General features: G+C 38.7%; 3 protein-coding genes across 3 annotated transcripts; all 3 read left to right on the forward strand.

Annotated features, from left to right (window-relative positions):
* The first annotated feature begins 10,456 nt into the window (after positions 1–10,456).
* RSPO1 (R-spondin 1) lies at positions 10,457–66,063 on the forward strand. The gene is made up of 6 exons (XM_053454525.1): positions 10,457–10,926; positions 45,072–45,437; positions 57,249–57,440; positions 58,709–58,855; positions 59,357–59,545; positions 65,318–66,063. The coding sequence occupies exons 2-6, from the start codon at positions 45,347–45,349 to the stop codon at positions 65,473–65,475; spliced, it is 777 nt and encodes a 258-aa protein (XP_053310500.1). The 5' UTR covers positions 10,457–10,926; positions 45,072–45,346; the 3' UTR covers positions 65,476–66,063.
* A 15,168-nt stretch (positions 66,064–81,231) lies between these two features.
* On the forward strand, positions 81,232–99,215 carry GNL2 (G protein nucleolar 2). The gene is made up of 16 exons (XM_053454540.1): positions 81,232–81,393; positions 82,610–82,694; positions 82,979–83,073; positions 83,329–83,468; positions 87,499–87,683; positions 88,058–88,124; positions 89,790–89,948; positions 91,586–91,699; positions 92,234–92,362; positions 92,690–92,794; positions 93,236–93,394; positions 93,568–93,675; positions 94,095–94,549; positions 95,984–96,051; positions 96,217–96,311; positions 99,046–99,215. Exons 1-16 carry the CDS (start codon positions 81,330–81,332, stop codon positions 99,193–99,195), a joined length of 2,178 nt encoding a protein of 725 aa, XP_053310515.1. The 5' UTR covers positions 81,232–81,329; the 3' UTR covers positions 99,196–99,215.
* Positions 99,216–120,078: 20,863 nt separating this feature from the next.
* CDCA8 (cell division cycle associated 8) lies at positions 120,079–136,323 on the forward strand. The gene is made up of 11 exons (XM_053454541.1): positions 120,079–120,172; positions 120,886–121,003; positions 125,392–125,520; positions 125,628–125,668; positions 126,448–126,514; positions 128,226–128,305; positions 128,547–128,626; positions 132,613–132,711; positions 132,877–133,003; positions 133,505–133,591; positions 136,086–136,323. The coding sequence occupies exons 2-11, from the start codon at positions 120,907–120,909 to the stop codon at positions 136,119–136,121; spliced, it is 843 nt and encodes a 280-aa protein (XP_053310516.1). The 5' UTR covers positions 120,079–120,172; positions 120,886–120,906; the 3' UTR covers positions 136,122–136,323.
* Positions 136,324–144,179: the final 7,856 nt, after the last annotated feature.

Consider the following 144,179-nt stretch of genomic DNA (forward strand, 5'->3'; position numbering starts at 1 on the left):
GTTTAGATCTATGAAAGGTTACTGCAGCAGTAACAAAGCCAGTACTTGTTTTTGGGCAAACGATGCCTTCCACATACCTTTATTGCCCCTGGTAAAGCAGATCCTGTTTTTTAGAGTGAGGCTGCAGGATGCATACATACAGTTGCATGCTCCAAAGAGCGTAGTGTGTAGCCACATGTATCCAGCAGGCAGCCACATGCACATCATTTACCGTCTGCTGGCCAGAGCTGAGTTTAATCCCCAATCTGTTGATGTGTGGCCCTTGGCATAAGCATACCTGGGAACTTTTGGCCTTCGGCTACCCGGAGCCTTCCCTTGTGTGGCGCGGCCAGGACTGCCTATTGACATCAGCGTGCGGTCCCGCTGACATCAGGGGGAGGTCCCGCTGACGTCAGGGTGATCTCGCTGACGTATGGTGGAAACACCCCTATTTCAAGGGAAAATGGGCGGGTAGCGGGGCGTGTCAAGACCCCGCTCTTGCAACCCGGAGGATTCGGGTCTTGACCCAGAGAGGCGGTGCTTCATCCATGGTGAATTTGACATGGAGTCGAAGAATTAACACATTAGTGCTTTCATTTTGGAGAAATTATTTTAGTTTTCTATGGTGGATTTGCTGTTGTTATTAAAAAAAAAATCAAACAAAGGGTGCTTCTTATTTTCAACAAGATTTCTTATTTCTTCACTCTTTTCTATTGACCCTGACAAGGCAGATGTTTTCATTTGAAATCAATGGGAGTCAATAATTCTCCTGCTGGCTGAGAAAAAGAAAAATGCTAGGTTTGTGTTGGCAGCATTTCCCAAAAACGAAGCTTGGACAGAGCTCGTTTTCACCTTATCTCCTCATAAATTAAGAAATAAAATACCTTGAGGATCTTCAGGAATTTTAGATTGATAGAAGGGTTGTTGATTATGGTTGTGTATATACAAATTGTTTACTATCATGTTAGTTCTTTTGACTTTTAAATCAATTACTTTCATTATCTTACGTATATGTTTTATTGTTAATCTTTTTAGAAAGCAGAACAATTGCATATTGTTCAATGTGCATGTTATTTGGTATAACCCACTTTTAACAGTTACCGTTGCCTTGTATTTTGTTCACTTTCCTACTGCTTCACTCCCAATCTACCCTTTATATGGTAATATCTACTTGTATTTCAATACATTCCTCTTATTTCCATTCCTACCATTATAGTGGCTACTCAGTAGCCTATTTCCCACCTTAAATGTGAATCCTAGAGTTACTATTTTATGTTTCAGATGCAGAGTAAGTAAAAAAATACAAAGAAACACTGGATAAGTGATGTCAATATGAAATAGGTTAAACACATCAACAACCAAGAAGACATTTGCATGTCTTAACAAGAAGCAAATTAAATATTTAGAACAGTTGGGTCAGATAGCAGGTTATCTTAGCTATAAAAAGACACCACAGATTGGTCTGAAGTTTGGAAATGTCAAACTTGGTAGGCCTTAAGATTTGTATCTGCTGTGAAATATATTTTATAAAATGAAAAAACAAAGATAACTTATCAATGTGAAATGCTAGTGGCAAATTTTCTTAAAGTGCCATATATAGAGGGGGATTTGTAGATGTTTCATAAACTCTTAGTTACATGTACACCCCATAAACACACCTGAGAACTATCTGGATTAGATCTGGAGTCTCCATGTGAAACGCTGTTTCTCCAGGTCTCTGAGTTACTCATCTTTATCTCCAGTTCCCTTCCCAAAAAAAAGTTAGTGCTAATTGGGGCTAACCCCGTACCTCCAACATTTAGTAATAAAGAAACATGGATAGATATTGTCACGAAAGCCTCCGAGCAATGGGCTCCTGGAGGGGCTTGAGTGTCAGCCTCCTTCCTACAAACTTTGAGCCCTGGTACGGAGTGCCACATTTTCCAAAGTACAAGAGATTCTAAAGACTGTGGAGCTCGGAAACAGATTTGGTGCGCCTGCATTTTGGGAGGGGTTTTATGTGTGGTTTTACTCTCCATCAGGTCAGGACTTATAGGACAGAGACCTCCATGGCTAGTATTTGTACCTGAATCTGATATCCAGCTAGTTTCAGCTTGAAGTCAGGGAAACGCCGGTATTTACCATCCTCTCCACAGACTACAATAGCGACCCCCTACTGGGCTGAGTGCAAATACTGAGCCGTGTGCAAAGGAGGACCTGATGGGGAACTGTGTGTGGTTTGCTATGTCTATTGTAAATACCCCCTTGTACTGTTTAAATACTGGTGTGTTTCCAAATAAACTGAGCCGTGTTTTCACCTCAACATGAATGCTGTCTGATGCTTGGGGTGGGCTGCTATGATACTTTATTGTCCTTTTCAGGGCAATAGCCATACTGTGTAGCTATGCTTCGGGTAGTCACAGTGCCAGCGCAGCTCCGGTGCAGCGGCGTCCCCCCTTCTCTATACAACACTGTTTCTGTCTGGCTCTGAAGGGGTTAGTTGCTGGTGTTCCAGCAGGAAGAAGCAACATTTGGCGGGACTACACAGTCAAGGTACCGGGCGTCCCACCACAGATATTCAATTACTGTTGTTATCTACACTGTGTCCATGGCTAGCCCATACGTGACTAGCCATGCCCCTTGTGAGGCTAGCCTCAGACTCATATGTGGCTTCCCAAAGCAACTACATTCCCAAAGCTGCTCCCTCAGAAGAGGAGGTTTCCCAGGTATGCCTGAAAAGCCAACACTGAGTTAAAAAGAAACATGGATAGATATCTGATTACTGTTGTTATCTGCACTGTGTACAATAAAGTTGTAGTGTGATGCTGAAAAGTTAGGGGGAAGGACACACAATTATGCTTTTTATTTCTTAAATACTGTAAAACCATGAGCATAGACAAAAACATAGCAGCTCTCTATGGTTTTAAAAATAACATTCTTATGCATATATCACCCCATTAGTGCTTTAGCTATAAGAGTTGCTCTTTTACTGTTCGTACACACCATGTGAGCTTTTTATTATCAGTTGGGGAGCAGTAGCAGTTCGCACTACAATATATTTATGGCTATGGCTTCCTCTGTGCATACCTTTAACTACAGTGCAGTAAAAGTATTTCCGACATAAGTGTACAATCACTTTACACAGTGCCAGTGTGAGAACATTTGTGGTTTTGTTTGGGGCGTGAATTCAGTGCCAAGATTTTGCAAGCAGATTTCTTTCTTAATATTGATGCTAAAATGATAGTAAAACATGGTCTAAAAGAGTACCTTGTGAAATGTGAATAGGTTCAGTTTTACCCAGATGGAGGTTTACAGTTTGTGGATAAATCTAATCCCCAGATGCAGTTGCACAAGTAACATAAGTCACTCCAGTATTGTTACGTGTAGCTTCTTTAAAGTTTAAAGGAATCATTGTTGCATATGTCTTATTTAAACATTTCTCACCTTAGTAGATCTGTGCCTCAGGCTTTTATGAGATCGGAACAATAAACTCATATAACTTAAAATTTGAACAAAAACACTGCAGAAACTCTGAAGTGTCGGGTGGGAGTGATGAATTTATTATTCACGGAACAATTCCCTTTTTTAATAAGATGCTGCAAGTTACAGTAAGTCCAATTTCTGGCGTATCATTTCTGGAGCAAAGACTAGCAGTAGTTTTAAATTGAATTTCAGCACCAAAAAACTGGCCTTTTAAACCCAAACAATAATTCTATGTGATATTCATAGGCCTATTTGGTCTTTTGTGAATATACTTCATAAACCATAGTCATTGCCTTGTCTATAGAGTTGCCACATTTCTTTCCAGGACACATATGCAATTCACATATTGTTGACCAACACATATAAAGTATAATTTATTAACGTGTGTATATGCTCACAGAAGGGAACCACTTAAGAAAGCAACTCATTCCCTTCTTAGCTTGTGGATCCCACATTAACGAAGATAACAATAAACACATGTCAGTCAACAGCTTGTGAAAATTTTATGTATCCTGGAAAAGAAATGGCTGATATGGCAGGCTTAATAATATATGTCTTCTGGTTGGGTTGTACAATCTGAGCCAAAATTATGTTTGTTACACAATTTGGAACAAAAAGTTTAGAGCTATGCAGCTTATTGAAATCTCTGTTGACAGATGCGAGGTGTTACAGACTATTCGGGCAGTGAAGTGGTAATGTAAATCAAAAATGATTGCTGGATAGGCTTCTGCTTGTTCTGGCTGGAACGCGTAATCCTATTTACAAAACTGTGCAGGACATGGTTGCTAGAAATATCTGGAAGCCATTTTACTCTATCTCTGCAGAAAATGTGTAATTAGCTCAGTCGTGCCAATATTTGGTTAACATCTTTCGCAGGAAAAACTCTTGCAAAGAAGTCCTTTGAAAAGAAGTGCTGATTGTTTGAACATCTGTACGTGTTAACAACATTTAAATTCATTTAATCCTTTTAAATTGGGGAGCATTGAAGTTTTTAACTCACATAGTTGATTCGCCAAATAGTGTTTACCGCAAGCAACATTTTGAAATACGTTTAGTCAACCACGAGAGAGCAGAAGGTTAAAAACAGACCTTTTTTTGCAACTGTATCTGTGCAAAATGTGTTTGCTTATATACACAGCCATGTGGTATTTCTAACACTGCATATTTCTAATGGCAGGTGTGGATTTCACTAACATATGTCTGATGTCCCATTGTAGAGAACGGTAAAGATATGCCTATATGCCTATAGCTGCATGGAAGGTCGGTGGACCCATATCTTAAAAAACAAACATGGATACTAAATGCATTTCTGTCCTATACTATTATGTACTGCTACTATAATGACACCAATGTGAAATAGAAAAATGCATTGTTTCACTGTAAACCAATTACCAATTTGGGGTTATTTTCTCTCGCTACAGCTTTTTCATATAATTACTTGTTAAAAAAATAAAGGATTTTTTTTTAAAGTTATGGACTAGGCAAAACAGTATTAATATTTATACTGTATATATATATATGCACTGTAAATAACAAATCTTACCATTTTGTTAAAATGACTCACATTGGCCAGTGATGTATGAATGTTGCTGACTGTCTAACTCAATCTCACAAAATCCAGTTTACACTGTAATGATATAAAATAACAATGCAGTTAAGGATCATGTAAGATGATTACTCGAACACTATGGCAATGATCACATGCCATCATGAAGCAGTTCTTTAATTTAAATAAAATACTTAGAAATCAAGCTGCTGCATTTAATAAGTACAAACTGTTTTATCTCAGGGTTGTCATGTTTAATTTGAGATAATTTGCCACAGAATAGTAAAGAGGTTGTTCATTGTTAATCACATCCACAATTCAGAGTAATTTTGTTGTAGAGTTTCAATTTCTATAAAAAAAACAGTATGTCTTTGTTCTGTCTACCTGTCAGTTTTTGTTCTGTCTACCTGCAATTTAAATCCCAGGTTCCTTTTTTAGAAATGAACATTAACTACAATGACAGATCACTGTTAATGTTCAACATGTGCCAAAAAATAAATCTAAATAGTGTATGTACATTAAAGGTAAAACCATTATTTTATGTTATATACTGATCCATCCAACCCCAAGAACATACAACCCCAATCCATACGCAGCTGTGTGTGTGCATGTACAATAGACCAGTTGGCCCTACCTGCCATAAGACGCCTTTATGCTTTTTTTCATATTACTAATGTTCACACACTTAGCCTACATTATATGACCAAATGTTCGTGGACACACATCCTAATTTTTAGTTTAAAGGTGTTTCAGCCACACCCATTGCTAAATCAAGCCTATATGCATGCTATCACCATAGACAAACATTGGCAGTAGAATGGTTCCTACTAAAGAGGTCAGTGACTTTAATCTTTAAACATAAGATGCTACCTTTTGCCACAAGTCAGTTTGTGAAATTCGTGCCATGCTAGATCTGCCCTGGTCCACTGTAGTGCTATTACTGTGAAGTGTAAGTGTTTAAGAGTAATAACAGCTCAACCACAAAGCGGTAGACCACTCACAGGGCGGGCTGTGATGAACCATGTAGAGCATAAAAATCTGTCTGCGTCACTTATTACAGAGTTCCAAATGGCCTCAGGAAACAATAATAGCACAAGCACTATGTGCCAAGTGTAGATAACAGTGGTGTAAAGCACACTGCCACTGGACACTGGAGCAGTGGAAACGTACTCTGTACTGATGAATCAAGCTTCACTTTCTGGAGGTCTGATGGACAAATCGAGGTTTGGTGGATGCCACTAGAATGCTACCTAACCAGAATGTATAGTGCCTCCTGTAAAGTTTGGTAGAGGAGGGATAATGGTCTGGTACCAGTGAAGGTTAATGTTAATGCTACAGCATACAAAGACATTTTAGAAAACTGTATACGTACAACTTAGTGGCACCAGTTTGGGAAAGGCCCTTTCCTGTTCTAGCATGACCGTCCCCGTGTGCACAAAGGAAGGTCCATAAAGACATAGATTAATGAGTTTGGTGTGGAGAAACTCAAGAGCGCTGGCCTTAACTTCACTAAACACCTTTGGGATGAATTGCGAGCCAGGTCTTCTCTTCCAACATCATTGCCTGATCTAACAAATGCTCTTTAGGCTGATTGGGCTCAAATTCCCACAGACACACGTATATAGGTGTAATGGACAAGTGTCCATATATTTTTAGTCATATAGTATACTGTAGGTTCATTAATATCCAAAATTCTAGAAGGCACTGATTATTAAAACATAATCATTTGACTATTTAATTACATATATAAATTCAATTGAAATATAGCTAAGCTTTGTATCTCTGTAATTAATGATACCTTTTGGCTGATGGAGAACTGTTCTCCATCTTAGAGCAACACAGATTGTTGAGGATTAGAAAGAACATTGCACACAGCTGCAGGTTGCTCACTGATTTTGAAATAAGATGTTTAGTTTCATCTTACACAGCCATATTAAACTAACTGCACCCACCCCATAGTGGAAAAAGTGTAGTCACACATACATCATATTCTCAGAATATACATCCTCTCAAAAGTCCAGGGGCTTTTGTAAATCATTCTGCATATTTATAGTACGGCAATATATGGGAGCAATGGATGTTAAGAGGAACAAGCAAGTATATTCTCAGTTTCCTCTTTAGGAATATTCAGCGATGCCCAAATCTGTAGGATATGACTAGACAGCCATAGAATTTGAGAATATATTTTATATATATATATATATATATATATATATATATAACTATTACTATCTAGATTTTCTCCTGAAAATGAAGATTGCACTCTACAATCATAGACACAAGTAAACTATTCAACAGGCCACATATCCAAAAAGTGACCATGCTTTGCCGGTGCCATTTCCACATCCTAACTCCCATGTATCTAGTAAGTTCTAATAAGTGTTGGTGCAACAGCAGAAGCTAATTGCAGGTAATGTGGCTTGTTTACTCCTATCTTAAATGCATTTGTTTTTGCAGTTAATAATACTTATATATATATATATATATATATATATATATATATATATATATATATATATATATATATATATATATATATATACTAATATATTTAGTTATATGGAGAAAATAACAATTACATGTATGTATTTGACATCTGAATTCATACTTTTGAGGAATGTGTGCTAGGGCATATGTTCTTTTTTAGTCATAAATATTTACATGCTTTTACATTATGTGGCCCTTCATTTTCTACTTGATGATTAGTGCTCTGTGGAATGTAGCTCTGAAGATTACCTAATTTGATTTGAGTACTAAGAACTTACATTTTATTACATGTTATTACGTATGTGAGTACTTTATTAACGAATATTCACTATTGGTGGCATTATTGCAAATTATGCTATTGTTTGTTATAATTTTTTCCACTTTTTTGGATAAAGAGCCATCCCTATAGAAATGAATATGGTATGATATCACCTGATAATGGTGGTATATCATTTCACATAGTGGTAGCATTGTGGCTTTTTTTTAATGCTAAGGTCCTTGTTTTCACAAGGACATGGTTCAGTTGCCAATTGTATACTGTCAATTGTCTTGTGGACTTATAAAATGTATCTAATTACGGTAAGTTACTCTAATACTCTTCAGTTGAAGTTTTCTATAGATTTCAATGTAGTTTTAAAAAAAATGTAAAACATTTTGTCACTTAAATTGCAAACTGTCCAACAACTATCAAGTCAAGCTCTACATGTGTCCTTCAATTTGAATTTTGTCACTACAAATTTTCCAATTTATGCAACTTCTTAAACCAAAAAGATAAAAAAAACTGTAGAACAAATGCCGATCTGAAAAAGGATAGAGCTCACAACATTTTTTTAAAAAAAAATGTTCATTTTTGTATAGGCCATTCTTTTTCTCCATCAACTGAAAGAAAATTACTTTCACCGGGTAAACTTTAGTTGAATATTGTGTTGTGTGTGTGTATATATATATATATATATATATATATATATATATATATATATATATATTACCTCTCACCGATTTATTTTAATGAATGGGATGTTAAATTAAATATTATAATACTTAAACTAAACTCTTTGATTTGCATGAAATATTTGAAATAAAAGAGTTAAATGTTAAAATTCAGCTTTTAATTTTTAACATAGCTCTTGTTAAGAACTAAGATAAGTGGTCTTAGATGCGCCCTCACTAGGAGCACCAGATGTCCCTAGTGTGAATTTAAATATCCGTACCACAGCTGGGAATAATGCCATAGGAAGGATGAGGTGAAGTGGAAAGCAGTTCTCCTTTTATATTTCTCGCACATATTTAGACACATCTGTGGGATCTGATCTCTCAGCAATCTGCTTTGGTGTTATGTCTCTATGGCCTGGAGGCGTAACATTAAAGTGTTAATGACGGTGGGTTCAGAAGTTGTTAATTCTCATTATCATGTGTTTATTGGAAGGGGCAAAAAAAAGAGAGTGAAAGCAAAGTGCTTTTTTATGGCAGATCATTTCTGCTATGTAGCTACCCTGCTGAAATTCTAGTGAGCTGCAGAGGAAATTATCAGTCTTGGTGTAAAGAAAACCCCTTTAAAATGAGTGAATTGAAGAAGAAAGGGGCTAAAAAAGTGTCGCGGTAGTAATTAGCACTGTGAGTCTGGACTGATATTCTCTGTTGCTGCAGGTGCTATAGTATAGGAAGCTAAAGAGAAGCACAATAGGAAGTTTGAGATCAAAGATTATTTTTCACTATGTGTGCATAATTCCCAGCAAGTAGCCCAGCTGATCCAAACTCAGAAAAGGCTGAATACATCTACAGAAGGGTACACATATGCATACATAAAGACAGAACTATGAAACTAATTTAAAGGTGGCTCAAATATCTCAACTTTCAGTCTACTCTCCTTCATTTAAAAGCACGAGACTTGGGCGATGCAGGTTAGGAGAATAAGGCCCATACGTGATTCAATTAACTTAGATTTTTTGTTTCTCTACTGAAAGCAGGAATAGTTACTTAGACACAATGTAGAAAGGTTAATATACCGTATATGTCATAGAAAACCAGTGATAATCTGCTGTGATTGATCTAGTTCAAAATACGATTTTTTAGTTTTTTTCCCAGTAACTAGTTTAGACCTCTGTCTGAAATCGAGGGCAGCATTCAGTTTGTTGACTGTATGTATAAACTGAAACGTTTTAATGTCGTTTTAACGTCTTTAATATGTAGCCATCGTATTCATAAATATCTAGATGTATCTAGGTCTTTTTGGACCAAATACTCTCATGTCAATATAAGGGAGAAGAGAAGCTCATTGATTTCCTAGGATTTAGGATAAGCCAGTAAGCAGGTAGCGCTTGTCTAAGCCATTATGTCCATTCTCCAATTGCTTTTGCTTCGAGTCTTTGTATCCCCCTTGTACATATTTTATTATTACTATTCAAAATAGTACATTGTTTGCTTTATGTATTTTGAACACTGCAAATGATCAAATGCCTTCCAGATCTACTGGGAACAATAGATATCTTCACGAGACAATGTATACCTTACAGTATATATGGGAGACCTGCTTGATTTTATTTGCTTGTTTTACTGCCTCCATAATAATCCTAACCATAGCCTCTTACCTCCGAGACTATCCACGTCATATAAAATATTTTTTATAACTGTCTTACCTATTGATAAATTACTGTGGCATTAAAACAGTACTTTGCCAGGACAACAGCTAAACTGAATTTGACACAGACCGATACAGTACGTCGGGATGTCTTTCTTTGAAAGCTTACATATCTAATTTATTGTAGGCTCTAGAAGGAAAATGCCAAATTGACACTCACCAGTGAACCAGCCCCCATACTGAAATGTTCAGATGTGATGCAGCAGCCTTATGCTAACGCATGCTGTGCTTTTAACCATTACCTTTCCAAAGGGGACCGTGCTGGTCAGTAAATAGGTAGAAAATGAGTGGCATCTTAATTCAGGAGGAGGTGGCACTTGTAACAGAGATCTCCCTATACCACAGAAATCTGGATGCTTTGACTATTAAAAAGAGAGAGGGGAGAGAGGGAAACTCTGTCTCCAATGTGGTTGGAGCCAGAGTAGCTAACAACAGTTTTTTTTTTTTACTGTTCAATTTGCTCAGAACTGAACACTTGGTTTTGCTGATGGACTACAATGCAGACACAGCCAGACCTCTCTCTGAAAACAAGTTGGGATTATTACTAGCAATACTTGGGAGACCTGAACTTTTTTAAACAGATTTGGGTTTTTTTGTTTTGTCTATCCTAGTCATCATATTTACAAGCGTAAATAAGAAGTAAATGTGATTTTCTGGAAGACGTTTATTTTGTTTTCTTTCTACTTTTTCCTCTCTTTCTTTTGGTAGATTTTAAACATTTTTGAACTCTGGAAACAAGGATTGCTCAAAGAAAAAAAGCTTAATTACAATAATACAAAAAAGCTAGAACAACCTCAATAAACAGACCTTTAAGGTAAGACTTGGAAATTAAAATTGTATTTTATTTGTATACTGTTACTGCATATTATTGACACAAGACTTCTTGGTTGCTTCCACGATCTGTTTGTAACGTTAATAAGGTTTGTATACAAATATATATAAAGAGAAATAGGCTTAATTCCTTATCACGGAACAGTTAAAGCAAACCCCTATATTAATTGCCTCTTATACATGTATATATATGTGTATATTTTTATTCATTTCCTAGCAACGTCTATGCACGATAGGTTATTTCCTGGTATCGAAAAGAAGGCAGTTTAGATGTGCTTGATGCACAGAAATCTTTCAGCTACAGAAGATATTAAGTAACCATGTCGACTTAAAGCCATCTGCATTGTGTATAAATACGTATAAGTACTCCGCTTTGCAATGCTAGAATGGAGAGTAATGGTAATTGGGTTTAAATTGAAGAGTTGTGCAAACTTTCCACCCCCTTTTGCAAAATGTTTTTCTTTTTAAAGTTGTTATTCCTTAAGACGTATTTTGTGCCAGGAAGATCCAACAGTTATCAGATTTGGAAACCAAACTTTGTGGGCGTGATTGGAAGAAAAATATGTTTTTTGTATGATTTGGATCACCAAATTGAGACAAAACCATGAGGTCTGCACCGTACAAAATGCATATGTTTAGTAAAAGTAGCTTCTACGAGATTGAATTTACAATTCCTTTTTAATTTAAAACAGACAAAACTAGTCTTAGTTTCGAAACGATGAAGAGAGGGGGAGAACCCTATAACATTTCACATTGGTCAGAGAAAACACACTGCACAGATTTTGACAGCTTAAGCATCTCATGCGACTTTTAAAAGGGGCTTAGGGAACTTTGGAGCTGAGAGAATGTTTTGACAAATTGCTTCATCGTTGACTACACATTTGTACCAAATCAAGGAAAAGATTTCTTACACTCGGTACAGATTACAAAATTCCTGAATCAAAAAAAAAGGAGCTAGAAATGTGATTACTTCACAATATGTTGGGTTGTTTTTAAACACTTTCTAAGGTTCATTCTATTAGTCTCAATATGATGTGGTTAAATACTGTTTAATTACTATATACTAAATTATAAAGCACGTAGTCCATAACTGAAGCAAGTAAATCAATGTAAAGATGTTGAAATAATCTATTGAAAAAAACGTTTATTTTTAATCCAGTTGCGTATCGTCCAACAGAATAAGTGTTGAAAACCTAATTGTACAAATGAAAAATGTCACTTATACTTGTCAGGTTCATCAAGTGGTTGCTCTGGCTGCTAAATGAAATATATATCAATGGTCATCCCATCATAACATTTACCAAGTTGATGATACCTATATCAAAATATCTTTACACATGAATACGATTAGTGGGGGGGGGTGCAAAAGAAGCAAAATATTTAGTAATTGTATAGTTCAAAACAGCACTCTATAAGGAACCGTAAGCTCTTTCAGTCTGTAGTAAACAATTTATATGCAAAGTACCACATTTACAACTTTTGATACATAACTGTATAATGATTTGAAGGCTGCGTCCTTAAAACTGTATTGCCAAACCGCTTACGAGACTTGTTTGGCCAACAAACCTGATGTGAAAATAAAAAAATATATATATGCATACAAAAACGTTAATTTTGACCTATTTTTCAGGCATGTTGGCTCGTGCACATAGACATACATTCTGTAGGTGATACCAACAATCTTAATAAACGTGTCTGATGGATTATATGATTATATATATATATATACACACACGATTTATAAGCCTCCTTGTGCTTCTTTTCTAGATTTAATGATTAGATATTTTTTTCAACAAAAAACAACTCATTGGCAAGTCTATCTTTTAAAATACACATACATGCATGTATGTAAATGTAATAACTGCTTAGTCTGCCTATGTATGTTACCATCTTCTTCCTCCAATTACCTCATTGTCCATTTTTCCAGGGTACATATAATTTCCACAAGCTACTGCCTGGCATTTATAAAGTGCGACTCTGCAGTATGTTTTTATGTGTGGAAGGAACTGATTCAGTTTTGTAAGCAAATACATTCCACAATGCAGGGCATTGGTTAGTAATGTGTGGAATGCATGTGTCCTGGAAAAATAGTCATTGCTTACAGCTAGAGTATATATGGGTCAATTGGGTACTACCATTGACAGACTCACACACACACACACATATATATATATATATATATATATATATATATAATGACTATGCATTCTAAAGGGAGATCACTTTCTGTACAAATGTCAGTAATTAGTAAGGTAAAGTTGAAGTCACTTTCAAGAAGCCTCCACTTCAAAGGACACTCCAGTGTTCCATGCAGCCTCACCAATTATGGAGGCAAGTACACGTACTTTCATATGCATTCTACAACTTCTTAAAAAAAAGTAAAGGGAACTTAACAAAGCCCCTCCTGTGGTCTCATTTTTGCTTGTCACTGGTGCTCACAACAAGAAATGTGTTCCAATGAACACTGTAAGCCTAGAAGATGGTAAGCGGTAAAGAGGCAAATGCATATGGGGGGATACTGAAGAATCCCTCTGAGCATTTGCAAGGCAGACCACACAAAAGGGGACCACTCAGCTATCATATGCAATTAGGAGGATATGATAGCTGGAGTGTCCTTTTAACTATGAGTAATGCGGAGCCATCTCAGCCCTTCTAACACATGAAACTAATTGGCTCTTTATAATGCACAGTGAAATCATGTAATTGAAGTTGAGTCTTTGACGAATGGCATCAGTGCGATATCTCTAACATTTCAATGTTACATGTTCAACTAATCCCATTTGAACCCATTCCGGGAGATAAAAGACAGAACCTGCATTCTCTCTGGCAAAGAGACCTACAGAAAAATGTGTGTTTTTGTGGATACCATAGTGTCTTACAGTGAAAAGCTACAAATGTTTTAAATTCAAGTGGGGATACAAAGGAAACAGTACACTTAGCTTGGATAACTAAACGGTTGTAGAAGAGTCATGTGAACTAAAAAAAAAAAAGCCATACCCTCTCTTTGCCCAATTTATACCCTAAGAAAAATGATGATACAGTTGACGCTTAAAATTAACATTCTTCAAGGTTTATACTTGAAGTGAGGTTTGGAAGGTTTTTAATGTAGGTCTGATAAAACAATAGAGGCTGTATTTTTAACTACTATTATTTAAGCTGCATGAACAGAGGACATTCATGTACCTTAAAATGTGTGGTATATGTTTCCTTTGATAGTTGTTAATAATAGTAGCTATTGAATTTTAGGTAGATTATGCTTTATATATTATATATGGGAATAAATAGTTAACATTTGTGAAATTATGCAGCAAAAAAGTCCCAGAGGTCCCTCTTCACACCCTTTCTGTAGCAAATAACAAAGAGGCATTCATACTGTATAATTATTATAAGCCACAGAAAGGAGTACACCTCAGTGCCCTAACACAAAATGTTTCACAGTTCACAGCGCACATGTGTATGTAAAATGGAAATCTCGGTGAATGTTTCAATACATAGATATATATATATATGTATATATATATATGTATATATATATATATATACACACAACAGAGGCAGCCCCTTGGCCTTTTTAACTCTCTTGGGGTCCAAATACATAGCTATGCCCACTTTAACACAAACATACATCCTTCTTGCCTGCTATCAAGAGCTAGAGAGGGTGATCTCATTATATAAAGCATTACCCTATTTTAAATGTACTGAATAAAAAAGAAATATAACCTTAAAATGCTGACAAACTGTGCATCAGTTTTAAAAAATCAATACTGATTTAATTAATGAGGGGAGCCCCTTTCCCCAGCTTCCTCCAATAGTGTTGCCCAACCAGTCATCATAAAAAAAAAGTGGTGGTAGTTGGTACTTTATGGATTCAGCACTCTTCTGCAAGTATCATTACACCAGCGAAATTATTTTTATGCAATTTTGTATTTAAGAACATGAGTTATGTATTAGTGATTTTGTTTAATATATGAATTGCTGTTTGGACCATTGGTCACTACTGTGATAATAACCTTGCAGTAGAATCACTGTTTTATATAAATTACTGGATTTACTATGTTGGGAGAACGTCAATAAAAATGTGTGAATTCGTAATTATAATTATTATTATTCAGTGCTGCATTTAATATATATATTGCTTTACTGTATTGTGTGTTATTACTACAATTAACTATCTGAATCAAATGTAACAAGAAAGCAGTGGCGTAACACAAAATCCCAAGCCCCGGCTGTATTTCCACTTGAAACTTGAATATTACAACCCAATATGTATTAAGATTAGTTCCATGAGGCTAGGTTTCTACTTTTTTTTTTTTTTTTTTGCAAAAACACCCATAATAACGCCAATTCAGCCACACAGCGTTTCATTAGTGAAAAAACGCTGCGGCCAGATGTTAGCTGTTCTTCAATAGGAAATCGCACAATGCCATATCCACTTGGCGATTTTCTGCTTGGCGTTTTTCCAGTCCTCTTTGGCGTTTCATGGGCTCTGTGGCAGTTTTTCAAAATCGCAGAATGTTGACACTCTAGTCTATGGGAGAGAAAAACACCATGAAAACGCCATGTGGGTTTTGCCTTGGCGTTTTGTATGGCATTTTTTTCCCCACAGTTACAAAAAAGGGGCAGGACCCAGGAAGAGGAAGAGCTGCCATTTTCCCAGTACTGTGGTAAAACTTTTATCTGCTTGTACACTGTGTGCTGTTTCTGTGTAACTTATTAGCAGCATGGCACCCAGAATTGTCTTCGATGTGTCCAAGCTTATTCAACTAGTGAGTATCCCTTGCAATTTGCACCATCATTTGGGGCCAATCTTCCTAGAGGAGCAGACATTCGGAATAAAGCATGCCTTACAAACCACAGAAAAGAGAAAAAAGGGTCCGCCGGGGCCTGTTTAAGTAGAAGTCTACCAAGGAAATGACATCAGGAGGGGGCAGATACTTGCCATTTATCCTAATCCCTTTTAGCTGGGTGAAAATTCTAACCTGTAAAGGCTGGAAAAACTGCCTAAGGTCAAAAAAGCAATTTCCACAGAAAGGCTAAAACGCCAGAAAAAACACCAAAACGCAGGAAAATGCAAGAAAATAACGCAGGAAAAAAACCCAAGTGGAAACCTAGCCTTAATAAAGCATAGGTGTAGCCTGTTCACTGGGCTGTTGTTCCCCACGGCTGGTATGAAAAGTTCACAAATCCAAGTTTCTTTAACAATGTTCACATTGGAGAAAATGAGACTAAAGTGACGTGAAAGAGTGGAGAAATATGGGAGATGCAGGTTCCCATCCCTTTTCTCTGGTTACTTTATTTGTGACATCACAACCACAAATGTTATTATAATAACATTCTGATATTGCTACAACTGAGTTGGTAATCCTGAAATATTATACAATAGAGGGCTTTTTTTTTTTTTACTACATCTTGTCATTGCGTTATTATTTCCTGTTTCTTTCCAAGCGGGTGGAGTAACTCTTAATAATCTGCAACAGATGCACCTGGGTACATTAGAACCAGCTGCGGACATAATAGGGTAGTACATGCCTGCTATACATAAAGCACATTTATATATGTTGAAACAAACAAAATCATCGGAACAAACATTCGGGGGGGGGGGAAATCCATGCTAAAAGTTTTTGTTATTGATATTTAAAGAGACAGTACTTCTCAAAATATTTAAATCTGTAAATAACAAGAATCTCCTTATCGCCAGTTTTATCTTTAATCGCCTCAATGGATTACACCAATAATGTCTTTGAGGGCATTCTGATTCCTTGTAAAGACTTACATATTCGTAAGAAAAATTACTCTATGAACAATTGATTATCTGCTAAACTAAATACAGATAACGTCACTGTATTACTCTAGTAAAATTGCTTATTCTGCAATTCACTTGAAGTCTAGTCCAAAATTAAAATTTGTCTGCCACAGTGAGATCATTTTATGATCTGATTAGATTACTTCATAGAATACTGTAAATTATGATACTGGTGCATTTGCTATATGGGGATATCACCATTACGACTGTATGAACTGTATGAAAGTAGCACATATAACATCAAACAAGCAAAATGTACTTAATTGTAATACATATTTGCTTGTCTCTTCTTATTACAAGCTCTGTCCAACCTTGACAGAGGTCAAGTGCTGTTGTGACATGGTCACAACCTAATTAGATATTTCCACAATTTTCCCCTTCATTACTAGGACTGAAATAGGAAATACAAACAAAAGAGGGTTGTGTATAAAAAGTGATTTTTATACAAAAACTCAAACGTGGTCTTATCACCATAGCAACCACTGAAATGGCCCAAATTTCTATACTGACGAAAAAAAAAACACTTTTCAAACCTCAACCCAATTCAGCACCCATTGTTTGTGAAGAGGCTTGCTTCCATGACAATTAGAAAAGTTAGTGTATTATGTAGTAATTTCCAAAGCAAAGCAAGATGAGCATGGAAAATGGTGGCAGTGCAGGTTTATGTAATCAAAATACGTGGGAACTTCTGAGCTCTGGCTACCCTGAGCCTTCCCTTGCGGGACGCAGGTGGGCAGTCCCGATGGCGCCAGTAGACATTCTTGATGACGCGGGCGTTGCCGCTGATGTCAATGAGTGTTCCCACTGACTCCCCCATTTCCCCAAGGGAAAGGGAGCGGGGGGTGAGCGGGGTGTGTCAAGATCCTGCTCCCGCGACTTGGAGGATTCGGGTGCTGCCCATGTTCAACCCCAAAGGTTTTGGACACAGAAAAAAAAAACTTTTTATTATGCGCTGTTCAACATGCCCTCTAACATGTGCACACCTATATAATAATTGGTCCTTTTGGCTGTACTGGCTTGAAAATTAGAAATTAAAGACTAAGTACAGCAGGCATTTGCTCCACGCATAAAGTGAATATAGAGGCAGAAGGTGATCATTGTAAACCATGTTTTCACATGCCTTCCCAGTAGCCGTAGTGGCAGCACTACAAGATTTCTGAGAGAAAAACAGTCTCCTGGCTTGTTTGGTCCATGTAGACTAGTGTTGAATAATTTCGCTGTTACCCCCTTATTTTTAAGCAGAGGGGTTTTCCATCACTTTTACCCCGCCATAACTTTTGTTGAAGCAAATTCACACACAGCCTAATCAGATCTCAGTCATTCTTAACCTTTCGTTTCTCCTGAGCCTCCTGTTTCTGAAATGTAATTCCCCTGTATACTTTACTGGTCTCTGGTGCTCTGTAAATTTTACTAAGCTAAGAGGTAATGTTCAATGAAATTTACAGCAACGGTGGTAACAGGCCATTTGCTGTCCATTCAGCATGTCTGGCTTATTTATTTAACCAGTAGAAGTACATTCTGTCTGTTTTGTAGCTGTGTAGTCGAAGGGGAAGAACAGTTATTCATTGTATGCAAGGAATTAGCTTTTTGAAACTGTGAACAGATAATGGATATAATATAATATAATGGATATAATATCTAGGACAGCTAGAAATCCCAAAAGATTAATATGGATCTTGTAATTTCAGTCATTCACCCATCAAGGTGGGTCATTTTAATTTGAGTTATTGAGAATTTGGTCAGCAGGGCTTGATCATGCTACTTTCTAACACTACATCTCCAATTGCTATACATATAACCACAGATCATACAAAGGTCATACAAAGTCGATATGCTTCACCGATCCCTAAAACAAAATATACAAGGGAAATATGCATGCCTCTGTACTGTTACTCTGAGCCGAACAATAAAGTTTTGTCCGTACATATGAATTCCAATTTCTTGTCTCAAATGTTGGTTCTTTTCCCTTTACCTTTTTTGGACTTTTATGTTATCTCTTGGGAAGTGTTTTTTCCCTGATATATGTACATTTCATATATTCTGAACATTCCAGCCATCATATGAAATGTAAAGTATGTGTAGTTGAGAGGCTCCTTTATATTTACATGGTAAATTTCACCTGCAGAATCATCCTATATGCATTTGCCCCTTTCCCTACCAGCCCACCAGTTATATAATGTGTTCGTCCAAACATTTCCTGACACGTAATATGCTCTTATCCAGTCAACTCCAGCGCTGGCTCAGCGAACCACACAGGGGTTGTAATGTAATGTATATAAATTGCTGGTTCCCACTTGACTGCAGTTAATTCTGTAACAAAACATTATTAACCCCTAAGGACAATAGGCGGTCCCTAAACCCATAGAAAACAATGCATTTTGTCATTAAGGGGTTAAAAGAAGGAATGGACCTCTACAAATAAAATGTAATGAAATGACACGTTCAACTTAATAAAAAAAATCTTACCTGACTAAGTACGTTTGCTTTATAATTGGTTCTTTAAAGGGACACTCCAGATTTTATACACACTTTAATACATGATAACTGAGAAGTCCTTATAAAATACTCTTGCCGATGCATTTGTCCCTTTCCCCAGATCACGGCTCTTTGCCGTGCAGGCAGGGCTGGTGCAAGGATTTTTGCCACCCTAGGCAAAACATAATTTTGCCGCCTTCTGGCTCCACCCCCACAAGCCCATCCCCTTTTACCACACCCACTTATAGCGGCTGACTCGCTCCCACTCCTCCCCATAGTGACCGCAAGCCGCGTTTACTGAATGACCGGCCTCCTACTTCTTCTATAGGTGGCGCCGGCCCTGCGTGCAGGTGTGTCTGGCTGAACACAGCTGCCGTGTGGTATACTTGCCTCCCGTCAGCTCCAGTGCAGGCTCGACCAATGTCATGGGTGGGTTTATGGGTGCATGCACACATTTTAGCGCCCATTAATTTTAAGCTGTCAGTTAGTATCGCCCTAAGGTAAATTTACCTTTACCTTATTTGGATACATCTAATGAGTTCATCTTTATGAGACAATAGCAGGTATTAATAGTAGGTGTTAAGGTACTTTAATATACATTCTTTTCTGGGACATTATGCTACCCTTTTTGTCTTTTTTATGTAAAAATAATAATGTGTACATAGAATACTAACACAATAATGTTTTCAGATTTTACATACAAACTAAAAGGAGAAGTAAATTAAGGTATCTATATATATATATGTCTGGAATCATTGGATTTCGGTATAATTAATCTGTCCGCTATATGTGGCAATTCATTTAAATGAAAAAATGAAAATATTGTACTTACGGTATTTTAAGAATTTAAAAATATTTATAGAAGGAAGATCTTGACTCTTAATCGTGAGATTCAGACCAAATACTTAAAATTTATAACATGCTGGGTGGATCCCTTCATTGGTTTTCAATTCCTCCTTATTTTTTGTGTCAGCTGATCACACCAGACTCAGAGTGAGGTCTCCAAGCTAGTCTGGGTTGAACATTTTTGGAAATTTTTATATTTGGTTACCATAGCCTTTTGTAAAAAAAAAAAAGCCCCTTTAAGATTTTCTACTGTTTGAATACTTGTTGTATTTGTTCCCAGAAATATAAGCGACCAAGAATTCCCAAGATATAACAATGAAGTGACTCATGTATGCTTCATATGGACTTCACACAACAAGCTATGAGGGTGATAAGATACTTTATTACTTCAGTGTGCCTTTTTAAAAACATATCTTATTACATATTATTAAGATAGTATCTTATCTTATTATTTTCTTGCATATATAATTATATTATTATCCACATAACGATATTTTTTTCTTTGATTTTAATGATATTAACACATGATTAGGTATTAACAGTTAAATGTATAAATGTAAAATAAAAATATATTATGTACCATGTGTGCACATGGTGTATAAGAAGGTCAAAAGAAGATATCAGCCACTATTTATAGGCTGGGCTAAAACTGCAAATGTAGCATGATTGTCTCTTAGACATTTTTATTCTTTTTTTTTTTTTGTGTTTTACTTGCAATACCTCATATAACCACAAGAGTATATAGAACAACAGGAGCTTTGTGCAACATCTACTCTAAGACTGGATTAAAGGAACAAGACTAGAAAGCAGACATATGCATTATACCGACTTTGGCTGTGTTTTGCCAAAGTAGTCAGTCATCGCTTCCTGCTGTTACCTGCAGAGATCTATATTGGTTGGGCGAGGCCCTAGGTCTGACCAATGACATCTCTAATGATGTCATATCCTGGCTATCCATCTCAATGTAAGTTATGGAGCCAGTACCAGTAGGTTAACATCTAAGCCATTTTCATACAGACTGCCAAGGAGATGAAGAAATTTGTTATCCCAGGACTCTAAAGCCAATACATCAGTGTTTTCAATTGGTTTTATTGGTTAGAAAGAACAAAAGGTCCCTGTTTCTGGCTAATTCCAAGCTTCATTGCCACTGTTTTTAGATAGATTTTACTCAGTTCATCTTCGGGAAATCATTGTACACCAGCCATGAACCCTGTCATGTAGCAGTCTTAATTATAGTAGTCCATTTAGTCATATAAGACATTTAGGTCACGGAAATTTTACACACTGTAGCTTTCCAGCTGGCCAGACAAACAGACATGGATTTATAATACATTCCTGCCACGCCACTGAGAAATTCAGCAATCTGGCCGTCATACAGCTACACTGTGTTCAATCATAAAACTTTTTCTGCTGGTATGTGACTTAACCCACTTCTGGCCATTGAATGACTTATAATCAATAAAACTCTTTCTTGTGGTTTACCATTAGCCAAAGGTCCAAAGTACAATTAACGAAAGACTGGAAAGGGTATATTCAGCTGAGGAGCTATTAAGCTGTACAAGCTGTAATCACAAGCTGGGTAAACATGGAACCTAGGAAAAGCAAAAACCTTAGTAAACTGAAAGCGGTGGGTCTCTGTTGTAAGGCCCAGCAAATAATATTTAGGAGCCCTTGCGGTAGTAGACAGGAGGCAATAAGGGTAAAATATATCAGCATACCTGGGAACTTCCTAGGGTTGTTTCCTACAGGAGGTAGAAAAAAGTTGTATCTGACATAACAGTAATGGTGTGGGTCTAGGTTACATGAGGTGGAGCTAGGCCCAAATAGATTTGAAAGGTTTGGACAGGGGGACAGGGGCTAAATATGTTTAGTGCTTCTGGAAGAAGCTACTTGACACAACCTATGGAGAGTGCCAACACAAATCTTTTATGCAATCATTCTAATTTAGGACAACTAACAATAGATAGTAGATACTGTACATGTAATAAGCTTCCTGTGAATGTAATACGGGCAAATACAGTTAAATAACTCAAGAATTTATTATTAAAAAAGTGATTCAAAAGGACAAACTAATAATAATACAAACTGTGTGCACAAAGTATTCCATAACCCTATACCTCTACACAAACAGAAGCTTTCTTATGAACGCAATTCTATAGAGAAGTCATTCGTTCAAAACTATGAGCATTCTGGTTCTTTAGGTTCCTTTCTCCCATAGAGGCATCTCTTTTGTGGTTTTCTTACACAGTAGCCACACTGCCAGTAATCTGCAGTGTATAGTGGTATAAATATTATTATTATAATTATTATTTATATTAACTACAATCAGTTATCTCACATCCTGATAAGCCTCATGTCTGAAATACTGCTGTACTTAAAACTAAGCCAACTAAGGACATATAAACAATAAAAAAAGTGAATCTGAACAAATGTAACTGGGAACAATGGGTTTTAGCAGATGTAAACTAAGGCGGTTTACATTTATAGACCCAGGTATAGTGAGGAGACCACCATGTTTTGCAGCTTTTCTTCTACTGCTTTGATTTAGGGCAGTCAATATGTTTTACTGATTTTTCTTCTCGTGCTTTTGTTTGGTGCAACCCTAAACTCAAGGCCAGATTAAAGAGCTTTGGGCCCTGGAGCAATTATACTGTACTGGATTTCCTTTATTTGCACATCACTTGCTGGCAATTTTTTCTTCACTTTTTTCTTCTTTTCCTTTTTATACACAGTACTTACCGTATCCTCAACTTCCCTCCTGTACTTTGCTTATGGCCTGTAGCTCCCTCATTGTGCTGCACACCCGAAAATGACATCGCTTTGGGGCGGACAGAGTCAATGAGGGAGGGTGATTGCTGCATGTCATGGGACCCGATCGGATAACTGATTCGTGGGACTGACCCATCAGACTGCCAGACGTCACAAGAGTCATTATTTAATTTACATTGCCAAATGATTTTTCATGCCGAGCATGAATGTCACAAGTTGATTTTTTTATTTCACAATCCTAAGTGTTCAAAAAAAACATGTCATTTTTGGAAGCCAGCATTGGTTTTGAAAAACTATTTTGTCCCATATTAAAATAGGACCCTTTTGAAAATATTGCCTCAAAATAACAAAGTACAATTAATTAATAGAAGTTGGTAGAATGGCGTTTTCAATTCAGCCATTACTAAATGCAACCAATATGGACTGTTACCTCTACATCCAAGAAGGGCATTGTTGTTCAAAGGGCTACCAAATCTTCCCAAAACTTCTAGCACATTTCCTGCAGTGAGAAACCGGATTGAAAACAGTCTTAACATAATAACCAAAATAAGAATCAAAAGCTACTTAAGTGTCAAAATCCAAAGCCTTTATTTAATATACCATGCCTTTATTGTACATATTCCAGGCAAATTACGGTGGTACTTTTACCACATGCACAGACCAAAGATTTAAAGAAACATTTATATTTTGATTGAACAATTGTGAGTTCTGCAGCCTCCATATTAAAGAACAATCTAGCTGTGGAGAATGACGCTTCTTAGAGAGTTCTTTGTCTCTCCTGTCCATCTAACGGCTCTAAAACCAGAAGAGAAAAGTGTTAGGAGTGTTTCTGTATCACGCCGACCCCCTTTGGCAATGCTGGTCTCCATACACCCTTGTAATCTAGCAAGTGATTTAAACCAGACTGAACTGGGTAATGTTACTAAAAAGGAAGTAATTATTGAAGACTTCTAGGCAATTAAGTAAGTTTTTTGTTGGCTTCGTTTTCACATTAAGCTGTTTTTTTTTTCTACTGAGTGTTTTTAAATCTGGGAAAAGAACATAATGCTGAGGAAACTTGCCAATTACATGGGTTTTCTTGGGTGTGAAGTTTTCTTGAAATGTTTAGTCATGTATCGGGTTACACTTTAAAAACTGTTTTCTGGCATGAATGTGTTTTAGCAAACTGATGTGTATAGTGTGCATACCCTTAAATGTTTTGGGTCTACAATATATAATTGCATAGCCCTCACTCATCCCTAGACCTCAGAGAATGGTTAATAGCAGCTTTGTTTTTGGTAATATAAAACAAATAATTCAGTAACACATTTCCCAACAGTTGCCAAAGAGGGACATTTTTGTTGTAACGGGTGTGGTTGGAGGCATGGGGGGGGCGCAAGAATTTACTGAGGTTTTTTGATGTAACCTTGTAAAATATTGTTTATAGAGTCAAATGAACTAAAGAAGAAGTATGAGAATAATAATACCATTTAATTTAAATAATTTATTTGATTAATATATAGTCTATACAAACTGTAACACACTTATGCCTAACAAACGGGGTCATTCCTCAACCAAACAGCAGCCCAGGCAAGAAGCTCTTTTGTTGCCTCTAACATTCACACCCCATGTATTTTTTTTACCGTTTAGAATGGCAATGGAGGTACAGAAAACTTGTACCTTGTACTTGTTCATTGGAGAGGCATTAGTTGCCCCTACTTCTACATACTGAGGACTGTTGATGTATTGTTGTGTATGTTTAATGTGTTTGTATATCAGTGCTTTAACAGTATGTGTTTCCCTGTCATTGCATCAGCATGTATTGTAGTGTATATATATATATATATATATATATATATATAAGGCGTATACTTAGTTACGTGTTGTATATATAGTTATCTTTACAAGATAATATGGTAATATAGAGCACTATAATTAGCAGCACTAAAAATGTTGATGGCAATCATCATTCTGACATTACTAATTGTATGCATTTTTATTCTGAAGATGGCTGTACACGTGAGAAGTTTTTATGCAGCAACCACAACATATTTCATCCTTACATGTTATATTTTCTTCATATGGCTGATATAATTTTCAGTCTGAAGCTGATGAAAACTTCCCCAAATCCTATTTGATTGTAAACCCCAAATATTGTATTATTTGGTTGCACAAAATAACATGACCATTTATTGCATTGTTTTAGAACTAAAAGTGACCCTTTTTTGATTCATACCTTGATATTACTATATGATATTGCTACTTGGTAAATCACTGTAGAGTGTATTGTACAATACATGGACATCATCAGAATCTTTTCCAGGGTAGATAGGCAGAATTAAGTAGAGCATGTATGAAGATAACAGCTTGATTGGGCTAACGTGGTCTCCCTATAACAATGGTTTGGCAACATTTTGCCGTGCTCATGAAACGTGGGTATTACCTACCAAGAGTGGTTTCAGGAGATAAAAGCTAAACTGTTTTTAGTGTTTGTCTGCCTGTCTGTCAAGTGCTAGCTAGACACCACATCACTGGAAATTATATATGTTATAAAATTGGATAAAAAGAACTTATATACCGCAGACAGATCCTGCAGGGTTCTCCTGACTACTTGTCCCTGCCCCTGGTCAGAGAGGCAAATGTCTCCTCCTGCAGATGTGTACTAGATCTACATACAATATATATTATTATTTTTTCTTAAGTTGGCTGTTGATTTCAAATACAAATACAAACTATGCAAGTTATATACTCTCAATATTTCTCAGGCTATGGGGTTATGTATAACTCCATTCTGATGTTTGAAACGTTTTCTTATTGCCATGGATAGATTTCTATGTGATATATTTCTGTGTTTGTCCCATTACCCAAATTGTAAATAAATAAATACATATGTCAACCATAGGCACAGTCACTGGCGTAACTACAAGGGTCACAGCGGTCGCAGCTATGACCGGGCCCATGCCTCTAGGGTGCCAGACGCGACCTCTTCATCCTGTCACCTTGTACCACTTCAAAACAGTTTATAAAGGGTCCTTCTGACCTGGATCGCACCGATCCAGGTTAGAAGGACCCTTTCTAAACTATTTTGAACCGGCACGGGGATACATGAACGTTTTGGGGTCACGTGATGTTCGTAACCTCTCAGTAAAACCGATGCTGCCTGCAGTAGCGGTGAAAGGTAAGCGGGTGATCATGCTTGTGTACTTGTGTGTGTGTGAGCATGGACGTGTACTTATGTGTGTGAGCATGGACGTGTAATTATGTGTGTGAGCATGGATGTGTACTTATGTGTGTGAGCATTGATGTGTACTTATGTATGTGAGCATGCATGTGTACTTGTGTGTGTGAGTATGGATATGTACTTGTGTGTGAGCATGGAAATGTACTTGTGTATGTGTATGATCATGGATGTGTAATTGTGTAAATATAATGCTTATTTAACAATAAAATAAACTTTTTCCTGGCATTTTGAATGTCTCTGTTGAAGTTTTACTATAATGTAATGGATTTTATTGCGTTAAGATATTAAAGCACTGATAATTAGTTGCCCAATGACTACAATCTATATTTGGTGAACATTTTAATTGGTTTTGAGTTAGAACTCTGACAGGGTCACTCAAGAGCATTAATTTTCCTCTTGTTCTAGCACTCAAATGAGGCTTTGTCCTAAAGGTCATTGTACCATTGAAATGTGAATCGCTTACTTACTATCTTAGTCTCAGAGTTTTTTCTTTAACAATTTTCTTGTTAGTACTCAATTTCTTCCATTTCTAACCAGTATCATGACAATTTCCCCCGCCCCTACTTAAGAGATGAAATTCCATTCTTGCCATGATAGATAGGAGGATAGACGAAGATGTTGATTATAAAAAAAAAAAATTCACATTGAATATAAAATGTTATGTTTGAGCTACACGCCAATTTTTCCTATGTTTGTTTCATCTGATTGTCTTTTGTAAACTTTAGCTGATTTAATATCATTTGATATGATCCCGTCATAGAATGCCACCCAGAGGCGTAACTAGAAACCAAAGGGCCTCAGTGCGAAAACTGCTCCAGGGGTCCCAACTTCACCAAATAACATGTCCCACAGTGCCACCTTGGCTCCCAAACATCGTATTGGTGTAATCTTTGTCCCCAAACAGCTTCTCTATGCCATTTTGTCCCAAACAGCTTGCCTTTGCTATCTTTGCCCCAAACAGCTTGCCTATGCCATCTTTGTCCAAAAACAGTTTGTTAGTGTCACCAGACAGCTTTTCTGTGCCATCTTTGTTCCCAAAACTCTTGTCAGTGCACCCAAACAGATTATCTGTGCCATATTTGCTCCCAACAGCCTGACTGTGCCTTCTTTGCCCCAACAGCCTGCCTGCGCCCCTGTTACACCACTTACCTGCAGAAGTGTTGTATCTTTCCTTCTCTGTGCTGTGGCAGACTGATTCAGTATGCCGGAAGTTAATTTTATGGAATTTCCTACCCACTGGATCGGTCAGGCATAGGAAAAAAGTGCGAGAGATCATCCGATGATATCTACACTCTCCACGGCGCTAGTTGCAGGTATTACCTGCACCTAGCGTCTTTAAAGGGGCAGACAAGAGGTCACATGGGCCCCCTTAGAGTGGTATGCCGGTTGCAGTTGCAACCCCTGCAACCATGATTATTATGCCCCTGATGCCACAAGTCGGTCCATGAAAATTCTGCCCTGCTAGATATGCCCCGGTCAACTGTAAATGTTATTACTGTGAAGTGGAAGAGTCTAGATGTAACGACAGCTCAGCTACGAAGTAGAAGACCATTCACACCTAGAGTGCTGAAGCTCGTAGAACATAAACATTGCCTGTCATCTTTACCATCGCTCACTTCAGAGCAACATCTACGGAAGCACTGTGTATCAGAAGCTTCATTAATTAATTGGGTTTCCAAAGTCAAGCAGCTTCACACATCTGATGATCACTATGTGTAATGCCAAACATTGGCTGGAATAGTGTAAAGTCCATCGCTACTGGACTCTGGAGCAGTGAAAACGTGTTCTCTGAAATGATGAATCTCGATGATCTCGAAGTCTGATGGATGGATCTGGTTTTGGCAGATGCCAGAAGAATGCAACCTGCTGGAATGTAAAGTTTGGAGAATGAGGTATAATGGTCTAGGGTTGTTGTTCAGGGTTTGAGCTAGACCTCTTAGTTTCAGGGAAGGGTAACTTTAATACTACAGCATACAAAGTATTTTTAGACAATTGTATGCTGCTTACATTGTGGCACCAGTCACTTTGTTCTTGTCCACAAAGACATGGTTGGGTGAGTTTGGTGAGGAAGAACTTGAGAGCCCTGACCTTAACACCATTGAACAAACCTTGCTTCCAACTTTGTGAGAACAGTTTGGGAAAGGCCATTTTCTATTCCAGCATGACTGTCCCCCTGTGCACAAAGAAAAGTCTATAAAGACATGATTGGATGAGTATGGTGTGGAAGAACTTGAAACACCTTTGGGATGAATTCTGAATTCTGAATTGGGATTGGCCTGATCACACAAATCTCTTTTGGCTGAATGAGCACAAATTCACACAGACATACTCCTTGAGGAAAGCCTTCCCAGAACAGTGGAGGATGTTATAACAGTAAAGAGGGGTCAACTCTATATTAGTGCCCGTGGTTTTGGAATGTGATGTCCAACAAGCTTGTATAGGTGTGATGGTCAGGTGTCCACATACTTTTGGTAATTTAGTGTGTGTGTATATATATATATATATATATTTATATATCAAATACCAGATGGAGTAAGTATCTTGTGATAATACCTTTTTATTGGACTAACAGAATTTTGGATTCCAAAATTCTGTTAGTCCAATAAAAAAGGTATTATCACAAGATACTTATTCCATCTGTTATTTGATATTGACACCACTGGACGAATACGGCTACAACCTCTACTCTACTATATATATATATATATATATATATATATATATATATATATATATACTCTGGCTTCTAGTGCTTTTAGGCAGGCCTGCTGATGTGTTTAATGGTCACCAAGTATTTTTTTTTATTTAAGACAAAGGTTATTATTTACCTCATCATTTAGAATACTTATCTTATTCTGCAGTTCGTGTTGAAGAACTACCTTCATCAGAATAGTATTAGGGTATTATGACACATCTTCTTGTATTTCATTTTGTGTTCTAACCAACTATGAAGACATTACATACATACACTTAAAGCTAACCCAATTACAAAAAAAATAACCCAAGAACAAAAAATGATATCCCTTTAAAAATGTTGTTCATGAGAATAGATATTGCTGGGCAAGTGAGATGAAGTTTTCTCTAGTGTTTTTCTTTTTAAAAATTTTTAAGTTGTCTAGTTTGTGAACAAGTACAATTTTAAAGTTTTTTCAAGTGGTTTTAAAAATGTACATATGAAGTATGAAAATATATATAAATACGTCTGCAATACAAATATATATATATATAAATACAGGTGCATTTACATATGCTTGTAAGGTTGCATTTCCCTATATGTGTGAGTATGCAAATGAAGAACATACGATTTTTTGTTTAGGGAGAGCATTATAAATAAATAAATTCAGTCTGCCACAACAGCCATGTTCTTGATGCATGGCATTTTTAATTTTTTTAACCGCAAAATAAATATACATGGTAATAGATTTAAGGTAAACCAATGAATAATGTTTTAGTCATGAAATTGTTTATTTTTGCTCACATTTTCTCTCTCATGCATAGTCGAGTCCTAAAGCCTCTCAGACACACTCCTGCGGTCTGTGGACCACAATTTAAGAACCACTGATGTTGAAAACAGGATTTAACAGCACAAATGAACATCCTGACCACAGTGTTTTCTTTTCTATTTGAATTTAAACTCTGTGTTCTATATTCAAGTTAATTTATGCTAATATTATAAAGGGAACATTTTTGACAAATCTTTATTTACAGCTATAGGATACTGTTTATTATATAGATTACGTATTATTATATATTATTTTTATGGAAAATTACTTGATATAAAATATTGTATAAAATAAGCTTTTTTTTGTCAAGCCTCTTGACATATTTATGTTTTTGACTTACATAATGAACTTGTTCATAACAGGATATAAAGACACAAAAGTTTTGGTAAAGCCCTATCCCTGGCCTCTCTGGCCCTTGGAAATATTGGGAAGTGGGCATTACATTTTACCCTCTGAATGAACAAAGTTACCATTTAACCATTCTTTGTGGTGGGGGTCAGGGCACATTTTTCACCACCAGGATCAGGGCCAATTTTCAGAGTGTTGCTATAGTTACATTTAAGTGGCCACTTACACCTGAACTAGGGAAACCTATATACCCCCCATTATTTCCCCATGAATTCCAAACCAAATACTTACCGTAGCTTAAGCGACATAATTTCCTTAAAACCACCACCGTCCTTACTATATTTATCCAATAGATGTGGTTGTACAAACACGTAGAATGCACATGCATCCCATGAAGGTCACAGTACCCAGTATAGCACAGGGTAGGCACAAACAGGATGGAGACAAACTCCTTAAAAACTTGCTTAACATGCTCCCTCTTGTAGACCTCCCGCGTATGAGGACTACAGCTCCCATCCCTCTCATCTGTATTCTGGCTGAGAGTGATAGGTGTTGAAGTCAACACCAGCATGCCAGCCAGTTTATTTCATAGTAACACTTAAAATCCCCCAGCAGGGTCTGTTGCCATGGTATCAAGTAGCCTTATTAGACAGTCTATGACCAATCTCCAACTTTCTCTTTGCGCCAACATATTTGAAAGTAAATGCATGGCTTCCCTCTTTAAAGGGAGAAAGATGGCTTAAAAGAAGGCATGAGATAGCTATCTATAGGTAGATAAATGTAAGTATCTAGCCATATCTATGGACAGATTCCATGCTATATAAATTCATAGAACAATGAATCCAGGAGGTATCAAGTAAAACATTTTTAGCAGAACAATCTTTTCCAATTTTATAACAACCTAAGATCTTATATTTCACGTATTAACCTCAGGAAACATCACTACTTGTAGCAACATTAAGTGAGTCAAGAAGCCTCTCCTTTTTACTCATCTTCCATATTCTACATCTGGATATTGTCTTACTTCATTCACTAATCCCTAGAGAGCCTGTTTACATTACAGATACCTTGATCTGTTCAGAGAAGTGAGCCATTGGTATATCAGTATGTTATTTTCAAATATCTGGGATGCCAGGTGGTTCTGTGCATTTCACACACACATACATAGGGTATCTGGTTAACATATCTCTTCGTTGCTAGTCCAATCTATGTTTAGAAGCAAAAGAGTAGAGGCACATATGGACATGGCCATGCACATAAGTTTGTGGATAAGATTGGAAAAGTTTAATGGAAGCATCTGCCCATTTTTACATGTATAAATCTCAAGATTAAATTTCTGAATATCAAGGATAGCTTACATATGGAAGAGACTCCAAGAATGACCATCAAACGTGATGAATATTACAAATCTTAAAAATGCAAGAGTGACTTATAGTATGATGATATACTTTTAGAGCTGATTGCTCAATTTTCTTTTGTATCCCTATTTTGTGCCAGAGTTTAACTATAAAAAGGTTCTAGTAAGCCACTTAAATTAAAACATACCAATAAAAACAGATTCAATGTGCTTTAATATATTTTAGCAACTATACATTAGTGGCCGTACTTTTCAGGCCAACCCTGTCTGGGTCTAAAATGAACATTAAAGGGGCAGGTTCATTATCTTGATACTTCCACTTAACAAAGTGAAAAAAGAAAACCATTACCCAAGGTAGAATCTGCAGATATACATCTGAAGCAGCCCTCGTCCTCTATGGTCCTCTGTGCCACTATTTCTGCCCTGTAGTCAACTCACAGCCAGGTCTTAGGGTAGGGCCTGGCTTTCTCAGGAAACTTGAAAGCCCAGTCTTACATCAAAACCTGGTGAAACACGTTGCGAGATCCTCTGATGGTTTGTGTTCTCTTAAGCTGTCTCTTATATCTTGAATGCATTTGTTCATGATTGTTCAGTTTTGTTACTCTGGTACTGTACTATTGCCTTTTTATTAAGCAGGTATGAGTATTGGTAAATACTGAAGATGTTTTTCAAGTCAACATTTGTGACCATATATCACGGAAGTTTTTTGTATTAAGACTGTATTACACTTCCTCTCCTGTCTATGCAGACTTCTAAGAAGACATCAGCACCAATTATTACACTACTAATTACTAGAGTTAGCTACACTTCTAAGCTATATTACACAGAGAACAAATACAAAGCCATAAATAATACATACATTTGTGCAAAAGTACATTTGTAATGTCATGGTAAAGTTCTATATACATTTGTGCTATGGCTTGTGTAACAGCAGCACCTTGTAGTGGCAAGTTTCAATGTCTTAGGACATATCCTCAAATGAACTTGAAAGCTTTTGATCTAAACTGTGTGAGCTTAAACCATCTGATACGAATAAACAGTATAACTATGCATTTCATCAAACTCCAAGGGAATAACAGTTTTGCTATCAACCTATAAAAATGCCAGACTACAGTAGTACCATATTAGATTTCCTGACTGCAACTGGTCAATTTAGTATCATACAGTTTGTCAACATTTCGGTTGAGTGCTGTCTTGAATGTGAGCATTCACGCACACACATGCTGACAGCAAATACTAATATACATATTCATGCTAACACATGTTAACTTGTCCTGGGCGTCCCTAAGTAAAGTGTAAAGTGTTTGTAAGGTTGTCACCTAAACCTAACTATAGCAAAACTACGAAAATTGGCCCTGGCTCCTCAGAGGTAAAATGTGTTGCAGACCCCCGGGCCTTCTAGGCCCGCTGCAACTTAATGTGTTGTTTACTATGAAAACAGTGAGCACTTAAAACCCCATCTTTTCAAATTAAACAAAATATGTAATGTGAATTAGATGTTATTTCCCTGCAATGGTTTCTGATCAAATAGGAGGAGGAGGTGCCACATGAGATGTAATGTTGACAACGGCAATGCAAAAATATTCAAATTATACATCACATGGTGTTTTGGTAGGGTAGTCATTAAGAAGGATTTGGAAATAATTGTCTGCAATTTAGCAACAGTGTTCAGTTGGTCAGTTGCTGCAAAGGCCAGTCAGATACTGTCATGTATACAAAGGGTGCTGACTAACGAGAGGAGAATATAATTTTGCCTCTGTATAATTCAATGGTAAGACCTCACCTTGAATATACAGAGCAATTCTGGGCAACACAAATCTAAGTGAAAGAAATGCCTTAGTTATGAAGGAAGACTGGAAAATTTGTATTTGTTTACACTTGAAAAAGACATCTTGGTGAGATGTGATTTAACTATACAAATACACATGGGGCATTCTTATGACCTGTGTATTAAGAGGACTGTACAGAGAACAAAACCATGGAAAATCAGAATGTCTCTGAATAGGACGAGAATAGGACTGATGAGCTTACCGTGAGAAAATAGGCTTCACTTTATTGCAGCCAGGCAGTGCTGTTTATACACTGACATGCAATGCCACATTCAACAGCAAATGCAGTTCCCTATCAAGTCTTCCTCCCCGAAACCTCTGTGTTCCTGCCAAACCCGGAAATCCATGGATAGCTCAGAACCCCAGTTATCTACGTACCAAATTGCGCTGTCCTAGCTACACTGGGCCCTGAGTAATCGAGTGTCATTATGGGCATATGGGCCAGGTTGTCTAGGCAGGGTATAGTGTTTCAAGGTTAATCATGTTCTTATCTGATTTTGTACTGTATATAAACCTGTGTGTTGTTCAATAAACCGGTTTCTGTTTTACTGCAACATTAGTATTGTCTGATGATTGGGGGAAATTGCTCTATACATCTATACTTCCAGTGCTGAGGAAGCAGTGCCTGGTGGAGATACCCCACCGGGGGTACCGACAAGTCCATCACAGTCTCTTTCTGTCCATGTTCAAGGATACATTTGAGTAGCTCTCATTTTATATAAAGGGCTAGAGAAGAGGTGCCTCTGGTCAAAAGCTGTGAGATTCTAAAGCAATATATTGTGATCTTTTACAGACTAGCCTTTAAAAATATTTATATGCAGCTCTTGGTTAGCCGTTGAGGTTCCTTAAGCATGACAATTTTAAAGATTTTTACTAGAATACTTTGAAACGCTTACTGAAATGTTTTTTTTAGTTTGAATACAAATGTGTGTGCATTTGATTTTAAGGACACCATTTCACTTTTGGTTTCATATGTCATGCCATAAAGTCAATCTAACGATATTTTTTCACATTCCAGATTCGTTCTATGCTTCAAGATGGCTCAGGTCATGAAGTGAATCACAGTTGGGTTATAAGAAATATTCAAGTTGCTCGTCCATAATATTAGGCAATCACATGCCTTATCCGTAAATAAAATCATTGTTACAATAGATTCAGCTTGTTACGCAAATTGTCTTGGCACTCCTTGGTTGATTAAAACAAATAATACATCATTTTCACTTCAAGGAAGTTCTTAGGACTATTCCCGAACGTGTCACATTAGCTAATGGAATAATAACAGGATACTGACAAGAGTGGAAAAGTATTTGTCATAATTCACTTTATCTAAATTAGCTTAGTATTTGCGTCCAACCTTTATAAATATTACATTTTTACATTTTATTTATAAAGTGCCAACAGATTCCATAGCGCTATTATGATGGGAAAATACAAATGGAACAAGATTAACAATAACTCGAACAAACGGTAGAAACACTGGTACATATGTAGGAGAGGGCACTGCTCTTGCAATCTATTAGGAGGTTGAGGGGGAATGAGAAGAGAAGGTGAGTGACTACTTGGGTGAGGATAATGTCATGTAATGAAGGTGCACATAGCAGAAGTCTGTAACTTGGCGATCTCTAAGATGATGGAAACAGATGGTCTCTTATGAAGTGGCTTTTTTAATGGAAGAGCAGTCAATAAATGTAATGTAAGATGTAGAGAAGGTAAAGAAAAATAATAAAGAGGGAACCATGAGAGACTGTTTGTTTGGCCTACTTTGGCTGAGAGCTAGAACAATATTATTTTTTATTGTAAAGTGTATTTGTTATGAGGCTTTAATGATGTGCTTTAAATGAGCTTTGTTTATTTGTAAACCATGCTCCATATAATCATAGGGTAAACATTTTTAATTAAAATTAAAGAATAACATTCAACATGTTCTTTCATTTAAGAAAAACATTAATGACACCCCTTACGTAAAACTCCAAGCTATCTAACATGTTACACAAATAGACCTTAGTAGATTTGTCATGTTATGGTTTCCTCTAAAGGTTTAAGAACAGAAAACAACACAAAAACGTTTCCATAGCAGCATCCTATCAGCGCCTTTTTGTGTTTTTGTCATGTGTTTTCGTCACATGACATTTACGTGTTGCCAGCAAAATGATGTTTACAGTTAAATAATTATTTGGTGGGGGGTTTGGACATTTGCCAATATTAGGAATGATGTTCTGTTTAGAACAACATAATTTCTAGGAAAGGTTAAGTTACAAACATGTTAACTACAGAGCAGTAGATGGAGCAGCCATTGATACATAAATTGATTTCTTCAGTTGATATTCCATAACATTAAGCCTAGCTAATAATACTATAGACTCTGTTTACATTAACATGAATCTATTTCATCACATTTTTGCATTGCATTGGTCTACTCTGCATAGTACTAGAATCTTGATTTTTTTTTTAAATGGTTGGTAAATAGACAAATAAACCGAGAGAATGATGCTACATCAAGAGGATCTTAGTTAAATAAATATTTCTGACCCATCTGTTATGCTGAAAATCATCTTTTTTCAAGGTGACATTAGTGCTTGGGTTTATAGCGAAACATGATATAAAGAGTTGTAGATAGACTTCCCTTACTTTAGGATGCTGAGGTCTTGTCTTGTCATAAGAAAATAGTTGTGATTATACACTATTCATTAAAAATGGTTGTAGGACCAATCCAACAATTACTTTATTAAATAATAATTTGCTATTACCCAAATAGAGTTAAAATGTCGGTCTGCATTGTTGTAAAAGGCACAGTAAACTTTTCCTGACAACTTCACCAAAGTGGAATGCATATTAAAGTATTTGTGAGTACTTACCTTAGGTAGAAGCTGCAGCTCCTCCCTTCCTCCGTGGGCTGACTATTCTCGCCATTGATTAACGGTTTGGTTGTGTGTTAATCAATGACAGGAAAGTGTTCCCATTGAATTTAGTCTGAACACAACTCTTGAACCAAAAAAAGCTGGGAGGTAGGCAAGGGGGCAAATGCATATGGGGGAATTCTGCGGAATTGTCCCACACATTTGCAAGGGAGACACCATGTACATTTAAAGGGACCTCAGTATTTAGGATGGTTAAAGCGTCCGTTTAAAGGAATCTTTGTGTGGGCAATATATTTTTGTATGTATGCTGTATGTACACATCCACCCATTGGAGCATGAAATATTTTTTATGCTTGTGTTTTGCTATAGACTAGACTGCAATGGTCCCTGTTTGTCTGTGCAGAGAGCTGTAGTTCAGTCATGCAGTGAAGATCCATGTGTTTCTCTTAAGATCCAACGCAGCATACTGGTTGTATCACTGTCGATAAACATAGTTAAACGGTCTGCTTTAAAACACTGGTGATGTTTATTATGCAAGCCTCAAAGCTGCTGATGTGGTAACCACCTTGTTCAAGTCTTTTGTTTGCATTTAAAAAAAAAAAACTGTTTATTCATGTGAGTATTTATTTTAAGATTTGGAAGGGGATTGTTGAATTGAACAGATCTGGCCATTGGAGACTTATGGTTACATGCATGTGGAAGTTTAACACAAGCAAAGGCTGCGCTGTGTGCCTGCATTACATCTGAGTGATTCACAGAACTATTCCTGAGGTTATGATTTCTTTAATGTAAAAAGCTGTGTTTAACTTAACCGCGTCATCTGACTTCTTTGGACAAGTATGTAGTATTTTATCAAATACAGATTTGGATTTTGCGAATGCAGATTTGAATTCCCCTCCACTCATGCTAATTTGATTCTTATTTGCATATTCATATTTTTGTTACCAACTTTTTCATATTTCGCAAATGCATAAAATAGGATATATGAATGAATCAGATCTAGGCTTTATGGCCCTGTACGGTCTACCCCGTTCACTGGTGTAAAGAATCCAGTATATATATATATATATATATATATATATATATATATATGCAAATATATATGGACTGCAAGCAGATCTATAGGGAATCTATGGGGCTTATTAATTAAGCCCAGTTTAAACTATGCTAAATTTGGTGTTGACTTACAGCATACTTGCACAAACTCGTGCGTGATGATAATTGAGTACTTAGCATTCCCTAAGCAATTACTGCTTTCTGTCATTTGGCATGAAGTTTGTTTCCGTTTTACTAACTAGGTTAGTCTTGATTTTGGCCAAGAAAGTCTTTTGAAGGTGTGTTTTCATTAGTGAAAAAAAAGTGTTTAAGTTAAATGGTGCTGGTTAAGATCAGTACACTGTCAGCGACAAAAGAAAATCATTCCGCTGATAGCTGCTTAGTTGTCCGTAAACCTTCATTTTACTTAAAGAATGCAACGATAAATTGAAGGGACGTCCCAGTTTCGAAGCAACAGTTGGCCTGCACCCTAGTGAGACAATAGTATAATAAACAGACTTTATTGATTACAGGCATTTGTAAAAAAAAAAATAAATAAAGTAAAAATAAATAAAAAAATATGTCCAGACATCCTTCTATGGTACTTCAACAAGGGTTGTTTAGTGTCCAATTATGTCTAATTTTTGTGAGCAAAAGCACTAAACCCAGAAAGTTTTACAGCACTAAAAAAGCCCGAACATATTTCAGGATCACTTTAGGTTTTCTGGAGATAGAGAAATATAATGGGGCTGCTATAATTTAGTACTCTCTGGGTTTTTTTTAATGTCAATCTTGCAATGAGAGGGTCATATGAGAGTCATATTCTATTTTGATGAATGAAAAAAAAAACAACTGGTGCTTTTTTTTTACTAGTATATTATAGCTGAAACCCCTGCAGAAACACAGCTCCATTTATTCAGAAGGTCCTTACTGAAATGGTCTTCATAAGGACACATAGGCTTGGAGTCACTACAACACCTTTAAATCTTAAATGGATTTATCAATAAAAACGAGTTAATCTGTTCTCTCAAGCACCTCTCGACTGTAAGCTCTGTGTGTTCTTAAACTGATGTTGCATGCTGTGGCTTTCACATCTTAAGCATTATAAAGTGCTGGAGACAAGACACTATTAAGCTCATTTCTCACAAAGCCTTTCCTAAACATTTAATTGTTCTCCTTGCAGAACACCAAGGTTGTTATGACATCTCAGTTAAACAATACCAGATTTTCACTTGCCAAGGCACTAAGATCATATTCCCCTTCTTATATAATCATTCACTGTATTTGGCTTGCCTCCTAGACTGGTATTTTTAATAAAACATGGGTTTACAATTGTCTTTAACTTCTGGGTTTGAAAAACTACTACGTAGCACGATGTGTTTGGGGTAACACATACAAATAAACTTGACAATGTTTTGTCCTCTAAAAGGCATTTTTATCTACAATGGTAGAACAAAGTAGGAGACATTACTCTAAAGACATTAGGGTAGATGGGGTAATTTACTTTTTATGGTTTTTTTTCTCTTTTCAACCTCAAAACAAAGGCTTATTTTCTTTACAGAATAGAATTATTTAAAGAAACGTTCATACGTAAAAGAGATCTGTGTATCTGTAATTTTCCCCACTAAATTAGCATGATTACAAATATGTTTATTGAAATCTGTGACATTCTTTGCAGAATCTATGACTGCTCCCGTGTTTCCAACATGTGCTTGCCTGTAGAACTGAACATCATTTTGCTTGATGACCGTGTGATCCATTAAAAAAAATCACTTTCCTCAATGCTACCAAAATGGTGCTGTATAAACATAACGACTTCTGCATTTCCATGCTACTCCAAGTGACTGATTTCTTGTATGCCAATTTTCAGTGTGCAGTTCTTAGTTCGTATAAACTCTTAATTTAAGAACTCATTTGTTAATACTTTTAGACAATGACCTTTTGTTCTAACTTTGTCCTCCTTTTAAAATACACTTCTCATGTACTTTGTTAAATCACTTTATGCATTTAAATGCTTCTATCAGACCTCTCTATCTCTTCTGTCCTCCAAACTATACATATTAAGATCCTATAGTCATACCTGGGAACTTCTGGGCTCCTGCTACCCGGAGGCTTCCCTTGCGGGACGCGGCCAGGACTGCACACTGACGTCGGCGGGCGGTCCCGCTGACGTTAATCGGAGTTCCCGCTGGCGGCGCCGGCGTTCCCACTGATGTCGGGGGGGTTTAAAGGAAAAATGGGCGGGGAGTTCAATACTTTAATTGAATAGGTAGATGTTCATGATTTGAAATAAACAGATTTTGAAAACTTAGCGGTTATTTTCTTTATAACATCCACAACAAGTGTGATGGCTTTGCTACCTCGTACAGGAGTCTTGGGATGGTGAGAACAGGGGGCATTTCATAGTTAGAATAAGTACTTTTTAATGTTATAATGATGTTTTCATAACTGTTATGGACATGTAATGCTGTTTGGTTATTTATGTTTGGTTTATTTATTTTTTGGAATTATTATTAAAGTTTCTCTATATTTAATGTTTGTTAGAATAAATTCTGTTGTATACCAACTAGGTGGAAAACAGGCTTTGGATACGTCACTTTCCATATGTTATATAAATATGTGTATAAGTAGAATTAGATAATTTTAAAGAGCCATCCTTCTACACATAGAACAATCCATATGGAAGCCAATAGTGTCTTCCTACAGATCGCTGCACATTCAAAACTTTGTCCTAGGATAAGGCCATTGCCAGTCCTGCTTCTTTTCACAATAATGATATTTAAAACAGACACACGTGTCGGTTCTTATCTAAAGGGTCAGATTTAAATTCCAGATGCTGGTAAAAAACATGGGCTTACCTCCCAACAAATAAAATAAAATAATTTAAATGTAGAGTGTTGTTAAAGAAAGAGCGTGACATAAACTGAAATAGAAAGTATATTCATAAAGAGAATAGTTGAATGTATTATTCTAAAGAGATAGAGCACAAGCGAAGAGAAGCAAAATTAAGTGTTAATAGAGAGCAAGGTTTTGAAGCAATAACCAAAAATAATCAACCAAGTCCAAAGTTGCTCTGGGTTACAAATATAAATAAGAAAGAAGCACAAAAGTACAGGTCATCTCCAGAATCAGTTCAATTGTTCCAACACTGAAAAAAGGGAAAAGCTGGCTTATAAAAGCACCACAGGTGTGGACATGTATGCTATCCATTACTTACCATTTTTTTTAGCATACCTGACTAGAAACCAAAGAACACTTAGATCTGTGTTTCTAACAACCAGACAGTGGCTAAAGAGTTAGGGTCATCGTGCCTTAAGTGTAAGGTCCCTTAGACCTTGATAGGAACCCTGGGAAAGGAAAAAAATGTCGGTGCGCTAAGCTAGTCACAGGCTCAAATAATACAAATGTGTAATACGAGGCCTACCAAACAGGTGTAAGCATGCAGCAAAAACAGTGTATTGGCTGTATAGGAACCCTGACAGATAAACTAAGCTAAACGGAAGGCCATGTGTGTTTTATAATCATATGTGCGTTTTTGCGTGACATAAAAAAGCTTTACTTTTTATTTTTAGATGCTTTGTTAACATGAAAAGACACATGGGATTCTAACTAGATTTAGCTATTATGAAGCGTCCTATGGGTGACTTTGAAACTGGCTTGATTGCTTCTGAAGCCTATGTGTCTGATTCTGTTCATCCTTTGCTAATAGCAAAAATTACATCTACTTTGTAGACCCTGAGTTTTAAAATGAAAGTACCGTATTTGCTCGATTATAAGACGAGGTTTTTTTCAGAGCAAATGCTCTGGGAGAGGGGGGGGGGAGAGAGTGTGTGTGTGTGTGTGTTAGTTAGTTAGTTAAATGGGGGTATAGGGTGTGTGTGTGTTAAATGGGGGCATAGGGCATTTCTGGAGTGGCGTTAAGGGGGCATTTAATAGAGCACTCTGCCTCCTGAAATGCCTTATACCTCCCTATATGCCACTCTGCCCCATAATATGACTTTTAACCCCCTAAATGGCAGAGTGGCATATAGGGGTATAAGGCATTTCTGGAGGCAGAGTGCTCTATACAATGCCTTTTAACTCCCTTAATGCCACTCTGCCTCCTGAAATGCCTTATACCTCCCTATATGCCACTCTGCCCCATAATATGCATTTTAACCCCCTAAATGCCAGAATGGGATATAGGGGTATAAGGCATTTCTGGAGGCAGAGTGGCACATAGGGGGTCAAAAGGCATACCATGGGGCACAGTGGCATATAGAGGGTTAAAAGGCATATCATGGGCCACAGTGCCATATTGGAGTGGCAAGCCTGGGGGCAGATGTGCGTAACTGGGGGGCAGGTTGGAAAATACAAGAAATAAAAACAAAACAAATCTTTTTCTCAATCATAGCTTTTATTAAAAAAAATAGTTTACATGAATGAACATTTACTGGTAAAACTTTTTTCCTTTGGGGTCGTCTTATATTCAGGCTTTTTCTTTTTTTCCTAAGTTAATATTCAGATTTTGGGGGGTCGTCTTATAATCAGGGTCGTCTTATAATCGAGCAAATACGGTAATCTCATGTGCAAGTGTTAACTAAAAATTACTTATACTGGTTGATATGTGAGATCTTAAAGAAATACCGTAATGTTCCTCATAATAATGTCTAAGTTTATGTATTATTATCTACTCTGATAACATTAAGCTGCCATGTACAAAAATACTTTTAATACTTATTTAATCAAATAAATAACATTTTGTTTTGTGTTAACTTTTGCATTTGTTTTTACTATTACACTGCCCCCTAATTGGAGTTAATAGTGCTCCTTGTATTGTATTGTTAAATGCTACGAAGTTCTAATTGTGTGTTAAAATTGTAAATGACCCAGGGGAGATAAGTAGATCATAAAATGAGGTTATATATTTTTTCCAGTATTTAATAAATGACTGGAGTCCCACATCTTTCCCTGGATCTAAGTAGAGTGAGTCTACAAAAAAGTACAAACATTATACTTGTACCTACGCACTGCATACTATACAGAACATTTTAAGCTTACTATGGTACTATTAATAACATCTTATCTCCGTAACATAACATTGCTATTTTGGAGAATGTACTGTTCTGTTCTAATGTTATAAAGCTCCATTTATCAAGTATTAAACATCTTGCCAAAAAGGCAATTCTACTGATAAAAGAGGTTTTATAATTGTAATGCCATACTGTAGCTATGTGCATGCAAGTCCCAGACTAGTTGGCAAATTGGGCTAAGGATCCATTAGTCCACCCTTTGTTCTCCACGCTAAATGCAGTGAAAATGTAATGTAAATGTCAATTTTGCTAAATACTGTTGCCATGTATTTTAGTTTGCAATCTCCAGCTCCGAACATTTTGTAGTAGAAGTATAATTCTTGTGACAATCTGACTATATCAGCTACTGCATTTTTTTTAATGTTTCGTCTTCAATTTCTCAGCACCTATCAGGATTGTACTAGCAACCGACTATTATTCTCAAACACTAGTTAGTGACTATTCACTTTCAGATATGTTTCTGAATTCAGGGATTTGTTTTCTTGTATTTTGTGCAAATATCTTTGTGCAAATCATATGAATGAGTCCCTGGGATGAAACGTTTGGACAGTGCTTCATTTCCAGTTTTGCAAACCAAGCTTGCATGATCCAGTCCAGGATTTTTATGAAGCCTTGCAACAGGCCACAGACTTTTAACATATAGTCCCTCTCTTTTAAGGAACTTTGTAATTGCACAATTGAATGAAAAGCTGTTTCATGGACCGATGTGGGCTATTCCTTTGTTATTTTTTTTTCACCAATTAAGCGTGTAAAATGTCTGGAGTTGATTTGAGGTGTGGCATTCACATTTGGAAGCTGTTGCTGTGAACCCACAACATGCGGTCAAAAGAGCTCTCAATGCATGGGTAACAGGCCATCCTTAGGCTGCAAAGAAAATCCATCTGAGAGATAGCAGGAACATTAGGAGTGGCCAAATCAACAGTTTGGTACATTCTGAGAAAAAAAGAATGCACTAGGGAGCTCTGCAACATAAAAAGGCCTGGTCATCCACAGAAAATAGCAGTGGTGGATTATTGTAGGATCCTTTCCATTGTAAAGAAAATCCTTCACAACATGCAGCCAAATGAAGAACACTCTCCAAGAGATTGGCATATTAATATCGAAGTCTACCACAACCTTTACAAGAGCGATACAGAGGGTTTACCACAAGGTGAAAACCATTCATAAGCCTCAAGAATAGAAAGGCCAGATGATACCTTGCCAGAAAACATCTAAAAAATCAGTTCTGGAACAGCATTCTTTGGACAGATGAAACTAAGATCAACCTGTGCCAGAATGATGGGAAGAAAAAAAAGTCTGGCGAAAGCTTGGAATGGCTCATGATCTGAAGAATACCACATCATCTGTAAAACACGGAGGCAGTATGATGGCATGGGCATGCTTGACTTCCAATGCCAATGGGTCACTTGTGTTTACTGATGTGACAGAAGCAACCGGATAAATTCTGAATATATATATATATATTGTCTGCTCAGACTGCCTAATCCAGGAAAGTTGACTAGACTGCACGTCACTTTACAATGACCAAAAACATACTGCGAAAGCAACCCAGAAGTGTTTTAAGGCAAATAAGTTGAATATTCTGCAATGGCCAAGTTAATCACCTGATCTCAACCCAATCGTGTATGCATTTCACTTGCTAAAGACAAAACTTAAGGGAGAAAGACCCACAATCAAAAAACAACTAAAGACAGCTGGACTAAAGAACAATGAACTTTTTATTCTGTCTGCGTTTATTTGTCCAATTACAATTGAGCCTCCCAAATAAAGGGTCAAATAAATGGGTGCAATCTATAAACGTATCATATAATGTTTTTGTGCATCCCCTTAAATTAAAACTGAAGGTCTGCACTTCAACTGCATCTCGGTTGTTTCATTTCAAATCCATTGTGGTGTCATACAGAGCCAACATTATGAAAATATTTCCAGACCTAACTGTATATAGATGATGTATCTACGGCTCCCAAAAATCATGGCTAGCTTGAAAACAACCTCCAACAACTGAGCAGAAGTTCTTGAGTGGTGATGGTGGAGGTGAACACTGGACTAGAATTCAACAGAAAGTACCAAAGTAAACTAGCCCTACAAACTTTGACAAGAATCTAGTTTTACAGACTCATAGTAAAAGTACAAAGTAAAAAGGTTACATAACTTTAACTGTATATATACATTCTTCTTATATGGGGCTCTTAGACAATGTACTCTTAGACAATGGATAAAAGTCAGTGTCAATAAAATTATCACAACAGGTTTGTGGACAACTAAAGTATGCATTTACCGGTATATTATTTGCATTATTGTGGGACAGTGCTGCCATCTTGTTCCATTACCAAAGCCTTCATGTTTATCTGCATGCCAATTATAAATTCCATGTTGAATATTTTGGCACTATATAATGACCTCTAAGAACAGCAAGTGTCTCAAACTTCTTCCTGATGATATTGCAGTTTATGCGGGGCTCATGCTACAATTTTTCCTTTATTGCCCTGAAGTGACATCTGCTGGTTAAACTAAGAAATCTTCCATTGTGTGAAATAATACATTCAAAATGCCAGTGCATAGGGGTAGATAAAAGCTATGCATAATTCTAAACAAGATTTTTTAGCATTCTTGTTCAATATCAGACATACCGTGCAGCTGTTTGTATCCAGAAGGTCGCTTCACTTCTGTAATTTATTGTCCACTGACCTTAAAATGCTAGGGTCAGTCTAAATCCCTAGTCTGGCCCAGTTAAGTACAAGTAGAATTAGTGTGTATAAGTGCATGCTCCTTACATTTTAATTTAAAGTCAGAAAGAGTCTAAGTCGGTGTAGGTGGAACGACAGGTGCCAAGAACAAACTGTAGCCTAACCTGAAGTTAAAGATATGAATACAGCCTATATATATATATATATATATATATATATATATATATATATATATATATATATATATTTATCTAGTCAAGGCACTACTGTTGTTACAAATGGGAAATAAAGCAACTAACAATGTCCCTATCTTTTATCCTGTGCAGGTGGCTTGAAGATTCCATATGCTTTATTTCAAGTAACAGATTCTGGCAAAACCCAATGGGACTGGATCCAAGCTCTTTTGGCCAATACAAGAATGCACACAGAATCATGCTACTTGCTACCTAAGAGTCATATGATTAGATTGGATGGTCCTGTAGCAGGCATGTACAGACTTGCAATAGTGATCACACCTAGCAGATACTGAGACAACCACAAGGGTGACAGTGACTCCCTCCAATCAGCCGACTTTGCATGTACTCAGTGCTGGAAAGTTACTATGCAGTTTGGACTGTTTGCTGTGCTTGTTTTGATGTTGATGGATATTGCAGACAGCAACAAGGTTGTGAAGGGGAGGAGACACAAGAGAAGTAAGTATCCAATCTCCAATCTCATTCTAAGAAACCTTTGCTAGACAAATTCTGAGCCATTTGTTCCTCAAGAAGACAAGTAAGCATACTGATGCAGGAGAAAAGAGAAGTAAAGAAAATAATAAGTAAATACTTACACTATACTTTTTTCAATATTCACTTACAATATAGTAAAACAAAAGGACTATATATATTATCTATTGATGTTTAGGGCCTTAGCCAATACAAGTTTAGAAGTTTAGAAGACCATCAGTAAACAAACAAAGCAAGTAAATGATTTAATTACACAAAAACATAGCCAGTTTTCTTGTTACAGTAAATAATTAAGGACCAACAAGCTTTATTGATTACACTTATACAATAACGTACAAAATAGCACACAATGGTCGCATTTCAACGGAGAAGCTCAATTTAATGGGAATAAGAGAGAATGGTAAATGTCCAAGATGTTTACAACCAGCCTTTCAAATGGGGGTTGAAGAAAAAACAATCAGAATGGTGCTGGTAGTAGGATTGAACATATAGTGACTGCATTAGAAAGGAAAACAATTCTACAATTGTGCATGAGGTCTGACAATATAAATTTTCCAAAACAAATTATACTTCCTATTTCTAATGGTTTGGTTAAATGCGGTGACCATGAAAGCGGTATGAGCCAGATTATTAACACTAGGAAAAACTTTACTAATACATTTGACAGAATGTGAGAACCCAGCACCCCATGATGTGACCCCATATAACAGATGTGATATATGTTAATTTTGTAATTGCAATCACAAAGGGAGCAGATACCAGGAGCTTATCAAACACCAAATCACGTTATCGATGTATCAGCAGGTTTTTTCCTCAGGAAATAAAGAAATAAATATTTCAGAGAGTAAAATGTATGTACTTTTTATAGAGATGGATATATGATTCAAGTTTCCACTGGTAATCTGGTCAGTGTCCGTATAAAATTAAACGAGTCACTGACTCAAGCTTTCACTGACGGGTTTTGCCCGATACTCTCGGCTTCCTCAGTCTAGATGGTAACAGCCAAATTCTTTACCAAATTGTAAAAGTCTTCCAATACACAGAATGGTACAGTCTGCAAGTAGTGCAAGGGAAGACTTTTTTAAAAAGCTTAAGGTGGCACGAATAACAGGGAAAGAGGGAATATGATCGCACGTACAGGTCCACAATGGGCATCAAAATGACAAGCTTATCCAAATAAGGATTAACAGAATTTTGGTTTCATTTTATAAAGTTTGTAGATAAGCTTGTTGACTTCAAAGGTGTTAACAATGTAAATCATGGTTCCAAAGACGCATATCAAGAAATAATTACAATATGCCTAACTTTAAAAGTATCACACCTGATTGGATTTGTTAGGCGTATTACCATGGGGAAGGGTACATGTAAGGTGACGCAATTTCTAAAATATTGTGATGTGAATGTTTCTACTACTTTTTTTTGAAAACAATCGAGTACCTTAGGCATTCTTTCAAGGTCTGTTAAAAGACAACGGTAAGCACAACTATCTCCCTGTAGATGTCACCAATGGCATGTGGCCTACTCATACTCCCTAGTACCTGTGCTGATAATGGTTCCATTTTAAAGCAGGTTCAACTGGGTACAACATGTGATTGATAGACTGATAGACAGACTAAATTGTGTGAACACTTCTATAATATATGCTCAGGATGCAGACTAATTATGAATGTTCTGCACATTGCCCTATGACAGGACAGCTGCCAGGCTGACACACTGAGAGTGTGTTTTGCAAGCTGCTGGATGCTGGGATCCGCCTGATCCTACAGGAAGTGCTTGTCTAAGGGATGCAGTAAAGAGAGCATTACCCTGGAATTATCCATCTATTTATTTTGCTAATCATCAGATCAGAAAGGGAAATGCAAACAGACTGACTAAGCCTGCTTGTAATATATTTGTTTTTAGAGAAGAGAGCTTTGTAGTTTGTTTTCAGATAGTTTTAGTTCACAAACACGTATAAAGCAAATGTTAGTGTGCCTCTTGGCATGTGTTAGTGAAATACGATTAACAAAAACCAATAGAGGCATTAACCTGAATTAACTGTAATAGGGATGTTGCCAATAGGAAAGATGAGCAGCTCACAGCTTTACATTTTGTAATCCGGTAGGATGAATGAATGGATGGATAGATAGACAGACATGTGGAAATGACGGACAGATAAGCCCCTCATTCACTAGTCTTATAGTGGCCTTTCCACCGGGCACCATATAACTAACAAGCAGTACTGGTAGTTTGTGTTATTAATAGTTTATGTAAACTTTCATATGTAGAAAAAAAAAAGAATCCAAATTCCACATTGGATCAGACCTCTAAAGCTAACATACCTTGTAACTCTTTATTTGCATAACTCTCCATAGTAACAGATGAACATGCCAAGTAGAATTATTAGTCTAGAGGAGTCTAAAAAGTGGTTAAGCGTATATTACTAGTATGGCCTTGAAAACTAGGATAGTAAACAAAAGAGGATGAATTTCAACATCTGTCATTTACTAGACATTAATGAGTAATTTTTCTACCCTGGGTTGTTTTCTTATCTAATTTTGTAGTATATCACTCCAGAGAATGTTTCCACTGCTCCAGAGTCCAGTGGCTTTATACCACTCCAGCCAACACTTGGCATAGTGCATAGTGATATTTGCTTGTGTGCAGCAGTTCAGCCATGGACTTGTACAGAAGTTGCTTCCAGAAGCAATTTGGAACTCTGTAGTGAATTATGCTACAGAGGACAGGTGATTTTCAGCACTCAGCAGCATCCCTCTGTCATGGTCTACCGCTTTATGGCTGAGCTGTTGTTACACCTAGAAGCCCCCACTTCTTAATAATTGCACAATGGACCTGGGCAAAACGTGGCATCATACAACAGTGCCATGTTTAACTCCTTCACTACTGTTTTTTTAGTACCCAACATACCGTACGTTCTTTGCCATTTTTACCAAAATTGAGCTTTCATTTGAAACCATAGAACCATGCAAAAAATAATTGTGACTGCTAGAATGTAAAAAAAAAAACTATACAAAAATAAAATAAAAAAAGCTTTTCCAGTTTTGCTTAGAATTTCTTCTACACAGTAGATGTCACTGGTGAACAATGACCCAATTTATGTTCAGCATCTCGTGACAACAGTCATAACCACATACATACTTTTTTTGTTCTGGAAGGCCACATCCATCCCTTACATAGTACGCTATAAGGTAGTATTTTTTTATACTTCTGGCTTAAGGGGTTTGGGAGTAGTGAACAGGTGTTATACTTTTTACACATACTGCTAGGACAATGGGATGTTGCAATGAAATTATTATATTAGGGATATCTCGTACATCTTCTGTATGCCATTGATGTCATAATGACAAAACTGAGCTCACTGTATTTTCTATTTTTCATTACAAAAATAACAATTTTGTTTCTCACTCGCTTCCCTCTAATCTCTCCTGCACTCATGACATTGTAATCAACACGCAGGGCTCTGTAGACTTGTATTGCTGATCGCAATGTGTGTGATCAGCCAATAACGAGAACAATCAGACATCCCAACAGGGTCTAGACAGACATTACTGAGTCAGTCTTGTCCTCAAGTGACCTTCTGGAGGGTGTCAACAGTAATGCCTACTGAAATGGACCACCCACATGCAGGATTCCTTAAATAACGGCATACCGGTGCCATTAAACCTAATTGCTCGTCCCAGTGGGCATCTTGACACAGCTTTTAAGGACTTGCCTGCACATCCATAGGGTTACAAAGGGAAATTTCACATTCTATGACGGTGCAATGTTTAACGTCACTGAACTCTTCAGGAGGGCCCATTATACTGCCAATATTTGTCTGTGGCAGTGGCACACATATATACATTTCATAAGGTGTTGACAGAAAGTGCTGCCCCATAATATGAGGAATGTATAAACTCACAGAAGGTCATCAGTTTACAGGTGCTGATCCATATATATTATATGCCCTTGAAAAATGGACCATGTAGCAACCCTACTAAGGATCATCTGTTATTGTCAATTGCAGTGCTTTGCGAAAGTTACAATACAGATCAATACAGACGTGGGATCTGAAAAGATCATGTCTCTTAACATGCTTTCTTAGCAAGGACATGAGCTCATCAATTTGCATCAAATATTAATAGTGCACAGGGGTATTTGTTTTTCTTTGTGAATTTGTTGGTTAAAAAGGTTTCATTGTCAATGTAGGGGTTTAAAGCAATTTAGCAGTTGTGCTTCAAGAAGTGTTCCATTAGGAGAAATGTGATGCAGGCCAGATATGTCTGGGGACACCAAGCAAAGAATAAAGTGCTATGCATTTTAAAACAACTAAACAATCTTCTTCACAACCAAAGTGTTTCTGCTTTATATGGAGAAGTAACTTTCCAAGTGATTCAAGGGACAAACAGCATGAGATAAACAGAGACAATCATATCACACTTAGACAATTTTGTATTTAATGCCAAATAAGACATGGATATGCTATTTTTGTAGACCCCTAATAGTCCTTAAGCACCAACACCACCCATCACAGCATCTTAGTACCACTCTATAACAGCATCTCAATGACCAATGCCTTCATTTTTCCTCCTCAAAAGGACATATCATCCTCCCAATTCAACTGGACAAGGAAGGACCCTTTTATTTTAGAGGGAGTGATTATGAGTGGGGTGAGGCTTTATCAGGACTTTTTATGTGATTATGGTACTGTTGGTAACTGTAACTGATAATGGTACACAATACTGTATAATGCCCCTCAACTGTGCTTTGCAGGGGCTTGTGTATGTGTATGGGCCGGTGTGTAAGAGCAATATAGTTATTTGTTAGCTGCTGTGTCAGGGCAGTGTATATGTGTGTGTGTAAGGGCAGTGTATATGTGTGTGTGTAAGGGCAGTGTACATGTATATGTGTGTAAGGGCAGTGTACATGTATGTGTGTGTGCAAGGGCAGTGTACATGTATGTGTGTGTGTAAGGGCAGTGTACATGTATATGTGCGTGTAAGGGCAGTGTACATGTATATGTACATTTAAGGGCAGTGTAGGTGTATGTGTGTGTGTGTGTGTGTAAGGGCAGTGTATATGTGTGCGTGTAAGGGCAGTGTATATGTATGCTTGTAAGGGCAGTGTACATGTATATATGTGTTTAAGGACGGTGTACGTGTATATATATGTGTGTAAGGGCAGTGTATATGTGTTTGTGTAAAGGCAGTGTATGCGTATATGTGTGTGTAAAGGCAGTGTGTAGGGGTCCTGGGAGGGAGGCTAACAGCTTTTTGTAATAAAAAAAAAAAAAAATCTCTGCTGCTGTGGACTACTCTTCCAATGATGTTCAGCCCGCATTATGGTGGACACCTGGCTGGCTGAGAATCATGGGAATTTGAGTTCACAGCTAGCATCTGCAGCTTTACTGTTGCTGCACTTCCCATGATGCTCAGCCAGCATCATGGAAGTAGTGTGACTGGCTGAGCCTCATGGGAATTCAATTCAATGTGTTTACTTTTACTAATAGAATTATCAAATTAAGGCAAATACATGCCAGCCACAGTATAAAAAGCATATATATTTATGTATATATATATATATATACATACATGATTTAGAATACTATTCCATTTTTTTTAAATGAGAACTATGCAAAAAACTTTGTCAAGGTAACCACAAACCACAAGCAGAAATATAATCTTAAAGGATCTCCTGGAGAAAAGAGAGATGTAATTTGCTTTGGTTGTTTACAGGATATAACAGTCTTTTATGGCTCAGAAATATAAATAATTCTACATTCTTTTAAGGGATGAGGTTATAAACCCTTACAGCATATAAAGGGTTATGCATTTTTGGAAAACCATTGTTACCACAAACTAACAAAAATATTGTAGTTTATAATGAGAAGTCCTAACACTGCTAAATATGATATGTACTTGTGTGGCAAATAAAAATCTGCAGCGTCAAGAGTTATGAAACATGTTGGGGGTTCGATACAAAAAAAAGCCTTTGGTGCAAAGTTTGAAAAGTAGTCATTTTACCATAGCAACCAATGGAATGGCCCAATCAGCAGGGACATTCCATTGGTTACTATGGTAATAAGACCATGTTTCAAACTCATTATTTAAATATTACCCCTACGGTGTTAACATTCCCACTGTAAAGTTTGTTTTGTGCATGATGGATAAGGCCAAACGGGAATCAATGTAAGACATGCTGTCTACAATAAGAAAATATGCTCTAGCCCAGTGGCCCAGTAACTATGGTCAGACTCCAGATCTGTATATACAACAATTTATTTTTTTTTACTTTTAAGTCTGGATGTGTGTTAGAATAACAGGATTTATTTTACAATTACTTGTTAGAACATAAACCTCAACCGCGCATTTTAGTATCAGTGTATTTAAGATGCTTTACTGTCCCTTTCACTATATCAGTATTCTCTTTAGTAGTATTTTATTAGCATACATGTATACAGTATAGCTATTTGTTTACTTTCTACCCCACAAATTACATTTTTATGGCTTTCTACTTCACTTTCCTTTTGTACCATGATGTACCTAATTTGATTTTCAAATTCCATTTCATTTTATCTGAGACGTAATAGGTTACCCACAGCTCTAGGGGATTTCAATAAGCAGGGAACAGCCAGTGAGAATGATGCTTGTGTCTTCATATGTACTTTTACCTACATGGGCGTCTTGTGTATCTACATGTATATAGATCTATTAGATACAGTTAGTAAAGGAGTTTAGAATTATTTATTTTCTGTTACTTTTATGATTTCGTTAATAATAAAAATATAGATAGAGATCCCCTTAACGCTACATTAAGAGGTACCAAAAGAATGGAGAAAAAAACGGCAAAGGAAGGAAGCATTGGACACCTCCAGAGATTCAAGGCTTAAGTATACTTAAACCCCCTTAGCCCCCACCCAGCAGTGCCCAATGCTAATTCTTATTTTGACATACTATTATTATTAACAAGGTTTTTAAAGTGCCATCAGTCTCGACACTACAGGCCGCAGTACTTACATATTTTACGTACTTGCTGTGGCCTGTAGCTCCCTCACTGACACTACATGCCAGGAAGTGACATTGTTTCTGTGAGAGTAGCACAGTGAGGGAGCTACTAGAAGTGACAATACTTTCAGGGTGTGGTAACGAGGGACCAGCTACAGAATACATTACTTACAAGATGCAGTAAGTAGTGTGTGTGTGTATTGTGACACTGTGAAGCCCCAGGGAGATGTTTTGTTTGGATTTTTCTGGACACAAGTCTATGTATGTGTGCATATTATGTGATTTTAATATAGATAATAGAACAAGAAGAAAAATGAGAAGGGTATAAAAAAAAAAGGGCAAGATGGTAGAAAATTTGAAGACAAGAAGAAGAAACTCTTTTCTGCACTTTACATACAGGGCCGGCCGAAGACTTAACGCCGCCTGGGGCGAAGTTTAAAACGCCGGCCCCCCCCGCCAACGCCAGGGGGGGCGGCATTTTAAACTTCGCCGACGCCATAATCTACGATCCCCCCCCCCGGTACTTACCTTTAAACAGTCCTGCGGCGAGTCTCCCTGCTCTGCCACGGTGCCGGCTGGTAATGCTGAGCGCCGGAAATTGACGTCACTTCCGGCGCTCTGCATTACAAGCCGGCACCGGGACCGAACAGGGAGACTCGCCGCAGAGGAGAGAGAGAGAGGGGCGCCGAGCGGGTAAGCGAAAACCACTCGGTGCCCCTCTCTCTCTTCTCCGCTTCAAAAAAAAAAAAAAAAAAAAGCGCTTGGGGCGGCAAAGTGCCGCCCCTTCTAAAGTGCCGCCTGGGGCAATTGCCCCAGTCTGCCCCATTATAGGGCCGGCCCTGTTTACATATATTGTTATTTGCACTTTTGTATGCTCCTCTCCTGCTTTTCCAATATTTGTTAATTATGAACTACCTCACTTTCCCAGTCAGGGAGTTATTCCACCACTTAGAATAAATCTTACTGTCGCATGCTAACCTTTTCTGTAGTATTTAATTTAATTTAATGCCTTTCCATTACTTATATTATAGTATGATTGGGGTTACTGTAATTTTGAGTGTTCTCCTAATTGTCTTTATTTTCAATATTAATAATGAATGCCTTTAATGAGTGCCCACTTCATCTTCAAAGTGGAAGTCAAACTGCCAAACTGACAGACAAGACTAGAGCAGGTGGGGGGGAGGAGAACTGAAGAGAAAAGAGGCAAAAAGAATGAGGCTAAAACATAAAAAAAGAAAGAAAATATGTGTATTTGTTATTTACTATTTAAAAACAATCTTTGCTGGATAACATACATAGTGTTGTAGGTTTGTCATGTATGTAGTTCAAGTAAAGGTCCAGAATTATGTTTCTAATATGAGATGTTTCCTGGCCAAGTATGAATGAAGAATTGCTTCTGGCAAAGGTTTGAACATTTAGCAGTATTAGGAATGTCATGTTGTTATGTGAACTGTCATTTTTATAAAAATATATACTTTTTTCGTACTTTTAAACGTGGAAGGCCTTCTGTGGTGGAGAAAGTATTTACTGTATTTGCTCGATTATAAGACAAGGTTTTTTCAGAGCAAATGCTCTGAAAAATAACCATCACCTTATATTCAAGGTTGTCTTCTAATCAGACCTCAAATAGAGGTCTGACAATAAGACTAAGATCCAGATCCCTGCAGCGCTGCAGGGGACCCGGATCCTCCTCTCGGGCAACCGGTGGACCTCCGTTGCTGCCGGCACTTCCTCTGGGGCTTCTATGTCGGAGCGCCAGCATCACATGACCTTCCAGTGCTCAGTCATAGAACCCCCAGCAGCAGCAGCGGAGGTTGTCTGCACACATCGCACAGACCTCCACTGGCTGCCCCACTAGACACCAAAGAATCTGAAGCACGGGGACAAATCTAGGGATGCACTGGTAAGTGTCGGGGGAGGGTAAGAGTGGTACATGGGGGGTTAAAAGGAATATCAGGTAGGCAAAGTGGCATATAGGGGTTAAAAGGAATATCAGGTAGGCAGAATGGCATATAGGGGGTTAATCAAGAGAAACTTTATTCCTGTCCTTGGATGGCAGCAACCCACATTCTCCACCACTTCACCCCTCACATTTTTGTAAATATTTGATTATATCTTTTTATGTGATAACACTGAATTAAGAAAGATATAGTGGAACTGGAGAGGGTTCAAAGACGGGCAACCAGAGTAATAAGGGGAATGGAAGGACTGCAGTACCCAGAAAGATTATCAGAATTAGGGTTATTTAGTTTGGAGAAAAGACGGCTTAGGGGGGACTTAATAACTATGTATAAATATATAAGGGGGCAGTACAGAGATCACTCCCAGGACCTATTTATACCCAGGACTGTATCTATAACAAGGGGACATCCTCTACGGCTGGAGGAAAGAAGGTTTCTACACCAGCACAGACGGGGGTTCTTTACAGTAAGAGCGGTGAGACTATGGAACTCTCTGCCAGAGGAAGTGGTAATGGTAAACTCAATAAAAGAGTTTAAAAGGAGCCTGGACGTGTTTCTTGAAAGCAATAATATTACAAGTTATGGATAGTAGATTAATAGGGACAGAACGTTGATCCAGGGATTTATTCTGATTGCCATATTTGGAGTCGGGAAGGAATTTTCCCCCTGGTATGGGGCAATTGGCATCTGCTTCATAAGGGTTTTTTGCCTTCCTCTGGATCAACACGGTAGGGACACAATATGTATATAGGTTGAACTTGATGGACTTTGGTCTTTTTTCAACCTTATGAACTATGTTACTATGTTACTATGTTACTATGTAATAAATGACACTCTGCTACAATGTAAAGTAGTGAGTTTACAACCTGTATAACAGTGTAAATTTGCTGTCCCCTCAAATATAACTCAACACACAGCCATTAATGTCTATACCTTGGCAACAAAAGGGAGTTCACCAGAGCTTCACAGGTTGCTACTGGAGTCCTCTTCCACTCCTCCATGACGACATCACGGAGCTGGTGACCTTGCGCTCCCCCCACCTTCCCACAGATGCTCAATAGGGTTTAGGTCTGGACACATGCTTGGCCAGTCCATCACCTTTATCCTCAGCTTCTTTAGCAAGGCAGTGGTCATCTTGGAGGTGTGTTTGGGGTCATTATCATGTTATTACTTTTTTTCCCATCAAAGCAAGGAAAAGTTGGCTTTTATGCTTTGTTTTCTGAATGTTAGAATGCATTGTTTGCAATGAGCAAAAGTATACTTTGGGCACTGGGAATGGGAGTACTATTACTATATGTTTTAAGTTTTGCATTTATTCCCAGCACATTACAGCATTTTTCTATATCCGAACTAAAATTAAAACTTTGAACTATGTGAAGTCACATGGGCAATGCCTATGTCACATCCACCCACATCAGAGTGAGCTGCCTAGCATGATTTGTGGACATGTTAAGCTTAAATCTCAGTTTCAATTCTTGAGGATTACCCACCATAGAAAATAGTTAATATTACAGGACATTTTCCTAGGCAGACATACAAATTAACTGATTGAACAGTTAAAAGTTATGGTGAGAGAAGCCTAATAGCAAGTGTGATACTAGGAAATGTGAAGCAGTGGTAGATGGGGAGTGGGTTCATTGGTTAGAGTGACCTACTGCTACATCACATGTTTTGAGTTGCCATTTCGTTATTTGTGGTAATTGCTTAACACAGGAATTGCACAAACTAAAGTATTAGAGGCTCACATGCTTTCTCTTGAAACTTGTTCCAGTCCTAAAACATTACATCATGTATGGTATTTATGAAGCCTTTACGGTCTGTTATAAATTTCCTGCTGTACTTGAATTTTAAGTCATAATAAAGTTCTTCCCAATGAAAAAATATTAAGATTCTTGCAAATGTTGTTCTATAACACTTTGCAACTCTAGAATCCAAGATATTGCATAGTACGTTTAAAGCATATTACTATGCAACATCCTCCATTTATACAAGAACACATGGTTATCAGTTTCCGAATGCCCTGTACAATTACTTTCACCCCTCCAGTGCACTTTGTGGAGTACATTTCAGCTGTAACACAGTATGGGTGATATTAATCACTGCAAAAACTTATTTAACATTCCAGGACTTGTGATTTTTTTTTGGTAAGCCTGGCTTAGATCCAGCATATTGTCGTCAGTATCTCCCTGTCAAAACCATGAGCATTTAGACTCTAAAAACTGTACTCTACTATGCAGTTTGGAATTAGAGCTTAATTGATTGAGGATGTGAGCCTTCAATAAGTGAGTAATTTATTTCTCTATTTGGAACATAGGTATATAACCAACTTACACTTTACTCAGGGAAACCTAGATAATAATTAAGCTATTAATAAATACATGGTTTAAGACACCCATGCACGCAATTATCACATCATATCATGCAAAAACATGACATGAGGCTTTCCTCTTTAACAGTTAAATACATCTACTGGGAGAGGGAAGATGACTACTATACCAAAAAAAGATTTTTAATGGTTGGAGAGGCGACCTTGGTGTACCACCACTCATCTTGGGTTCACGTGGATGATTCAGATTGAAAAGGTTGAAGCTGTTTACTGTTTCTTTGATGTTCCTGATAAAACTCAAATACAATAATCAAATTTTAAATAAGTATCTGGATAAAACATTACTAATGTAAACAATTTTTGAGTGTTAGAGGCTAACACACAGTCTAGATGTAGTGAAAAAAATAAATAAAAATATCACCATATTTAGGTTCAAGAACAATTTCTCATGGATTAAAATTTCTTCTGTTCCACATATTAAACCAAATTCTAATTTCTCTATGTCCAGGAAGTACAGAAGTGAGCTTGATCTGCGCAAAGGGATGTGAAGTGTGTTCCGAGTTTAACGGATGCCTTAAGTGCTTACCGAAGCTTTTCATCCACCTGGAGAGAAATGACATTCGACAGACTGGGGTCTGCTTGCAGTCCTGTCCTGATGGTTACTATGGTAACCGGAGTCGCGAGATTAATAAGTGCTTTAGTAAGTATATCTGTAATTCAACAGCGTACAAGTGCATATATAAAGGAATAAATAAATAATGCAGATTCCACTTATTTAGAGTGCGAGAGAGAGACGGGCACAAGTTTGGACAGCTGTATTGCGTAGACAAATAAGAAAAGCCTGCCAATGTTTGTGGATAGCAAAGCAGGGATGGAAAATGTGGCTTTTGTGTTAGGCCAAAACAGGATGCTGTGGGATAGGATAAGACAGGTTTAATAGCAATTGCCTTATAGAAGAAGAGTTGGATCCTCTTGGGGTGAAGCTTTTGAGGTCATAAACATGTTTAAAGGCAGTTTGACTAGTAATAGGGATTCATATTGTTATCGCTTCAGTATCATTAGTGATATGTAGAAACACAGCTGCCTACAATCAAAATGCAATATAGAATAACAATATATCAAAAGAAACAACACTGGTTCCTTATATGTGTATTAAAATGAGTATATGGATATACTTCAGGGAAAGGACCTATGTTGATGCACAGCCCCATGATTGGTTTTCTTGCAGTATTTTCTCAATTTGCCTAGGTTAATCTTTAACATGTTTTAACTGTGGAGCTTCAATATTAAAAGGGCAAAAGCATGTCCACCTGGCTGTGGCTGGCTAAACACTCTGCCCTGTTGTGTGTTAGTATATTGTCAATAATGTCTTAAGCAAATGTAATAATGTATAATTTGTAATTTTGCAACACCTTAGACGCACCTGAGTAATATCTCAATCCTGGACTGTTAGGTGTGCATTGAGGAGCACTGATCTTGAGGAGTGGTCCCAAAATGTCCCCAGGAATGTTAATAAAATATGGTACACTATTTGAAAACATTATTAAAAATTATTAGCAGAGGATATTTAGTACACAATGGCTTGAACTTTTAAGCCTGATATAGTCAAAGGCCACCAAGTAATGTTTGTAGCTATAGACATTATATATTTGCAACAATTCCGGTTTTCTGTTTGTTCTTCACATAAGCAGAGGTTCTACAATTAGCACAGTTATGGAAGATAACCATATTAACTGATCCACTTGTGGGGAGGTCCTAAAACTAAAGAAACCTTGGTGTATTTTAATAAACAAAATGGAAACCAAATTTAGCTATATATATTTCAGACACGACTACTAGAGAATCTGTACTTTATGAACCGATGAAGCATATTGTCTAAAAGGAAGCGTGAAGAGTAAAGACTATTTTACTGGGTTAAAATACAAATATTTTAATACAATATTTTCACTCCTGTGTTCTTTTCCCTAGAATGCAAAATGAATAACTGTGAGACTTGCTTCAGCAAAAATTTTTGCACCAAGTGTAACGAAGGTTTTTACTTACACAAAGGAAGCTGTTACTCAACGTGTCCGGAGGGCTTTGTTGCAGCCAATGGAATAATGGAGTGCATCTCTGGTAAGTGCTTGTTGGTGTGTCTTTAGTGGAGGTCCACTTTAAAGAGGTACATTGTAATATGTGAATCCTGCCTTTGTATCTTAAGGATTCTAGCAGTAATGATATTGCTTGTAACATGAGACCTTTGGGCCCATCCAGTCTGCCTATTTTTCCTGATGTAAGATTCTAACTTCTTAATTATTATTAATATTTATTGTTTTATATAGCACCATCAAATTCCCTCGCGTTGTACAATGGGTGTACAGGACACAACAAGTAGTATGTAACATAACAACTTGACTTACAGAGACAACAGGTGAAGAGGGCCCTGCTCAAACGAGCTTACCATCTAGTCCTTGAGCTTGCCTTAGGTTCAGGATAGTTGAATGCCTATACCATGCATGTTTACATTCCCTTATTGTATTAGCCTCTACCACTTCTGATTGGAGGATGTTTAGTTTATCTACCACACTCTCAGTAAAGTACAGTACATAAAACTCTGTATTTTCTATTGCTTCACAGCACAATGTGAAATGAGTGAATGGGGACCTTGGGGTCCATGCTCCAGGGCAACAAAGCAGTGTGGAAAAAAGAAAGGCACGGAAGAGAGGAGTCGAACAGTTCACAAGGCATTGCTTGGGGGCGTATCGTTATGTCCGCCCACCGTAGAAAGGAGGAAATGTAGACTGCCCAAAATTCCATGCCCAAAAGGTAAGAGGCCTAATAACAATTATGTTACTTTTTGTCATATAATATAATTCAACATATTTTAACGATATTGTATATGTGGATATTAAAATAAAAATTTTACTAAATTCTGAATATTTATTTTTTTATTTTCTTAAGTAATCATTACTCTTAAACTGTTGGCCCTGACAGTTACTTTTTTATACTCTTGTATAATGCAGATCCAGCCAGCGGCCACACACTGCACCACCAGATCTGCTGCTTGATCAGCAGATCTGTAAAGTATGTGTCACTGTTGGCTTGAAGTGCATATCAAAAAAGCAAATAAAAAGAAAAAGATATATATCTGATTATTTTTATTTTATTAAGAATGCATCTATGTACATAAAGCGCCTTGCAGCTAAAAACTCTTCTGTAATGCTAAATTGAAGTAGATGTTAAATAGTGGTGTGTGTTGTACTGATTTTACTGCTTTTAAGATTTAAATAAATGCAGAGCGTGCCACAGGCGTCTTAGTGGCTAAGCTTACAGAAGCAGATTCCTGTTTATTCTACCTTACTGGTCCAGGAATTTCTCTAGAGCGGGTCTGTAGACGCTAGTTTAGTCTGATAACGTATCATTTGTTAAAAGGGCATTAATTAAAAGGGGCCAGCTGACATTCTTCCTGTATAAACTTGGATGCCCCTCCCGGATGCTATCTCCACAACAAAACCTCAAGCATTGGAGCTGCGATCCATCAGCCCAACAAGAAAAACTGCATGGAAAATGTATTTAGAACATGCTGGTTTCCGTCTAAATACTTAGCCTGGAAGAATCTTTTGCAGCTGTATCCAAAGCAGAAATACAATGAAAGCAGATGAAAATATTATATGTGTTTCTACAATTTTTAATGTTTAACAATATTTTTTTGTTGTTGAAGACTGGACAGCTCCAGTAAAAAAAAAACACTTTTATTGGCATTGCAGAATGAACCAAGAATCTTACTGTAGATCCCTCAGAATTTAGCATGCACCTGACCAATTTTGATCAATCTATTGCTGAGTACAGGCTGTTTTTTGAAGAAGAATGCTAATACACCCGATAATAATGGAAATAATACAATTGCATCACTTTTAAAACCTCGTTTACTTACCTGAAATGTAAGGGTTGTAGGTAGAAACTACTTGTCAAGCTACAAAGTGGGATCACAAACTTTAACATAGTCCCTCGGACAAATGTTTTTTACAGAAATATTCTAAGGCAAGGTTTCCATTTGTTTTTTTTTTGCTAAAAACGCCTATAAAAACGCCAATAGCGCCACCTGGTGTTTTTTTTTTGTGAAAAACGGCTGCAGCCAGATGTTAGCTGTAATTCAATAGGAAATCGCAAAATGCCATTTCCACTTGGCGTTTTTCTGTTTGGCGTTTTTTCAGTCCTCTTTGGCGTTTTTCTGCTTTTTTGGGCTCTGTGGCAGTTTTTCAAAATCGCAGCATGTTGACACTCTGGCATTTTTTGCAAGAAATCTTGGCTTTTTTTCTCCAATAGAAGTCTATGGGAGAGAAAAAACGCCATGAAAAAGCCATGTGGGTTTATTGCCTTGGCGTTTTTTCTGGCGTTTTTTCCACAGTTACAATGCAGAGGATGGACCCAGTATCTGTGTGTCCTACGAGAAATAGGCTGAAAACAAACAGTTTCACACAAAACAAAGTCCTGGACTGGTTCATATTGAATTTTACACCATTTGGAACAAACATGCCATTACAAACAAACATACGCGACCGGATCCTGCGTGCCAAAAGCAACAGCAAACAATTTGCACCATCATTTGGGGCCAATCTTCCCAGAGGAGCAGACATTCGAAATAAAGCATGCCTTACAAACCACAGAAAAGAGACAAAAGGGTCTACCAAGTAAATGACATCAGGAGAGGGCAGATACTTGCCATTTATCCTAATCCCTTTTAGCTGGGTGAAACTTCTAACTTGTAAAGGCTGGAAAAACTGCCTAAGGTCAAAAAAAGCAATTTCCACAGAAAGGCTAAAACGCCAGAAAAAACTGCAGAAAAAATGCCAAAACGCAGGTAAATGCAGTGGCAGTTTTCTTGGCAGTTTTCCTGGCGTTTTTCATCAAGAAAAAAACGCCGGACAAAAACCCAAGTGGAAACCTAGCCTAAGGCTGCTAATCAGTCTGTGGTCGTGTTCACGAGAAAATGTCTGGATGCCACCTCTGTGTGACTGATTGAGCTAAGCCACTCATAATTATGTTAATCGACACATTTGCAAAACTAAAAGGGCAACTACATATTTAAATGTTAGGATTCTTTCAGACCAAACTACTTACAATAGCATGTTTGGATAGTTGAAATGTGTAGTTTTTATTCATATAAAAGTAACCATTAAAATGTTCCATATTTTTTTCTAATTTCTCAAACATGCCCAGCAAAGAAACTCTTTTTGACCAAGCTTTCCTTATTAAAAAGCAATACTGTTATAATGATTTTACTGAGCTATATTTTGACCAGCACACAGGCACAAGCATGTTAATACAGTTATAGTGGTCAGATATGTAAGGGCCTCTTCTTTCTATAGATGTTAATCTATGCTCAGTATTTACCGGTATATGTTCTCAGTGATAAAGTTTTTGAGCTCATTTGGTTTGCCTTGACATCACAGTTGAGCTTTTGCATTTTACCCAATTTTGTATCACATACCAGCATCTAATGTACAACAGATGTTGGTCGAATGGTTTACATGATCAGAGTTCTCTTGCTGTATGTTTGGCAGATGAGCTCCTGCTTACAAAAAGGGAGATAAAACTGCAACTCATCTGCAAATCAAATTATATAAACATACCTGGAAACGCTAGGGATTTCACCGGAGACTGTCCCATTTTGTCCATTTAGACACACCCAGCTCCCCAACTTTCCCCCCTCGCACCCACATACAAATGTAAAGATGTTGGGACAAACCCTGCCCACAACATGGCCGACCACACCCATTGACGATATTGACTACAATTATCGATAGTTTCAGTATGATCTGATGCATTGTTCTTGCTGTCCTCACTAATTAGAAATTTGGGGTGAGCTTGGCATTTCCTTTTTTGGGTTGGACTTGGACTATATTGCATAATGCTCTTATGAAAAACAATGTAAACTCTGTTTTTCTTTAAGTTATACAACTGGATTTTGTTAACAGCTTTAACATTGTGAGTTTGGCTCGCTATGCATTATAAATGTTTCATGATAAAGCGCAACAAGATTGGGCTTCCTGGAAAGCATGTAGTCTGTGCAAAGCCCTCTTGAAAGGAATTAGTATAAAATGTCATCTGGGAAATGTTTACGAGTAAATCTGCTGTTATGATGTTATATATATTTCTATATCACTAACATTATATTGTTACAATCCCTGGTAAATGAACTTAAGTCAGTGTTCTTATCCAAAAACCTCATCATAAAACCTAAGGAAGCATGTGGGAAAAAAAATCTAATGATAAAGGAAGCATATGAATTATGTTATAACCATTTGGTCATATTATCCAACAGAATCAGTGTCAATCATTTAAATATTTCTGGCCATTTTTAGTCTTAAAAACACAGTTCCGCGTCAAGCAGACCTTACTGGTCAATTATTGTTAACTGCAGAAAGGTTGAGTCTTTTTGACCATACACTCAAGGGGTGTGACCTTCACCTGGAAATGCATGCAAAATCACTCAGAGCCTCACAAATCAATTTTTAACTCTGTAGTAAATTGTGTGCTGGAAGGAGAGGTGCTTCCCAATGGTGTTATATTCAGGAAAGAGCTGACACATAGTTTTTTATGCAGGGAAAAGCAAGGCTAGTGGGGTGTGGGGAAAAATAGAGGGAAAAAGGAAAGAGAGAGTAGAAAGGGGGATAATGAAAGAGAGAAAAACAAATAAAGAAGAGAAAGAAAGAGATTTTCCAAGAGATACATAAGAAAAGAAGTGGGTACAGAAGAAGGGCAGAGATGGATAGAGATAGGAAAGAGAAGATAAAAAGAAACAGAGGAAGAAAGAAGACATAAATACTGATTGAATGATTATGTCATCAAATTATATGTTTCTATTGGCTGTTTAGTATGATTATTACATTTACTGTCTACTGTTCTGGACCTTTCATAGTCATATACATCACAAATGGGCCTGGAACTGGAAAACTGCAGATAGGAGCATCCCTAGGATTCATATTTATAAGGACATAAAGGGGTTCACAGACAAAGCTGGGGGGGTTGTTGCATAGGGCAGGTTTTTGGTACCCACAGACCTGTATGGAAGTTATAAACGCAACCTCAATGAGGCAACATAACTCGGTATTAGACAATACAATGAAAGGAAATCTCTACCTATGTCCTGGTAATTCCTTCCTTTTCTTTGTGCTTCTACCCTGAGATACATAAACAAGCAAAGGCATAATGCAAAAACATGTATTCATACAAAGACATCCCCACACACACACATGCATATACACTGATTTCCAGACACATGGACCCAATATTAGAAACAGGGAGTCTCTGCTCCTGTGTGTGCAGCTTTCTCGATGATCCTAACACAGTAACTCTGTGGCCCCTAACTTTTCCTTTCAAGTAGAGTACAAAAGGAGCGTCTTATTGGCTGATCCAGCCATATGGCAGAAAGCTGTTTCTGCCATTACTGATCATATTCCACACAAAAAGAACTGTGTTGGTTTCTCCGAAAATACTCTACTTTGCTGCAGAAGAGGCCCTATACACCCATCTGGGCTACTACATCACCAAACACAACAAGCACATACATAAACAGCACTGCAGCAAACGAGGCAAGTGGGGGCCCTTGCCACCAGGGGCAAATGCCCCTTTTGCCCTATTGTTATTCTGCCCTACAGTTTCAGAGTTATTGTAAAGTAAACCCTTTATTATCTACCAATGGGGTTGTATTATCAATTTAAATGTTTCAAATAAAAAACAGATATTATTCTGTCCAGTGACTAGTGTATTTATGAAACTGGTGTCTGTCTGGCCTGTTTTATGCAAGGTATAAAAAAAAAACAAAGTTAACTGCATTTACTTACTTAAGACCTAAATAAATTAAGTTGTTATGCAGTTCATTCCCCATGGGGCCCCACACACAATTGCCATTTATGGAGCTGAAGGGATATAGTTCCCGTAACACTGCTATATGTTTGGGTTAGAATTTACTGAGTAGAATACTTTGCATAGAGGTACATTAAAATCGTTTTAACGTCAACAGATGCCTTTACATTATATACATAATAAACTGATGGTAACAAATTAATACAAGTCATTGAAAACTTCTATATTTATCATTCTCTGCAATGCAAAACATCTCACTAAGAGCTACATTAAAAATGTCAGAGGTGAATATTAACCGAGGGATCAATTTTTATTGGGCTGTTGCGCTTGATATAACTTATACCAAACAAGACATTGGGAGTTACAGTATCTCACAAAAGTGAGTACACCCCTCACATTTTTGTAAATATTTTATTATATAATTTCATGTGACAACACTGAAGAAATGACACTCTGCTACAATGTAAAGTAGTGAGTGTACAGCCTGTATAACAGGGTAAATTTGCTGTCCCCTCAAAATAACTCAACACACAGCCATTAATGTCTAAACCTTGACAACAAAAGTAAGTACACCACTAAGTGGAAATGTCACATTGTAAGCAGTGACAACTCGAGCTAGGAGATTAGCCATTTGTGTTAACCAAATCTCATTTATGAATTCAACCCTATGTATTTATGCTTATGAATTTTGTGAGTTCTGTAACCAACAAATGTGTTAACTGATTGCAGGAGCAAAAGGAAAGAAAAAAGACAACAAAGATGAGCAAGGGAAGGAAAAGAAGAACAGAACTCGGAATAAGAACAACGATGATGGAGGAAACAGGAAGCGTAAAAACCAGCAGCGAGTGACTTCAGTGCCCTTTACTTCTTCTATCCCGGCACAGTAATTGCCATCATATGGTTTGACCACGGCAACAGAGAAATGCTGCTATGTATCTAATGGCTTTTTTGAACTGGAGCACTGCTACAACTTAAGCACCTACACATCTGGCGAAACAACAAGACTCTTACAGTTAAGGAGTGTTGACTGCAATTGATGGATTGGGTCATTTTTGCCCAAGAACTTCTATAAGTATAAGTCACAGGAAAGATGAACTTTATGAATGATACAGAGAATTAATATTTCACTTGGAAAAGGACACCTTCTTGCGATGCAGAGTAAACTACGACTTTTGTAGAAGTTGACTGGAGCCAGTTTTGCCTGAAATTATTCCCATTGTCCCCTCTACCATTAAGTCCATGTTTTTAAAATGTATGAGTTAATCTTTGGAGGGTATATGTTACATTTTTGTGAAACTGTGTTGGCGGTTACCATAAATATGCTTCAGATAATGTTATTTTCAAATTAAAAGAAGGCAAGAATTGAAATGATTCTGGGGCAGTATAAAGTTAACTAAAAATGTTTTATTTTCAAACAGTTTTGTAAGTGTTTTATTGTTTATAAAAAGAAATTAATTAAAGATAACATAAGGAAATTTGACTGTGTGCAAGGTCCTAAAATCAGTTTTTTGAGAATTTGGATTATATTTTACATAGGAATGTCATAGCAAGAAGGATTCAGGATGAAAATAGTAGTTCAAAAAATCAATGAGAAAAGCAAAGTACAAATAACTATATTGCTATGATACTCAATGGATAGAAGACATTCCTAGGACTTTGAAGGTTTGGTATGTGAGCTGGCCTGATTGGCTGTTGAGAAATAGCTGATGAGATAGTGTATTGTCTCTCAAATCAATTATAGCCAATATTTGGCTCGTCTTTCTCGCTTTACCATAGGCTAGCTAACACCTATGAAAGCAGGGGATGACCTGGGTGCAGTATTTTTTCACCGGCACCCACGGTCACTAAGACACACATACTAACACTCAAACTCACTCTAACATCATACACTAAAATAAACTCTAACACCAATACTCACGCATACATACTATCTCTCTTCCACTCCCCTTCTCCCTGTCGTAATTTGACGTAAACAACATAAAAGCCTTGTATCAACAGTTCAGGCTGGTGGTGGTGTTGTAATGTGTGATGCCATCATGTCCAGGGGAGGGCTGGCAGCCTAAGGCCTGGGGGGCAAGTCTAGTCAACTGGCCCATTGCACCATCAAAGCGGCTGCGAGCGACATTGAAAGCGGCCGTCGTGCGGCAGTCACTCCACCAGTGCCTAATGAAATTAAAGTGGCCGGCGTGCAAACACCGCATGCCTCAGCTCTTCATCACACCCCTTTTAAGACGTGGGAAGAGGAGCTGAGGCATGGCCATTGGGTCTGACAGCCGCATGATGCAGGGGCGTACCTAGAGTATTTGGCACCTGTGGCAGACCCTGTATGTGGCACCCCCCACACACACTTTAAAACTGCATAGTTTCTATGATTAGGCAAACATTGACAGGGGTACAGCATATTTGTTATCATTATATACTTAGGGATTACGCAGCACCACCGTCAATGTGTGCCTATACATTGAGCCAGACACTGACAACCCCTATCACTATATACTAAGCCAAACATTGATGTGGTGTAGGCTTACCACTTTAGTGACTGGCATAGTATATAGTAGTGATGCACCGAAATGAAAATTCTGGACTGAAACTAAAAATTCAGCATTCACTTGGCCAAAACAGAAAAAAAAAACAAAAAAAAAACTTTAAAATACTTTATTAAAAGTAACACCAAAATTAGACAAAAAAATCAACAATAATATTAACACATATACATACATATATATATATATATATATATATATACACACATATATATAACAACAATCACAATCCTATCATGCCCAGGTTCTAGCACGTCCTGGCTGACTTAGCATGATAGGAGTGTGATTGCTGTTTGCAATTATATATATCAATATATATATATATTAATACTGTCATTGAATTATTCTGTCCAATAAAAGTGTTAACACACCGAAGTTGGACCAAAAAATAATTTATAACAGCAATCACACTCCTATCATGCCTAGGCAGCCACTACATGCTGGAATCTGGGCATGAAAGGAATGTGATTACGGACTCCCTGTGCCAAGCTATCCCCCAACACTTACACATCCATGCTATCTGAAACCCTCATTCACAAACATTCAGCATAACACCCATCACTCTTACACACTTACATTCAGCATAACACCCATCACTCTCACACACTTACATTCAGCATAACACCCATCACTCTCACACACTTACATTCAGCATAACACCCATCACTCTCACACACTTACATTCGGTATAACACCCATCACTCTCACACACTTACATTCAGCATAACACCCATCACTCTCACACTTACATTCAGCATAACACCCATCACTCTCACACACTTACATTCAGCATAACACCCATCACTCTCACACACTTACATTCGGCATAACACTCATCACTCTCACACACTTACATTCAGCATAACACCCATCACTCTCACACTTACATTCAGCATAACACCAATCACTCTCACACACGTACATTTAGCATAACACCCATCACTCTCACACACTTACATTTAGCATAACACCCATCACTCTCACACACGTACATTTAGCATAACACCCATCACTCTCACACACTTACATTCAGCATAACACCCATCACTCTCACACACTTACATTTAGCATAACACCCATCACTCTCACACACTTACATTCAGCATAACACCCATCACTCTGACACACTTACATTTAGCATAACACCCATCACTCTCACACACGTACATTTAGCATAACACCCATCACTCTCACACACTTACATTCAGCATAACACCCATCACTCTCACACACTTACTAATCCACTCTCTCCTACCTTTTCTTCTTTCACTCTCACGTTTCCTCTTCCTCCTCTTCTTCTTCTTCTACTTCTTCTTCTTCCTGTCCTTCCGGTGCACTGAGCGCGGAAAATGTTGGGCGTGGCTTCAGTGTCGCCGCGCGCACCGTTTCTGGAGGCGTGCCGGCATGGTGGCACCCCTCAGATGAGCGGCAGCCGGGGCGGACCGCCCCCCTCCCTCCCCCGCCAGGTACGCATGACGGCCGCATTCAATCCTGCTCGCGGCCGCTTAGTTTTTAACTTTGCGGCCGCAGCCGCATTGAATGTCTGTCTGCCGGTCGTCCGTCCGGCCCACCGGCCCAGATTTAGGGCGGCCTGGGGGGCAATTGCCCCCCGGCCCAGCCCGCCCCTGATCATGTCCATATGATATGATATGGAAATGTTTCCAGCACCTTGTAGAAAGTATGCAACAAAAAATGAAGGCAGTTCTACAGGCAAAAGGGAGTCCAACTCAGTACTAGCAAGGTGTACTTAATAAAGTGGCCAGTGAGTGTATGTTCACTCTATTGCCCCAGTTAATGAACATCAATGGGTAGATACATAATTGATGTCACTTCAACAAATGGTACCTTTTTACACTTAAAATTTTTTCAAACAGGTTGGGTGCAGAGAAATATGGTGAGATATGGCAGGGCTCGACAAATCCCAGGCGCCAGGTCGCCATGACGACTCAGAATTTTGTCCTGGCGCCTAGGTGTTTGTCAGCCTGTGATCGCGGGGGGGGGCTGGGCAGACAGCACAGCCACTCCGAGCCCGCCCCCGAGCCTGAGATCACTCCCACGGAGTGATTCTGTAGGCTGAAACCGCGATTGCATGAAAACCTGCAATCGCGTTTTCAGCTGCCACAGGCAGCTTCAGGAAATGGGGTTGAGTGTTGATTGGGTCCCACACAAGAGAGCGACAGTGCAGCGTTAACCCCTTCAATGCCGCGATTGCGGCATTTAGGGGTTAATTCCCGTTTTGTAAGGGGCTCTGCTGCTGGTGGTCTGCCTGGAAGCCCAGGCAGACCAGCAACAGCAAAAACGAGCACCCACAAGCCTTTTGATGATTCCTGTAGGCATGGAAGCCTACAGCAGTCATCAGAGACTCCCCTGCAATGGCTGGTCTATAGACCAGCAATTGCGTCCCTGCTGCCTGAGGCAGCTTCAGGGACAGGGGGAGAGGGTTCTTTGAGTGTGGAGACCAGCCCACCCTCCCCTGCTGCCTGATCGCTCCATGAGAGCGGCAGTGCAGCGTTAACCCCTTCAATTCCACAATTGTGTATAACACATTCGTGGCATTGCAGGGGTTAACATTTGTCCCCACAAGCTTGTGGGGACTAAATATCAGTTAATGCTGTGCTCCAATGGAACATCAGCATTGAAAGCGTTAAAAAGAAAAAAATAAAAAAACAACAAGAAAAACCAGCACTGACCTGAAAGTCCAGGGTGCTTCCAGGTCAAATGCTGTGAGTTTAGTAAGTGGGCTGATAATGATCAGATCACTCCTAACCAATTGTTAGTTTAAAAAAATAATCCTGGCTCCTTACTTTTTTAGCTGGCACCTAGACTCACAACAAATTTGTCAAGCCCTGAGATATGGTACAGAGTAGACTTGGGCGCCAGCAGAAAATTCATGTTCGTTTTCGAGGAATTTTTATTTGGTATTTGCCAACATTTGTCTGTCTGCATGTTTGGTTCGGATGAAATTCGTTGAAAAGATTTTCTTTTTTGGAAATCCCATTTGTACGTCCGGTTGCCATGGAACAAAATAAACATGTAGAAGAAGTTGAATAGGGAATTTGAGACCAATGGATGGAAGAAGGAGGGTCAAACTTAGCTTATAGTTATAGGGTTAAAGATAAGCATAGGAGTTGACTGGTTAAATGAACTTAATTTTTAATAAATGTTATTAACTAAATCAAATCAATTCTTTACAAATCAAAACTTTAGAGAGTTTTAGAGACTGTGAAAATGGCAGGCTGAGGCTCACCAAGTCTCACACAGAAGAATCTCAGTCTGTAAAATGCTTAGATGCAGCGCAGCAGTGTCAAATAAAGCAGTCACAGTGAAATGAGCAGATTTGAAAACGCATTCGGACAAGAACGAATGGGCAAGTCAACCTTAACATGGAAGACAAAATAAAAGTGCACAGGCATATTTTGGTAATATAAAATAAATTAACCCCTTAAGGACCAGACTGTTTTAACACTTTTGCGGTGCTCGTGTTTAGCTGTAATTTTCTCCTCCATTTAGTGTACCCACACAAGTTATATATTGGTTTTTTTTCCAGGACAAGAAGGGCTTACAATTTTGATCATATCATCTAATTTTTTTTTTTTTTTACTTGGAACTTTGACATTTGATGTCCTAATTGTGCCATCTTTGAAGCCGGCTACTTCAATTTACCCCATACATTTCTGCTCTCATAACAAAATACTCCCTACTACTTATCGTCGACTAAGGTTATCCTCCTCCCTTATTATCGCTTACACAATGTCACTGATGGTGCCCCATACCTCTTCAGCTCACTTCTATCTACATTCCAGCTTTCACTCTCCCTTTCAATTTTGAACAAAAACATCAAAACCCACTTCTTCAGAGTAGTGTACAATTTTTATAGCTAGAACCTATCTTAACCACAACTAATAAAAGTCCCAATATCATCAATGGCAATATGCCTCTATCGTCCTCTAGATATTCCATTATGCTTTACAAGCACTCTAACTCCAATAAGGTAGAAAATCAGCAGGTGCCACTGGATGCAAATGTACATTTAGGGACTAATGATTTGTCATGAAATGTCAGATATTTTCAAGATGTTCATAAACTGTATGGTTTTCGTTAGGGAGAGTTTAATCTTCCTAAAGTACAATGGAAAAAAACAAACACCTGGGTCAGCCAGGAATAGAGACATCCTAAATTCTTTACAAGGATTGCGTCCTAGGGAATAGAAGAGCCAACAAGAATTTGGCTGTGTTAGATTTAGTATTTACAAATTAATTTCAGATGTCACTGTAGGGCTCCATTGATCATCAATCCGTAACAACAGACAAATCCATGGGATATGATGAAATACACCCAAAATTATCAACCCATTAAGTACCGGGCTGTTTTTTCTTTTTGTACCCTTCGTGACCGAGGCTGTATTAACATTTTTGTTGTGCTCTTGTTTAGCTGTTTAGTATACCATCACAAGTTACATATTTTTTGCAGGACAAGAAGGACTTTCTTTAGTTACTAATATAAAGAGGTAACAACCTGTAACAACTGTCTTTAATTGCCTGGATGATATCAGGGGACTCCCAGATGGCAGTGAACTATTGCAGGTCCTAAAGATCTGTCCTGATCAATGCCAGTGGCCTAAATTTGTCACTTACAAGTGATTTGCTAAAAAAATAAAATAAGAAACATGACTTATCTATGCATGTGGGGTATCGCTGTACTCAGGGGGTGTTACTGAACACAAATCCAAGACCTATTTTGTTCTTTCACATATCCACTCAGAAAAATAAACATGGTAAAACTGCAAAGGATGTGAAAAATGTTTTTTCTTAGACTAAATTTGGAAGGTGCTGGTGTGAAATCAGCTGCTTGGGACAGGCCAATATGCCCTTAACTAGATTCCCTGAACTCTGTAGTTTTTGGAAATATATGCATATGGGGTATTCTTGTACTCAGGGGTGTTTCTGAATACACATCACAAGTTGTTTCAGTAATTTCATGTACCCAGGGAAAAAAATTACTGAAACACTGTGTTTGGAGGAAAAAATTGAACATTAAATTTTACTGCAATGTTTACGACAGACTGGTACTAAAATGTTTAAATCAAAAGTGTTAAAATGCCCCTAGTAAAATACTTTGGGATGTCAACTTTCAAAAAATATAAACTTTTGTTAAGCAGTTTTTCTTTTTCTGGATGCTATTGGGGGGCAACTCCCAGGATACCACAGTTAAAAAAAATCTTGTTAAGAAACAGCAATGTGTGTCATTCATATTTAACCCTGTAAGTACCAAAATAAATGAAAATACCAGTCATATGAGGTGTTTCCAAAAACAGGACAAATACCTAAATACACTTTTGGAGGTTTTTCCCATTATATTGGTTATATATAGTTTCTATAGGTGAAACCCCCGCTCCAGAAGGGGTTAAAGAATGGAGAGGCACCAGGCCCTGACAGATAGTTTTATAAGATTATGCTTCCAAATATTAAAGGTACTTTAACTTATTAAAGCTACCTTAACTTACCTTTTTTAAGGATAAGTTTAATCACAAAAAATAAGCCGCAAGACCCACCACCATTAATACGCCTTGACGCTGATATAGCCTTAACATTTCAGCCGTTTGGACAGCCTGTCCTGTCACACTAGGTGTGCTTTGGATAGGATATATTCCTAAAATATTTATATAGACAATTGTAGATGTTCTGATCCTTTACTCTTTTCCACAATTAAGGCCTGGAAAATGGCCAGACAGATATTGTCAATATACCCCGTTTCAATGCTGGGTGGGTAATTCCATTCCTCCCCTCTGTCCATTCCATTCTTCCCCTTTGCAGGGGCAGAGGTAGGGTGAGGTAAGTGCACACAGCCGCTTGATCAGCAGCCTGCAGACTAGTTGGAAGATCACAATCTCCCTCTAGTCGGCTCAACATTAGGGAGGGCAAGGTCTGTCACTTCAGACCTCGCTTTACTGCTCCCTGATCACTACCTGCCGGCAAATAATGCAGAGCGCGGGGATATGACGTCATCCCTGCGCTCTGCAGCAATAGTGGGCTCGTAGTGATGAGGGAGCAGTAAAGCGGGGTCTGAAGTGACAGACCTCGTGCTCCCACCACAGGATGCAGGATACAGGATGGAGGCTGGATGAAGAGGTAAGAGATGGGGAGAAAGGGGTGTGAGGGCAGTGTATGTATGTGTTTGTAAGCTTGTGTGTGTGTGGGATGGTGTAGGAGCAGTGTAGTTATTTGTTAGCTGGTGTGTAAGGGCAGTGTATATGTGTGTAAGGGCAGTGTACATGTATATGTGTGTGTGCAAGGGCAGTGTACATGTGTGTGCAAGGGCAGTGTACATGTGTGTGTGTGCAAGGGCAGTGTACATATATGTGTAAGGGCAGTGTACATGTATGTGTGTGTAAGGGCAGTGTACGTGTATATGTGGGTGTGTAAAGGCAGTGTATGTGTATATGTGTGTTTATGGGCAGGTGTGTGTAAAGGCACTGTATGTGTGTGTTTATATGTGCAGTGTATATGTGTGTGTAAAGGCAGTAAATGTTTATATGTGTGTGTAAGGGCAGTGTATATGTGTGTTTATGGGCAGGGGTGTGTAAAGGCAGTGTGTAAGGGTCCCGGAAGGGAGGCTAACATCAGCCTTTTTTAATTAAAAAACAAAAATCTCTGCTGCTGTGGACTACTCTTCCAATGATGCTCAGCCAGCATTATGGTGGACACCTGGCTGGCTGAGAATCATAGGAATTTTAGTTCACAGCTAGCATCTGCAGCTTTACTGTAGCTGCACTTCCTATAAGGCTGACCCTTCTAGGAATTCAATTCAGCATGTTGGTTATTTTTAATATGCGTGACTGTGCTGACAAAAATGAAGCGTGTTTTAAGCGGGACATTTTAAAGTGCAACTACTTGTATCGGCGAGTTCCGCGAGATTTAAAAAAAAAAAAAAAAAAAAAAAGGGTCCCTCTTTCACATTTTGAAATGTTGGGAGGTATGTAATTCCCTCTTTTAAAATGGACAGGCCCCACAACTGTATATCACCTGGTCCCAGGGTGTGGCTATTCCGGACCCCTTTTTAGACTGTACCTGGAAAAGGACCTTAACATATGATGAATTTAAACAAAAGAATCAGGACCTACAAATTTCCATTTTTGTTTATATGCAAGTTTCCAATTTTACATGGTCCCGAATACAACATTTCTCAGACAAAGACAGGAATAATCCTCTAGATAGGATGCTAGGGCAAAACTCTTAAACCTTACTTTCTACCAGATCTATACATGAGACATGTGCAAATGTTCAAAAAATGATTCAAATTTTTTGGTTCATTTTTGGACCATTATGTCATGAACCTTACCAGGTCTGGATAGAGTCTCAGCTCGGGGTTAACTGTAAACTCAGAATGAAGGTCTTTATTCATATAGATAACTGAATACAAAGGAAAATAAGGCACAATCTTGGTTTATTAACTCGTAGTATATTGTGGGACAATGGCTCTTTTAACATTTTTCAGTGTTGCTGTTTAGCTGTGATTTTCTTCTTTCTCATTTCATGCTCCCACACATATTACCGTATTGGCTCGAATATAGGCCGCACTTTTTTCCCCCACTTTAAGACTTTAAAGTGGGGGTGCGGCCTATATTCGGGGTCTAGCGCCCGACGCCCGGGACATGCAGTCCCGGGCGCCGGGCAGGCAGCGGGGTTAGGATACAGATCCCCCGCAGCGGTGCAGGGGACCTGTATCCTCCTGTCTGATACGCTCAGACAGCCTCCCCTGCCAGCACTTCCCACGGGGGGGGGTGCCGGCACGGGAGGTTGTCTAAGCGCATCGTGCGGATGCGTTTTACCTCTGCACCCCCCTGGACTTACCGGTACTCCCGGGTGTCTTGCGGGGTCGGCGGGGGACATCTACGCAATACAACTTCCGGTGCCGACACCGCAAGACACCCGGGAGTCTGCTCCGGTAAGTTGGGGAGGGGGGGCAGTGGCAGTGGCAGCGGATCTCGGGGAGGGAGGGCAGTGGCAGCGGATCTCGGGGAGGGAGGGCAGTTGCAGCGGATCTCGGGGAGGGAGGGCAGTGGCAGCGGATCTCGGGGAGGGAGGGCAGTGGCAGCGGATCTCGGGGAGGGAGGACAGTGGCAGCGGATCTCGGGGAGGGAGGACAGTGGCAGCGGAAATCGGGGAGGGAGGACAGTGGCAGCATATCTCGGGGAGGGAGGACAGTGGCAGCATATCTCGGGGAGGGAGGACAGTGGCAGCGTATCTCGGGGAGGGAGGACAGTGGCAGCGTATCTCGGGGAGGGAGGACAGTGGCAGCATATCTCGGGGGGGCAGAGTGGCAGCATGTTTTTTTGGTGCTTTTTTAAAGAAAAAAACTTTTTCTTTAAAAAAGCACCAAACTTTTAGGGTGCGGCCTATATACGGGGGCGGCCTATATCCGAGCCAATACGGTATATATTGGCTTTTTTCAGGACAAACAGGGCTTTCTTTAGATACCATAAATTTTATCATATCATCTAATTTACTATAAAAAAAAATGATAAAATATGGGAATTTTTTGTTACTCATCTGCAAAAACTAATGAAAAAACCTGTTAAATAGATTCTACTATTTGTCCTGAGTTTAGAAATACCCAATGTTTTTATGTTTTTTTGCTTTTTTCTGCACGTTATGGGGCAATAAGTACAGGAAGCGTTTTGCTATTTCAAAACCATTTTTCCAAATCTGTTAATTCTCCCCCCCATGTGCCATTTCGGGTATCTTTGAAGCCGGCCAATGCACCTGACCTGAGACAAACGCCTCACACACCCAACACTGCACTCTGGGCAGCGGCGACGGCAGCAGCAGCGGCATCCTGGATTTCTGTCAGTCAGGGGGCCCAATAGCTGCCGAGCGGTCGTTTTCAGCAACCGCTCGGCACCCCTTGGGCCCCCCTGACTGGCAGAACTCCAGGGCCCGGTCGCAGTCGCGACCCCTGCGACCCCGGTAGTTCCGCCACTGCAGATTAGCCAAGCATCTATGCGAACTATGCACTATTAAATAAGTCTCTTCGAGGAAAATGTGGTTAATAAATGAATGATTTATGATGAAATAAAAAAAAAAAAATCACAGTACAATAAAAAAGATAACAACAATGTAAAAATTAAAAGGGAGAAAAATTAATAGAAATCCTACTTACAGAAGTACTCGATTCAATCCCTGGGGGAGCTTCCGGCAGGAAAACGTCGATTTAGATCTTGGCCCCCAAAATAAGCACGACTAATTCCCAAGTACAGGATAATTTATACATGTCCTCTTTCCATGAAGCCCTTACACGGTCAGTCTGTGATCTAACACAGCAGACTTTTGTTTATCTCTTAAACAATTGGAGATACCTCAATCTTGTCTGGTGTCATTATGTTAGGAAAAATGGGGGCACCTCAAATATACATATGAGAACCCCCAGACGTTAAGCCCTGGATCTATATTTAATATTTTAAATATAACCTTTAGTAGAAAAGGGGCTGAGTTTGTAACGCCTTTGTTTGATGGAGGGTTCTTTGCAGGGTCAAAACGGTGCCTTTCTGGCTAGGAGAGGTGTCAAATTTGCCACCTGGTCATGGTTTAGGCAAAAGGACTCCCATAATAACACAAAGATGCCAATTGACTGTAGTAAACCTCATGTATGGTTTATTGGGTTCACACTGCATCTCATTTAAACTCTCACCACTCCACCCTCATACCATCTCTGCCTGAATTGGTAACCAGTCCATGTATCTACTACAAACATATTTGCAAGAAACTGTCTACTGGGCCTGACACTGCAACCTACTAACTTTAATTATAACAAATAGTACATTTATTGAGCTTTATAACTAATGTCAATACCCTGGGATGTCTATGAACTCTTTCCAAAATCTTATGAATAGAGATATGGGTAGTGTGCTATACCACTCTTGTGCAACAAATCCTATTATTTATTGTTTTATATAGCACCACCAGATTCCGCAGCACTGTACAAAGGGTAGACAGGATATAAAAATTAGTATCTAACATAACAATATGACATACAGAAACAACAGGTGAGGAAGGCTCTGTATACGATCTACAAAACTGCTACTAAAGTCATAGTTACATAGGTATTAGGAATGAGAAAATACACACCATACGATCCACTAAAAGGCAAAAAGAAGAGAATTGGATCCAATATTGGTCTTGGTATCTAATTTTATTGAGGTCATCATGGTAATGCTGCCATCTGCTGGTAAATTGACTGTGTGAACCAGGAGGTAACTTACAGAAAATTGAAAATCAACTGGATGCATGGTCTCCAAAAAAAACCTATAAGAACAAAATATAACAACATCTATATGAATACCTAAACTACTTTTCTGAGGTTTCATAAAGTAAAACATTGTAGCTGACTGAAGAATGACTGGCATTTCTGCCTTATTCTTCAAATAATGGTCACAAATGTGCTACTGTCTGTATGCTAAGCACAACAGAAAAAGCACTGCAGGGCAGTATTCACAAGGAACAGCTGTATAGGACCTAGGTTCCGGAAGTGATGTGAGGCCCCCACGGTTCCACAATAGTATGCCCCCCTACATTGACCACCAATATGCAACACAGGGATCCCTGGTGGAAGAAGGGGTTGGTGTTTTAACATGAAGAACTACCATGGTGAGTGGGGACCTAGGCACAAAACATTCCGATAGAGGCTCAAACTATAACACATAGTACATTTATTGAGCTTTATAACTAATGTCAATACCCTGGGATGTCTATGAACTCTTTCCAAAATCTTATGAATAGAGATATGGGTAGTGTGCTATACCATATTAACCCTGTATTTGCAGGTATACATAAATAATGTATGGAAACATAGCATAGCAGATATGGATCTACAGAATAACACAAAAACCCAGCTTTGCAGGTATAGATCAATTGGAATTTACATAAAAACACGGCATTAAAAGGTATATTTTAAACCCCCTAAATTACAGGCATAGATCACAGGTTGCACACCCCAAAGCCAGCCCTGGTGTCCACACTGCCCACATAGAACCTGACCAGCACCCAGATAACACACATAAGATTTGCCATCTTTGTCCCCAAATAGCCCAGCACAAGTCAACTTTGTCCCCAAACAGTCCGGCCTGTGCCATCTTTGTCTCATATACACCATGCCTGTGCCATCTTGGTCCCCAAGGCTCACACATGTTGCTAGTGCCATCTTTGCCCTTCCACCTATCCCCATATTAACTCATGCTCTCCCTCATTCAGACAACTCATGCTCTCACTCATTCAGACAATACATTCACTGTGAATGTATTGTCTGAATGAGTGAGAGCATGAGTTGTCTGAATGAGGCAGAGCAAGATTTAATATCATATTAACTCATGCTCTCCCTCATTCACTCAATGCATCCACACATTAATTCACAGTTTCACACACTCTTTACTACCCCCTCTCCCTCCCTTGTCACTTTCTAACCCCTTTCCCTACTACCCTCTTCCTCTCCCCCTCACCTAGAGACGGGAGCACGACGAGTATTGTGTCCTCCTCCTGCACTGCTGGTCTGCTGCTTTGCCCGGCGCTGCTTCACTGCTAAGGGCAGGAATATGACATCATATTTCAGCCCTCAGCAGTGAAGCAGTGGGCACCAGCGACCGGCTTTTAAAAGCTGTCTTTTTTTTTTTTGATGCGGGGGAGAACGAGAGGCGCCGAGCGGTTGCTAGGCGGCCCTCTCTCTCCTCCGCATCAGTGTTTAAAAGCCGCTCGCTGGTGCCCGCTGCTTCACTGATGAGCGCCGCAATATGACGTCATATTGCGGCGCTCATCACGAAATGCCGGCACCGGGACGGAGGTACAGTGCTCGTGGAGGAGAATGAGGGGCGCCGAGCAGTTGCTAGGCGCCCCTCTCCTCCGCATCAAAAAAAAACAAAAAAAAAAACCGCATTTAGAAGCTGCTCACCGGCACCCCCCATGAGATGGCACCCATGGCACGTGCCATGGCTGCCATACCCTATATACGCCTCTGCTCTCAGGTGAATCAAAGGAATGCATTTTCAGATTATAAAAAACAAAGAAAAGCAATGGTCAATGACACGTTGTTGGTGGATTTCTGAGCAAAGGTACTGAGATGGACCATCTACGGTACTTGGAATTTGTATCCTCAGTATTGTTTACAGTTTTGCTCATATAAGAATTTAGCTCGATTATCTGGATTCATCTGTGCCACCTTGTTTATTGAGATTAGAAATTCATTAAGGAGGTAGTGGTTGTGCTTCGACAATATAAAATAAAAAAAAAAGAAAAGCAGCACAATGCTGTAGTATGTTTGTACTGCAGGTTAATAACACTTTGAAAAAGCCTTTGTAAAGGAGAAACGCCTAGTGTGTTGTTTTATACTATTTTATACTTTTTATTCTGTAAAGTATAAATAAATAACCTTTTCACATTGCTCCTGGGACCAGTTTTCTTAATCAAGAAGGACACTTGCTGCTCAATATCCTTGGTGGGGATCATACCTCCTACGCCTGTAGGAAAGAGCAACCTCCAAATTGCTCTTAACCACAATTTTAACCAACACCTGAGTACCACACCATTGCTGCTATTTCATCCTTAGGCGAGGATTGTATTGCCCATACGTGCCGCATTTTTATCTCTTTTTATATATACCTGCAGCTAAGAAGAGGAAACCTTGGCAAGTGGGCTGCTGCTCTACTTTATGAACTTTTAAGAATCTGTTTTATAAGTTTTTAACAAAGAATTACCTTTGGAAAGTCCTGTCTAGCGCTTTTTCCATCCCCCTTGTTTTATATTTTGTTTATTGAAATGCATCATTTTATGGTTAATGAATAGAGCAATCATAAAGTTATGACTTAATTAAAGCCAATACTCATAAGGGCTTTGACACCCTAATTATTATCTTTGCAGACAGTTCAATTGCAAATTGGATGCGGTCAAAGTTAGATGTGGTGGGCTGCTCCCAGGTGCTTTGTAACAAATGCCCTATACACAATAAAACTTCCACAGGCCTTGTCAGGCCTGATGGTATCTGAGTTTGGACAATTTAGGGATATTTATAAAGGAACTGCAGGCTGAAAAGAAGGATAAAATGTGAAATACTGTAATGTATAAACAATAGTGAAATGCAAGGGTCACACCAAAAAGTAGGTCTGAAGCATAAGTATCTTGTGCAAATCCCCCTCAAAATTAAAATTAGTCTAATGTCCCTGACGCCTCCTCTAATACAGAATACATATTAAGTACATAAATATGCATTCTTGCAAAATGGAAAAACCTCTTACCCAACGCAGACGTTGCGCTCATGCTTGTTGCCACTGATTGGCTGCTTGAAGTAGCCAATTAGGTGCACGAAAGTGTTCCAATGGAAAGCAATGTGGACACGTACAGTGCATGCCCACATTGGTCTGAACAGTGGCCGGATTTGAGTATATCACATGCAAAGAAAGGTGTTTGCCTCGACAAATCTTCTGCACTGCATTTAGCAGGGGCAATGGGGAAAAGGGCAAATGGGTGAGGAAATGGGAATCCTCCATACATTTGCAAAACAAGTCAATGAAAATGTATAAGGGCAACGCAGCATTGAAGTGCAAATGATTAGGGGCATGTCCCTTTAACTGTCACATATAAACTGACATTGATGCATTCACAATGGTATTATATATATATATAGGCTTGTAAAAAAAAAAATATATATGTATATATAATGATATAACTATTCTATTTTAGTCTTTTTTTTTCATCAAAGTAAATGAAGACCGAAGCATTCGTACACAATTACAGCTTTCCTACTCATCCTTTACTTATATAAATAGTTAACCAAAACGATCACTGGAATCATGTACCAGTGTAATGTTGCATTCTAAATTCTAAAAGCTTATTTTTTCTATTAAGCTTATTTTAACCTTTCGCCAATTCCATTATTTGTCACAACTGAACACCCTAACCATAAAACTACAGCGTTGCGCAACTGTCCCTGTCGACTGAATTGACGTGTGGTGGCGAAGGGCATTTTGCCCGAATTAAACATGGCCGCGACAGTGTTCCTACGAACACGTGTTCCTGTTTCATGCTTTACCCACAGTGCTCTTCGTCGCTCCACTTCCCGTCCTGCGGCCTTTTCGCTCTACCACCTCTGCCCCGTTACTGAGTACTCTCGGGGCTAATCAATTTTTTCTCACAAAAGTGCCTCGCTAAGCTGACAAGATGGTGAAACCGCGATTCAAGGGACGGAGTACCATCAATCCGTCCACGGCAAGCAGCAACCCAGGTGTGTGTGAGGGAAGGTTGAGTCTTAGAAATGGGGAATGGAGAACCTAAGAGTAGTCGAGTTATGGTAAGAGAAGAACTTGAGGGGACCGTCACGCCAATAGAAGAGCGACTTAAGACATCTGCCAGACTAAAGTAAAACATATACAATGTGAATTATAAACTTTCATTAAACTCAAAATCTTACTGTTTTATTATTTATTAACATTCCAACATATCATATGGCTCTGTGCGGTTTAAATATGGAGCAGTTAACAAATCCGTAATAAAGCTGCATTTAAAGAGACAACCGGTGTTGAGGAAGCTGTCAGTCTTCTGCCACTTTACTGCAAAGAGGCTGATGGTGGGCTCCTGAGGGCCCCGCTCGTGTGTTTCCATTCATCACGGCTACTGTTGTCCCATTATCCCTGGTTTTCATACAATTCCTATTTACGATTATACCTTACTATGTTTCGAAGTTAACGCAACACTTGGTTGCTTATTACAGCAATGCGCGTATACATTGTTACGCTACTGTGACATGCAAAGTTGCTGGTTGTCAGACCGCAGCTCCCATCTTTCCCCTCCACCTTACTAACTAGGGAAGGGATCTAGACTGTCCGTTATATTAAACCATAATGTATATATTAATATATATGATGGGCAATAGTTATATTTGCTAATTCTTAATCTCTTTTTATTCCCGCACTATTGTGTGAGCTACGACACACCTGTCAACATATGCAATTTAATGCGTCCGATAGCTGCTTGGTCCATTTTACATTTTCATGGTGTTCTATTTGCAGATGCATGAAAATTTGGGTTAAAAAAAAAATGAAACCTTAACATTTCTGCGGAATCCCCCCCCATATGTATTTGCCCCTGTCCCCCCGGGTATTGACATATAGCAGATGTGTGTGGATGGGCAGCTACTGCAAATTAAAGTACTTACAGAGCACTTTAATATGCAATCTCATTTAGTGGGACTGCCCTCTATCCCAACTGATCTCAGTAAATTCCCTGCCCTGGAAACAAGGTTTTCATATTTTAAAAAGTACTCCTCCAACAAACTCAACCTTTTTAATATTCTGCCCTTTTTTTGTTGTTAAAGTAGAATTTAGACATTGTATACAGTCTGACTCACATGTTGATAATGGTCATTCAAATGGCTTCTTGAGTCTTGCAATTTAGAATTAAATAATGCTTCCTACATTTAATTTGTACTATGCTTGTTGCAGATCGGGTGAAGGGTGCAGGAGGTAACAACATGAGGGACCGGGCAACCATCAAGCGGCTCAACATGTACCGCCAAAAAGAGAGAAGGTAAGTGTTTTTCCCTACAGTAGCTTTGATCTTGAAACACTGCATTGAATTACTGCACAAACAATACCTTGTTTCTTGGGTCATAATTTACTACCATCTGGGACTGTCACTTTTAGCAATATGTAATCAAATTTTTGATTCCTTTTGAACATGGAACTGCATGTTTCGTTCAATACCTTCAACTCTTCACTACCCATTTTTTTTTGTTCTATAATATTAACCGGTCATCTTTTTAGGCAGGACTTTTTTTTTACCATGTCTTCTAAATGTTCTCATTGTTCCAGGAACAACCGTGGAAAAGTGATTAAAACTTTGCAGTATCAGTCATCAGTGACACCTGGGACAGTAGCCAGAGTTGAACCCAATATCAAATGGTTTGGTGAGCTGCTTTTGTGTGTGTTGTGTGGCAGACATGAGATTTTGTTTACTTATTCACCTGCGCACTGCCTGCTTTTAACTACCTTAGGAAACTCATGCAACAAATTCATATTATGTTGTATTCCCACATGTGAGTCTGACTGTTCCCATGCACATCGATTCGTTGTGTGTAGTTTACGTGCTGCACGTGTTTTTTGTTTTTGTTTTTTTACCTCCCTATATTTTTTTTTTTACTGACTTGCTTTTAAACTGTTAGGTAATACACGTGTTATCAAGCAATCCTCTTTACAAAAATTCCAAGATGAAATGGATGTTGTAATGAAGGATCCTTACAAGGTGGTGATGAAACAGAGCAAGTTACCAATGTCTCTCTTATATGATCGTTCCAAGCCCCACGTAAGTACATTTTCCGCATACATCACTGAATAATATAAAGGCTCATTTTCATCCCTCTAAGTATAGAGTCTTTAAATGTGTACATTTGTTCATATTTTCATTCTTAAACGGAGGATACAGCACTGTAGGTGTATCACAGCGGCTGTTCTGACATATTTACTATTGGTTCCAATTTTAAAATGTCCATGAAAATGTCGATTAAGCGCCTCCCTCTTGGAACCACTTTTGTGGCATCAATTTCCTTGCAAAGCTGAAATCTTTTTCACTTCACACATTGTACATATGTGTGTACTTCATTAGATGTTCATCAAAGACATTTCAGGGTAAATCCCTCCTGGTCTCGGGTAAAGCTTTTAGGATTGACATTCTTTTTAAAATTAGAGTTCCAATCAATTATGGCATTCACTCCTTTACGTTATTGTTGTTTTTGCGTTTTTAGAAAAGTTCATGGCTGTATCACGCAACAATGAGGTTTTTGTGCGAAGTAGATTTTATTTATAGGTTATATATCCTCTACCTGTTACATCTCAGTGTATGTATCACATGGTGTGGGTCCTTTCTGTCCTAAATGTGACAAACTAAGTTTTCTGTAAACTAAGACATGACCTAGTCTTGACACGCACATTAAAAATGTAATTTCAATCAATGTTTTCTGTTTGTGGTTAATACGAATTTCTCCACAGTTTTGCGTATCCCAAATAACATGTTATAGCATAAAATGTAAGTCTTGTGTTGGTTTAGACACCTCAGCGGATTAAATAGGGTTTTTGTTATCCCTAACTGAAGTGCTGAACGTATACTTGGTCATGGCCAAAAGTTTTGAGAATTACACAAGTATTGGTCTTCACAAGGTTTGCTGCTTTAGTTTTTCTTAGATATTTTTGTCAGATGTTACTATGGTATATTGGAGTATAATTACAGGCTTTTCATAAGTTTCAAAGGCTTTTATTGCCAATTATATTCAGTTTATGCACAGAGTCAATAATTGCAGTGTCGACCCTTCTTTTACAAGACCTCTGCAATCCGCCCTGGCATGCTGTCTATTAACTTCTGGGCCACATCCTGACTGATGGCAGCCAATTCTTGCATAATCAGTGCCTGGAGTTTGTCAGAATTCGTGGGTTTTTATTTGTCCACTTGTCTCTTGAGGATTGACAACAAGTTCTCAATGGGATTAAGGTCTGAGTAGTTTCCTGGCGGTGGACCCAAAATATTGATGTTTTGTTCCCCAGGCCACTTAATTATCACTCTTGCGTTATGACAAAGTGCTCCATCATGCTGGGTGGCTGGGAGAAGTTGCTCTTGAAGGATGCGTTGGTACCATTCTTTGTTCATGGCTGTTACCTACCTACCTGCCTTGGCCAAGAAGCAACCCCATGCATGAATGGTCTCAGTATGCTTTACTGTTGGCATGACACAGGACTGATGGTAGCGCTTACCTTGTCTCCTCCAGAAAAGCTTTTTTTCCCGGATGCCACAAACAATCGGATAGCGGATTCATTAGAGAAAATGACCCCAATCCTCAGCAGTCTAATCCCTGTACCTTTTGCAGAATATCAGTTTGTCCCTGATGTTTTTCCTGGAGAGAAGTGGCTTCTTTGTTCCCCTTCTTGACTTCAGCCCATCTTCCAAAAGCCTTCGCCTTACTGTGCGTGTAGATGCACTCACACCTGCCTGCTGCCATTCCTGAGCAAGCTCTGTACTGGTAGCGCCCCGATCCCACAGCTGAGTCAACTTTAGGAGACGGTCCTGGCGCTTGCTGGACTTTCTTGGGCATCCTGATGCATTCTTCACAACAATCGAACCTCTCTCCTTGAAGTTCTTGATGGTTGGTTTAGTAGCATCAATATCCTTGCCTGTGAAGCCCTTTTTGTGCAAAGCAATGACAGCATGCGTTTCCTTGCAGGTAACAATGGTTAACAGAGTAATGATTTCAATCACCGCCCTTAAAGCCTCCAGACTGTTGTTACTGAATCAGCATAATACAGTGATCTCTAGCCTTGCCCACATCAACACTCTCACCTGTGGCGAGAGAATCGCTGACATGTCAGCTGCTCCTCTTGTTTTTTTGGGATTAAGTTCATTTTTATAGCAAAGATGGATTTTGCAATTGATTGGAATTCCTCTGATCACTCTTTAACGTTCTGGAGTATATGCAAATTGCCATCACCTAAACTGAGGCAGCAGCAAAATTTATATTTTGTCATTCTCAAAACTTCTGACAAAGATACTGTTCTGAGCATACGTTACGTCGTGATTTGAGAAACTTTTTTTAGAAGCACCTGATCATTGTACAGTTAAATTGCTCATCTTGTCTTCAGTACATTCTTTATGATCTGTAAAGTAAACGCCTTTTTATTTGTCCTGTTCTTGTTGTTGTGACCTTGCTTTACTTAGAAGTCTAGTTTGGTCACAAGATGTTCCTTCATAGATTTATTAGACAACAATCAGGATGAGTATTACTATTATGGCTGTCATAAGCCTGATCTTTCATCTCAGTTCATTAAATTTTTTTTTTCCAGAACATAAAGTTCTATTTTGTATTCCCATCCAAAATCGTAGCCCCCCTCCCCAATCCATTGGTCACATCCATGTGTATTTTATTAAATAATCACAAAAATGTTATCAGTATAAAACAGCTCATGAGTTTATGGGAGCAGATACTCCTTCCAACAAAAAATGGCATTTTAGTCACTGAAACAAACGTTATTCATGTTTGGATGCTTTTATGTGAGTTTAATTAGACTTGACCTAAGGAATCGCATTGTTTTTCTTCTTGGTAGGATAGTTGGCATACTTTGGTTTGAGACACAAATCCAGCTGCAAGCAGATTTGTTTTGATGGGAATTGCCTGGCGGATGACTTGCCATCCTGGCACAGAGTCTGCGTGTGTGAAATTACCCTTATTCAGCTCCACTTCTGGTGTTTCATTGAATTTTCTTGGAAAATATCTTCAAAGAGAAACTAGCGCTTGAGGCACAAATTTCTGAATCTTTCTAAAATAGAACAGTGCTTGCAAGTTTCAGGCAATCTATTAAAAGAAATACAGGCATAACCCACAGGCCCAGGGGATTTATATAAAACAAAAATATACTTGGTGAAGCACTGCCTTTTTTCACTTATTAATGTATGTGCTGCACTGCGGTCGTCGGGTCATTTCCACCATAAAACGCTAAACGCTCAAAAGACTTGAGGAAGATTAACTGATGGGCTGGCGTCATAATGCTGTGTTTTAGTTCTTGTGAAGCTAGTATACCTAAAGAGGGGAATGGTTGTGCTTTAACCCCATTCAGGACCGGGATTTTGATACTAAGGTGGCGCTAAAAGACCGGAGCCGTTTTTGTGTTCTTGCTATGTCTTTCTTCAACTGTAATTTCTCTCATCATTTAGTGCACCCACACAAATCATATATTGTTTTTTTTCAGCACAAGTAGGGCTTTCTATTGAAATAATATATATAAGTATATATATAAATATAAGTATGAAAAATATCTAAAAAACTCATGTGGAGACCGAAGAACCCAATCTCCCGTAGACCGGAGATTGCAGGGAGGAGTCTCTTTGATCAGTCCTACATATATATATATTTTTTTTTTTCTCAAAAGAAAGACCTATTTGTGCTTACATAGCAATATGTAATGTGTAGGTGCACTAAATAAGCGATCACAGTTGAATAAAGACATAAAACATAAAAACTGCCCTGGTCATTACGTGCAAACATGGTATAAAAAATAATTTAAAAAAATAAATCCCAGTCCCCAGGGGGTTAAACTTCCTCACTGTACGAACCTCTTCACCTTTTGATGGGTGGCTTACATTTGTATTGTTGGATTGCATAACTGTCAGTCACTTTTAGGGTTGTTATAGCCATCCATAGAGTAAAAACTCACATCTTGTGAAGTGGCGTGTAAATGGGCAGCGAATATGTGCTGGTGCTTGTACCTTAAGCCTCCTTTTCTGGGCCTTTAAAAACGGCAGCATTATCCTTTTAGCATTTATGATCCGTCAGTAACCCACTTTTCCATAACAGATGTCCAAAGTTCACATTCTTGACACAGAAACTTTTGAGACCACCTTTGGCCCCAAATCTCAAAGGAAGAGGCCAAATATTGCCGCAGGTGATATGTGTGAACTTCTGGCAAATGCTGAAGCATCCGCAGACAGCTATGATCAACAGAAGGACAGAGATTTGGTTACAGAAGACACTGGAGTGAGGTATAAATTTAAAGACCTCTAAGGCATCTATTCTGTGATATGTTAATGATCAACAACCTTGAAACTCTGTAGATATCTATTCCGAGAAAATATTCTCTTTAGGTGTACTCTTTAAAAGATCGAAAGTAATCCCAATTCCTTAAATATTTAATCTGATTATTTGCCCTTGAAATTTGGTAAAAGAAAATTTTCTAGAATTGCGTTATTACATCCTCTGTTTAAGGAACAGTGGAGCAAACAGTTAAGGCGGTTTAACAAAAGGCTATTTTCCCTGTTTCTTTGACTGTTTCATTGATTTGTGTTCAGCAACGTCTGGATTATTTAGGGCAACGTGATGTAAAAACCGCATTGTATTTCTACATCTTTATTTTTAGGGATGAAGCTCGTGAAGAAATATACAAAAAAGGCCAGTCAAAGAGAATCTGGGGGGAACTTTATAAGGTAAAATACATGAGAAATATTGTTCTTAAATGTGTGCAAAGTTAATGCTTACAGTATAATTAGTTTCTGAAATAAAATGTTTCATTTTGTTACACAGTCCTCATGTTGGTAAAATAATTTTGTAGAAGATATAAATTACCTGCCCAAGCAATTCCAAACACTTACATTTTTTATTTTATATAATTGTTATATTACAATTAGAACATACTTGCTGGGCAGACATAATTAAATTATACACTATCTATTAACGAATCCGTTGGAAGGAGCAGAGCTATTACTATACGCAGAGTTAGTATGAAGGATTGGATTTGATGGATGGTTCTGTGTATAAAGAGTCCTACTTAAACCTGTGGAGGACTACATAAACTTTGGAGTCTTATAATGCTGCTGTAATTTAGTATATGGAGAAGTTTAGTCAGTGACTACTACAGTTGAATTGTGCCTTTCAGCTATATTATTAATGAGCCTTATTTAGTCATCAGGAACACAAAAAAAACAGGACAGTATTTCTAAAAACAAAATCTTCCATTGTCCTGCTTACTGAGCACTCATTTTATATTTTGTCTCTTATGTGCCTTATATTTTCTGCTACGTCTAAGACTTTTTATAATGCTAAACCTCTGTGTGGTGTTCCTCTTGTTCATTAGACCGCAGTAAGCGTACAAAGAACTTAAACTCCCAAGTTCGCTTTGAGAGCTCTAATTGAGTGACCTTCATATTGCCTTGCGAAACTGCAGACACAAAAATGAAGCTTGTTCTTAAGATCAAAGCTTTGGAATCTCTCTACCAAAAATGAGAAACATAATTTGAAAAATCCCGCTCTAATCAGATTTGCCATAACATGTCATTGAGTATCATATGTTCCCCATTAGTTATTTTATGTTGAGATAAATGACTCTGAAATTAATAACCACCACCCTCTTTCCCCCAGTACTTTGAGTAAAAATGAGCAATACCGTTTTAACCCTTTCTGATGTTGGGATCCAGGAATACTTCATTATTCGTTATTTCTGGCTCTGTTGGTTGCATTCACAAATGCAAATCTGGAAATCATCTGGATAAAAATGTTTCCAAAGTAAATAGTGTTAGTTGAGGACTAATTTCAGAGTAGTGTGAAAATGTTCCACCACACAAGCTGTTGCCTGCCCATTTTCTTTTATTTTGTTATGAAAACAAGAGTTGAAGTACTTTCTAAAGTAAAGCTGCAACATGCATGTGGAGTCATCCCATTCCTAGCATGTATAATAGTAAATATGGCGTGATCCTTCCTCTGTAGGAAAGGAGGGGTTATAAGGTGTGGAACTAGTTGTTTTTCCCACTACCCTGTGAGGTGAAACCTGTAACCACATTAACCAAAATGGGCAGATTGGCCCTATATACTTAATACAAGTTGAAATTCCACAGTTTGCGTTTCTTTCACCGTGTAATATTTGAAATATATATTATATTTACTCAAAGTAAACCTAATTCCACCTGTCATGGTATATTGGAGATAAGAGAAAATGTCTTTTTTAAATTTAATATAACGAAACCCCCCCCCCAAAAAAAAATGAGAAGACACGCACACCATCAAAAATGTGTGACATTACTGGCCGTTGACTGAGAGGGCAGTTAAGTAGGATTGTTAATTTTGCCCCAGGTAAAATCTTCGTATTTTCTTTCCAGGTAATGGATTCATCTGACGTCATAGTGCAGGTTCTGGATGCCAGGGATCCCATGGGAACTCGCTCTCCTCACATTGAGACTTACCTCAAAAAGGAAAAGCCATGGAAGCATCTGATCTTTGTTTTGAACAAATGTGACCTGGTTCCCACATGGGCTACGGTAAGAGTGCTTTCACCTCTTCCTGCATATTTAGATTTTTGGTTCACATTACTGTTTTCATGGTGTTCTTGCTGTTAAGCCCTTAAGGATGAGGGTGTTTTTATACTTGCGGACAACAGCATTTTCAATATAATTTCCCTCTTTCTCCTTTAGTGTACCCACAAAAATTCTATATTTGTTTTTTTATGAGACGTAGGACTTGCATTTTAAATAGTATTCATCTGCATAAACCATTTAGTATGAAAAATATAATCTCTAATAAGTTGTATGCAGCTAGTGCACCTGAGAAATAAAAACACAAAATATCTTCATAGAAGAGACCAGCGTGATTAGAGATCCATTATGGGGTTCCTGCTTAGGGACTCAACGATGATGTCGCCAAAGGGGAAATTTTCAGAATGTGTGAAAGCACTCTAACATTAAAAAACAAAATGTTGGCCCCAGCTAGAAGCAAGACCAGGCTGTTGACGGACCAATTTTTTGTTTTTTTTTGTTTTTTTTTCCTTAAGCAAGGAAAACTTGAATCCCTACCCTTTGAGGTTGAAACATTAATGAAAAATAATTGTTGCACTTAATGTGTCAATCCAATGATTTTTGCAAATATAGCGGATCGGTGGGTTGAATTTTTATCTTATTATTTTTACCGTGACAGGCCTTTTTGTGCCATCAGCCAATGCCTGTTTTTTGTTATGCTAAACTAATTGGACTGTTTAAAGAGCAAAGGATTGCCTTTTGATTCACTTCAACACAACAATACGCATGTATTCATGAGAGTAATAGTTCTTAGGCTATTTTTTTTAAAACTTGGAAACAGTTTTCAAAATTAAGTCCATTTGCCTTTGACATTTTTACCTCGGTGGTTTTTGAAAACCCCAAATCTGTTGCAAATGATTTTAATTTACCATTAAATTTTGTAATGAATGAATGTAAGTGGAAACTTGGTATAAATGATCACTGAGAAAATATTTAACTAGTTCACTATGACCGCCACAAGCACTTTGATTTTTATGAGATTTACGGCTCGTTTCTCACGCTACATATTAGACCACACAGTTATTGGGAACACAATTAGCAATGACCATCTTTTTGAATACATCAGCCTGCAATAAGATACAATATCGCATTCTGGCTCTTTTTGGTCCATTAAGGGGTGTGGGAGACATTGTCCATATGGTGGGTATGTTTTGGTTCAATGGGAACTTTCCCAAAATGGCAATTGAAACAACATTGTGGCCTCCATGGTTTATTTTAAAGAGTTGTGTATAGTGTTTTAAGGAAATAAAAGTGCCCAGGTGGCAGCATTTCCCATTGTTCCTTTGTTCCCAGTGCATACAAAAAGGAATGTAAAGTGATAAACCTAGTGCACCTAAATGCATGTTCTCCGACATGGCTATTGGCATCAATTCATTTTATTTTCCTTGTTTGCTGTGCAATTGAGTTCCTTTTTTGCACGCCATTAGAATACTACATTTGATTGAGACTGCTGTACGCAAGCCTACACATTACCGACTCTGTCCTTTGTGTAAAGCTATATATGAAATAGTAGGCATATTTTAACGGCGTCTCTGTAACCCGCTTGTTATCCTTACCATGATAATGTATATCTTGGAAGTTCATGTGTATCTCTTGTTTTTCAGAAACGATGGGTTGCGCGATTGTCTCAGGACTACCCAACACTAGCTTTTCACTCCAGCCTCACCAATCCTTTTGGAAAAGGAGCCTTCATCCAGCTACTGAGGCAATTTGGGAAGGTACCTGGTCCTGACTACCCAGTTTACATTTACAATAGATAGCTGAGTTCAGTAGCTTAATTTATCCATTCATACTCTCCTTTTCACCCTTCACACCCTTCAGTGTTTTAATGAAAACTTTCAGCATAGTACAGATTATGATCTTTGCTACTAGAAAGTATCTCCTGCAAAATGTTTTTGTTTTTTTTTCATTTTATCTAACTACTTGATGTATTTGGAAGGATTGTTCATTTCTATTTCCTGGCTATTGTCAAGGGGATGTAATAAAGTGGTCTAATGGTCCATTTATTTTTTGTTTGTATATCAAAATCCATGTAACGCCCCCCCCCTTCCTTTTTAAATATGCAAATAGTCTGCCTTAACTTCTTTTTGGAAATGTGATACTTGTTCCCTGTGCATATGGTTTTTTTTTTTTGTTTTTGTTTAAAAAAAATAAATAAATAATGGAAATCTATTACTACTTAATGGTACAAACAACATTCCATATACAGTTAAATTCATGGCAAATAATTCTTTGGTTTCTCCTTCCTGCAGTTGCACACTGATAAGAAACAGATAAGCGTGGGATTTATCGGATACCCAAATGTGGGCAAAAGCTCTGTGATAAATACACTGCGGTCCAAGAAGGTGTGCAATGTGGCTCCAATCGCAGGTGAAACAAAGGTAATCAAAGAGAAGCAGATCACCTTTATATATGCAATTATCAGTCATCACCCAGTTCCTGTTTAACAAACTGTAGTGATTGTAAATTAGACACTGATTTTTTTTTTTCTCAACTACATGTACCTGTTGGGTGAAAGAATATTGGGATACTTCTATGAAAGAACCTTGAAATAGTGTTGTCAGTTGATCTGGTCACATGCGACACTCTGAGCTTACTTACTGTAATGTGACACTCATTAGGCTTCAGTATACCTGTTAAAACCAACGTTCTATAAGTATTATCTTGGGTCACGTTGCCATTTATATTCAATTTTTGTTTCCTGATAGGTTTGGCAGTACATTACTCTTATGCGAAGAATATTTCTCATAGACTGCCCAGGTGTGGTGTATCCGTCTGGTGACTCAGAAACCGATGTTGTGTTGAAAGGAGTGGTAAGTACTAAGCTAATATGTATGAATAGATGGTAGCAAAATACCTTTCTTATTGGCTATTTATGAAAATATAGCGTTCATAAGTGTATATTTTCACCACATGGGAGCCAGACACATCTCCAGTCAGTATTTTTTAGACAAGCAACTAATTCTAAGTATTTTTGTTTAGTTTGCTTATTGTGCAAATATTAATTTGCCCCATAAAACTGGTGATGCTACCTACATAACATTAAATGTTTGTCTTCTCACTCTCAAACATACATGGAGTGTGCCAGAGGTGCTGGTGTGGTTAGTTACATTATAGAGGCTCCCGGATGTATATGTTTACCCCCCCCCCGACTGGTTATGTAACCTCCTGCTGTTTATCTATATATAGACCTAATTATTTTTACTTCACTTTCTAAATAACATTCCCATAAAATGTCTTTTTCTTTTTTGTAGGTGCAAGTTGAAAAGATTAAAAACCCAGAAGATCACATTAGTGCTGTTTTAGAGAGAGCCAAACCAGAGTATATCAGTAAAACATACAGAATAGATTCCTGGGAAAATGCTGAAGACTTCCTGGAGAAACTTGCGTTCCGAACAGGAAAGTTGTTAAAGGTCGGTATTAGTGTAGCATAAAAGATATTTTAATGTGATAATGGGGATTATTCTTTTGGCAAGTTCACCTACAAAGCATAAAGTGCTGGTACATGAATCGATCAAATCTGCTTTAAATATTGGGAGGAAAATAAAAAAAAAAATAAGACTTTCTTTTTATTTATTTGTAACAGGGCGGAGAACCAGATCGTCAGACTGTTTCAAAGATGGTTCTCAATGACTGGCAAAGGGGAAGAATACCCTTTTTTGTGAAACCACCAAACATGGAAGGGGAGCCAGAAGTATGCTTATTTTCTCAAATACAAGAACATATTTTATAATTTTGTTTTGCATTTGTCACTCATTTTCTGCATATTTTTGTAGTTGGCAGCAAAAGTTTCATTGAACCTGCAAGGCGGGGTGTTTGTCTGTGGAACTTTTTAGATAAGTGGACGTCTGGGTTTAACTGCAGAAGGTGCAGTACCCACAGTAGAAGCTGTCTAAATGTTACTAGTTAGCCCACGTTGGACTAGTAATAGTTTAGGTGCATTATGCTTGTCCAAGTATCTACACTTTTGGTTCGGAAAGTGAAATATCTAAACTTACATTTTTGGGTTCCTGTTAAAGCAACATTTTAAATGGTTGTGAATTTTGGCTATGAACCCAAAATTTGCTATTTATTCGTGTACATAAAACTGTGCTCTTTCATTTTCTTTATTAGACCCCATCTACTTCAGAGCAGTTAGCAAATGGCACAGACACCAGCTTGACCGAACAGAATTCTGATGGTAAAAATACAAGCACAGATTCTCAGGAAAAGGAGAGTTCCCCCAAGAATGAAATGAAGGATCTCGTGTCGCAAGTGCGCCAAAACTTTGGAAAGATCAATGTTGCCCCAGAGTTCACAGGGGAGGACTTGGTTCCTGTTGAGATGGATGGAATGTCAGATTTCTCCGATCTAGAATCTGATGAGGAAGAAGAGGATGCTGAGGAAGAGGAAGAACAAGAACAGAGTGACTCAAACAAGTTGAATGAAGAAGGCAGCGCAAAATCCAAGGATTTACCAGAAGTCAAGAACAAGACCTCAAAAGTGGTGTTGAAGGAGCTGGATGATCAGATTGAAAAGTACAAAAAATTCTTGGACAAGGCCAAAGCAAAAAGATTTTCCGCACTGAGGTAAAGGCTTTAGGGCATTTATAAAATTGTCTGGCACAAAGCATATGGCCTTTGTGTGAGATACAGCTTAATACATTTAACATTGCAAAGTGCATCATCTTACTATATTACTTATATTCTGGCATGCAAACTGTCTGTTTCCCCCTCTGTGTCTAGACGCTAATGATACTTACTAATCAATTTTTAATAACACATTATACATAAAAAATACACTCCATTGATCTGGCACCTCCATTGCCTGTCGAACATTTTACAGCTGTCTTTTTTAGAATTTCTGTACACTATATTTTCGTTTACTACCACTGGGGTTTTTTTTTTAAGCTTTAGGTCCTCTTTTGGGTTGTACGAGAGCCCATGTTAATTTCTCATCTTGAAGGCTGTTGGAATCCCTGCCTGAACACAGCAGCTGTAATCATTTTGATTCATCCTGGCTAAGCTACTTAAGCAAGATATCCAAAACCTCCGGCCTGTTAGCAGCCTTCAAATTTTGCTCTCTGGGTTTAGCTGTATTATATGCTCTTAACATGGGAGCCCTGTACAGATTTTCTATATGTAGTGACATGTCTCACATATGTTTTCTATTATTCTAACATAGCTGTCTCCAGAGTATGCTTTTCATATCCGTGATTAATGTCTACCCATTCAGACATGGCTCAGTACCTTTGCTGCTGGCCACATGTTTTTGAACTTGGTTTTACTCCTTTGACAGCATTCTCACACCCAGTTTCCTACTGGCCACTTGACAGCAGCGGTGCCTGGAATATCCCAGGAGAGCTGTTGAGGAAACTTGCTACTTAACCTTCTAACATACCATAATTAATCCTTCAGCACTCCTGGTCCAGCTGTACCACCCGTTTCTGTACAAGAGCTCTGGCTTGGGAATGCCATTTATTGGGGATTAGAAGAAGTTTTTGTTCATTGAAACATCTCTGAAAGCTGTGTAGGTTGTTCATTTCTTAAGTGATTGATTTGCTTTTTGTTTGTTTGTCTTTCTGGTTTTTGGACGAGTAAGTAACATTCTCTCTTTAGCACTTGTTGTGCAAGAGTATAAGATTACCAGATGTGAACGTTTGGCAAGTTTGCCAGTGGTTCTGCTTTCAGATATTCACTAATGAAATATTTTTTTGGCACGTTCTAATCCATCCTAAATTAAAAAGTATAAATACAATATTGTTGCTGTGTTGAAAAAGACAGGCTCTTTTGCTTTCCCAACATAACTTAAACCAAGCACATATATTTGTGTAACTGTTTACAGCACTCTAGTGGTTACGGTCCAGCGCTGATTACCCACATTTAAGGTTAATTCTCTTTGGTTTAAGAAACTGGGTGGTTGGTCATAAAGATGTGATTAACAGTACAGAAATGCTGTAAAACCTTTCACACTTTAATTTTATTTTTTCTTTCTGGGCTGTTTTTTTTTTTTTTAACACACAGGATTCCAAAGGATCTGAATTTAAAACTTTTAACAAAACCGAAAATAAATGATGATGAACAAGATCAAGGTAATTATCTTTTTGTTTTGTTTTTCCATTATAGCTAGCTTTTTATCTTTATATGCCACAGGTATATGGAGTGGCACATCACTTTACATATTCTGCATTAGCGGTTTGTCCAAAAGAACTACTTGTCTGCTTGCCATTACAAACATGCGTTTTTACACTTCTTAGGGGTCACTGGGAAAGGGAAGAAAAGAAAGCAGTTTGACGGTGGTGATGACCGGGATGAAAGTGAACAACCAAAGAAGAAGCTTACCTCAAAAGAGGTACGTTTTATTGTGGCAGCATTCATATCATTCTGATGATTGGATACACGTACGGTACACACTCTAAGAAGTATATGAATTTTGGAGTGCTGTGAATGATTCGGTGTACCCCCAGAATAAGTTAAAAGCATCTGTCTGAAGTTAAACTATTGGAGATTCTATAACACTATATGGCTATATATAGCTTGGCCCGCCACTGTGTCAAAGTACCTGAATGTCATTAAAATGATGCGCCTTTTGTTTTTCTCTTTCCTTTTGCCTGAGACAGTAGCTCTCCTTTTCACCCATCTTTCTTCTCTTCCCTTTTGCCTCATACAGTAGCTGGAAATCAACTTGAGGATAGTCATGGGGAATGTTGTACTGTCTTTTTATTAGTGGGTGGTGTGTAAGAAATTTGTTTATCTTTTAGAAGGGACATCTTTAAGTTTGGTAGGTCAATTATATTGCAGCATGTCGAGATCCCATTTTATATAAACTTCCCCAATTCCATAGCTTGTGATAGATGGCAGTAATGAAGAGTGAGGTTCAGGTCATAAGATAAAGAAATGTGTTAGTGAAGGAAGTATGGATGAAAGGGAAGGCGCGTGAAGACAGAATTAAAGTGGTAGAGTCATATCAGGGCTTAGTTTGGGAAACTGAATGAAATGGTGAGATCAACCTAGATAAGGAAGTGGCTAAACTCCAACATATTAAAATGCAGTGCAACCTGTCTGGTAGTAAAGGCAAGAAGCTTATCAAACAAAATGGGAGAACTACCGTGTTTCCCCGAAAGTAAGACAGTGTCTTACTTTCTTTTTATCCCTAAAAGCCCCACTATGTCTTACTTTCGGGGTATGTCTTATATTGGGAAAAAATTGAGAGTGATGGGAGTTATGATGTACTTTTAGAGCATAATTAGATCATGAAAAAGACATTGGAAATGGTACAGCATAACACCCATCACTCTCACACACTTACCAATCAACACACCTACCAATCCACACACATATACACCAATCCACACGTATACACAAATCCACACACATATACACTAATCCACACACATATACACCAATCCACACACATATACACCAATCCACACACATATACACCAATCCACACACACATACACCAATCCACACACATATACACCAATCCACACACACATATACACCAATCCACACACATATACACCAATCCACTCTCACTTAATGCTTTCCTACCTTTCCTTTCTTCTTTCAGCTTCTTTTCCTCCTCTTCGCTCCTCTTCTTCAGTTCTTGTCTCCTTCCGGGTCAGAGGGCACGGACAGCGGTGGGCGCGGCTTCAGTGTTGTGCGCCGGGATCTGACAAGAAACCCCGGCGCACAACAGCTGTTGCCGCGGGGATCACAAGGGAGCGGTATCGGAGGTCATTAACAGACCTCCGGCTCCCTTGAGTGATTTTAAGCCGGGTTGAACCCGGCTTAAAATCACTCAAGGGAGCCGGAGGTCTGTTAAAGACCTCCGATACCGCTCCCTTGCGAGCCTGCTCCTCCAGCGGCGGACATTACTGTCCGTCTCTGGAGGGGTGCCGGGTGCCGCAGGTTGGCACCCCCTGGAGTGTGGCGCCCTGTGCGGTCGCACACCCCAAAGGTCGGCCCTGCTCTAAGGGGCCGGCCTTAGGGGTCTGCGGCCGCACAGGGTTTAAATAAAAACATCGGGGGTTTTTTTCAACTTTATTTAACATCCTCCATGTTAAATAAAGTTAAAAAAACTTTATTTAACATGGAGGATGTTAAATAAAGTTAAAAAAAAACCCCGATGTTTTAATTTAAATCCTGTGCGGCCGCAGACACGTAAGGCCGGCCTTGGTGGGGACTTCCCGGCCCCTTAGAGTGGCGGACCCGGCAAATCCCCCGTGTTTCCCCGAAAGTAAGACATATGTCTTACTTTCGGGGTACGGCTTATATTAGCCGACCCCTCTGAAACCCCCGATACGTCTTACAATCGGGGGTGTCTTACTATCGGGGAAACACGGTAGTTAATGAGAGTAACTCCTTCAGGACATTAGGACCTTCTTTTAAAACTATAGAAATACTTAAAACAGTGCAATAGGAATATCCCCTGATTAGAGTAATACATGCATATTTTTTTAACTGTTGAAGAGACTGACGTTAATGTTTCACAAGCAAAGGTCCAAGCACAGAAACATATATGAAAAAATCCCTGCAATAAAACAAAGCAGCAGAAAATATATAAAAATGTTGCTATCCAAATTAGACATGCTACTTGCTTCGCCCTGCCAAGCTTAAACCTGGGGTGATTTGAGCAGCACCATAATCACTTTATATCAGCACACACTGCTTTGTTTAAGTATTGTGTGATTTCCTTGTTGTGATGTCGTTACATGATGTCGCTGTCACAGGAGAAAGATTGTCAGACTAACTTAATTGCTTCTGTGAAGAGGTAGCAGAAATATAGATCAGTCTTTTAGTGGATGTGATATTTGCAAAAGCATTTGATACAGTTCCTCAACAATTGCATAATATCTGAGGTTATTTAATGCTTATGAATTGACTCTGCTCATCTACATGTTCAGTTAGCTTTGCACCTGTTGGGTACCTCCTAAGTGCTTGTATAATTCTGCAGTGGGGACATGACACGGACTTCATTTCCATGTGGAGTTTTAGGAACCGATTGTTAACAGTGCTGGCACGCTAAATTCAGTTTCTAAGTAAAATTTTAAATAGTGAGTTTATACTTTTCTTTCTTACAGAGGAGAAGGCTTGAAAGGCAGCAGCACTCAAAGAAAGTGGGTGTACGATACTATGATACTCACAACGTGAAGAACAAAAACCGCGACAAAAAGAAAGTGGACTCACAAGGCCAAAAAATGAGACAGAAAAAATCAAAGCAGAAACTTTAATAAACGTTTTTATGAACTGCGTTCTGGCTGAATTTTTTTTGTGTTATTTGTTTTAATTTACCGGTACTTCTTTCCGAGTCGTAAACACTGCATTTTAAGGGTGCCTTTTGGATTTTATGATTTTTGGAGTTGTGGAGCTACTGTAGTATATTAATTTAAAATGACACCCTCCCCACCTACCTAAATCATATATTTAAGACTTCCTTAACACTAAGTGGGATAAGAGCTTTGTTACAATAAATGGAGGTTAAAAGCCTCTTTGGCGCATCAAGGCCTGAGCTATCCTGTAAGCAAAGTAATATTTTATCACAGTAGGTTTAAGCCTCTACCCCACCATCTTTTTGAGCTACTTCCACAGTTGTTTCTAAACCCCCCCCCTACTTCCACAGTTGTTTCTAAACAGTTGCTGAAAACTTATTCCAGAGCGACCGCTCAGCTCTCTCTCTCTCTCTCTCTCTCTCTCTCTCTCTCTCTTTCCTCCGGCTGCACAGAAAAATAAATAAATCGGCATTTCAATTGGGCCCCCCCCCCTCTGCCGACGCCGATGGCTGAATGCATCTCCTGCAGGGCATTAATTTGAGGGGATTATCCAGAGTCCCCCAGTGGATCTGTAAACAGGATCACACAAAACTTTAAAAGGGCCATGCGCCTATAATATGTATTTAAGTGCATATGATGGTGGGAGTTGCCCTTTAACCTTATTATCCTATCTATTGAAGGTAGCAAAGCAACATTCTTTTCCATATTATGTTCTTTAGTACACTCAGATATTGATTCTACCTTGAAGATGTTTCTCTAGTGATCAGTCCATTACAGAGACATCTCTGCTTATGGACAATTCTTCAAAATGAATGTTTTTTCCAGACTTCTCTACATTTGTCAGACAATACTGATACATGTTGCAAAATAACTTTTTTGTTTCCTGAGGTTAAAGATCAGGTGATTTTTTTCTTCTATAGCTACTAAAGTACTTTAATATGCATTCTTTATTGATGAAGCAGCATGGGAAAGTAAGCTGGCCATTTATAGCATAATGTTCTATGGGAGTCCATTTGTGTACTCCTAGGTTGTACTCTACACAAAACCAGTCAAATCTATCCAGTTGGCAGGAGGAACTTTGTATACCTGGCCAGTTGACAATGCTTTGATAAGAAATTCAGGATTCCCAGCATACTGCTGCTACTCTACCAGATTTGGATAAAGATTACATCAAAAGAATTTTAATAAAAGTATTGAGGTGTTTCATTATAAAATAACAGGCAACTATGTAACTTTTCAATTTAATACATACAAAATTAATTACAAATATGGCCTAAAGGTAAAATTAATTCTTGGCATTTGAAAAGCAGAGATTCTGTCTACATATGTTACTCCTGTCTATTCTTCTTAGACATAATTCCTTCTAGCTGTGCCTGAAATGTGTTATGTTCTTAGACTACGGAAATTGAATTGGCCATAAAGCCAAAGTGCTCAACTCGGCCTCTTGCATTCTGTTATCGCTTTGTTTATTACAGCGAATTTAAAGGGTATGGGTTTTTGGTTTTTTTTAAAGTTACTGTGACCATATAGATATACACACAGCAATATTTGAACCTGTAGAACTTTCTGGGATCCCACGGCAACATCTATACCAAAGCTACTTTAAGGCCAAGTTTTAGAGGACCTCTAAATGCAAACCTACATTATTTTATACAACATTTTTCTCCATGTGACTTGCCCATTAATGATAAGGACTGTGCTGCTTAGGAAAGTGGTGCGTGCAGGATAATACAGATGCGCATACACCGGCACTCTGTTTATAAGAAATCTATGTGCTTAAATCATGGTGGAGTGACAAATGTGGCATTAGATTTAGTATAATGAACATATATTGCGATATTTTGGAAATCTTGAACTTGATGGAATTAAGCCTTATAAAAAATAAGGCTTAATTCCATCAAGTTCAAGCTTTCCAAAATATTGCAATCTGTGTTCTTCATATTCATACCAAAGAACTTCTCAGGGCTCTTGCTCTTCTGCGGGACTGGCTTACTGTCTAACCATGCATAGAGGATCTCTGCAACTAGCTCATGAGCCCCAGCGTTAAAATTTAAGTTCATATAACATTTTTATGTTTTCATTTTTTTATGTTAAATTAAAGCTTTTCACATTGCTCTCTTGTAGACTTCAGATTCGTACGAATTGCACATTTACAGAATTTTAGCAAATTCCCTCCACTAAACGGACGAAAAAAACAAAGCAAAAAGCTCAGAATTCTCGTGGGCCCTTTCTCTCTCTCACTCTCATTCTCGTTCATTCTTTCACTCTCTCTAAATGGTTCCTTACCTTCTCTGCCGACCTCTTCCGCATCTTCTTGTTCTTCATCTTCCCTTTTCTACCTCCTGTTCTTTGTCTTCTATGTTCATCTGCATCTCCGTGGACATAACCTGGAGCATACATCCAACAAAATGGCGCCGTCCTCTTCCCCAATACTCCAATAGAAGGAGGGGACATCACCGAAAGTGCTGCCATTTTGCTCTAAATTGAACTTCCACCAAAATTGCAGCGGTTTCAATTGGATGATCAAGGAAGAGGACATCACAGGAAGCTCTGTGATTTTGTCCTATAGTGAATTTTTGCCAAAATCAGGATACTTTTGGTGATGTTCTCTGTTCCGATTGGATGATTTTGATGGGACTTCGCACCAGGCGGAGATGGGACGATGAGAGAAGATGAAGTGGTTGGCAAAGAAGGTAGGGAAAAATTTTGAGAGAGTGAATGTGGGCACCGGGCAATGAACCTTGTCCCCAAATTAAAAATGACCCCCCTGAAGACAAATAGGCCAAAAACTAAACAAACATTTTTAATTGTTTTTGGCCCATTTGCACATCTACTCCCTTTAAACACATTTTGCAAAGTAATAAGACTGGTCATCTATTTCAAGAAAGACCATTGATGTAATTTAGTCAAGATGTAAAAATATGAAAAAAATGCTCGCTGCCCCAATTAAGCCTGTGACGGAAGACCTGTACTCCGAATGAGTAGCTCCGCTGTAGAGATCTTTGTTGCTGCTTAAAGCTTAATTGATTAGGGGGATGAACCCTTTGTAATCACACAAGCACTAGTTGATACTTAGTGTAGGTTGCTAACAGAACTAGGTTTATTGAGAACAGTGCGGATATTTATACACATACAACATAATCAGATAAGGAGTATAATCCCATAAACTACAGCTAGGTGCCTCCATACAGTTCCATACCCAGTACTGCCCACTTGGTAAACAGTTACTATTTCAGGGTGATCCAGAGGTAGCGGCAGCAATCCTGGGATACTGATGGAGAGCCCAGGATCCAAGGATATTATGTTTCAAAAAGCGACTTGATTGGGACCCTGATGAACAGCGCTGAGAGCGTTCCTGGGAATAGTCTTTAACTCAAAGTTCCAGAGTTGCAGCTGTGTATACCCCAGTTCTTAGCATGGGCGATAAAACCAGGTTTTCCAAATGAACCCCCCTCTCAGTAACCACCTCCGATTGTGACCCACCACGAGCACAGTATAACCCCATTAGAGCGACTCAGTTCCAAACGGGCGCCATTGTGGTTCCAAGCTGTCGATAGTTCCATGGATTTGTGATAAGGTCCCAGTCAGGTGCCAGGCAAGGAGGAAAGGGTCTATGAGCCCAAAACCCTTGGGAAAGTTGGTGAATATACTCCTTTAACTAAGGGGGTAAGACATAGGGATGAGGTACATACTGTCCAGGGCAACGTAGAGTGGGGAACCGGCTGACCAGGCGGGTTCCGAACATAACAAAGGGAAAAACAGATGGGGCTGTCACTTTTAAATGGCATGTACACCCCTGGCCCCTGTATTCATTGTAATATCATTGGTAGAAAGTTTTTCACACGTCCTGTGAAAGGAAAGAAGTTTAATATGTTTTAAAAATCTTTGTATTAATTATCGATAGGGGATGTTTACAGCATTTGGTGCCCATGTGGCTTATGCTACATTGGGGAAACAACACAAGCACTTACTGTTAGAAAAATGTTTATGTTATCATAAATATTATTGCTGACAAAGACAGTAGAAAATGTCTAGTCTATGATATATCACGAGTTGCGCCAACATATCTACTAAGAGGCGTAACCTGCTTAAAAAGTAACCAATCAGAATGATGCATGCTATTAGAAGCAGATAAGAAGTATAAGAAGTTATATAAACCATGTAATCCAAATACGTAATTAGACAACGCTTCGACTTTAGTGTGTTGTGTGCCTTGTCTCGATTATGCGCATAATCTATTAAAGGAAATAACTTTTTCTGAGGAGAATTCGACCATTAATTCAACCAACATTTTGGTGCCCCGTGTGAGGAGGTCCTGACCGGAGACAGGGACGACAGTCCTGAGGAACCGCACCTCAAGAATCTGCATCTGAGGTAATAAAAGTCCTCCAGCTAAGATTGCTGTTAATTAGAGGCACTTCGCGACATCGTCCCTGAAACCGGCAGCGTCCTCCCGAAGATTTAGTACGGTCTTCTCTTCAGAAATGTGAGTAAGAAAAATATTTCTGGGAAATATTAAAGGAGGTCAAAGTCTGTCAGGGACTACTGAAATAAATAACTGCGTATGCATTCGATAATGAGAATAGTACTTGGAGTACTGAGGCTGATCAGAAGAAATGTGCACAGGTAGTTAGTCATTATTTTTGTGATAGCGAATTGTTGTTTGTAATTGTGATAATACTGTTGGGGTTGGTTGTGGTTTGTATTATTGTGAATGAGTATCACAAGACCTTAAAGAGAAAAGCTCTTATGGTCCAGGGACAGCTATACCAACCCATGTCACAAATCTTGTCTGAATGAATCTATCTGTGTGAATGACTGTTCAGGAGTCCTTTACGGCGAACGAACAGTTAATAAGGTTGTTGTTAATACGCCCCCCGGCATTTGTGAGAAGCTCTCTGTGATCAAGTGCTGGGATTGCAAGTGAACAACTTCGCTGCGAGAGTGATTTTCCTGCCTTTACTGTCTAGGAACGGTATCTTATAAATACCAAGGGCTCTTTATTTCACTCTGTCGAGAAGCGGTATCTTATAAATACCGAGGTCCTTTGTTTCACTCTGTCCAGACGTGGTATCTTATAAATACCGAAAGATTTTCTTGTTTTCTGCTTTGCGGTGAGATTGTATCATGGGGAAATCCCACAGTAAGGGAAAGAAACAAAAGGATGAGAGTGTTTTCTTGTGGATAAAGAAGAAACCACTGAAAGGAGACAAACAGTTTATGTATAAACTCAATCTAGAAAATGTTTAGGCATAAATTCACATTGTTCAGGTATAGTGCATTTAAAATTGAGGGCGGATCCCTCAGGTTTCGGATGGCTGGACCATCCCAGTAGAGTCTAGACTCGGAGTGGTGGATTTAAAAGAAACTGCGTAGTGACTAAATTATAACGTTCCAAATTCCAAACCATGTTTCCAGCTGGTTCCAGAATCTGTGAAATGTATGTCTTGTCTGTTATCTGTGATCGATCATAAATTATATGTAGAGTCGACATTAGAAGAGCTTTTTTATCTTTTTATTCTAATGCTTTTATTCAGATGCTTCTTTCAGAATTAATTTAAATAAGGGTTAATATTTTAAATGCTAGAATTTATAATGAACACATTTTATTTTTAAAATAATAAGATATCCTGTATACCTGTCTGTAATTTTTACGATATATATGTTCTTGTTTTATTTTATATTCAAATTAATATGCTTAAAGTAACAATATAAGTAACGCGCCTCCTTAGGGAGTAGTCAAGGTCAAATACATCCGTTTAACCATGTAGGTGCATAGAACATAAACAGAGAAAGATATTAAAAAAACTACTGAACATGTAAAAAGTCCAAAAGAGGATCCTTGACAGTTTGGGGAGGATATATGAGGGCTCTGTAACAGTTATCAATTAAATGGTGAAGAAAAAGTGAGAAATTTTGAAGTTATGGCAAGAGCAGACGGTCGTACTGAGGTAGAAGAGGTAGTGGTGATAGACGGTCACATGGATGTTATAATTGTGGAAAGGAAGGTTATTAAGTAAAAGAGTGTCCCGAACCAGACAAGAGAAAGCAGAACTCCCCAGAGCAATGACTAATACAAGAAAAAGAGATATTAGATTTCTGTAATGTTCATGATGTGTTGTTATTGTCAAATTTGCCTGGAATTGATTTAATTGTAAATAACAAATGTGTAACATTTTGGTAGATTCAGGGGCTTCGCGAACCCTATTGAAATATCCCACCTGCACGGGCATACAGAAAGGGACTGGTTAAATTCACATAAAGGGAGTAAAAGGGAGGACACATACCGAAAGCTTATCTGTCCCCCTCCAGATACAACATCCAGAGTCTGGAAAAATAATTACTGCCAGTGTAATATTATCTGAGGTATGTCCCGTAAATCTCATGGGAAGAGATCTAATTAAAAAGTTAGGAGTGCACATTGCACCCGTGGGAGACAAGTTTGATGTTACAGTGGAAAGAAGAAATAACTATCAAGGACGGCATGATCGTTACTATTATGCCTTGAACATAGATTTTACTGAAAATAAGGGAAACATAATACAGGCTTTAGAACTTGTACATAAGACATTCGAGACCTGTGATCATTTACAAGTTCAATATTCAAATAATTTTCATTGTACAATGTATGTTAAGAGAACAGCAGGAGGAGACGAGTATTATGAATCTAAAAGATGAACAAAGTACTGTAATACAGACAGAATACTTTTACTGGACAGACAAAGGAGAAGGGGCATTATCTTGTATATTAACCCCCCTGAATGACCACACTTTCTAAAGGTATAACACCACATTTGTCTCTGTGTAAACAGCAAACTGATCAGTGGAAGTCTGTGGGAGATATGGTGTTGTGATGTGAGATTAGTCACTCGTGGAAAAGGGATAAAGGAGACATTGAATACAATGCTGAAGTAATCAAGGCAGGTACATTATCTAATTATTTATTAGCCCAGGCAGCTGAGTTAACGGCTCTCATCGAGGCCTGCAAATGGGCAGTAGACAAACAGGTAAATATCTATACCGATGGTCAATATGTGTTTTCCACTATATATGTGTTTGCACAACAATGGGAAAAATAGGAGGTATGATTTCCACAGGGAAACCGATAAATTATAAATTTTAATTAAAGAGCTATTAATGGTTATAAATCTACCAAAAGAAGTAGCTGTAATAAAGTGTGCAGCTCATACCAACAGCAAAGATTCTTGCATTAGGCAATAACCGTGCAGATATAGAAACAAAAAGAATTGCTCAAGAGATGCTTGCCATAATCACTAATGAAATACAAATTGATCACCAGGTTTTGTATGACATGCAACAGGCTGCCCCTATGTCTGAAAACGATATTGGCAGTCTAAATAAGCGACTCTATGTAACAAAATTTTTTATATTAACAACAAACCAATATTGCCGAAGTCATTATTTCGCTATGCAGCCTTATTGAGTCATGGGCTGAGCCATGTCTCAACAGGAGGGATGGTAGTCATTATAGATAAGGTGTTCCAAAATTACTCTAAAAAAATGTTTTATGTGCTAATTGTCTTATCTGTGCTCGATATAATCCACAGGGAAATCTCAAATTTGCTATTGGGAAGTTCCCCAACCCAGAGTATCTGTTTTAATATATTTGCATGGATTATATTGAACTAAATAAATGTAAAATATTGTCTAGTTATTGTTGATGCATTAACTAAATGGGTAGAAATATTCCCAACAGCCCACGCAGATGCAGATACAGTAGCTAAGGTCATGATAAAATAAATCATTCCTAGATATGGAATACCAGAAAGAATATATAGTGACAATGGGCCTCATTTTGTCAATCAACTAATCTCCAGATTTGCACAAGTATTTGGTATACAATTAAAGAATCATTGCGCCTATCATCCTCAGTCAGCAGGGTTGGTAGAAAGAAACAATGGAACAATAAAGAATAAATTAAAAAAGACCATGGCAGAAACCGGGAAGAATTGGGTTTCCTGCCTACCAATGGTAAGATTGAGTATGCGTATTACACCCAACAAGCAAGGTCTCACCCCATTTGAAGTAATGTATGGGAGACCCTATAGTTTGCCACAGATAAAGGTAAAAGAGGCAAATGATGAAAGGGAATTAACCCTAGCAGATTATATGGTAAAAATGTTGAACACCAGATTAATACAAACTGTTAATTCTCTTCCAGAAGCACAAGAGCTAATTTCTGAGAAGTTGAGCGTTGGAGATTGGGTACTAATAAGGATAATCAAACGAAAGAATTGGTCATCACCGAGGTGGGAAGGACTGTACCAAGTACTACTAACCACCCCCACGGTGTGTAAGATAGCTGAGAGGAGTTGTTGGATACATCAGTCACACTGTAAGAAGGTAACACCACTTGCTGGTAGTCACTCATTAAGTCTGGGTACAAAGGGGGGTCCAGACGATAGGTTGGACTCGTCTCAAGCCAGTGAAGAAATCCATTCCCCAAACCCTGAGTTGACGGCCAGGTAGGATGAAGGGGTGGTGCCTGCTTATAGTTTATTGGGTAGTGACTGATGTTTTTACAATAATTTCTTATTCTAATGCTAATGCTAAGTGGGATGAGAACAAGGTGACCAAATGGGAAGATACCAAAGCACAAAATCTGATTTTTTTATTAGCAGGAGATAGTTCCATTGAAATTGATCTGTGTAAATTGATTCATTGTAAAAATATTGGGCAAGCAAGAAACTATGCTAAGGCCGATATGTATATGTGTATATATGTATGTATATGTATATATATGTGTATGTGTATATATATATATATATATATATGCTGGATGCCCGAAAAGCCCCCTGGAAAACGAAGTATAACATTATGTCTTGGTTGGGATTATGCTATGTGGACAACAGCTAGTCAAGATTGGGGATATAATATGCCCGGGGCAAGAGCAAGTAAAATAAAAATCTGTAAAAAGATTAAGATCTGAATGTAAAACCTTTAATAATTGTAATAAATTGTTCTTTAAAGGAACCTATGAAGACGGGTGAGAGACTATATACTATAGGTGTGTGGGTTTCCAATAGAGACCCGCAGGGAATTTTCTTTTGTTTTTTCCAGAAAATAAGGTCCAAGCAGTAAAATAGTTTCAGATCCAGGAAGAAAGAGATATCGAGGAAATTGAGACAGGGGTAATTCGGTACCAGTTTGAGTTCTATTGATCAGATTGCCCTGGAAGCAGGATTTCATAGAGATAACGTTTGGTTGGAATGGCTTCGATTTACTGTAAAGAGTCTAAACAAAGAGAATTATGTAGTCTGTGCAGAAGCCTGTCCGCAGTTGGCTACGATGCCATTTCCATTAACAAAAGAGAATGATCCAGTCGGATTTGACTGTATAATAAAGCTGTTTGATAAGACTTATACCCCATCTGGAAATGAAATTTGTCATATATTAGACTTGTTGTTTCCCAAGGTTAAGAGACCCCAATTACCTCCAACAGTGCAAATATATGGGGGAAATTACACCTGTATGGAACTTCGGGGTAATAGCAGCTATTTTGATTATAAAGATTTGTCTAAATCACTATGTGTCAAGATTTTTTCCACAGAACTGCGACAGCCAACCCAGTGGTTGGTGGTTGTGCGGAGACCGGAAAAATAAGACTTTTCATCGATCCCAGAGAAAAAGGAAAATAATAATACAACTCATTGTACCTATAAACCTGTTGATTTCACAGAAGGAGCCAAAGTCAAGGAAAAGGCGACCAATACAACCACAAGGATTGCTTGATGATCGAATATATATTGATGAAATTGGAGTACCACGAAGAGTTCCAAATGAGTTCAAAGTCCGAATCCAAATTGCTGCAGGTTTCGAATCAATTCTTTTCTGGTGGAGTACAATAGCGAAAAACGTGGCCTGGATAAACTACATCTATTATAATCAACAGCGGTTTGTGAATTATACTCGAGATGCTATTAAAGGAATATATAAGCAACTGGATGCGACCTCTCTTATGGTCTGGCAGAATCGAATGGCCTTGGATATGCTATTGGCCGAGAAAGGGCGCGTGTGCAAGATGTCCAGCAACCAATGCTGCACCTTCATACCAAATAACACCGCCCCTGATGAGAGCATCACTAAAGCCCACGATAACATCTAACATCCTTATCAAATGAACTTGCCGAGAATGCAGGAATACATAATGTGTTCATCTCTTGGTTAGAAGGATGGTTCGGGCGATGGTCGGGAATGATAATATCCGGAATAATTACTATCACTATAGTAGCTGCAGTATTAATATTCGGAGGATGCTGTTTTATTCCATGTTGCCGAGGATTTCTTTTGAATAAGATAATTGATAAAGCTGTAAATCAGACTATGTACTCCCTGATCGACAAAGAAGAATGTGATCAATTACTACAAGTATCTGAGACTCTACATATTAATGACGTTGTTGACATGAAAGATGAATTATCAGTGTTAATGACAGATACTGAAGATGAGGAGACTGATATTGAATAATATTTTGATAAACAGGAGGGAAATGTTAGAAAAATGTTTATGTTATCATAAATATTATTGCTGACAAAGACAGTAGAAAATGTCTAGTCTATGATATATCACGAGTTGCGCCAACATATCTACTAAGAGGCGTAACCTGCTTAAAAAGTAACCAATCAGAATGATGCATGCTATTAGAAGCAGATAAGAAGTATAAGAAGTTATATAAACCATGTAATCCAAATACGTAATTAGACAACGCTTCGACTTTAGTGTGTTGTGTGCCTTGTCTCGATTATGCGCATAATCTATTAAAGGAAATAACTTTTTCTGAGGAGAATTCGACCATTAATTCAACCAACACTTACTGTACTAATCAGAGAACACAAAAGTGTTAGACACGCTAATAACACCAAATCTCTGATAGCTATACATTTTCATAAAAGAGGACATACTGTATCCCAATTAAGGTTTTTGGGAATTAAAAAAATAGGTACACAAATACAGGGGACAAACATTTTTAAAAAGGTGAGAGTTATTTTAGATCTATCAGCTAGAAACTTTAACCCCTAAGGGTCTTAACAGGCATTGGGATTTCTCAGTGGTCCTATAATCTCCCTCACCAGTGCGTATCATTTTATTTTATCTATCTGGTTTTAGTTAGTTGACATTCTTCTACACATGGCTTTAGTTTGTATACTATACATGAAGTGGGGAAAAATATATATTTTGCTCTAGTTACAGAATTTGCTTCATTTATTTATGATTACATATTTACTTTTTGTTCATATTATATGCTCATGTATATTTTTGCATTGTAAGATTTACAATATTTGCACTTATTATACTATGCAGATTATGCTTATATATGTCTTAATATCTATCTTCATCAGATTTCAATTGCAGTGCTGCTCTTGCCTGATGTCCGACTTTATTTATGCATTTGCTTCTTAAACTATTGGTTTCTGTGTTATATTGTTGATGCTTACTGAATGCATTAAAGACGGCATCACTACATGACGTCAGGACCTCAGTATCCAAGATGGCGACCACCATGCAAACAGCACTCAGAACTCACGGTGTGCAATAATTATGTTACTTTTCCCCCATTTTTCTGTACATATAGTGCTTCACAGGGCCAGCCTTAGGGGTGTGCGACCTGTGCGACCGCACAGGGCGCCATGGTTGCAGGGGCGCCTGACCGGGACTTAGATTAAAGCATCGTTTTTTTTTTTTTGTTTTTTTTTTAAACTTTATTTAACATCATTGATGTTAAATAAAGTTTAAAAAAAACAACGATGCTTTAATCTAAGTCCCGGTCAGGGGCGCCGAGCGGTTGCTCGTGAAGCTCGGCGCCCCTTACTCTCCGTGACTCCGTCGCGGTGCCAGCATCTCATGTTGAGCGCCGGACTATACCGGCGCTCAACATGAAATGCCGGCAGAGCGAGAAGACGGATGCCTCCCGCTCTTACCGCAGAGGGGGGGTAGTTTGAAGGGGCAGAGGGGGGGGTAGTTTGAAGGGGCAGAGGGGAGGGGTAGTTTGAAGGGGTAGAGGGGAGGGGTAGTTTGAGGGGGGTAGTTTAAAGGGGCAGAGAGGGCGGGTAGTTTGAAGGGGCAGAGAGGGGGGGTAGTGAGGGGGGGGTAGAGAGGGGGGGTAGTGAGGGGGGGCGCCAGAGGAGTAGTCCGCACAGGGCGCCACAACGCCTAAGGCGGCTCTGGTGCTTCACTGCTAATTGCCATCACCCTTGATAAAGATCTCTATGTCAAAACATTGGGGATCTCTTCTATGTTGTATACGTGCGCGGGCCGCACTCATTTTTCACTGTGAGAAAATATGGCCTTTAATAAAATATGCAGATTAAAATAAAGTGAATGACACAAAACCTTTGCTTTTCCTCTCACTGATTTCTGGGCCTAGAAAGTTTTGTGACTACAAATTCAGGACTCAGGATAATTAAAAATGAAATAGTTCTATTTATTCTAGGGATGCACCAAAATGAAAATTCTGGACCAAAACATTCACGGTTCACTTAGCCAAAACCAAAAATGACCCCCCCACCTTTAAAAATAATAATGAAAACTCACATTTTTTATAAAAGTAGGTAACACACCACAATTGGACAAAAAAAAATAGCAATATGACTTGGCATGATAGGAGTGTGATTGCTAACAGTCTTGCGGGCCGCATTTGCGGCGTTTCTATTGGGGGGGTCCTACAGCCCTGGGGGGGATTTCTTCATTATCGGTCCCCCCCCGCATGAGTTACTGGGGGGGATCTGTCCCCCCCGCCCCCCCCGGTTCCTACGCCCATGCATGTATGTATCTATTTAATGACAGTACTACTGTGCTCAATACATTTTTCTGCCTTTTTGGCATGTATAGTGTTTGAGTGGTCCATATCACATTAAAAATATAAGTGCAACAAACAGATTATATGTCACAATGATGCATGCTCTAAGAAATTCCTTGATCGCCATTATATTTTTAAAATTAAAGGCATAACTTTAAATGTGTGGCTGCATTATCATTTGGTCTATTTTTCATTTCATCCCACTGTGCAGTAGTAGAAAGCAATGATTAATTCCAGTTGTTTCACAGAACCGTTGTAAATCTTACATTAATGGTATTCTTCTTGTTCAAAAAGATGAAGCTTATAAATAAAGATGTTTTTAGGGAAAAGGCTATTGCTTCTTTGTGAAAGGTGACTTCTTATCTTCAACTGTTGTTTGGTGTCTCATACCTTCAACTTGCTGTCTCTCTGTCAGGGCTGTTTTCACAATGAACTAACCCCTAACAAGATTGATTGGTGGATGAAGATGTTAGAAAAGCATCTACCTCTAATTTCTAATCCAATACTATAGATTATCTATTGAGGCGTTCTAAAAACACAAATGAGCCCAACATAATTTGTCAATATTTCAAGCCCCTTAAAGTGTCAATTGATAGATATTTGTGGGAAGGCAAGAACCCCAGACTTTCATAAGATCGACGGGTTACAGGCCCCAACCACCCAACAGTATCCCTTATGTTGCGGGAATGGAAAACTCTCCATGGGTCATTTAGTAAAATACCCTAGCTGTCTTCTACCTGTATCACATAATCCAGATTTATTTGCAGAGTTTTTTAGAGAGGACAATTACAATCTTTGCACCACTGGAGACTCCTGTTACTCATTCAGATAACTCTGAAAAACTGCAAAGCTCCACAGCAGAGATTGGAGTATCTGTCGATAGGACCACTTAAATCTGTACACTCCACAGAGCTGGGCTTTATGGAAGAGTTGTCATAATAAAACCCATTGCTTAAAGAAAAAAATAAGCACATGTTTTGTGTTCGACAAAAGGCATGTGGGAGACTCACCAAACATATAAAAAAATGTACTAAGCCTAAAATTGAGGTTTTTGGCCATCAAGGGAAAACTGTCTGGCGCAAACCCAACAACCTGTCATCACCCCGAGAATACCATCGGCAGGCACTGGGAAACTGGTCAGAATTGAAGAAATGATGGATGGCAATAAATACAGGGATAAATACAGGGATATTCCTGAGGGAAACCTTTTTCAGTCTTCCAGAGACTGGGATGGAGGTTCACCTTCCAGCAGGACATTAACCCTAAGCATACTGCTAAACCAAAACTTGAGTGGTTTAAGGGGAAATATTGAAATGACTTTGAATGGCCTAGGCAAAGCCCATACTGTAATCCAATTGAGGATCTATGGTATGACTTAAAGATTGCTGTATCCATCCATCTTGAAGGAGCTGGGGCAGTTTTGCCTTAAATAATGAACTATCCCAGGGGCTAGATGTGCCAACCTTATGGAGATGTACCCCAAGAGACTTGCAGCTGTAATTGCTGCAAAAGGTGGCTCTACAAAGTATTGCTTTTGGGAGGGTGAATAGTTCTGCATGCTCAAGTTTTCTGGGGTTCTTTTTTTGTCTTATTTCTTGTTTGTTTCACGATAAAAAATACTTTGCATCTTCAAAGCGATAGGCATGTTGTATAAATCAAATGATGCATTTGCTCTGAAAAAACCTTGTCTTTTAATCAAGCAAATACAGTACATTAGTCCAATCCAGAGTTTTTGCAACTGATGAGCGATAAACGTGCTTCCTTTACCTTTCAAGAGATGGTTACACATAGACAGCATTTTTGAGCCTTATTGTGTAAGTATGCCAAGAATCCTAGAATCATAGTTGGCAGAATGTCAGAAACATTGTAATAATTGTATCATCTTTCTTTCTTGATTGAAGATGAATGGTTGAGCGGTGATAATAGGCATTTGTAACAAGCCTGATATTTTAAAGAGAGTTATATACATTTTCACTTTGCACGTTCTATGTATCTTACTATTATGCATGTTTAAAAGGCATCTTGATATTCTGGGTATAGAATATTAAATCAGATGTTAATAAATCTTTAGGAGGCTTGAGATATTGACAATATATGTTGGCAGTGGCGGAACTACCGGGGTCGCAGGGGTCGCGACTGCGACTGGGCCCTGGAGTTCTGCCAGTCAGGGGGGGCCCAAGGGGTGCCGAGCGGTTGCTGAAAACGACCGATCGGCAACTCTTGGGCCCCCCTGACTGACAGAAATCCAGGATGCCTCTGCCTCCTGCTTGCCTCTGCTCCCCGCCGCTGCTGCCACCGTCGCCGCTGCTGCCGCCGTCGCGCTGCCCAGAGTGCAGATCTGAGAAGGGGGAGGTAGGGAGGGAGAGGGTAGATCTTGAGAAGGGGGGGTAAGGAGGGAGAGGGTAGATCTTGAGAAGGGGGGTAGGGAGGGAGAGGGTAGATCGTGAGAAGGGGGGGTAGGGAGGGAGAGGGTAGATCGTGAGAAGGGGGGTAGGGAGGGAGAGGGGAGATCGTGAGAAGGGGGGTAAGGAGGGAGAGGGGAGATAGTGAGAAAGGGATAGATGAGTTGGGGGTTGGGGGGGCCCTTAACAGATTCTCGCACCGGGGCCCTAAGGTTTCTAGTTACGCCCCTGTATGTTGGGTTCATTTGTTTCAATAACACTCTAATTGATAATCTATGATATTGGTTAGAGGCACATGTTTATCTACTACCAGGCCCGGACTGGCCATTTAGCACATGGGGCAAATGCCTGGTGGGCAACGTAGGTGTGGCTAACAACTGGATTTTCACAGACACACTTCCTTTTTGGTCTTCCGGTCTGACAATACATTTTACATGTATTCTTACATGTATTCTTTGTGGTGACAGGCATGTTCAATATGACTGTGCACCAGTTCACTCCTGATTTAGGAACAACTCAGAAATGAGGCGAGTTTGGCTGCCCCATACCAAGTGGGATATTATAAAATGGAAAGATTGCTTTAACCCAGGAAGTCAGACAATATGTCTTCAGAGTTCTCTTCATATACTATTTCCAATGCAAGCCATCAAAAACGTTTTTTAACAGCTATGTTGGCTACTGCTAAGAGGGGAGACTTCAGACTGTCAATAGATGTCCCTGCCAATGCAAAATGTTTAGGAAATACTAATATGTCCTTGAGGTTGTTTGAGAAATTTGGTAATTTATTCTGTAGCAGTATAACTTAATATTCAAGTTATATAAATGTTTAATGTGTTGTATGGGAGAAATTGCTCCCTGGGGTGCTGAAGGTTTTCAGCCACCATGATAAGCTCTTTGTTTTATGTTTTGACATATTCAGGGGTGTAACTAGAAACCACAGGGCCCTTGTGTGAAAATTGCCTGGGGGCCCCCCAACTTCCACAGTTGGCCTGTGCCATCATTGCCCCCAAACAGCTTGTCTGTGCCTTCTTTTCCTCTTTCCCCCCCTTTCAACACTCTGGCACACATCTGTAAACACACAAATTACACGCACTTACTCACACACATGTACACATTCATTCGAACACACACTCCATCTCATTTCACACAAAAATGCTCACACACACAAGTAAACATCTGTGCTCTCATACACAATTACACATCCATGCTCACATACATACATATATGCAAACACATATACATACATATATGCAAACACATATACATACTGTACATCCCACCTGCCCCTGTTACCTCCCTGCTCTCCAGCAGCTTTATCTCAGTTTCACAGCGGGGTCACGTGACGTAATGTGACCATGCTACATTCCTGTTTCCCTGTGCGGGCTCAAAATAGTTTAGAAAGGGCCCTTCGGCCTAAACAATTTTGAGCCAGCAGGAGGAGGCAGGAACAAGGGGTCGCAGCTGCAACTGCTGCAACTGTAGTTAAGCTGAAAATATTACCACCTGAGTGCGTAATTTTAACGAGGGAACTAGGAAAGATTTGCACCAGCATTACACCCTTTATAGGTATTTTCGATGTAATATTTTGTGAATGTATTTTGGGTAGGACTGGATAGATCACACTTTTGTAGCTTGGGAGATCCAGGGAGAGTCAGGGGAATCTCAAGTACACTCATTTCCTTCATAGGTCAATGCACTAATTCAGAGTTAAACAGGATTTCTGCTCAGTAGAATTAAATCAGGAAGCTATAAAAGTGTCCTGTCAGGTTGTAATGCATGGGTATATTTAAACTAGGGTGTTAAGTAATGAGCTTCTGTAATGAATGCAGTAGAAGGATCCCCTGACGTCGATAGGGCAGTCAGCAAGGACGGCTAGGCGGATAGGTGTCCCGTAGAAGACCAAGAACAGCAACTGAATACAAATCACAAGACATTATACGAGGTTAAAGTGTAGCCGGGTCGATATTAGAGAGGTAACACCAGGCCGACTTGTGTAAAGGAAAGCAGAGTGAAAACAAATACGTTTGCCAAAACTGCTCAGAAACAGCCCTGGAGTGTTACAGCAACTGTGGGTAATCATCAGTAAATGTAGATATAGGCAGTCCATGGTGAAAACAAGATCAGGAAAGGTCATAAAGGTCAACCAGGGTTTTGGATTATGAAGAGCCTTCAGTTTACTTTGTAGAAAGAAGAAGGTCATCTTAAAAAAATAAAAAAACAAAAACACAAAAGGTACTGGCCACCCTGCTTGGTATTCACTTGCTTTACCAACACTGAAAGAGGCTGACTACTACTGTCATCTAGTGGTTGGTTGTGTATCTGTGACCATGGCAATACATTTTGCAAAACTATGGTTTAATTGCATTTTATATTCCTTAAATAATATCCATTGTAAGCAATTGTAACAAATTGATGAATATATGGCTTATAGAGTCACATTTTGAATGACAATGGAAAGCAAGATAGCAAAATATTGGTAAGACTGAAAAGCAAAACAAAATCAAACAGTTAATTATTAAGATGTTTTTACATTTAATATTATTATTGAGTTCCTTCTACTGTATAACTAAGTGAATTGTCCACATTTCTATGATGCCATAAACTTTACCCTTAAATAATCCCTTAAGGACAGAACTGTCTTTTATTTTTTGTATCCTTCATTACAATGGCGGTTTTAACATTTTTGCAGTGTTGCTTTTTAGTTGTAATTTTCTCTTTAATTTACTGTACCCACACAAATGATATATTGTTTTTTTTTCTTTAGATACCCATTATTTTGATCATATCATTTAACCCCTTAAGGACAATACTGGTTATTACTGGTAGTATATTGCGGGACAATGGCTCTTTTAACATTTTTTAGTGTTGCTGTTTAGCTGTGATTTTCTTCTTTCTCATTTCGTGCTCCCACACATATTATATATTGTTTTTTTTCAGGACAAACAGGGCTTTCTTTAGGTACCATTAATTTTATCATATTATCTAAATTACTATAAAAAATGATAAAATATGGGTATTTTTTGTTAAAAAAATTACTTTTTCTAACAACTTTTTTTTTTTCTAACTACTTTTTAAACAAAAAACTTTTACTCATCTGTAAAAACGAATGAAAAAACCTGCTAAATAGATTCTACTATTTGTCCTGAGTTTAGAAATACCCAATGTTTTTATGTTTTTTAGCTTTTTTCTGCACGTTATGGGGCAACAAGTACAGGTTGCGTTTTGCGTTTTCAAAACTATTTTTTCCAAATCTGGTAATTCTCCCCCCCCCCATGTGCCATTTCGGGTATCTTTGAAGCCGGCCAATGCAATTTACCCCATCAAATCATATATTTTTAAAAACTAGACACCCCAAGGTATTTGAAATGCTGGTATTTTAACCCTTTCCATGCTCTAGTTTTACCACCAGCCTTTGTGAAACTTTTTTTGTATTTTTTTCACACATGTTGTACTTCAGGTATAAATTTATCGCTCCTGGTATATGTCCGTGTCAAACAACACCCCAATATGTGTTCAGTAACATCTCCTGATGTTGATGTGATACCCCACATGCATGGGTTTGTAGGGTTATTTGGGAGGTAAAAGGCCGCCTTTGTGAGGTGTGTATTTTTATGCCATTTAGACATCTGATCCTACTGCCCCCATGTCCCATATTTGGGACATCTTTGAACCCGGACAATTCAATTTACCCCATTAACTCTTTCCATGCTGGAATTTTTGTAAAGATAAAGAATTTTAGGACTTGCTTATTAAAAACTTTTTTTTGGGGTGACACTGGGGACTTTCACATGTTACCATATTTTTTTTTTTAAACATTTTTGAACAATATATATTTTTTGAAATTATTATTTTTTTTACCAATCACTCTGATTAGTGAGCTGGGCTCCATTGACCTTGTGGAGTCCGTGGTATTCAGTCATAAGTAGCAAGTGTGACATATCTATGGACTTCATAATTTGCAAGAAATCCATAAATGCAAGAATTATTGCAGTGGCGAGCACAGGAGGGAGAATAAAATGAAAATTAGTTATTTTGACTGATATGGTTCCACCACACAAGGGGGAGGTCACTTATGGTTCCTATAGGTACACCTTCCCTCCACTTATACCACCTCTGGGCCGGCTTGGAAACGCGAGATAAACTGGAAAAGTATAAATTTAATGAGAGGAAATTCGTCAGTGTGCTTACTAGGGGCCAAGATCTAATTTTGAGTAAGTCGCCATCTTTCCTTGCCGGAGCCCTACGGACAGAAAAACTGTTACTTTAGCATTCAAGTGAATAGTTAGGTTTTCTGTAATTTCTCCTTTTTATTTTCATCCGTTTGGTGTAAATAATCTGTTTATCATCTTTTTTGTGTGTACTGTGGCTATTTTTTGTTCATAATAAATATTCCTTTATTAAGTTCTGCCTTTGTCTGGTAAAGTTACCTGATGAGGCTATTTTATTGGTAATTTGAAATCACCTATTTATTGTGTTAAAGTATATTGCATAGGTTCTTAGTCTAATTCGCTTGGGGGACCAAGGCACCCCATTTATAAATTGTCTTGGTGGTGGCAGCGTTATGATATTAGTTATATCATTTAACTGTGGGTGGTATTAAGGGTGGATATTTTTATCACTATTTCCGGTCTAGGGCAGACAGATAGTGAATTTTATCCCTTTTACCAACAGAACCAAGTTGTGTGCACGCTTGGATTATGGTGCGTTCGTGACATCACATGTCATGACTTGTGGAAACCTTGCGTTGTCATTTTTTAAAGATACACTTTATTGGTTCACTTGCATTTAAGCAGGGATATCACTCAAAATATACTGTTAAAAAAAGCATCAGTTGGCAGTTGTATATATATACGATCACATAAGTGTTGAATAGGAAAGGGATCAATTGCAGACTATGTGAAACTAACAATGTGCCCAGTCACCCTAAAACTGCGGCAAAACCCCTATGACTCTGGGTCAAACCCTGAGAGTTACCATATATGATAACCAAAAAAACTACAAAATAGTCAACTAAACAGGATCATTCCATTGGTTGCCAAGGTGAAAACATTCCTTTTTTCTCTTTAAACGATGCACTATGATCACTCTTTATAAAAAGAAGTAAGTGAGCTCTAACCGGGTTTGAGAGGCCTCTAAAATTTCCGTCATGCCTCCAGTAATCACAGGAAGCCAGTAAGTCACAATAAGACTACCAAGCAGATCAGATCGCTCAAAAACAGCAGCTCTCAGGCGTCAGCATGAGCTGTTCCCAAGACAACCAACCACAGCAACGCGACTTCCGCCAAAGGAAGTCGACAAATGGCCATCTTGTAAAAGGGTAGCTTCGTAAGTGGATGATTATTTTAAAGAACGTCTCAAAATAATATTAAACTATTTATTTCTAGCATTACGCAAAGAAAGTCTTAACATTTGACAGTTCTCTGTTCACATTGTGCTAATGCAATAAATGTTCTCGGAAGAAAACGCAAAAGGAAATACAATTGATATATCGTCTCAATTTAACTACGCGTTGGAAGGATTCTACTTGAGTGGTTGGCGTTTACGAATGCCATCCTCAACATGGCTGACGCATGGCGTCTCGTTTTCTATTGGCTCAGATTCGGTTATGTTGTCACGTGATAGGTAGCGCACACCTCTCTTCTGGCGGTTGAATTTGAATTTGCTGTTCGGTTGAAGGTGCTGGGCACTGCCGGAAGACGGAGTAGAGCGGCCTGGGCGGGTAAATATTCTGTTTATTTATAATGCGGGAGTATGAGGTCGAAGGATTAAATAACGGGTCTCCGATAGTTGTAGTTAAAAGCTTGTTCCCCGGTCAGTGTATGTTTAATTATGTAGTATGTATTGTTGGGCGAGTTCATAGCATGGCCGGTATTCCATGGACTAAGTGTCTGTGTAATTTATAACGTGTGGGGTTTGTCTTATTTCAGAATAATTCACAAGCCTTTTATGCTTTAAATTGTTATATGTTGGCTCTTTATCTATACACTGAGAGTCATTATTTAACAGCAAACTGAATCCTATATGGGAGAATCCCCTTTCAAGGCCTTACTCCATCCATTGCTCTGATGTGGACACTCTAGCCTGTTTGACAGACTTATTGTTTGCTTGTAAGGAGTCACTGGTCCAGCTTCTTAAGACAGATGACTAGCAGAAATATGTCAAGCATGTGTGCTCCGCTTTTTTTTTTATTGCTGGTTTGGGTACTGATCCTTTTGAACTCTACTTGTAGAGAAATGCTGACCCCATTTTTATCTTAACCTGGCTGTTGAGTTTGTTTGGTCCTGGGTTGACCAATATGTGTAATGCTGATGTCCTCTTACACACAGTTGGCAACCCACCCCTCATATTTTCCTATGTACCAAGGGATTGCTTATAAAATGTTCCTGTTGATGACTCTAGTAATACAAAAAAAAATGTCCATATTGTTTTTAGGTTTTCTAGTTGTTAACAACCATGGCACCAACAAAGAAACGAACCAACAGGGGGCAAAAAAATCGTTCAGTGAAGAATGAGAAGCTGGCTTCATTCATCAAGGACTTTGATAGTCAAGGTATTTTCAATAGCTTGTGCTGCATGATTGTGTTAACCAATACCAATATATATAGCAGTCAGTTTGTGGATCTCTGATGCTGTTTTTTTGAGGTTGCCAGTGTTCTAACTAGATGAGTGTGTTGTTGAAACAAGTTTACGCCTCACAAGTATAGGGAACATGGTAATGTTTATCTGCTCGAAACCCAATGGTTGGTTTCCCGTAGACGTTGCTTATTGTGGCACACGTGCCAAAGGTTTGCCATCTCTGTGCTAGGAAGTACAGTATTTTATCAAAGTTGAACACCGTTTATAAGCCCCTACAAAGGTCCTGTCAGACCATTACAGCAAGTGATCCTCTCTTCCCTTCAATATTATCACATTTCCCCTAGCACAGGAGGTGGTTCTGCCTATAAGGATAGGGCAGGAAGGAATAAAATACCTTTGTAAGGGGCTATTGTCTGGATGGCGCCAGATTTGGTTGAAGTTCTGTGAGTCCATTGTTTCACCCCCCCCATCATATCTTTTTTTTTTTGTATCTCCAGTGCCACTGGGAGTGACAAGGGAAACATTAAATTCTTACCTGAGAATCTCTTTTCCTTGCTACTTCCCGGTAGCAATTTGTTGCCCTCTCTGATAAATGTAATTTTGTTCTGTATTTTTGGTCTTATGTATTCACTGAGGTAGAGGGGGGCTTCTGGGTATTTTATTCTTTCCTACCCTATCCGGATAGGTGGAGCCATCTCCTGTGTTACCGTGATAGCTTATGCCTTGTCTTCAGTTAGGAGTCTATGCGGTCTAAAGCTTCTATAATGTAAGTAGCTGGGGAAGAGAGGAACATTTGTAGTGTTCTTGTATTCCCTTAGTAAGGGCTACAGTAGAGTGGGCCTGTTAAAGTTTAGTCCTCAGCTTACACAGGAAGACCAGTCATTTTATTTATAACTAAACAATATTTATGTATCCATTATGGTTGAGCTGTATGAGTAAAAGCTGTAAGATCCAAAAATTCTGGTCTGTTTGCAGCCCTTGAATCCTAAAGAATGACAACTTCTGTCATGTAGTATAGTACGCTATGACCAAAAGTATGTGGGCACCCCTCCTCATTATTGTTTCAGCCACACCCATCGTTAACAGGTGTATAAAATCGAGTGCATAGGCAGCCATCTCCATAGACAAATATTGGCAGTAGAATGGTCATACTGAAGAGCTTAGCGACTTTAAGCCTCTGGAAGCAACATCTGCACAAGCACTGTATCGGGGGCTTTCCATGGCTGAGCAGCTAAATGCATGCCAAAGATCGCTATATGCCATGCCATGCCATGCCAAGTGTTTAGATATGGGTAGTGTAAAGGACACCACTGCCACTGGACTGAAAACGTGCTTTCTGGAGTGATGAATCAGGCGTCATCTAGAAGTCTGGGCGAATTTGAGTTTGCCTGATGCCGGGAGAACGCTACATACCGGAATGCAAAGTGCCTACTGTAACGTTTGGGGGGGGATAATGGTCTAGGCCTTTTTTTTTTCTTTTCAGGCTTTGGACTGGACCTCTTTGTTCAAATGAAGGGCACTGCTTGTGTTACAGCATACAAATACATTTAACCCCTTGGCTGCTAAGCCATTTCCTACCCTGGTGCTAAGCTGGTTTTCGGCATTTTGGTGCATCTCACGTTTAAACGTGTTTAGAAGTAAATTTCTTAGGAATAAACTATACAAACCATATATTGTTTTTTTCAGCACACCCAGCAGATTCCAAATATACCATTTTTATATGTGTATGTCTCATTAGGTTTGCAAAATAAAGCCAAAAATGGTGAAAAAAGTGTAATTTTTCACTTCCGACTCAATAAAAAGTAGTTCGTAATGTTATTTTTCTAAACTCTAATATCAAAAGCTGCGTTGCTAAATATTTGTAGTAGGTAACCGGTCTAAAATAAACAGAAATTGAGAACAGTAGACTGTGTTTTTCTAATATTTTATAGCTAAAAGTTAAATTTATTAGACTATGACAAAAGACATCTTTAAATTTAATGCATGGCTGCCATCAATTAAACAGCTCTAGCTGCCTGGGATGTTAAAATATGCCAACAAAACGATATATTTTTAGAAACTACACCCCCAGCTTCAGCAAATGAGGTCTTAGTTGTATTTGTATCACAAATCTGACGTGCACAACAAATAAGTGAATATCACACTTCTAAAAGTAAAAAAAAATTAAATTAAAAGCGACAAGTTCATTTATGTCTTGCGCACTCCAGTCTTGTGCTACGAATACATGCAGCCCCTCATTTGATGCGCCAAGGGGTGTAGTTTCTGAAAATATATACTTTATGTACCATAATTTAACTTTCCAGCTGTCTAGAGCTGTCTAAATGCAGGCATCACCCCTAAATGTTTTAAGACAATTTTTTTAACAAGATTCTCCAATCTGCCATATCTGAAGTTAAAGGGGTCTAGACATCTGGGAAGTTAAATTAGGGTACATAAAGTACACATTTCAAGAAACTACACCCCTTGGAGCTTCAAATGAGGGGCTACATGTATTTCTAGGACAAAAGTTGAGTGCACAAATAATGATGGAATATGTTGCTTTGGCTAGAAAATGTTTTTTCTAACCATAGCGACATTTTCATTTGTGTCTAGCGCACTCCAGGTTTGTACTAGAAACACATGCAGCCCCTCATTTGATGTGCCAAAGGGGTGTAGTTTTTGAAAATATGTACTTTTTGTGCCATAATTTAACTTCTTACGTGAGCAGTAATGCCATGTCAAGGCTTCAACCCTAATTACTGATCATTCACACGCCTTTCATATCTCCATTCACTCACAGAAGCACACGCCATTCTTTCCATACATTTACTCACAGAAGCACACACCATTCTTTCCCCTTACAATCCCAAAGAAATGATGGTAAAGGGAGGAAAAAAAAATCACTTTTACAGCAAAAATAAGTTTTGCAGTAAAAATGCAAGGCGCTCCAGGGATGATATGGTTACTCACGTACCGCACAGGCTAAATGGCTGATTTTAATAATATTTGCAGTTAATCAGGATTTCAAAAATTGCCTTCCTCTACCATTGGCTAAATTTAACCCCATGATCAAAGGGATCATGGGGTTAAAATTTAGTATCGGCCATTTTTAAAAAGGGAATGTGACTTTTTATAGCTATATGATCGCTGTGGTAACATTGGCTACCACAGTGATCATTTAGCTAGAATACTTAAACTTTTTTTTTAAAGTTAAACTAGTTTGTTTAGATAATTTAATTTGGGGGTCTCTAGGCAATTTTGATCTTTATTTATCTGCCTTTAGAGACCCCCCAAATCATTTTTTTACTTTTTTTGTACATTTTTATTTTTTTAACGTAATATTTTTTATTTTATTATTATTTACAATCTATATAACGTTGGAAAGGTGAGGCAATTACCTTTCCGACGGTATATGTTGGGGGTCTGTAGCTGCTTAGATGCCTGAGATACATGCACCTAAGCAGCATGCCCCCATACCTCTTTAACTGACAATTGTCAGTTTTCAATAAAGTTGCGCGGTGATGTCATCGCGTCATTACGCGCGATGTCACCGGACGGATCGGGTGGTCCCAGTGATGCCCTTCAATATGAGGGGCAGATCGCCGGGGTAGGTGGTGATGGGGGTCCACAGACCTCCATCAAGGTAAGATAGTGCTAGCGACGGCATGGTGCCGTCGTTAGCACCTGACTGGGACTGCTAGCGACGGCACCATGCCGTCGTTAGCAGTCAAGGGGTTAAGTCAATTGTATGTTTCCAGCTTTGTGGCCCGAAGGGGAAGGCCATTTCTTCTGTCATGTCTGTGCCATTGTGCACAAAGCTAGGTTGATAAAGACATGGTTTAAGTTTGGGGTGGAGGGACTGGAGTGGTCTGCAGAGCCCTTACCTAAACCCCCACTGAACACTTTTGGGATAAATTGGAACACTGCGAGCCAGGCATTCTCATCCAACATTAGTGTCTTTACTTTTTAAGTACTTCAATATGCATTATGTTTCTGTAGGAAAAACCAATTACATAGTTTACCCCCTTCCATGGCCCTGTTTTTGCGCCACTTGTAGCAGCATCAGGCAGTTAATGGCAGGAGAGCCAAATACAAGCGAGCTTAGGAGCTGATGTATTGAGAAGGTATCCTACAAAAGCATTCCATGCAATTGCAAGGGTGAACATAAAGGTAATTTAAAGGGTAATCTGCAATGGACCATAACAAAAGGAGGCAGAAACCACTAGAGAAGACAAATAGCCAAATCAGTGCAATTTGTTGATGACTGGCATTTAGACCGAAACATTGGAACTTAACCAAGTGTGATTTTAAATGAATTTTGTCTGTGTGGGGGTGGTTTTCTTTGTCAAAATGCCATGTTAATCTATACCTTCTCATTTACAGTTAAGACTATAGTTGAGGAGTTAAAGGCCAGTGTCACGAGCAATCTGAAAGAAGTGGACAGTCTGTACAATATTGAACTAATTAAACTACCACTGGCTATAAGAGAGATGTGTTGGCTTGATTTCTTTGGTAAGTCTGCTTTGTTTTTAATACTATTTGTTATTGGCTGTGGTTATTGTCTTTTTGACACATCCCGGTATTTCTATTAACCTTTTTTTTTTTCCTTTTTTCCCTAGCTAAAGGTGGAAGTGAGAGAGCTTTGGAGGCAGCTACTACAGTAAGTTGTATACAAGTACTGCATTTCTGAGTATCTAAATGTTACATGTTTAAATGTGATGTAAGGATGTTTTACTTTCCTGGAAGGCTGGTAGATAAGTGGAACAGCCTCCGAACAGAAATGATAGAGGGCAATCTCTTGCTTGCCTCTAAATTTATAGACCCTTGTTCAATACGGCAAGGATTAATAACTTGGTCTGCCGCCAGTATTTAAGCTACATTTTATCACACATTATGTCTTTGTATACAGCTCCTAATGCTATATTCTCCTTACAAAAAGCTATTCAATGTTACTGTGACTTAAATATACCAGCCCATGGACTGTAGCTTAGCATTTTGGAGTGCATAAATGTGATGAACCTACTGTAGCTGTCAAATGGCTTAATGGTGAAGGTGCAATTTTTATTTTATACAAGCACAGTGTGGTATAATAGCCTACTGGAAATAAAATTTGACAGTAATTATGTGGGTGGCTAATTTTAGAGCATATTTATTATAAAGAAATTGTTCTCTGGCTCACTCAAACCAGTAAGCTTTGCTGAAGCAGTCCTAAAAGCTATTACAATTACACATTACTTGTCTGAAATAATTAGCATTCTTCAAATAAACCTGTTATCTTTTCTTAGCCTATTAAACTCATATCGACTAAACTAAACTGGTTGGGAACATAACGAAAATTTACTTTACCACTTTCTTGTTCTGTGTTGTCGAGATCTTGTTTTAGTATTGAGGCATTCCTACCGAATGGAAGAATCACTGAATTATTGTTACTGTTTGCAGGTAAATGTTGACATGGATGAAATAACATCAAGCGTTTCCCAAACACCCTTTAAATCTTCCAAGAAAGGTAAATTTATGACTTTTCTGTTACTTTTACCAAATGTCTGTTTACCAAGATATTACAAACATTAAATGTTATTGCTTTTAAATTTTAACAAAATCTGTGTATTCACCTTATGTAAATACAGTTGCATGAAAAAGAAAGTACACCCTCTTTGAAATTCTACTTTTTTACTTGTTAGGACATAACAATCATCTGTTCCTTAGCAGGTCTAAAAATTAAGTAAATACAACCTCAGATGCACAACACCGTATCATGATTTATTTAACAAAAATATAGCCAAAATAAAGAATCCATGTGCGAAAAACTAAGTACACCCTTACTGCTTCCATAGGAATAAATTACTAAGTAGCAGACAGGTGCTGCTAATCAAATGCCCAAATAATTTGTCAGCAAGTGTGACCATCTCTAGCATTTTGCTGGTCTGGAGCATTCGTTAAGACAATGCCGAGGAGGAGAGACATCAGTAATGATCTTAGGGACACAATTGTGTCTGCCCATCAATCTGGGAAGGGTTGTAAAGCCGTTTCCAAACAATTTAAAGTCCATTGTTCTACAATGAGAGAGGTTATTCAAAAGTGGAAGACATTCAGGATAGTTGCCAATCTTCCCAGGAGTGGGCATCCCAGCAAATTCACCCCAAGGTCACCAAGTATTGTTTGTTAGGAAAGAGGACCAGGAGAAGGCCTCTTACTAAAAAAGAACATGGCAGCAGGGCTTAAGTTTGCAAAGTTGCATCTGAACAAACAAGACTTCTGGAACAATATCCTTTGGACAGACTAGACCAAAGTGGAGATGTTTGGCCATAATGCACAGCACCGCGATTGGTGAAAATCAAACACAGCATATCAACACAAACACCTGATACTAGCTGTCAAGCACGGTGGTGGAGGGGTGATGATTTGGGCTTGTTTTGCAGTCAATGGACCTGGGAACTTTGCAGTCATAGTTGGACGTGAAGTCCTCTGTATGCCATAGAATACAATGTGAGGCTAAAGCATGGCTGAAATTGGGTCATGCAACAGGACAATGATCCCAAGCACACCAGCAAATCTACAACAGAATGGCTGAAAACAAAAAGAATCAAGGTGTTGCAATAGTCCAGACCTCAACCCCATTCAAAAGTGCCCCCAAACTTCAATGAACTCAACCTTCTTTGTAAAGAAGAGTAGGCCAAAATTCCTCCCATATGAGACTAAGTCACGCAGAAAATGGTTGCTTCAAATTACTGCTGCTAAAGGTGGTTTTACAGACTACTGAGTCTTAAGGTTCTTTATTTTGGTTTTACTTTTATTGAATAAAGACACGATGCAATATGTGATGTTTTGTTCCTCTGAGTTTGTTTACCCATCTGCGAAGGAACAAGTGATTATGTCCTGCTATGTAAAACCATAGAATTCAAAGAGGGGTGTGTTTTTTTCACATGACTGTACCATGGGGCCGGCATGCTGTTGTTTATGTATACTTTCCCCCCTCAATTTGTGATAGGTTACTTGACTTTTTTTTGTTTCAGCTGATCAGTTCTGGCTTTGAAAACAAAAAGCACACCACCTATAGCTAGCGTTAATAAATGTAACCCTACTAAAGTTCACTGTTCCTCTTTTAAAGACAGAGGGAATCTATCATACCAATGGATGCTAATACAGTTAAATAAAACCCCACAAATAGATTATGACAAATATTAGCCAGTTATATAGCTAACTTTCTGTTCTTGTAGCAAAAAAACACAAGATGGAGTCAATTCAAGATGACCTGGAAAACACCGCATTAAAAAGTGTATTAAGAACAAAATCAAAGGTATGTTTCTGAATTGGTAGTTATACTTTACTGTCATTGACCTAAGAAAGTGGGGAAAAATTACTTGCTGCTAAATTCACATGAATTAGCAGATACATCATTTTCCTCACTGAGTGTGCATGATGTGGTATACTTGCCATGTTGGAATGCAGTATATTTGCATAGATTACTTGTTATGGTGATGCATATTTTGTGTATTTATTGTAAACAAAGTCCTAAAAAAAATACTTGTTGTCCTCAGGCAAAAGTATCTGCAAAGAAGCCTGCCACTGCAAGAAAGACCAGAGCTTCTGCAGCAAATGTGGCAAACACCAGTAAGAGGTAAAACTCTTGGCTTTTATATATACAATCTCTGGTCACTTTATTAGGTACACCTTGCTAGTACCGGGTTGGACCCTTTTTTTGCCTACAGAACTGCTTTCATTCTTCGTGGCATACTTTCTACGAGCTGCTGGAAACATTCCTCAGAGACTCTGGTCCATATGGACATGGCATCACGCAGTTGCTGCAGATTTGTCGGCTGTACATCCATAATGCGAATCTACCATTCCACCACATCCCAAAGGTGCTCTATTGGATTGAGATCTGCTGACTGTGGAGGCCATTGGAGTACAGTGAATTCATTGTCATGTTCAAGAAACCAGTTTGAGATGATGTGTGCTTTGTGACATGGTGCATTATCCTGCTGGAAGCAGCCATCAGATGTGGTCATAAAAGGAATCTACATGGTCAGCAACAATACTCGGGTAGGCTGTCGCATTTAAACAATGCTCCATTGGTAATTGGGGCCCAAAGTGTACCAAGAAAATGTCCTCCCACACCATTACACCACCAGCTTGAACCGTTGATGCCAAAGTCTGACCCTGTCATCTGAATGCCACAGCTGGAATCGTGACTCATTAGACCAGGTGATATTCTTCCAGTCTTCCATCATCCACTTTTGGTGAGCATGTGTGAATTGTAGCCTCAACTTCCTGTTAGCTAACTGTAGTGGCACCGGGTGTGGTCTTCTGCTGCAGCGCATCTGAATCAAGGTTTGACCTGTGGTGTGCGTTCAGAGATGATATTCTGCTTACCTTGGTTGTAAGGAGTGGTTATTTGAGTTACTGTTGCCTTTCTGTCATTCTCCTTTGACCTCTGACATCAACAAGGCATTTTCATCCACACAATTGCTGCTCACTGGATATTTTCTCTTTTTCTGACCATTCTCTGTAAACCCTAGAGATGGTTGTGCCTGTCTGGCAACAACAACCACGTTCAGTTCACTTAAACCCTCTTTCTTCCCCATTCTGATGCTTGGTTTGAATGTCGGCAAGTGGTCTTGACCACATCTACATGCCTAAATGCGTCGAATTGCTGCCATGTCGCTGACTAGCTATTTGTGTTAACAAGTGTCATGTGACTCGTGTTACAAGGTCTCAGGTGTGAATGGGGAGCAGGTGTGTTCAACATGGCGAAGAACTCTCTGAGGATCTAAAAAAAAAATTGTTGCTCTACATAAAGATGGCCTAGGCTATAAGAAGATTGCCGAGACTGTGAAACTGAGCTGCAACATGGTGGGCAAGACCATACAGCGGTTTCTCAGGACAGGTTCCACTCAGAACGGGCCTCACCAAAGAAGTTGTGCACATGCTCTGCATCCTATCCAGAGGTTGTCTTTGGGAAATAGATGTGCTGCCAGCATTGCTACAGAGGTTGAAGGGGTGGGGGTCAGCCTGTCAGTGCTCAGACCATACGCTGCATCAAATTGGTCTGCATGGCTGTCCTCCCAGAAGGAAGTGTCCTTTAAAGATGATGCACAAGTAAGCCCGCGGACAGTTTGCTAAAGACAAGCAGAGTAAGGACATGGATTATTGGAACCATGTCCTGTGGTCCGATGAGACCAAGATAAACTAATTTGGTTCAGATGGTGTCAAGCGTGTGTGGCGGCAACTAGGTCAGGGGTACAAAGACAAGCGTGTGTCTTGCCTACAGTCGAGCATGGTGGAAGTGTCATGGTCTGGGCCTGCATGAGTGCTGCTGGCACTGGGGAGCTACAGTTCATTGAGAGAAGCATTAATGCCAACATGTACTGTGACATACTGAAGCAGGGCATCATCCCCTCCCTTTCGGAGACTGGGCCGCAGGGCAGTATTCCAACACAACGACCCCACCACACGCACACACATCCAAGACGACCACTGCCTTGCTAAAGAAGAATAGGGTAAAGGTGATGGACTGGCCAAGCATGTCTCCAGACCTAAACCATATTGAGCATCTGTGGGGCATCCTCAAATGGAAGGTGGGGTGCAAGGTCTCTAACATCCACCAGCTCTGATGTCGTCATGAAGGAGTGGAAGAGGACTCCAGTGGCAACCTGTGAACCAGGCAACCAGGCTCTGGTGAACCCCATGCCCAAGTGGGTTAAGGCAGTGCTGGAAAATAAAGATGGCCCCACAAAATATTGACACTTTGGGCCCAATTTGGACATTTCCACTTAGGAGTGTACTCACGTTTGTTGCCATGGTTTTTTGTGAGGGGACAGCAAATTTACACTGTTATGCAGGCTTTACACTCACTACTTTACATTGCAGCAGAGTGTCATGTCGCATGAAAAGATATGATAAAATATTTACAAAAACGTGAGGGGTGTACTCACTTTTTGTTAACGTATGTTGAGGAATATTCAATTCAAAGATTAGTTCCATTTATTATAAAAGCATTCGTTGGACAGTACCTGTTTTAAGATGGATAACGCCATAGCAAGGGCCAAATTTTGTAGCTGTTACTTTGCAAATTGTAATTTCAAAAACAATTTCTGTTCCGGTGAGTGGGTTGGCAGACCTGAGACGACAGATCTGTATCCTGTTCGCTAGCCAAATATACCATCATGATTTTATGAAGTGTTACGTTTTTATACTTGAATACGGTATTTGCTCGATTTATAAGACAAGGTTTTTTTCAGAGCAAATGTTCTGAAAAATACCACTCGTCTTATAATCGGGGTCGTCTTATAATCATACCTCAGTCTGACTATGAGACGACTAAGATCCAGATCCCCCGCAGATCCCCTCAACCTCCCCGCCCCACTTACCAGTACTTCAGAGTCCCTGGTGTGCAGCTGTCATGTAGCTGGGGCAGCGTGTAGGCTCGCGCTGCAGCCGGAAGGAGGCGTGGCTAGCAGCGGGGGTTGTCTGCACCGGCGCGGGGAACTCTGATCTCTGAGAGCCGGGGAATGTCTGCGCGATGCACGCAGACAACCCCGGCTGCAGCGTGAGTCTACACGCTGCCCCAGCTACATGACAGGAGACTCAGAAGTACCGGTAAGTTTGGGTTGGTGGGGGGGGAGTGTTAAATGGGGGGCATAAGGCATTTCTGGAGGCAGGGTGCTCTGTGAAATGCCTTTTAACCCCCTTAATGCCGTTCTGCCTCCAGAAATGCCTTTTTAACCCGCTATACGCCTCTGCCTTCTGAAATGCCTTAAACCTCCCTATATGCCACTCTTCCCCATAATATGCCTTTTTAACCCTCTATATGCCACTCTGCCTCCTGAAATGCCTTAAACCTCCCTATATGCCACTATTCCCCATAATATGCCTTTTAACCCTCTAAGTGCCAGAGTGGCATATAGAGTTAAAAGGCATATCATGGGGCACAGTGGCATATAGGGTTAAAAGGCATATCATGGGGCACAGTGGCATATAGGGGGTATAAGGCATTTCTGGGGCAGATGTGCATAACTGGGGGGCAGGTTGGAAAATAGAAGGAAATAAAACCAAAATATTTTTCTCAATCATAGCTTTTATTAAAAAAAATTGTTTAAATGAATTAACATTTACTGGTAAAACTTTTTTCCTATAGGGTCGTCTTATATTCAGGCTTTTTCTTTTTTTCCTAAATTAATATTAAGATTATAATCAGGGTCGTCTTATAATCGAGCAAATACGGTATAATTTCCTCTGTATTATACTTGCCATGGCCAAGTAACTAGCCCCTGGGCCAGCGCAACCGCAATTAAGACTTGCAGATTGCATGAGATGGTTGTAGGCACACAAGTCATAGCTAGCTGAGCTCAGATATTAAAAAGCAAACTTCTGTTCTTTAAATACAAGCAAACATATTTGATCCTAAACTTTAGCCATGTTCTATTGACTGCTTACAAATTTCTCTACTCTTACTATTGTAAAATGTAACAATAGAACTGTCTGAATTCAATTAGTTTAGATTCATATTTAAGTTACTTGTACTGGTGTTAGAAAATAATTGTTGGTGTCTAACCGTAGCATGATGGCTATATCTCAATATATATATATATTTTTTTTCTTTAGAGCAAGTAAAAGAAGTCGTGCCACACCATCTACCAACAGAATGGCAGACAGCTCAATATTAGGAGTCACTCCAAAGGTCACACCCAAATTTGATACCAGGTAACGTATTTGACTAGATTAGCAGAAGGACAGTACTGAAAAAGCAAGTTTATTATTATGATTTAGCTTCTTTGATTTCCATTTATCTATGCCATGAATAATCATGTTAGAATGTACACCCCTTTTCACTAACATTACAATAACTATTTCACATTATATTTTCAGAGTGTTTAAAACGCCAGGGCTTCGGCCAGAGAATGCGCAAGAGCCTGTTTACAGTTTATCTGCCAATGGCAGCCCATTAGCATCTTTAAACAAGGTGTTCCTCAATGTGCCCACACTGGAAGGAAAAGTAAGGATTTCTGTTACTGCAAACCACTGATAAACTGCTAATTGCTCTCAAGATTTCCTTTCCGAAGTTTTATATTGAGGAATCGGGAACATGTGCCTCTTACATTCTTTCTTTCTGAGATAAAATGTCGCGGTCTGTGGTATCTGAAAAATATCTTTAGCAGATCCACATCCCCCTCCTAATTTTTTTTTTTTTTTTTTTTTTTTTAATCACAAAATGCAAAACCTGATATTAAGTATTCCCAGCAAATAAAATATACATGAACAGACTTGGTGTGGTGATTATGCAGGGGTTTGCCCAAAATATCACATGACTGACAATGACTTTCAGGTCTGTAGATAATTTAATTGGCACAAAATGAAAGCTCAAAATCTGCTGCATAAAAACATGTAAACTAGGTACAGGAGTGTTAGGCTACAGTTCATCTGTTTACAGAGTCCCAAAATAGGAAACTTGTGGACACACTTAGCCTAACTATTTTTTTTTGTCCTGGTAAAATAGAATATCCGTCTGATGGCCGATGATGTGAACAATGTAGACCTCAGTCGTTTGGACCCTCAAGCGTATGAAAATATTAAGCTGCTCACGGTAAGTTTATTTCTGCTTATGGTTTTTTTTTTTTTTTTTTTAATTTAACGATTCTGTTTGACATAAGGTCAGTCCTACAACAAACGTGTATCTTAAGACGTGCTCACATGGTTAACGGACACAGCCATAAATCATACAGGACGGGTCTGGAAGAGTTTAATTTTTTTCTTTTTATCTTATTAATGTCCAGTCCATGCAATGAGAGCAATACATATCACCAGCAGAGGGGGGATAGGGGTCCAGAGGCTAAGCTGACCCTAGCATCATTAACGTTGCTACAAAGTGGGGAAAATTAATACAGTAGCCCAAACAGTCCAATAGCCCCACTACTGGTGGAGGACATGAGTAAGGAAATGAATGAATTGATGGTCCAATTTCTGCTCCTAACCATTCGGTTATTGTCATGGATATCTTCATTAAGAGTAGCACAGTCCAACAGAAATAGTTTTCAGGCAAGGATGTATTAAATTAATGTTGGAATTGTGCACCAAGTTATTGGTTTAAAATTTCTGGAATAAATACAAACCAATTAAATAGCACATTTAAAGACAGGTTATTCCCAAAGGTTCATTACAAAATCAGAAAGATGTATAGTTTGATTACATTTTATACTGTAAGGCTTGGATCACCAAGCAGTGTGTGTATATGTATAATACACACACACACACGCTTGGTGCATGGCATGCATTAGTGTCTGTGAGTGTGGCGTTAGCGCGTTTCACTGTCTTTAGTGTGAGCATATTGGTGTTAGCATGCATGTGCCATGAGCGTATTTTTTGGGCCCGAAAACTACACTTCTATCATGCCCAGGTTCCAGGATGAGTGTGATGTTAGCTGTGCTGGAATCTGGGTATGTCTGGGCATGATAGGAGTGTTATTGCTGTTAGCAATCATGTATATTTAATATAGCAATCACACTCCTATCATGCACAAGCAGCCAACACATGCACATCACTTTCAGCCTCCCTGTGCCCTGTCCCCCCCTACTTACACATCCATGCTATCACACACATTCATTCACGCAGACACTCTCCCCTACCCTTACCTGAACCACAGATCTTCCGGTGCCGCTCGCAGACTGTTTCCCTCTGTGTTGCTCGAACTCTGAGTGAACTTCTCTTGACCCGCCCAGGGGAGCGGGAATGGAGCGGAGTCATGTGATGTACATTCACGTGACTTCACTGGATTCCTGTGTCTCCTACACGGAACAAGAGATGCTGCTGAGCAACACAGAGGTAAGCGAGGAAAAAAAACCCACAACCACTGTATAAGATGCAGCCTGTTTTTACACCCCAAATTTTTCGAAACAGGTGCGTCTTATACATGGGGAAATACGGTATGTCCATTACAATTTAGCAATTTTTAATTGTTGAACCAAGTTAATTTGATAAATATTGATGGATCCACTTATTCAATTAATTTCACCCATTTATCAATTCTTTAAAATGTATTATCATTTATATATTAAGGGGTGATGGTGGAGCATCCCCTGAAGAGAGGGGAGAATGTGACAAACTTTAAATTAAAACATGTTTGGTGTATGTCTCCTACATTTGTGGCTGGATCCAAACCAATTTGCAAACCCCTCTGTTTACACATACACTTTATGTAAAAAAAAAAAAAAAAAAAGTTGACACTGGCGCAGATGCTTGGATTCTTGATGGGTTTCTAGATCCAAGCAATGTCTGTTTAATATAAAACATTGCAGTATTGCCATCTGGTGGCCAAACATTGCTATATTTACTGCCATTCACGCAATGAATACAACAATTACATAGACTAATGCTTTCAAGTTAAAGTTGCACTGTAGTGGTTTCAGTTGGTATAGTGTGCCACTAAGCTTTTTAATGTGCACCATGACATTTTATAAAAACCTTTACTTCTAGAAATTACTGGCAGGTATTGTAAAATACTCCAGATACCTTATCAACATTGCAGGATGAAGTGACACATAGTCCATTTAGAAAATGTCATGGATAGATTCTGTACCATAAAAATCAGTCTAATATCCATAATCCACAATGCCATTTTTTTGCTACAATGGTTTTAATATAAACTTTTTTTTTCTTCAAAAAATCATGACATCTTATGAACAGGCAATATATGGACTGAGACTGTGTGTATCTCAATAAACTAGCCATTACATCACACCCACAGAGCATGCAGGTATAGCTTACTGGCATCCCTTTATGCATAGCTTAAACACAGAGGACATAGTGAAATCAACACAGTAAGCAATTTATACCAACTTCTTTCAACTGAGTGATATTTTACAAGAGATTGTAAAATCGTTTAAGCAGGGCCCTCCTCACCTGTTGTGTTATGTTACATACTACTTGTTATGTCCTGTCTAACTGTTGTACAGCGCTATAGAATTTGGCGCTATATAAAACAAATATACTTAAGGCATAACGTCATGCTAAGGAAAACAAATCTTCTGATTGCCTTTTTTTTTAGAATATACTTATGTAACTTTTTTTTCTTTTCTTCCCAGAGTCAGCTTGAAAAAATCTGCAAGAAGCTAAAATGAATGTCTGATTTTATTTTCGTTATTTTCTTAAATACTGTTTTTGCTGTATAATTTTGTAAAATATTTTATGTGCTATGTATTTTATTCTTAGTGATGTAATATGCCAGGTTTTAGAATTATGGTGTGACCTATATCCCTGATCTGTTTCTGCTTTAGCTTGTTGTCTTTCACTAATAAAGCACACATTATCAGCTTGGCTAAATTTGGCTGATTGTAATTTGGCATATTAACTCCTTAAGGGCAGAGCTGTGTTTTTATTTCTGCAGTGCCTGTTTATCTACAGTTTTTCCTTATTTTTATTTTTTTCCTCTCACTCTCCGCACGTTATATTGTTCCAGGACTAGCATTATGTAACGGGACGCCTGTGTAACCCGTCTAGGTACTGCCGCCAAGCTGCACTTCCTTCTACCAGGAGACCAGCGTTTTAACCCCTTCTGAGTCACAGAACCAGAGTTGTGGAGTGAAGGGGGATGCCGCTGCACCACCGCTGCGTTGGCCCTGTGGCTACTGCCCTGAAATAGACAGTTATTACAGCAGCCCAACCCAAGCATCAAACCGCACCAATGTTGAGGTGAAAACAGGGCTGAGTTTTATTAAAAACACAACAGTATTTAAACCATACAAGGGGGTAATTTCCATACAATAGTGACAGCAAACCACATAGTTCTCCATCAGGCCCTCCTTTGCACACGGCTCAGTATTTGCACTCGACCCATTAGGGGCTCTCTATTGTAGTCTGTGGGGAAGCTGGTAAACACGGTTCCCTGACTTCTGGTAGAAACCGGGTGGATATCGGATCTTGGTGTAAATACTGGCAAAGTCCTCACCTGTAATGTACCACACGTAAAACAGAGACAGACTCATCCTTCCTAAAGTAAAAAGCTGCCTCCGAAGGACTTTTTGTTTTGTTTTGTTCTTCCTATCTCAGGTAGGAGGACTCTGTCCCTCAGTTTGATTGTTTTTCTGGGCACCAGCTTGGGTCTTTATGGACTGGCTAAGCCCACAAGGTTGAGGGTAGCATGGGACCATAAAGCCCCTGGTCAGCTTTGCCAGACCTGCTTTTTATTTTTTATTTTTTTTCTTCATTTTGGGGTTTCCCCAGACTGGAGTGACTCATGTTTTGGACTCTATCACCAACTAATTTTATAATGAAAACGACAGAAGCAGTTCTATTATATTTTGACGTTTTCATTCTTTTTACCGGCGGAGATGACCACCTTGTTACAGATGTCTCAGGATGTTATTTCAAGCCCCTGGTCTGATCTGGATGGATGTATGTGTGTGTACTCTGCTAGTCAGTGACCATATCTGCTCCTGATTTACCAGACTGCCTGAGGAAGAGAATTCACAAAGGCTTCAGCTAAGCCAAAACCTTGTGCAGGATGCAATCAACTTTTGAGACATGCAGAACACTGCTTCTTTGAGATAGTATACAAAGTAGTTGATGGGGCCAAATCCCCTAGAAAGAATGAAAATTTTGTTATGGCTAAAATCTGAAATGCATGCTACTATCCAATTGGTACGTACCCAACAACCTTTAATGGCAGGTTGTCATTCAGAGAACCTCTTCTCTATGCCCTCAACTTTATAGTATTTTTGGAGCCCTCTCAATTTGTCATTGTTTACTTAGATTCAGAGCAAGAATTGCAGGATTCAAAGTTCTTGCCCTCTGAAGAAGACGAAGGTGAGAACTGACTATTCCTATTTCCTGCGGAAGCAATCAGGACATTGACTGCAGAAGTAAGATTAGCCTTTCTAAAAAGGAAGCCTTCTTTCAGGGCCTCTCAAAGCATTCTTCCTCATTTCCAGTCCATGAGGCATGTTTCAGACCGAGCATTGTATCAGCTTCTGTGTCTAGAGCATTAAGAGCAGAGCTGGTACAGACAGATGATATAGCAGCTAAAGCTCCCAGAGAGATAATTCTGAAGAATATTTTGTCTATCAGGATGGCAGTCGTGTTTTTGTGTGACATATTTCTGATGAGTATTCATATGTATGCTAGGACCTCAGCTATAAGTGTCTGCTAGAAGAGCGTTGTGGCTTAGTGATTTGAATATACCCTTCTCAGGGAAGATCCTTTTTGGCTCGGAATTGGAAACGGTACGAGAGAAGAGTACTGGAGACAAAAATTAGGAAAGGCCTTAGGGGCCCCCCTCCAGGCTCCCTAGCATGCAACTACTCCCTCCGCTCTCAAAAGAAAATATTTGCCACACTGACTGCAGATTAGGGGTTGATTGTGAGAGTCAGTGCAGTGTTCCCTCCTTCTGATCCTACTGTTAGTCCCTTTGTCCCCTCATTCACTAAGCCACACCTCTCTTTTCCTTCCTCTCTGTAGTTCAGGTATAGATCAAATAAACACACTTAAACCGCACTTGCATGTACAGGTCAACTGAATAAGTCATACAAACCCTATATTTGCAGGTATACATAATGTATGGAAACATAGCATAGCAGGTATAGATCAACAGAATAACACACAAACCCAACTGTGCATGTATAGATCAATTGAAATTTACATGTGTCTCAGGATTGAAGGTATAGATAAAATAAACAGAATCAGACATACAAATCCTGTATTCGCAGGTATACAATAACAATGTATGGAAACATAGAATAGCAGGTATAGATCAACCGAATAACACACAAAACTAGCTTTGCAGGTATAGATCAACTTGAAGGCTCATGTAAACTCAGCACTGCAAGTATAAATCAACTGAATAAGACATACAAACCCTGTATTTGCAGGTATACATAAATAATGTATGTAAACATAGCATATCAGATACAGATCAACAGAATAACACACAAACCCAACTTTGCAGGTATAGATCAATTGGAATTCATGTAAAAACTCAGCATTAAAGGTATAGATTAAGCCCCCTAAATTGCAGGCATAGATCACAGGTTGCACACCTCACATAGATCCTGACCAGCACCCTGATTACAGTCCAGAGTGATCCAACTTTGCCCCCAAGCAGCCCAGCATGATCCAACTTTGTCCCCAAACAGCCCGCTCTGTGCCATCATTGTCCCCAAGGCTCAAACACCCTGCTTGTGCCATCTTTGCCTTTGCCACATATCCATTAATGCATTCTCACAAATCATTCAAGCCATTCATCCACACATTAAGTCATTCATTCTCTCACTCATTCACATAATTCACTTACACATTAATTCATTCTCTTACTCATTCACACAATTCATTCATATTTTAATTCATTCATTCTCAGTCTTTATTTGAATATTCTTACTACCCCCCCTTCAGTATCTACCCCATCTAACTATCTACTCCCTTTCCCCCTTTGTAGTTCACTTACCTTGCTGAAGTCCTGTGGTGGGAGTGCAAGGCCTCCGTCTCGCTGCTCTGCCATGGTGCGCGCGGCTTCACTGCTGAGCGCCGGAATATGGCGTCATATTCAGGTGCTCACAGTGAAACACCGGCACCGAGAGAGACACCTCACGCTCCCACCAGCACAGTCAGGGCAGCGCTGAGGCGGGTGGCGGCTGGAGCGGAGAATACAGAGGGGCGCTGTGAGCCATTGGCTTCAAAGGGTGTTCAGATTGAGATAAACTTTTCTTACATTTGCTTGTAGGAAAGCTCTTTTGTTGTGTGTTGATGTAGGACTGCATTTTAGAATTTCTACAATTCATAATATATAATATATAATTATATTACAAATGGAGCACATCTAAGTATATATACATTTCTGATGACATGTATTTCACCACTGCATTCATTCCTGCCACTTCAATTTCACCTACCCTTTTTGTAAAGTAATACTTACTTTATCTCAAGTCAATGAAAACTACTTATCACATGTTATCACTAGGAGGCAGACTAGTTCCACCTGAATAAGAAACTCAGCAATTGCAGGGATCAGACAAAAGGGAAAAAGTAAAAGTTATGTTTATGAATTAAAATATTATATACAGTACTGTGCAAAAGCTTTAGGCAGATGTGAAAATATGCTGTAAAGTAAGAAGGCTTTAATAATTTATTTTTATCTTTTCACAAAATGCAACGTGAGCAAACAGAAGAAAAATTTAAATCAAATGAATATTAGGTGTGATACCCTTTGCCTCCAAAACAGCATTGATTCTTCTAGGTACATTTGCACAAAGTCAGGGATTGTGTAGGCATATAGTTAGGTGTATGTTTAAACAATTATACCAATATTCTAAGGCGAAGGTGAAGGCTCTGGGTAGCCCGGAGCCCAGAAGTTCCCAGCTATGGAAATATCTTCAGTGGAAATGATGGTATGGTCCGCTAATCTCAACATCATTGAGTCAGTCTGGTATTACATGAAGAGTGGTGGTTAGTTCTCCGAGATTATTGGAATGACCTACTGTGTTTCTTAAATAACTGTTTGAAGGCAGAAAGTCGTCACACCAAATATTGCTTTGATTTAGATTTTTACTTCTGTTGACTCAATTTGCATTTTGTCAATAAAATAAAAAATAAAAATACACTATTCACATGTTTATTTTTTGAAGCATTCTTACTTTACAGCATTTTTCACATCAGCCTAAAACTTTTGCACAGCGTTAGCCAGTTTTTTATCGTAAATTAAAAAAATAAACTTTCATGGTTGGCAGGTATTAGGATGTCACCACGTAGTGCTGCAAAATTGTGTGCCCAGTAGAACCTAACCGAGCTGAGACATCTTGCATGATCAGCCACCTATACAGTGAGGCACATATTTGTCTTCACAGCATGCTTTCATACATTGATCATGGAAAGCTACATGTTAAAAGCAGGGTTAAGGAAGCAGCAGGTTTCGGGTGGATAGTTCATGAAATGCCCCATAGGCTCCAGACTGGAATCCTTGTATAAGCATTTTGTCCACTCATGGACAAATTATTAAGTACAATGAGAGCATGTTGGTCAACACCCTATTAAAAACAATACAATTAATGATTGTTCATGTTAAATTGAACATTTAAATCAAGTATCTTGCTACTTTAAAGTAATACTTCCTTAATGACACAGAGTTCTAGGCCATTAAATACATTCTGTAAACAAAGATTTTGTTTGATTGGCCTGCGGGTGGAGCTGTTGACCAACAATATTTACATACCAAGCCTGGTCTATTATATTTCAACCTTCCTTCAAAATTTTAAAAGAAAATAGTTATTGTTGACCTAGCATGTAATAATAACCGAAGGCACCATTTGTAGATAAAGCAGTCACAGCGGTTATCCTGGCAGGAGCATACTCACTGTAATGAAATGGAGCTTTATATCTAAAAGATTTTGCTCAATACAAACCACAGACATCCTTACTGAACTACCTGTGGAGTCCTGGGTAACTTTATTGTGGCAGTGAAAGTGCTTTTTGTGTAAAGACGTTTCAGAGATTTTTGAAGAAATAAACAGTAGTAGTAAGAGCCATCCGCTATGTGCAGTATAATATATATATTTACTTCCAGAGAAATAATTTAACTACCTGATAAATAAGTCCCCAGTCAGCCCTCATTGTGTATTTATGCCCTCTGCCAGGCCCCCTTTAGGACTGATTTATGTGATACCCCCACCCCCTTGTGTATTGCCCACAGCCAGCCCCATGTGTATTTCTGCCCTCCAGCCGGCCCCTCTTTTAGTATTCATTTAAGTGATGCCCCTGAGCATTTATACACAAGAGGGGCATCACTTAAATGAATACTAAAAGAGGGGCCGGCTGGAGGGCAGAAATACACATGGGGCTGGCTGTGGGCAATACACAAGGGGGTGGGGGTATCACATAAATCAGTCCTAAAGGGGGCCTGGCAGAGGGCATAAATACACAATGAGGGCTGACTGGGGACAATACATAAGGGGGGAACTGGGACCATCACATAAATCAATACTAAAGGCAGGGACTGTCTGGGGGCAATTCACAAGAAGCAACAAACAAAAGGTCAACAACAAAGCAGTGTGGAAAATACATTTTTTTATTGTTGTAGCTTAGCCTGTCGAGATGTGGGTGTCAGTGTGGCAGAGCCTGTCCAGATTTTTATGTGCTTGGGTGTCGGTGTGGCAGAGCCCGTCTTGGTGTGTGTGTGTGTTTGGTCATCTGTTTCCTGGCACTTAACTTTCTGTAGGATAAAACACCCTCCTGAATTTGTAGTCACTTCAAAGGAGAAACCTTTCTATGCCCAGAAATCAGTGAGTGGAAAAGTAAAAGGGATTGTGTTATTTATTTTATTGTAATCTGCATATTTTATTCAAATAGATTAGTTGCACTAACTTGTAGCTTCAAGGGTCCCATGTATCATGACTATTTTAGTGTACTGATGTACAGGAGGATCCAGGTCCCCTGCAGCTGCGGGGGATCTGGATCTTAGTCGTCTCATAGTCAGACCTATTTGAGGTCTGATTATTATAGGACGACCCCGATTATAAGACGAGGGGTTTTTTTCAGAGCATTTGCTCTGAAAAAAACCTCGTCTTATTATCGAGCAAATACGGTATATATAAAGTCCTACAATTAGCACTAAATCTTCACAAAAATTCTCGCATGGAAAGAGTTAAAATATTGGAATTATAAATGCCCATAGGGTACCTAGTTTTAAAAAATGTATGATTTGATGGTGTAAATTGAATTGGCCGGCTTCAAAGATGTCCCAAATATGGGATGTGGGCACAGACTGACAAGATGTCTAAATGGCAAAAAATGCACACCTCACAAAGGTGGCCTTTTTACCTCCCAGATAACCCAACAAACCGATGCATGGGGGTATCACAATATTTTATCATTTTTTTTTATAAGTTAGATGATATGATAAAAATAATGGTATCTAAAGAAAGCCCTGCTTGTCCTGAAAAAGCATTATATAATGTGTGTGGGTGCACAAAATGAGAAAGAAGAAAATTACAGCAACACTGAAAAATGTTAAAAGAGTCTTTATCCCAAAATGTAGTACGAGAAAGAAACAGTCTTGTCATGTGTTAAAAAGAATGATTTATAGCTATTTGGATGGTAAGTAGTGTGGCTCAGATGTATGTATGTGTAAGGTGTGTGACGTGTGGGCACAAGAGCTCAACCACGTGATACAATACAGGGCTCTTTCATTTCCAGTTCAGCCCTGTCTGGAACTAGAGCCAGTGGAAATAGAGCAAGCGAGGTTGGGATGTCTGTGTTAAACCCATTTCTTGAAAATAAAAGATCATGCTAGAATATGTATGAAATTTGAGGACAAAAGACTAATGTGGTGTAGAATTATGTCAACACATTCTTTATTTCCAACCAGTAATGAATTTAGTTTTGCCTACACAAAGTCATATCTCCTTATTCTCCTTAAAGGAGAATAACCAAGATCCATTTCCAAGAATGTTTATTATTTTTACAATAAAGAAATCAGAATATGACTCCTTGAATCCGTAAAATTTTCAGATGCTGATCCCATTTTAAGTACCAATATAAAGAGCTCTTCAGTGACCTGTTCATTAACAGAAATATACAAAGAACAAGAGGTCACCCTCTGAGACTGGAAGAGCGCAGGTTTCATAGACGACAAAGGAAGGGATTCTTTACAGTGAGGACAATAAAGGTATGGAATTCACTTCCAGGGGAGGTGGTGTTATCCAATACATTAGATACCTTCAAAAGGGGCCTTGATCTTTTCTTAGAAAGGCATGACACACAGGGATATAAATAGAATAACATTAATATTTTAGAGCTTCTTGATCCAAGGAGAAATCCGATTGCCTCTTGGAGTCAAGAAGGATTTTTTTCCCCTGATAGCAGAATTCGAAGTAGCTTAATTAGGGTTTTTTGCCTTCTTTTGGATCAAGAATAGGAAGGTTAGGTAGAAGGGTTGAACTTGATGGACTTAGGTCTTTTTTCAACCTTATGAACTATCTACCGTATGTGGCAAGCAGTTCTAGATAAAAGCCCCTCTGGCCCTTTTCTGGTGTATGACAAAACATGTATGCATACATGCAAACACAAAATTGTCTTGCATGCCATGTGCCTAGCTTTTCTCCTCCTCTACACACAGTAGTAGTTTCAATTGTAGTAGTGCGCATACCTGTAGAGGATTGTGTACCCGGAGGTCTTGTTCTTCTGTGGGAGTGACT

The sequence above is a fragment of the Spea bombifrons genome, chromosome 2 (genome assembly GCF_027358695.1).
Source record: "Spea bombifrons isolate aSpeBom1 chromosome 2, aSpeBom1.2.pri, whole genome shotgun sequence".
Lineage (NCBI taxonomy): Eukaryota > Metazoa > Chordata > Amphibia > Anura > Pelobatidae > Spea > Spea bombifrons.

What these genes read in the sequence shown, in the direction of transcription:
- CDCA8 (XM_053454541.1), top strand. Translation starts at nt 120,907, where the DNA reads ATGGCACCAACAAAGAAACGAACCAACAGGGGGCAAAAAAATCGTTCA. An exon ending in GTGGCAAACACCAGTAAGAG is followed by an intron (nt 128,627 to 132,612) that starts GTAAAACTCTTG and finishes TTTTTTCTTTAG; the next exon opens with AGCAAGTAAAAGAAGTCGTG. An exon ending in TGCCCACACTGGAAGGAAAA is followed by an intron (nt 133,004 to 133,504) that starts GTAAGGATTTCT and finishes CTGGTAAAATAG; the next exon opens with AATATCCGTCTGATGGCCGA.
- GNL2 (XM_053454540.1), top strand. Translation starts at nt 81,330, where the DNA reads ATGGTGAAACCGCGATTCAAGGGACGGAGTACCATCAATCCGTCCACG. An exon ending in TACCGCCAAAAAGAGAGAAG is followed by an intron (nt 82,695 to 82,978) that starts GTAAGTGTTTTT and finishes TCATTGTTCCAG; the next exon opens with GAACAACCGTGGAAAAGTGA. An exon ending in CAATCGCAGGTGAAACAAAG is followed by an intron (nt 92,363 to 92,689) that starts GTAATCAAAGAG and finishes GTTTCCTGATAG; the next exon opens with GTTTGGCAGTACATTACTCT.
- RSPO1 (XM_053454525.1), top strand. Translation starts at nt 45,347, where the DNA reads ATGCAGTTTGGACTGTTTGCTGTGCTTGTTTTGATGTTGATGGATATT. An exon ending in GGGGAGGAGACACAAGAGAA is followed by an intron (nt 45,438 to 57,248) that starts GTAAGTATCCAA and finishes CTCTATGTCCAG; the next exon opens with GAAGTACAGAAGTGAGCTTG. An exon ending in CAAAATTCCATGCCCAAAAG is followed by an intron (nt 59,546 to 65,317) that starts GTAAGAGGCCTA and finishes AACTGATTGCAG; the next exon opens with GAGCAAAAGGAAAGAAAAAA.